At 47.4% G+C, this 144,179-nt stretch overlaps 1 pseudogene; it reads left to right on the top strand.

Moving 5' to 3' along the window:
• Positions 1 to 85,575: 85,575 nt before the first annotated feature.
• Positions 85,576 to 136,260, top strand: LOC109553637 (small ribosomal subunit protein uS2-like; annotated as a pseudogene).
• The last annotated feature ends 7,919 nt before the right edge of the window (positions 136,261 to 144,179 follow it).

Below are 144,179 nucleotides of genomic sequence, written 5' to 3'. Positions count from 1 at the left end.
TGTTAAATGCAGGTGGTTGTCCTTAATTTATTGCGTTGTTGTGGAGATTACATAAAATAACGTTGCTAAGCACAAGGCCTGACACAAAGTAGAAGCTCCAAAATAAGGACAAAGATGCTTTTATTCCATTCCAGATAGAGTTTAGCAGTTAAGAGTAGCTGCGTTTAAAAACTATCAGAGAGGCACAAATCAAGGGCTATTGGGATGCATGGGCGGGAAGAGGAAAGTTGGGGTGGGGAAGACTCAAGAAGCTTTCCTGTTTGCTTTTGTTATCATGTTTATAATCCTCTTGTTTGAAGCTCTTTCCATCTTATTCATGTTCAACTTCCAGACTCCAGCAGCAAGAGTGGGTCCATACCCAGGGCACCAGGCTCCAGAGCTTCAGGAGCCTCAGGTATGGCCCTCTTCTCCCACTCCCATCCCAGCAGCTCTGGCTCTGAGAACTTCCATGGGGGACTCACAGCCTAAAGAGGCTGAGCATTCCCTGCCCCACACAGGGCCAGTGGGGAATCCCTACTCCCCTCGGAGAGGACAGCCTGAAGAGTTTCCACCATGGTCTGGGGACCAGGGAGGATGCCAGGGGCAATGGAAAGGGGCCTGGGGCCTGGGTTAGCACCTACCAACTAGAGAAGTGGCCCAGGCTACCTGCCCCTCTGGGGAACGGCACAGCCCTATGCCCTGCCCTTCCTGGCTCTACTGCTGCTGCTGCTGCTGCTAAGTCGCTTCGTTGTGTCCGACTCTGTGCAGCCCCATAGACCGCAGCCCACCAGGCTCCTCTGTCCCTGGGATTCTCTAGGCAAGAACACTGGAGTGGGTTGCCATTTCCTTCTCCAATGCATGAAAGTGAAAAGTGAAAGTGAAGTCGTTCAGCTGTGTCTGACTCTAGCGACCCCATGGACTGCAGCCTACCAGGCTCCTCCGTCCATGGGATTTTCCAGGCAAGAGTACTAGAGTGGGTTGCCATTGCCTTCTCCATCCTGGCTCTACAGCAGAAAAGAAAAGTGAAGTCGCTCAGTCGTGTCTGACTCTGCGACCCCATGGACAGTAGCCTGTACCAGGCTACTCCATCCATGGGATTTTCTAGGCAAGAGTACTGGAGTGGGGTGCCATTTCCTTCTCCAGGGAATCTTCTTGACCCAGGGATCGAACCCAGGTCTCCCACATTGTAGACAGACGCTTTCCCATCTGAGCCCCCCGGGGAAGCCTACAGCAGAGGGTGCTGGTTTTGCCCATGGTGCAGCCAACCCTGGACTGAAGAGGTAAGAGTTAGTGGGTGTACACCTGAATCCATCAGCCTCACAGCCCCTGGGGAATGGGCCAGAGACATACTCATTCATTAATACCTGCTTAATTTGCTTGTCTATATTCATGATCTTGTCCCTGTGTTCACACGGTGCTCCTAGGCCGGGGTCACCTCCCAGATACATTGCTGCTGCTGCTGCTAAGTCGCTTCAGTCATGTCCGACTCTGTGTCACCCCACAGACGGCAGCCCACCAGGCTTCCCCGTCCCTGGGATTCTCCAGGCAAGAACATGGAGTGGGTTGCCATTTCCTTCTCCAGTGCATGAAAGTGCAAAGTGAGAGTGAAGTCGCTCAGTTGTGTCCGACTCCTAGCGACCCCATGGACTGCAGCCCACCAGGCTCCTCCGTCCATGGGATTTTCCAGGCAAGAGTACTGGAGTGGGGTGCCATTGCCTTCTCCCCCAGATACACTACTGGTACCCAAATCCTAGTCTTGGGGCCTGCTTCTGGGAGAATCACCAACTTGATGGACATGAGTTTGAGCCAGCTCTGGGAGTTAGTGATGGACAGGGAAGCCTGATGTCCTCCAGTCCATGGGGCCGCAGAGTCAGACACAACTGAGCAACTGAACTGAACTGGGAGCCCAGCCACAGAGCAATGCTTGGCGGGGCTCCCATGGCTGAGGGCTGGAGGGCCCTGTAGCTGGGAGATGCTGTCTCCATGGCCTCCTGGCTACAGTGTTGCCTGGGTCTTCCTCAATGTGGCTGCCTCACTCACATGCCAGGGTGTGAGAGAAGTCAGGACCTTCTGCTGATCATCTGGATAATACAGTGACCTTCTGCTCCCAGGACATAGCATATTCTTCCACGGGAGGACCAGGCGGCTGGGAAAAAATGCAACTGCTTTGGGTTGGCTGTAGGAGGGCGCTCCCTCACGCCTCCGGTGAAATGGGTGTGCCGGCTTTGTGTTTAGAGAGAGCACGGTCAGGAGACAGGGGAAAGGGGGCTGACTCATCAGTTCCTAATGACATTAACCGGCAGCATCTGTGAGCCCTCCTGGGGATTTGTCTCCAGAGGAAGAGGTGATTGGCTTGCTTGGGCTCCAATATCAGCACCTCCATCTCCACCTCCCTGAAGTGTGTCATGCTCTGGCTTTTCACAGGAAAACTGCCTAATGTCATGGCAAAAGCAAGGTAATAAAATATTCATCTGCTGAGGCTGGAGGATGGAAGCCATCACGTTCTCCAGGAGAAGCAGAGTCCTAAATTAAAGACACACACAGACCCAGACAGAAGCATGTGCCCGACCAGCAGACATTCCCAGGCATGTGTCGGAACAACACAGCCTCACACACACACGGAAGCACATGGCTAAACACACACATATACACACACACACACACACACACGGGCAGCCTACAGACCTGCACCAAGGACAGGTGGATGCCATGTGTGAATGCATGCACACACGCATGCACATTGCATGTACTGGAGAATCCCCACCTCACATGCATACCCACCCGCATGTCTGTTCCCCCAGTGAAACGTGACATCTTAGCTGGTGTACTGGGGGCCAAAGGGCCCATCCCTGGGCCTGGCTTTGGAACAATAGCTGCCTGTCTGACCATCCTGGGGAAGCTGGGCTCTGTCAGACAGAAAACAGGTGCTGTGCTGGGGGAAGTGTGGCTCAGAGGTGAGTCACACAACTCCATTCTGCCCGAGTGCTCTGCCCAGGAGGGGAGGAGGAGGAAGGCTTGCACGTGTGGAAGCAGAAAGGGCTGCTACGTTTATGGAAGCTTCCACGTATCGCGCCGCTTGTCTAGGCTAGTGGAGGCAGAGGCCCCCTGAGGATGGGGTGAGGAGCCGCCGCACTGTCGTGACCTCGGAGAGGTGGCTGGGCAGCGTCCCCTTCCCACTAGAGCCAGACCAGAACCTCGGAATGTGAACTTCTTTGGAAGTAGGGTCACTGCAGGTGTAAATTGAATGGCTCAGCAGCTACTCAGAAGGGAAGGGATTTTTCTGCAGAGAATGGCAGGTGCCAATCTTTCTCTTGCTTTGAGCCCCACTCAAAACAGGCAGCTTTTCAGGTCACTTGGGCCTGAAAGTAAATGAGCCCACTGACCCACTCTTGCCCATCTGGCTTGCCACCCAGGGCTCCAGGACACCTGCAAAGAGAGTATGTTAGCCCCTGAGCTCCCCAGTTATGTGTGTTAGTCCGGGTCTGCAAAGGTGGTTCTGCCTTCTGATTGTTCTAGAAGCTCTGATGGAGCATGTCACAATGAAAGATTGATGTCAGGCCTCAAAGTTTTGAAAAACACCACAGTTCAGAGACCTCCTGAGAGAATGGCCATGCCCCAGTTCTCCACGATGCTGTGTTCTCCTCTACTCATTCTGCAAGCATCCGCTGAACTTCTACCAGGATCTAGGGCTTAGGGTGACAGAGCTGACTGCCCTAAGGGTCTCAGGCTGTAAGGGAAGGAGATAAAGGCCAAGGGATTATTGCTATTTGCTTTTGGAGGAGGGGACTCTGATTCTAGAAGTTTAACAAGTTGGCCAGTAGGTATGTGTTTGAGTGGGTGAGAGGTGGGCAGGGCAGGAGGTGGAGGATGGAGAGGAAGGAGATGTAAATTCTGAGCAGAAAAGCAGCATTGACAAAAAGAGCACAGGTTTCTACAAAGTCAATTGTAGGACAGGGGCTGGCAAACTACAGCTCATGGGCCAATTCCAGCCCACTTCCTGTTTTTGTTAGTAAAGTTTTATTGGCACACAGCCACAGCCATACATTGGCTGCTTCAAGCAACAGTGACAGAATCGACTAGTCACAGCATGGCTCTCAAAGCCCCAGATACTTACCATCTGACCCTTTCTAGAAAAAAAAAAATGTCAACCCTTGTTCTAGATCTATCAGTTGACTCTGGAACCTACTGTAGAATCCTCAGACCAACCTTAGAATGCAGTTCTAGAACCCACTACGCAAGTGTAGAATCCAGCATGGTTTTCCAGAACTCCCTGTACGAGTAACATTTGTGTAGGGATTTAGACATTTACAGTGAGCTTTTGCATCAATTATCCCATTTAATCCTTCAACAAGCCTGTGTGAGGTTAATGGTAATTTTATCCCAATTTTGCAGATGAAAAAACTAAGACAAAAGGAAATAAAGAGACTTGCTGAAGACCACATGGCTGGGAGATAGCCGAGTCCCGGGCAGCCTGAATCTAACATTCCACGGTCTTTCCACCATGTTAACCTACAGATGTTTCTCCGTCACACATTCCACCACTGAGCTGCCCTCCCTGACAAGCCATCTCCTCGCTAACATCTCTGCTGCCACCAAGGAAGACTTTTGTCCATTGTGCTGCCTTAGTGGGAGAGAGGATTTGGAGGAGAATCGGATTTCCTTTTTGCATCTGTTTGCCAGTGCCCAACGCACCCTGGGATGTTAACAAACAGTGACAGATGAGCTTCAGTTGGCCGGCATTCGTGGGGAACCACTGGACCAGGTAATTCCGATCCACTTCCTCAGAACTCCGTCCAGGAGGGAGCCAGGGGTGGCAACGATGGCCCTGCCCCTGGGGCCCAGGGGGTGCAGAGAGAAGGCTGTGAGGGACCTTGCTGTGTCCCTCCAGAAGGAGTGGGCACCCTGAAAGACTTCCTCAGAGCCCAAGACTGCAGCGCTGTTGCTGAATTATTTCCATGGGAGCTGCTCTTAATGGAGTTAGATTCCACTTATTAGATACAAAGACGCAAGATGTGGCTGTGTTATGTCAGGCAAATTTGGAAGGTCCGTCCCTGCTACACACCATACATACCACCCACATAAACACACATGCACATCACACACACACACGCATACACACACACCACATTTCCTGAAGGTCTGCACTGCTGCTGACTGGGGTTCTGCGTGCAGTGGGTAACACATTTAGCTCGATAAAATATAATATATGATGGGATCGTATTTAACAAGGAAAACAGGGCCTGAATGGACAGAGGAGCAGTGTGGCTGGGTTGCCATGGAAACCCAGGGTTCAGAATTTCCTGACTCCTAGGAGATTACATTTTCAACCTTAATGCTGTATTAACATAAGCTTTGGCACTTAATGTCTCTGTTTTTCACCTCCCCTCTCTCCCTTGCTTGCGGGCAAAAGAAAGCATCATTGAAGATGAGCCAGGGAGGGGGAGAGAGGCTTCACTTCATGGAAACCTGAACAGCATCCTGCTGAAACCAGCCGCTGCACCCTAATGAAGAGGGGCTCTGCAGTTTTCCGAGTGCCTCGCATCCATTATCTTCCACGACCCACAGACAGGCTTGAGCAGCAGGCTGACGTGAGGTCACCCAGCCCTGCGCCTGCGCCCCTGAAATGCCTCTGTGTCCATTCCTCCTCTGTCACACCGCCACTGACGTCTTTCTCTTTCTTGGGGATGTTGCGATAGCGTCTCAGGGTCTCCTCCTCTCAGCCCTCTCATCCCCTCCTGCTGTCTGAGTGATCTTTCTGCACCGCAAGTTTGCTCATCTGCAGTTGGTGTCACAGCCTCCAGCAGCCCCAACAGCTATAGACTAAGGTCCCAGTTCCCAGACATTCGAGAATTGCTGCTTCCCTCCACTTCCTCTCTCTACAAGGCCCCTTTCTTGTAGTTTCCACCACATCTTCCACAGTCCAGTCCCTTGGAGGTGATGCTGTGCTTTCTGAATACCCCACGCTCTCCTAAGGACGGTGCTTCTGCTTGTGCCAAGAGCTCAGGCTGGACCTCTGGGTTCTCCCATCTTTCAGTTCTCATGCTTAAGACCAGTTTGGCATCACTTACTCTAGGGGTTCCCTGCCCCCCTGCCAGTATTCCCATGGAGCTTATACTGAAGGCTATTACATTCCTCACCACCTGATGGTCCCCTTGGTCCTTCTTGCTCCTGCCTCCTTCACAATGCTGGGAATTTGTCAAACCTAAGGTCATGCTTTCTCATTGCCGTGTCCCCTCCATCCAATGTGGTTCTAGCACTTCGTAGGTGCTCAGCTGGCATTGGTGAAACTGAGTTTATGGGTGAGAACCCTAAGGCTCAGAGTAGACAGATGGGTTGAATGCCACTTGTCTGGAAAGAAGCCCAGTTGGTGGCCCTCTCCTCTCACTATGCCCCCCTGCCTCTCTGCATGCTCTGGGGTCTCAGCATCATCCACAACCCACAAACCACCTCTCTGTTGCTAGGGCTATGCATGTCTTTCCTCTGACAAACCCTTTCTTCCTTCCTCATGTTTTCTCCACCAGCTGCCCAACAGCCTTGGACCAGCAGGGCCATTGGAAAGCCAAGGTCTGAAAGAGCGAGGCTCAGAGACCACCAGAGACATCTTGACGCATGGAAAAAAGCATGACTCTTCCTTCCCAGGAGACTTATTATTCTAAAAAACAAAGTTCTCGAGGTTTCAAGTTTTACAGTAAGGATCTAAGGAGCCACAGTGAAGACCAGAATCTTTGTTCCCACCACCCGGGACTTTACTTGGAATAAGGATCTCGGCAGATGTAACTGGTTATAAGGATCTTGAGATGAGCTCAGCCTGGATGAGGGGCCCCTCAGTGTGATGGCACGTGTCCCTAGCACGTGAAGACTCCAGTGAAGATGAAGGCTGAGGTAGGAGTGATGAGTCCCCAAGCCAAGGAATGCAGGGATTATTGACAATTGTGGAAGCTAGGAGAGGGGCCTAGGACAGATTTTTCTCTCAGAGCTTTCAGAAGGAGACAATCGTGTTGCACCCTGATCTCAGACTTCCGGCCACTGGAAGTGTCAGAGAACAAATTTCCATTACTTCAAGCCACCCAACTGTGGTCATTTGTTACTTAGGCAGCCCTAAAAAAATGAATATAACTGGGCAGTGTAAGGATACAAGGGAAGCCCAGCTGGGCCATAGAGTCTAGGAGGTCAGGGGGCTCCTTAGCCCTCACCATCACATGTGGAGTCCCCACTCTGCATCTCTCCCTGGCAACGCTATGCTCTGACTTCAACTGCCACCAGCCAACCCATTCCTCCTCCTCCGTGTGCCTCCCTCTCAGGCCCCGTGTGGCGGTTTCCCTTTGCTAGAGGCTCTGCAGCCTGAGCTGCCCAGTGTCCATCTGCTTGGTGGTCTTTCTGTGTCTGCTACACACGCTGACCAGCCAACTCTCTCAGTTGGCTGAGAGACATTCAAACTGTCCATGAGAGTTGAGCAGACGATTTAGCTCACCACCATCATCCTCCAAGGGCAAAGCTTTCAGCCCAGGCCAACTCACAGCCAGTAGCCCTCGGGCCTGCTCCTCCAGCTGTGGCCAGGGAGGCTGCTCAGGTGTTCCCATCCACATAGGGAGACTCTGGGAGGGATGCACCTTCACTGCTGAGACTAAACTTCCTATGTGTGTGTGTATTAAAATCACTCAGTTGTGTCCAACTCTTTGCGATGCCAAGGACTGTACCCCACCAGGTTTCTCTGTCCATGGGATTCTCCAGGCAAGAATACTGGAGAAGGTAGCCATTCCTTTGTGCAGGGGCTCTTTCTGACACAGGGATCAAACCTGGGTCTCCTGCATTGCAGGAGGATTCTTTACCATTGTAGTCACGAGGGAAGCCCAAACTCCCTATAGAATAATATGAATAGGAAGAGGACAAGGAAGAAGCACTTTTTCCAAATGCAAGAAAGAAAATGTAATCACAGACGCTTTTGAAATATCAACATTGCAATCTGCTTGCCTTCCTTGTTGGAGGACACGTTGCTCAGAAGAGCTCAGTGCTCTGGATCAGTGTGAGAGGCATTGGTGATGGAAGCAGAGGGCAGGGAGGGCTGGACAGGAGGCGGGGGTGGCCAGGGCTCTGGCCCAGCTGGGGGTATGCCTGTGCACTCCGGGTGTTTGCAGAGGGTCTGCAGCGAGGGCCCTAGTACATTGGCCTGCTTTTACTATAATTCTACTCCCTGAATGCTCCCTGTGTGCAGCTCTGTGCCGAAGACACAGTCCAGACCTCCTCTCCCCCAGGCCCTGGGGTGGGTGTCAGGGTTGAGTTTGTTCAGCTCAGGATGCAGGTGTGAACGCCCAAGATCACAGGACAAGTAAGTGATGGAGTCAGGATTCCAGCTCAGGTCAGAGGGGGCTACACAGAATGTGAGATTCTGGGGTGGAACCTGGGGAATGGGAAAGACAGCTCTAAAAGATGTTATGGAGACAACTGGTGACATTTGAATAGAGAATCCAGATTATAGTTTTGTGCGAACATTAAATTTCCTGATTTTGATAACTATACTATGGAAATGTAGGATAAGTTCTTGTTCTAAAGAAAAACACATGGGAGTGTTTAAGAATAATAAGGAAACATGTCCCCAGTGCACTCTTAAATAGATGAGGAGGGGTGTGGAGGGAAAGAAGGGTGGAGGAAATGATAAAGTGAATGAGACAAAATGTGGCAATTGGAGACTGGGGAAAGATGTGCAGGGGATCCTTGACTATTCTTACCACCACTCTGTGCATTTAAAACTAGTTGGAGATTAAAATTGTAAAAAAGAACACTCCAAAGTCTTGGCTAAAGCTGCTTTAGTCATGCAGTCGTGTCCAACTCTTTGTGACCCCATGAACTGTAGCCCACCAGTGTCCTCTGTCCCAGGGATTCTCCATGTACCTGAGTGGGTTGCCAGTTCCTTCTCCAGGGGATCTTCCAAACATAGGATTGAATCTGGGTCTCCTGTGTTGCAGGCAGGTTCTTTACTGTCTGAGCCACCAAGGAAGCTGCTTTATTGAGCTATAATTTCCATGTGATGAAACGCTATGATAAATTATACATATGTATGCACCCATGAAGGCATCACCACTACCATGAAAGTGAATATACCCATCACCCAAAAGTCCCCTACTGTTCCTTTGTAACAATTCCCTACCAGCCCTTCTCACCCCCACCCCAGCCCCAGGCACCTGTTTACTATAGGTTGGTTTCCATCTCCTAAATTTTACATAAATGTTACTATATAGAATGTACTCCTTTTTTTGCCTGGCTTCCTTCACTCACAATTGTTTTGCAGTTCATCCATGTTATAAACATGCATCAAAGGTTCATTCCTTTTTAGGGCTGAGTAGTATTTCATCCAGAGAAGGCAATGGCACCCCACTCCAGTACTCTTGCCTGGCAGATCCCATGGATGGAGGAGCCTGGTAGGCTGCAGTCCATGGGGTCGCTAAGAGTCAGACACGACTGAGCGCCTTCACTTTCACTTTTCACTTTCATGCATTGGAGAGGGAAATGGCAACCCACTCCAGTGTTCTTGCCTGGAGAATCCCAAGGACGGCGGAGCCAGGTGGGCTGCCGTCTACGGGGTCACAGAGTCGGACACGACTGAAGTGACGTAGCAGCAGCAGCAGCTGTATTCATCTGATGAACCTACTAGTTTATCTGTTCTTTTGCTGACGGACACTTGGGTGGTTACCAGCTTTGAGCAATCATGATTCAAACTGCCATGACTGGTGTACAGGTCTTTGTGTGGACATTGTCTTCATTTCATCAGGAGGCCTAGATCACATAGTGGGAGTATGTGAACTGTTTAAGAAACTGTCCAACTGTTTTCCAAAGCAGCTCTACCCCTGGTGGAGTGTAAGGCTTCCAGTTTCTCCACGTTCTCTCCCTGGTATGGACTGGCTTGGTGCCGTGAGTCTACTTGATTAGAACCTTCCAGTGGACTTGTAGTGATGTCTCATTGTGGTTTTCACATGCATCCTCCTAGTGATCAGTGGTGTTGATATTCTTTGCCTGCTGTTCCCTTTCCTAATTATCTGGGGGCACTGTGCCCTTCGGGGTGAAGAAGTACATGCAGTGAGCCTGGGAAGCTCAGGGAATGCCCCTGAAGCCCAGAGGTGAATGCTCAATTTCCCAACAGACAGCAGGCAAGTGGATGGACCCAGGATGAAGACTGGAAGTCCACGTGAGAGCCCAGGACACTTGCAGACCAAAGTATTGGTCCTGTGGCTCTGACTGGCAGAGACCACCCCTCTGATGGCATAGTCACATGCACAGGAGCCAGTCCTAGGGCTTTTCCACAGGTAATCAGTGTGCAGAACGCATCAGCTCCTAACCCTCAGACTTGATTTGTTTCCTCAACAACCTAAGTTCCTCCCCAGAGTTCAGTTCTGTGACCAGCATTAAGTCTTTAATGGACACTGTTTGTTGGCAACTTTCAGAGTTAAGTCAAAACTCTCAAGCCATCCTCGATCAAGTTCCTAAATTTAGTTTCTCCCACAGCATCTTACATCCACCCAGCCTATGCTCTAGATCAAACAAAGGCCCTGGTGTCCCAGACTTGTCAGCTCCTTCCTGTCTCCCTGCCTTAATCTTCCTTTATGCTTCTCCCTCACTGGGCTGTTGGAGACCTTCTCAGGTCTCCACATCTCCCAAGCCTCTTTCGTAGCCCTCCTCATCCCCACAGGAAGGATTTATTAGGGCCAGTGCATTCTGAACTTGGATCCATATGCAGTTTACAGGGACTGTGGAGGGCTATGAGTTTCTGAAGGGTGGGAGGCTGTTATACACCATCTTAGCACACAGAAGGCTCCTAGTCAGCTAGTCCCTGGAGGAATCCAGTGCCTCTCTGTACCACACCTTCCCCTCCCGAGTATGGGGACTAGGACCCTTCTCTGCAGCCACCACACGTGGCTCACAAATCACTACAAAAGCCAGAAGCGGCACCTGCCACGTCCTGAAGAGTTAAGTGCCTCTGCCACCTTGCCCACCATTACCTGGAACAGCCATTACCCTCGTGTGAACACGTGCCCAGGAGTTTAAACACTAAAACCAATTAGTTTCTCGGGGTGCATCATCTTACACACGCCAAAGTCAACGAGATACAAGCAGATCCTAGAAGCCTTCTGTCCTCCTTCCTTCATCTTCTCTTTTTCTGGTTACAGGCAGCACTTACCCATCTGTACTTCCACTACAGAGCTATTCCCTCTAGAAATGCTGTGAAACCTTTCAAATAAAATATTTAATGTGTGGATCCAGTAATTTTATGTTGTGAGTTATGAAACCTCTATTTAGGTCCCACCTTTTATTAAACCTCAGGGTTCTCCTTTGGTCTCTAATGACATTATGTTGCATCAGAATTAGACAGTTTTTTGGTTTTTTTTTTTTTTTACCGGGGTTTGTATTATTTGTTGTGACTTGGTAATGCTAATGTTTAAATTTTGAGTCCTTTTACTGCTGATTAAACCTCTAAAGACTACAGCAGAATTTCCGCTTGGCTGCTAGAAGAAAAGAAAACAGCGCGGTTTGTACCGAGGAGATCACTTGAAGAATGTGCGGGAAGGTTGCTGCATTTATGAATAAAGCGAGGCATTATCATTTTTAATAGGAATTAAACAGCTAGAGGGAGAAGTCGGGCAATGCTGTGATCAGTGCAAAGGAAAACAATCTAACAATTTTAATTAACTGTATTTTAATAGCTTTAGTTATAATTGAATAATTTAAATACCAAGGGAAACAGTTAAATCTCCTAAAAGCCTTTTTTTATTTACATTTTAAATACAGTTCACGGTGAAGAGATGACAGTACGTGTACTGAGGGAAATCACCGGGATGACTCCAGCAGCCGGGCAGGACTGCAAGAGGTAGGGTAGAGCCCGAGTGATCCCAGGCCAGGGGGCTGGCACGCTCTGCCACCTCAGGGCCGAGGTACCCCCAAGAAAGGACCAGAGAGCAGAAGTGGGCATCGAGGTCTCGCCTACCCGCCCAAGACCTGCCACACATCTGGCATCACATTCCCCTGGCTAGTGGGGCCTGGGGTGACTCTTGATATTCATTCAATGTTCAAGTGGTATTTATTGCAGGCCTACAGTAACAGCCATCCTGGCAGTAATAAAATAGTAGAAATAACAGCTGACACTTACTGAGGGCTTCCTGAATGTTTGAGGCTGGCAATAATGGCCAGTGAGAGAAAGGTAGGGGCGTTCCCTTCCGTCCTGGAGTCTTTCAACTGGAGGGGGAGACAGATAATAAATAAATGAATACCCAAATAAACCAGATAACTTTAAACTCTGTTAAGAAGCTTAAAGGAAACAAGACAGGATGCCAAAATAGAGGCTAATGGGATGGTGTGGGTGTTTTAGATCAGGTGGGCAGAGTTGGTCCTTCCCTGGACTTGATACTTTGAGAAGGTCGGGATGGGGGTTGGTGTCCAAGCCTGAGACAGTTGGATAGAGCAGCACATGTAAAGGCCCTGGGATAAGAAAAGACTTTCCGAGTGTTTCCGATGAATTTGGGCTTCCCTGGTGGCTCAGATGGCAAAGAATCTGCCTGCAACTCAGGAGACCCAGGTTCAATCCTTGGGCTGGGAAGATCCTCTGGAGAAGGGAATGGCAACCCACTCCAGTATTCTTGCCTGGAGAATTCCAAGGGCAGAGGCGCCTGGCGGAGTACTGTCCATGGGGTCTCAAAGAGTTGGACATGACTGAGGGACTGTTGCTAACGAAGAGGAATTTAGAGGAACTGACAGGGGTTAGACCACAGGGAGGAGAGGAAGGTGATGCAGAGTGGTGTGAAGAGCCTGTCGGGGAAAAGGCACAGGCAGTCTCTGGAGGGTTTAAACAGTGGAATGATGAGCTTTGATGAGTGATTCTAAAAGATCTCACTGGTGTTTTCCTAAGCCTGTGCTGGAGTGTGACCTCCACCCTCCTTCAACCTGTGGGCCTGCCCAGGCAACATACCTGTGCCCTTCCTGGGCCGTGGTTGGAAAGAGCACCCCCGAACTTCTACACTGCTCCTGCACCCTGTGCATCCCTGCCCCTCAGCCAGCCCCTCTGTTAGCATTCCTCATACCCTATTCCCATACATGCCCCATCTAGGAGCTGTCTTTTTCCACATCTCTTGCTGATGGGGGCCCAGTTTGGAACTGAATAGACTCCTCCCAACTGCTGCCAACCCCCAAATCATGGAGCTGTGCCTCCCTAAACTCCCCCTATCACCATTAGCTGAAGATTCCTGCTGCTGTATGGCCATCCTTGGCTGGGACCACTGTGTACTGACCAATAGCTACCCCTTAGGAAGACCAAACACTGCCCACTCAGTGCCCCTTTCTTCTCACCACCCTGCTGAGAAAGCCCCCTCACGCCCTGCAGACAAGTCCTTCTGGGGCACGAGCATCTCCATCAGTGCTAATGAGGAGTCCTGGACCAGGAAAACATCCTCCATCCGCAAAGATGAAGCACCAGGAGACCGCATGATGTGCTCTGTGGGGAGCGACTGGGGTCACAGCAGATGTTGCTAATGGACAGTGTTTTGGGTTGCCATCCCCTTCCATTAAGAGCTGGGCACTCTCGCAGCTACAGGCTATCCTGCAATGCCAGTGTTCTCTCCTGCTGGGGGAAGTCTGAGCTGGTTCACTAATGGGACCCCCAGCCAGCACAGAGAACAGCAGAGGAAAGCCCCTGGCCGAGCAATCCATTTCTTCCTCCCGGGAACCACACCGGCTTCTCTGAGGGCTCAGTGCAGGAGGGTCCAGCTCAGACTCCAAGCAAAAGCAGTGGGCTGCCCTGATAGACCTGGGTCACCAGTTTATTCGTGAAATGATGCAGAGAATATTCATGCCAGAGGGAAGGAGGCGGGCATGTGGGAGTGATGGAGAACTCTGTGGACATAGGGTCAAGCAGGATGGAGCACAGTAGTGAGAACAAAATCACGCATGTTGCTGAGTGTGGACGCTGCTCTTCATGCTCTCATCCCAGCCTTGGGGCCCGGCACCCCTTGAACTGAGCCCCATCACCTCTGCTTCACAAAGAGGAAATGAATATGAGAAGGTGTGGCAAATTGTGGAAGTCACCTGGCTAGTATGTGATGGATGGAGGACCAGGTGGGATCCTTATTCTTAACCACATACAGTTGGCTCGCTCCAAATGTGGCCCTGGTAGGACACTCACTGTTCGATGTCCCACTCCAGCCCCCCATGCAAGGTTGCCCCTTGGAGGAGCCCCTGTCCTGCACAAAGGAAAACTGAAGGAGGGAAGGAGAGAGCTGGCATGGGCAGAGGGGCCAGGAGGAGAAAGAAGGTCCAGATTGGCCAGGCGGCAAAGCTGGGGTTGGGGTCAGTGGTATGGGATTGCTCTGCTCTGTCCTGGGCATCCGGGTCTCCCCTGCAGGACCAGGGGAGTTTTTCCTCCAGCTGCTGGGAATGTCCTCAGCTGACAATGCTCCATGGTCAGTCCTCTTTAGGAGGATTTTAGGAGCTGGCTGGCTAAAGAGAGCTGCAATGTCAAGGGTACACCTCCTCCCCTGGGCAGCCCACACTTACTGACAGACCACATCGAGGTTCAGATGTCCAGTCCTGTGAAAGGCCACCGCTTCAGTGCTCTTCCATGGGGCCAGCTGAGGCCTCGCCGTGACTACCTGACAGCCTGATTCTCCCTCAGCTCACGTTTGCTTTCTGCCCTGCTCCTGTAGACGGGATCCTAAGCACATCCCACACTAATCTCTGGCTCAGAGTCTGCTTCTTAAGGAACATGACGTGTAACAGTCACTGACCTAAATCTAGCACGTAGTCAATAAACCTGCATCCAGTCCTGTTGTGGGACAGACATATACAGGCCCTGGGGGGCAGATCCATGGATGGAACACCTCGCACGGGTTCCTATCTGTCTGGGGAACCGATAGGTAAGCACATTCTTAGTGTAAAGTGCGGTGGGTGCCGTCCCAGGGCTTTGCTCCTGGAGGGTCTATCCAGGGCAGCTCAAGTTCCTCTGAGGGTATTCCCAGTGCCCTAGAACCGAAAGGTAGGAAGGGGCTAGCCTCCCTCTGAGACGAGACTCCCCGGTCGTCAGGCCACCCAGCCTTGCACGGGCACCTTCAGTGACAGGAGCTTCCCCAGTCCTGAGCATCTCTGCATAAGTGCAGCGTGCTGATGAAGAGTCTGTCCCTGCCTCCTTATAGCCAAACACTGGTCTTGTTCTCACTCTGAGGACCTACAGGAAAGTCCGTTCTGGGGATGCTGTGTGAATTGGGGACTTCCTGGCAGGGTAGGAGATGCCCAGAGCAAGAAGTAGGGGGAGGGGTTCCAGGTTGCACATGTCCAGAGAGGAGGGGTCTCCCGCTGGTGGGTGAGCATGTGACCTACCGGAGGGAGGCGTCTTCTGCCTGCACCTGGTTTCCCTTCCAAGTCATGGAAGGTGTTCTCCCATTCAGAGCAAGAGCACCTAGAATAAAGGGTAATTTGGGAAATTCTGCAGACCTTCTCAGTGCCTGCATCACTCCAGTATGCCCTGGGAACAGCAAGAGCAGGACACAGTCCACAGCATCTTCTGAAATTTCTTCTTCTTCTTTTTTTTTTTTTTTGGCAGGACATCTCTCAAGGCTAAGATTTTAGAGAACATGCTTTGAAAAGAGCATTGCTTTCAGAAATGTCCAGGGCTGCTCCTGTTCTTGCTCAAAGTGGGAAGAGGAATTCCATCCCGGTGCAGGCTTCTGGCAGAATTGGGTGTGGGGGAGGCAGTGTATCAGAGAGTGGAGTAGAAGGCGGTGGGCAGGGGCTCAGGAAGCAGGGTATTCTATCACCTTCCCCAGAGCTGTGGGCAGCGGTGCTGTGCTGGCTGGCTGGCCACAGCAAGAAGCCTGGGGAGGCTCGGGTGGTATCCACAAGTCCCTGTCTCTGACGAATGCCATGCTGTGGGCTGACAACACAAACGCAAGTGTGCACCAGGCTGTCCTGTGCTCTGCCAGTTCAGATGCTCAGAAGCTGGGCTCTGGCTTCCATCCTCCCCAACATCTGAATCACGGCAAGGCAGGAGGCAGGGCCCGGCCAGCTCCAGATCAGGGAGATGATAAACAGATGTCTGAGGACAAAGGGGCAGGATGTGCTGGGAGGTTTGTGGCACATCAGGCCTGCCTGCAACAGCTCCTTCTCCCTGAAGAGCTAAGAGGGCGGCAAGGCCACGACAAAGAGAAACCGGAGGCAGAGGGGTTAAGCCATGGGTTTTGAAGCCTCACAGGCTGGGCACGATCCTGGCTCCACCACTTGCTCATTGTGTGACCTTGGATGAGTTATTTAACCTCACGTGTCAAGTAGGGAAAATCATCGTTCTTTACTCAGAGCGTGGCTTTGGGTGGATTAAATAAGATGATGCATGAAAAGGACTTAGCACGGTGCCTGGCAAACCACCCTCAACAAATTTAGTTGTTTACGCTCCTGCTGCTGCTGCTTGGGGAATGAGTCCTGCAAAGTGAAACGTTTATTTGCCCAGTAAAAACAGACTGTGCTCTGCTTGGTGCCAGGTGCCAGGGCACAACCCCAGACAGTCCCTGACCCTGGCCTTACAGGGCTGACAGTCAGGGAGAGGCGGTGCCAAGAAGCTGCTGTTGGTCACAAAGTGACATCTAGACCCAAAGCCCTCTGGGCCATTCCTAAAACGAGCAGGCTGTGAAAACAGCAGTGTTCTGGAAGCACTGAACCGTGTCAGGGCCTGGCATCACCATCAGCTAGTGACAGCCTCCTCCTCTAGCTGCCTCTCCCGGGTAGACTCTTAGTCAGCCTTCAAAGCCTAGTCCAAAGGGCCCTTTCCTAGGCAGCCTTTCCCAAGCAGCCAGAGCTCTCCTAGCGCTTGATACATGTCTCGATTGTGGCACTTGCCAACTTCTGGTAGTGAAAATGTTTATTCTTTACTTGACTTGTGTCTCTCTTTTGGACTAGAGGGTGTGTGTGGGTAGGAAATATTTGAGGAGCAGCATGCAGTGATGTTTAGTGGTGTGGTTGCCCCAGATTTTGTGACCTGAAGTAAATTCGTTAACATCTCTAAGCATCAGTCCCTTTATCTATAAAGCCAAGCAAAACATACAGATCTCCTGTTAATGAGGTTAGGAAAGAGACACTAGCCACGAAGGGCTCAGCATAGAGCCTGACACACAGGCATCCCTGGGGCCACTCACTAGCCTGATAGGACTTCTATCTTCTGTGTCCGTCTAGTCTTACCCTGGTACTTGATTCTCTACAAGTAGTTATCAGTTGAATCAAATCAATTCCCCACCCCAGGACTTGGGATCAAAATCTGTCCAATGAGGCAACTTCAGTTCTGTGCATCCAAAGGAGCTTTGAGTGCTGTCCAAACCCACCCGTTCGATTAGCAGATGGGGAACCAAGGTCTGTGCATTTGTGTGGGGCCAGTGCACGCAAGCCAAGGCATTCAGCTTCTCCTTGGTGAGTTGGAATGTTATTTTGGTTAGTTCCGCAGAGCACAGCTTCTCAATAGCCAGTTTCTTTCCCATCTGAACTGTTTTTGTGTAGAGGAAATATCAAGGTGTATGATGTCAAGGCAGTTAAGTAATCCAGCCAGCTGTGTAAACATCTGGAAGTAGTAGAGACACAGCCCCAGAGCGAAAGCAGGGATCAGGGAGTCCAGACGTCTCGGTGAGGCTTCTAAACCCTAACCTGCGAGGAACCAGCTAGAGAGGCAAGCATAGCTCCGATCAGTAACTTGGGGGTGCATTCTTTCTTCTTCAAGCTCTGAGTCCTGGAGGGCTAAGGAGGACAAGAAGGCCACTGTGCCTGGTGTGACTTTGGAAAGTAGATGTGAGGTTTAGGAAAATCCTGCTAATAACATGTTAGCAGCAGCTGGAAACAACTTGTCAGATTCACGGGGAATTGCCTCCTCTCATTCTTTCCCCACGGCAGGGAGTGGACGTGGCCACGTCCTGAGTCCAGATTCCCAAAAGCAAAGGGGTGGGTTTGGAAGTCTGGAGTCTGGGGCTTCAGGCTGGGAATCCCTGATCTGCTTTGTCCTTAGAAGTGACTATTCATGACCCAGAGAGACCAGTGGGGAAAGGTTCTGCAGGAGCTTCTAGACCAGTGCTTGGGTTCTTAATGAGGGAACTGAAGCCCAGAGAGGGATCCTGCATGGCCAAGGTCACACAGCAGGGAAAGGGAAGATTCAGGACTAGGAGCCAAGCTTCTGGACTCCAAATCCATGTTTGTCTCCTTATAACCCAATTACCCTCTCTCATTATTTAAAATGATTTTAATAGCTCTTATTGTTTCTTTTTTCTATATCTAATTACAAAAGTAACACTGTAAGAAATGTGAAAAACACTCAGAAGCACAAAATAAACAAAATCTCTAGCTGGATTTAATCACTTGTTCTACATAACACACACACACACACACACACACACACACACACACGATGCTCGGCTCCTTTGGTGAACTCTCTTTTCTTTACAGTTCCTTGACAGATGGGACAATGCCATTTGTCTGTGGTTCCCTGGGGCCAGATTTTGTCATTTCCACGTAGAGAACACAAGGCAAAGGGGGACTTGGATTCTGTTCTTGCCTCACAAACTATGAAGTCTCCTCCAAACCTCACTTTTCTCATCTGTAAAACAGGTTATCACGCAGAGTAAATCAGATGAGAGTAAGAATACATGCAATATGCAATTGCTTTATAAAATGTAAGGCACATTGTTCAAAGAATGAATGAACAGGGATTGTGGCAAAGGCTGGTGCTTGGAGAGGGCAGGCCACCTGGGGATCATTTCCTGGGTCCACTGCAGGGCATCCTCCTTCTTCCTCCCCAAGTCCAGTCCCAGCTCTCAGGCCAGCTCCTCCCCACTTCACCCTGATGACAGCCCCCTAAATGAGGCCCTTGCTCCAGAACCCTCCCAGGATGGATGAGCAGGCTGGGTGGCCACTGGAGGTAGCCACAGGTGGGGCAGGACGGCCCCGCAGGGGAGACAGGCAGCTCTCCCATCGCAGGTGCCCTTCTGTTGCTGGGCCCATAAGGCCACCGTGTTTATCTCTCGGGTTCACGAATCCTGAACATCTGCTGCCCCAGCCAATATGTCAGCAATTTCTCCTACACCTTCCCAGAGTCTCTTTTTCCTGAGTGGGAAGGATTTTCATTTTATAGCTGGGGAAGTGGAGGCCTTCAGCACTCTTTACAGAAGTGTTTGCCTTTGAAAAGGAAGATCTCAAGAACCCGAGGGGACAGAGGTGGAGCTTTGGCTGCTATGTCTGTGCCATTGCTGGTTAGGGGGCTGCAGGGTCCTGGGGAGGTCTCACCTTCCTCAATTCTGTTACAGGCACATCGGGACTAGAACTGGCCTTTATTGCCAATTGCCTCTCCTCCATGTCTGCTGGGCCAGGACAGGGAGGGATGACAGGTGGTCATTCCCTTGGACACCAGCAGAAAGACCAGGAGCGGAGGCTGGTGCTGGTTCACACCAGCTGAGCACAAAGTTGGTCCAGCACTGGGATTCCATGGGAGTCCATCCCTGGGCGTCACCACACTGGCCCTCGGCTGGCAGGCTGGCATGGGTGCCTAAACCAGGAAGCTGTGGTCTACCCAGGGAGAGTCCTGGCGGGTGCTGACCACATCTCATTAATCATCTCAACTAAATCTGGACTTCTTGGGACAGAGGCAAATGGTGTGGGCACCACTAGGAAAGGAACTCTTCTCCCAGAAGTTCCATTGTCTTAGTGACAGCCTCCTCCTTGGATGTTAGACAGACAGATCCCAGTTTCAGCTTTATCCCCTTAGACTCTGACAGAGAGCTTGGACGGATGTCTGAACCCTCTTTGTACCCCAATTTGCTTATCTGCAAAGTGGGCACAATAATATGGCCTACTTTGTCTCCCCTGAGGAAACAAACAAAGGACAATTCAAAACTCTGTTTATACTGAGATTTAACCATAGAACAGACAGGAGATGGCCTTTGACTGAAACAGTAGGGGACCCAAAGACCTAGGGAGAAGAAGTGAACACTCCCCCTCTACTCCTGGCCCATGGATGGTAGTCTTGGCTTTACCCAAGAGAGACCCAGAATTGGCAGTGCCAGGGAGCCAGGTGCACACCCTGGTCCTGCATCGTTTTGAGAGCATCACTGCCAAGAGTGCGTGTTCCCTGTGTGCAGCTCCTGCTCCAGGCACAGCTCGCTGTCCCCCTGGGCTTCCTGGCTCTGCTCTACGGGTCCCGTCAGCTTTGGGCTCAGGGAGTGGGCAAGGCTCTACCTCCGCATGATGGCCTCTGCCTAGTGTCTTTATCCCCTTGAGGAAGGTGCCTTTGAACTTGACCAGCCTGCGTGTGCCAAGTTGGGAGCTCTGCAGGTGACCGGGAGTCTTGGGACTCACCTTCAGTGCAAACTTCTTAGCTCAGGCGGCCCAGGAAAGAATCCTCTGGCCCAGGCCTTTTTATCTTCTCTGTCAGAAAGCAGATGGTTCTAAACACCTGGCCCTGGGGCACCGATGGAATCCAAGTCCAGTCCCTTTAATGGGCCTTGTTGAGCAGGCCCTGATCCAGCGGTGATAAGGAGGCCTCCCCACCGGGGACAACACCCAGAACTGGCCAAGAGCTCCAATCTTCTGTCCTCGCGGCATCTGCTGGAGTTCAGTGGCTTCCATTTATCAGGCAGATGTAATCTCCTCAAATACCTGCCAAGTCCTTCTCTTCCTGGAGTTCCCTAGGATAACTGCTTCCCCAGGAGGTGAAGGGGCCTTTCCTTCCCTGGGAAGAGATGCCATATGCATGCAGGTTTGCACAAAGCCGCTCACTTCTAGTAACAGAGGTTGCTGGTTGCTTTCCACAACATCCATTCTCCCCGTTCTCCTTGATAACAGCTTGTACTCAAAGCAGCCAAGGCTCCAGCTAAAGGACTATTTTTGGCTTTCCCTGGGGCTGAAGTGGACTATGTAATTAGGTTCTAGCCAGTGAGGTATAAGCAGAAGTTGTATGGTAACTTCAGGAAGTCTCGTAAAAGGGATAGTGTGGATTCTACTCCTTCTTGTTCTGCTTCTAGCTACCTGGAATGGAGATGCAATGGTTGGAGCTCTGGCACCTTTTCTGAGTATCCAGGTAAAAGTACACACTAGGAGCCTCATTCTTGAATCATGGGTCAGCAATATTGAAGATTTAGTTCTTCATTTTTTGGAAGCTATACCAATTCCAGACTGTCTGCCTATGGGCTTCTTTATAGAAAATCTAATAAATTACCATTTTGCTTAAAGCACTATGGGGCTTTCTTTCACGTATTGCTAAATCTAATTCTAATAAGTATAGTTTGACTTCAAAGTCTAACAACACCACATTGCTTTATTCATTCACTAATTCCCTGAGGTATTTTTAGTCACTCAGCAAACATTCTCTGTACTAGGCAATGTGTTGGGTGATGGAAGCCTAGAGATGAATGAAATCCTACTTTATGCTTTCTGAGAGCCCCCAGTACAGAAGCGACTCTCTTCTCCTCAGTAGAGGAGAGTCAGTGGCTCTCTCCCCTTTGCCTTGGGCACCATGCCCTGCAGAGCTCCCTGCCCCTCCTCTCTGCTCCATGATGGACCACTTGGTGGCTGGTGGTACAGCCTAGGAGTGAGAGCAAGGACCATGGAGTCAGCTGTTCCTGGGATGAGATCAGAGGCTGCCCTATGCTAGCTGTGCGGCCCTGATACATTCCTGGAAATGGCTCACCTGTTTCCTCATCACCCTCACACAAGACTAGAGAATTCGTTGAAATAGCATATGTATGGCATGTAACACAGTTCTCTATACAGGTGACTCCCACTGTCCAAAAGTAGAGCATTCCTTCAGCCTACAAAACCTTTCATAAGTCGAAATGGCATGAAATGAAGAAACAGTTACTTTAGGACACCCCTTGCTAATGGATGCACAAAATAGACAGAGATGAAGCACAGATGCTCGCAGACACAGTTCAAAGCTGTGGCGGCTTGATGCTGAGACACTGGGCGCAGTTTTTGAGAAGGAGCTTGGCGGTGCCCTCTCACTGCCCAGGATGCCTGCCGCCTCTGTAATGGCTCAGCTCGCTGCAATACAATCACTGAACACTGTTTGCGCTTTTTGCCTTTTCTCGTAAAAGTGAAAATCCTCTTTGGATTTCTTTTGTGAAAATAGGTACTAGTGTAAGTCTTTTGCAGACTGAAGTGGCATAAAGTGGACTTTCGAGAAGTGGGGGATACCTGTAATGCATATAATGTTTTAATCACTCTTCGCTTACTTCACCCTGCCACTTTGACTGTTTTTGAAGCAACCACTTTGCGTCACTACTATATTCTCCCCAATGTCCACTCCTCTCACTCTTTCGCCAGAGGTCCATCTCCCATCCTTCCCTGGTGTCTAGGCTCTCAGAACCCTGAGCCCACCTGCCCCGGAGGAGCTTCCTAAGGCTCACAGGAGGTTGAGGTCAGGGTCTCCCTTGTCCAGTCTGTGCTTGCTTACTCCCAGGTGCCCCGCTTCATGGATATTGCTTTTTATGGGCTGAGGTCCTCAGGAGCCAAGTCCAGGCCCTTGTTTGTTTCTTTCTCTCCAGTAGTAACTGGTACTTAGAAAATGCTTGCTGACTAGATGGATGGACAGACAGACAAATGGATGGATGGATGGATGGATGGATGAATGGATGGATGTATAAATGGATGAGTGGATAAATGCACTAAAGAGCTATCCACAGTCAAATGAATGTACAAAGTGACATGAGAGGAAGAGGGAATTCTAACTCATTTAGGTAAGGAAGACGGGACGGGGTGGACGTTGGCGCTGAATGTCAATGGGTGAGTGGGGGTCTCCAGGGTGAGTGGGAATCTTTAGGTGGGCATTTACCTGTACAAGGGCTTCCCTGGGGTCTCTGATGGTAAAGAATCTGCTTGCAATGCAGGAGACCCAAGTTTGATCCCTGGGTTGGGAAGATTCCCCTGGAGGAAGGCATGGCAACCCACTCCAGCATGCTTGCCTGGAGAATCCCCATGGACAGAGGAGCCTAGTGGGCTACAGTCCATGGGGTCACAAAGAGTCAGACACAAAGAGTGACTAACACTTTCATTTTACCTGTACAAAGTCTTACAGTGAATGGGATGGTCTGTGTCTTGCTGCACTGATTCCAAGTGCTGGGTACTTTCCACAGAAATCAAGCCTAAAAGTCCCAGTGTCCCTTCTTGAGACTCTAACTCATAGGACTAGGACATGCCCTGGTCCTTCCTCTTGGATAAACAATCATGAAACATCAGCAAGAGGCTGAAGGTTGGTTTCACGGCCACTGAAGAGGAGGAGGGGACCATCATGAACACGCCGCGTGTCCTGGGGTTGGACCTGCATGATCTCTGAGCCCCTCCCAATGACCAAAGGAAAACATGCCTCTGATGTAGGCATGAAAATAGGGGCTAGGAGTCAAAAATCACTTCCTCCCTACCAACCAGCTGGTGCTTGGCAGACCAGAGCCTGAAACCTCAGATTTGGGGGAGCCAAGAGTCCCCCTCTTACAGGTTCCCCTGACTGCCTATGGCACTACACAGACAGCCAGGGAGACTTACTCGAGAGCCAGCTGGGTGGGAGAGGGTCTTGGTAGTAGAACTGATGGGGTGGCAGGCAGGGCTGCAGCAAGGAAAACAGAACATGTGCTGGTGGGCATAAGGATAAGGGTTTGAATAGTTCCATTCACTCATTCACTTACCCACCCACCATCCAGCCATTCAAACACATTTATGACCACCTCTTAGGCATTAGGCACTGTTCTAGATGCCACGGGGAACAAAACAGGCAGGATCTCCATATTGTTGTTGTTTAGTTGCTAAGTCAAGTTCAACTCTTTAGTGACCCCATTGCCTATAGCCTGCCAGGCTCCTCTCTGTCCATGGGATTCTTTCCCTGGGCAAGACTACTGGAGTGGGTTGCCATTTCCTTCTCCAGAGGATCTTCCTCACCCAGGGATCAAACCCGCATCTCCTACTTCACAGGTGGATTCTTTACCAATGAGCCAGAATCTCCATATGCTAGAGTTTATGTTACAAAGTGGGGAGGTGGAGAATGAATCAGATGAGCCGCATGACAGCAGGGGGAGACCAGGAGAGGGAGAAGACAAGATGTTGATGAGGATGAAGAAATGTAGACAGGGCCAGGGAGGGCTCAAGAGGACAAGATTGTTGTGCTGGAAAGATACTGGGGAGGAATTCCAGGAAGAGGGCCCAGAGGGTGGACTGGTATCAGAGTTGGGCTCCTGGAGTGCTCAGGAGAGCCACAGCCCAGGGCCAGAGGAACACAGGGCTCGGAGAGCTGCGTTAGAGACTCCTGGTAAGAAAGCGCTTGCCACCAGCACTGGCCTCTCCAGAGAGGCTGGGAGCATGCGGCTGAGATGTGGAGGTCTGAGTGGGGCTTCCTCTTCCTGTCACCCTGGCAACCAAATTTTGGTACCAACATTTGCTCCACTGTGCCCAGGGAGAGAAAACGTTGGCAGGCTCGGTAGGGGGAGACCCTGGCTCAAGCCACTCACCAGGGCAAAAGCTATAGTTAATGTCCTAATACCCTTTCTCCTTTTCTTGGTAATACGAGTTCTGACTTATATCTGGGCACTTGGCCACCAAATGAAGGGCCAAACTCCCCAGCCTTCCTTGATGCTCAACAAATATCTCATCAAGGAGATATAAGTGGAGGTGTGGTGTGTCATTTCCAGGACCTTCCTGGAAAGATGGCGTGCTTCTGGAAGGCCCTTCGCTGCCTTGTTGACATGGCCTTCTCTCTCCTCCCTTACTGTGAGCTGGCATCTGGGCGTGTCAGCTGGTGCTCTACCAGCCTTCTGGGACCTTGACGTGGTCTTAGAAGTGGAGACCACACATGGTTAGACAACAGGACAGGAGGAGCCTTGATGAAAAGAATCCTGTGGTGGGAACTCTGGATTTCCCTCATTCCTATCATGGCTCAGAAGAGAAATAAACATCTATCTTATGAAGAGGGCTATTATTGTATATAACAACAGCCATGCTTAATATGCAAACCTATGCAGCTACCAGGGAGGAGAGACATGCCAATTCATGCCCACCCTGAGGACACAGGGCATGGGGTGTCTGGGATGAAGGGGTGGCTGGTCTCAAGGGACCACAGCCTGCACAAGAGGCATGAGTGGCCGGGCGGAGTTGAAGATCCTTTATCATGGTGAACACGTGGAAGTACACGGAGTCCACGCAAGTCTGAGAGGTCATGCTGCCGTGGTAGGATGCTTAGCTATTTTGGTAGCTTATGGGCACCGATAAGGGTACTCTCCTCCACCAAACCTCAGCCAGCCTCCTCTGAGCCCTCTTGTGCAATAGGCCTTACCCTTGGCCTGTAAAAACCTCAAGAGACACTAACATAGTTTCTAACAGCTCAGGGCCACATCCTGAGGATGATGGTAGACCCCTCTCAAAGTGCCGACATGGGAAAACTCAAGGCTGCTGAAAGAATTGGCTGTCCTAGCCATCATCTGAGGAGATGCGACGCCTCCCAGCCTCTGAGGGAGGCGAGGAGCCTCACCTCCATAACGCCAGTTAGCCAACCCTGGGGGTTTCACGTGGACCAATGTCTCCTTCCTGTGTTTTGTAATGCTTCGCTTCCCTGACTCTCCTGAGCCTCCTGCTCACTGCTCCGCACCCCCCTCCTCCCGCCCCCTGCTTCATTCCCTGGTTCTCTCTTTAGAACACCCAGACACCTCTGTATAGAAACGAGCTTGTTCACCGGGGACTTTACTCCCTCTTGCAATAGTTATTACTGATTAAAATCCATCCTGACCACAGTCACTAGTATCTGGCTCTGTTTATCTTTGGTAGTGCCAGAGACTAGAGGATCATGGGTTTGTCTGTTAGACCTGGGACTCTGGGACTGTGGCTGTGTATACCCGGGGAGTGCTGGTGTGGCTGCTGGGCTGTGGCTGTGCAGGTGGGTGGTGTGGTGGGTGTGGCCGGTCTCCCTGCAGAGTCCAGACATTCCCAGGTGCAGTCACAGAGCAGGGACTTGGCCCCGAGGATGGGTTTTCTAGGAAGGTCAGGCTCGCTTGCATTTGTCACACCATGTGCCCTGATACTGCCACTCCATGAAAGTGAAAGGCTGAGCCGCTGGGCGGGTATCCTCCTGCTACCAGAGGGAATGCTTCTTGTAGGAGAGATGGTGGGGATCCCGCAGCTCCTTCTCACAGAGGGCCTGACCCCCATCCCCAAGCTCCTGTTTGCTCTGTCTGGTCTAACACTCTGCAACTCCCACTCCAGGCTCTGTTTTTCTTTACTTTGCTGTAAATGTCAAAAATGTCAGTTTCATGAAAAAGTCAATTGGTTTCAATTGGAGGTCTTTTCGACCTCTAGAGTGGGAAGCCGGCACCAGCATCTAACCCTCCAGATCTGGGTTTTACTACTCTGATGACCCCACAGTGGAATTTCCAGGGTAGTTTTGATCCCCTAATTCAGAAAGCCCATTCCACACAGTTCTGGGAGGACTGAAGCGCTCTCCCACCTGCCGGAGACATACAGGATCCACAGAGGATGCTTTTATCCATCAGCGTGTCTCTCTTATGGAATCATCAGAGTGGTAAACTCAATAACAGGGAGCCCTCCCCATCCAACCAGCATTAGGGGCAAGAAAGCATCAAGTAGTGCAGTGTGCCCTGGATGGCGGGCTCCTTCCTGTCCCCCTCTCCTCTTCCTGTGGTCCCGACCTCCCACCATCACTGAGCTGTCACCCTGTTGGGAGGAGAGAAGGCAGAGAGAGGAGCTCGGCACAGTCCTCTTCCACAAGACAGACATTTTGGCCTGGATGACTCTTGGTTGTTGGGCACGGGGTGCTGTCCTGTGTGTTGTGGGAGCCGGTTAGCAGCACCCTCAGTCTCTGACCACTAGAGGCCTGAAGCACCCTCCTCCCCTAGTTGTAATCAAAACGTCTCCAGACTTTGCCAAACATCCCTTGGAAGCAACGCTGCCTGGGGTTAAGAACCCCTGATTAAGGGAAAGACAACAGAGGAAGAGGAGGCGGGGCCAGCCCAAACCTCGCCTCTTCTCTTCTGCTGAAGGAGTCAGCGCATGCTGGTGGTGAAGAGCATGGTCTCTGGAGCCCTTTGCCCTTGTTTACAACCTGTCTCCACCATGTACTAGCTGTGTGTGTCCATCACTGTGTGTGCATAAAATGACTTCATTTCTCTGTGCCTCAGTTTCTTCATCGAGAGATGGGAAAACCCTGGTAGCAGCCCCAGTGAGCTCTGTGCCAGTGGGTGGTGCTTGGTGGCACTGTGCCTCCTCCTAGGGAGGCTGTGCCTTGTGATCTTATAGTTGTGCCTGCAGATCAGGGTCCCCACCTTCACAATCTAGTCCTTGTCGCTCCGCCCCTACCACATCCCCTCTCACCAGCCTTCATCCCCCAGGTGAACCACTCACAGCTCAAGGAAGCAAGCACTAAGTTCTCTCTTGCAGCTACAGCCTTGCCCTTGGGGTTCCCCCCTCGGCCAGGATTGTGGAGCCCCTTTCATCTCCTTCCTCACCCAGCCTCCCCCTACTCTGGTTTCAGGAGTCACTTCCTCCAGGACCTCCTCCTGCCCTCCCAAGACAGGGTTAATTGCCTCTCTTAGCTTGTACCCCTACTCCCTCATTCCCTCAACTAGCTCCTAGGTCAAGGGCTTGCAGGCATGTTTTTACTGGGGGGAATGATCTCAGTTTGGGGTGGTGGGGAGGAACTGGAAAGAGTGGAACAGGAAAGGAGAAGCCATGAATGTGTCACTGAGCTGGTAACGGCTCTGAGCAGCCTTCTTTGAAAAGTGCCTGAGAATTTTGTGCCCTGATAGAACATAGGAGTGTGTCTCCAGTACCTTATGTGCCCCATTGGTGGGGTTGCCCCAGAGGGAGTGTGACCCCTCTTGTATGCGGGCCAGTGTGGCTGAGGGGCTCACAAGTCAGTGGCAGAGGCTCTGGGAAAAGCTCTGGATACAGGGTCCGTGGAGGAGCTGAAATTTGGAGTTGTCAGGGAAGCCTCTGAGTGTTGCAGTAGTGGCCAAAACAGTCAGTGAGCCAAGGTGTGAGGCAGGCCTGCAAACACATGACGTGTGTGCCTCTCTGTTTCCCCCGCTCCCCACCCCTCCCCTATCCCCTTAAATCAGCCCTCCACTCACCATCATGTGCTATGGTACTCCATTTGTCTGCCTCAGTCCTTAGGAGATGGTGACCCCTGTGAGCAGAATCGATTCTTCTTTACTGTATACCCAGAGCTCAGAGAGTAGTTACAAGAAACTAGGTCTTTCAATAAAAGCTAGTTGACTAAGTGAATGGGTGAATGAACGAATGAATGAGTCAGAGGTAGGGATGTGATGCAGGCCCCTGAAGTGTCTATTGTGTGCCTGGGATCAGATATGAGCTTCACGGTCCATGCAAGACTTTTTACTAGGATCTCTCTAGTTGGACCTGGTGGATTGTTCCGGGTTCCTCACCCAGACTTTGGCTATCTGGTGTCACGAACACTCCGGCATTGTATGGTGTTGGGGCCTGTCTGCTGTGTCATGCCACTCTCTAATCAAAGCTGCCTGCATGCTCTGAGTCTGAGAGGGGCCAACAGACTGAGAGCTTTGGATACAAGCAGTGAAAAACAGCTCAGGCTAACCCAGCCAACAGCAGATTTGCTGGAGGGATTTTGAGGATTTGGAATCACCAGGAAAGCTGGAAATGGGTCAGAACTAAGAAAGGTGGGCTTTGTTTGGGTCAATACCTGCCCAATGAATGCATCAGTAGAGACTTAGTTACTGGCCCATGAGACTCTAGATAGTAGAAGAGAACTAGTTCTTCAAAAAGAAACTGGCAAAGTTAAACTATGTGACTCGGCAACTCCTCTCCTATGTATACAACCAAGATAAATGTAGGTATATACCCACAAAGAAGCTTGTACAACTGATCACAGCCATAGCAGCATAATTCAAAATAGCCAAAATGTGAAAACAACCCAAATGAGAAGCTGATAAGCGGAAAAATAAAATGGGATATATCCAGGCCAAGGAATACTATTTGGCCATAAAAAGGAATGAAGTACTGATACATGTTACAATACGGTCAAACCTTGAGAATACGCTAAAAGAAGGAAGCCAAACACCAAATACCACAGGCTGTATGATTCCGTTCCTGTGAAAGTTCAAAGTAGGCAAATCTATAGAGAGAAAGTAGATTAGTAGTTTCCAAGGGCTAGAAGGAATGGTGGGAATGAAGGGGTCACAGCTAAAGGATTCAGTGTTTCCTTTTGGGGTGATGAAAAGTTTCTTAAATGGATTATAGTGATGTTGCTGCTGCTGCTCAGTCGCTTCAGTCATGTCTGACTCTGTGCGACCCCATAGACAGCAACCTACCAGGCTCCCCTGTCCCTGGGATTCTCCAGGCAAGAACACTGGAGTGGGTTGCCATTTCCTTCTCCAATGCAGGAAAGTGAAAAGTGGAAGTTAAGTCACTCAGTCGTGTCCAACCCTCAGCGACCCCATGGACTGCAGCCTTCCAGGCTCCTCCGTCCATGGGATTTTCCAGGCAAGAGTACTGGAGTGGGGTGCCACTGCCTTCTGTTACAGGCCTCTAAATATGCTAGAAATCATTGAGTTGTACACTTGAAGTGGGTAAATTATCTGGCCGGTGAATTGTACCTCAATCAAGCTGTTTAATAATGAATGGAGTCCGGGTCTCTTGTGTGAGTATGACACTTGTGCTCATTCACAGCTCTGCTCACTTTTTGGCATGGTTTTTTATACTGAAATAAAAGGAAATCAGGATGGGACAGATCGCTAGATGCCAAAAGACCACAAATGGCATTTCATTTTCCCTGGGGCCATTTATATGATGCACACATTTCTAGGTATTTATAAATAAGTATATCTAATGTGTTGGGCGTGGGAGAAGACCCCAAGGCCCAGCTCTTCAATAAAGCCCTCCTTCTACCTCTTACGCATTGAGGTCACAAGGCACCAAAATCCAGGAGGAAGTCACAACTCTCTCCCTGGACAAAGGGGCTGAATGTCTTGATCATGAGTCATTAACCCATCTGGTCCTCATGTGTAGGTTGCAGTGCTGGGCAGGGGCCAACTTTGGGGGACCAGTGCCATGTTGGCCTACGGGGAGGAATTGGATGTCTTGGTCAACAGGTCCAGGAAGGATGACGAGTGTGAGCTGACAGCTTGTTTGGGTCCTTGGTGGCCTTCAAGTGCAGCAGCCTCACAAAGGCTCCCCAGTTACCACACCCCGCCCCAGGGACCTCTGTTGTTTTACATTTTAGTTCAGTACTGTTAAGGATGGTGGTTGGTCAGTTTGTTCAAAGAAATACCCAAGGCCCAGAGCAACTCAATGTCTTCTCTTAAAGCTGCCCCTGTGGGCATCCAAATTCAGATGACTTATTCCACATAGGGAATTAGCGGGCGCTTTGCCATGCATGGGATGGCCCATGGCAGGGCTCATCAGCCCTCCCCTCGTCCTCCCTGGGGGTGGGGCAGCAGCCAGGGTTCTGGCATGGACTCCCCAGGTGTCTCTGGGGTTGGCTTTCTCCTCCTGCCCTCCCTGATTGATCTGAGTCAACCAGGCCAGCTGTGCACAGGAAAGACTTCTATGTGATGGGGGCCTATGTGGGGAAACAAGAACTTATTTGGCAGTGACGCTGCCACCGAGGCAGGTGGCTCCCAGCTCGAGACTTGTGCCCTTGATGTCTTTTAGAGCTTGACCTTCCTGTCTGCAGAGCTGGGGATTCATCTGGCCGTGCGCCCAGAGTCTGGGAGTCAGCTCTGGTGCCTCCCAGTGCCTGGTAAACACACCTTTATTTCCTCTTTCACAGAGTGGGCACTTCCTTTGCCTTGGGCTTGGAGGGTCCCAACAGGTGGACTCTGGAAACTGGATAGTTTATTAGGCAGCCGGGCAGGGGTGGATGTGCACAGACACAGAGAAGGGAGATGGGTGGGCGGCAGCCAAACACAGCAGTGACGACCTGGGCGCTCCTGGTGAGAAAATGCTTCCGCTTTGTGTTGTCATCTGCTAATCTCCACAGAGGGTTGTTTACTGTTAGGAATTTCACAACCCCTGTGTAGGTAGGCTTGCAGGAGGCCTGTCAAAGGGGGAATGGGAGCGATGTAAGAAGAGAGAATGGCAAGCCACTTATGTTCTGTTAAAAATAACTGGAGGACTATACAGGGCTCGTTGTGAATTCTCAACCCAATGTGTCCAGCAGAGGAAGCTGGAGAAAGCAGCCGAGGCAAACTGCATGCCTGTTATGTGTGCAGGCTGTTCTAGGTGCTTTGCAAACATAAACTCGTTTAATCCTTGTCACATGCCAGTGAGGTGACTGGCATTATCTTCATTCCATAAATGGTCCAGAGAGATTAAGAAAGGTGTTTGAGAATCCTCTGCAATAGGTGATCTGTGGGGAGTAATCTGTACTAGGCGAAGGGACCAGAGTGAAGTTTGGGTGCAGCTGACCTCCGACCAGGCAATTCTGAAGCAGCTCGGGCTCTAGAACACAGAAGGGGCTGTATCTACTGCGCGCTCTTTGTATACACGCCCCGGCCCGCCAGTTTACCTGTGGGACCCCTTCCTCCTCAGAAGACTCTGAAAGGAGGCTGCTACAGCCCCCACTTTATAGGTGAAAAGACAAAGGTTCAGAGAGGTGCCTGAGGCAGGTAGTCGGCGTTCTTTCCAAGGAATCCAGCCTCTGTTTGGTGCCACTTGTGTGAGCTGCTAAGTCTCATTTTCAGAAACCTTCTTTTCTCTCTCTCGTTTTCTTTTTCTTGTTCCAGGAAACCACTTGAAAGCTTTGCTGCCCTTGACGAAGAGTGTTTCAGGTCAGCTCACATTCTAGAAGCATCTGTGACTGAGGGTATTTTAAGAGCGAGTGAGCAGGCAGGGAAATTTGGAAGGCAGCCAGTTCCCTGATCTGTGTCTTCCAGGGGATGGCGGTGGCCAATAGAGAGGATGGAGGTTTTTCTTTTTTTTTCTATTTGCTTTCTTCAGAGGGAGCATCACTGCTTCTGCAAATACAGACTTGGGGTGAGAACAAGAAAAAAATTAACTAAAAAATTTCTCATATGTGGCTGTGTTCTACATTCTTGCTTCTCCAAGTGCCGTCTCCAAACCATCACCATCAAGGACACTCTTTAGAAACACCAGTTCCTACAAGACACCAAGACACCTACTAAGTCAGAATCTGTATTTTAACAAGGTCTCCCGGTGACAGAGAGAGGCAAATGCACTTTAATTGGAGAAACCCCAATCTCTGCCAGCTCAGCAAAGCCCACATCTGGAATTTGTCTTCACACCCTCCCAGAGATGTCATCACGGCACCTCCAACAGGTTCTGTCCAACATCGAACTCGAATCCTCCCCCAAACTTGCTCCTCCTCTGTGTTCTCATTTCCAAGGCTCCACCTCCCAAGGCCCAGGACCATACCCAAGCCTAGGAGACCTCACGCTCTAGACTCCTCTTGTGCTGGCGTCCTGTGTCTTTCCTCATTGTCACTCCCCATTCTTCAAACACCTAATCTAGGCTTGCTGACAGTTCTCGCGATGCCAGAGTGCTCTTCCCTGAGCCCAAATCTGAAGATGTCATCCCCCATGGTAAGCCCTCTCTGGCTTCCCACTGTTTACTGAACAAGATTCGAGGCCTCCGAACTGGTATGAGCTGATCTTGCGCATGTCTCCAGCCTCGCTCTTCCTGTGAACCTACGTGCTCAGTAGAATCCGACTCCACGACGCTATGGGCTGCAGGCCACCAGGCTCTTCTGTCCGTGGGATTCTCTCTACCTACTCCTCCAAAATGATGGCAAATTGTTGTTCTTCTGTGTACAACATGCCCTCCGCCCCACCACCCCCAGCTGCTTTGCAGTGTTTCCTTTATTTTTGTCAGCAATTTGATTGTAATGTATTGTTGTTTGGTTTTGTTTGTATTTTCCTTGCCTAGGGTTTGCTGAGCTTTTTTCGGGGTCTGTGGGTTTATAAACTTCCTCAAATTTGGAAATGTTCGGCCAGTTTTTTTGCCAAATATAGTTTTGCCTCCCATCCTTCTATGGTTATGTTTGGCGGTCTGATATTATCTCACAGCACACCAAGGTTCTGCTATTTTTGAATATTTGTGCTTCACCATGGATAAATTCATTTGCTAAGTCTTCAGGTTCACTGATCTCTCTCCCTACAGCATCTAATCTGTTGTCAATCTCATCTGGTGGAATATGCATTTCAGATATTGTATTTTCTTAACCTCTAGAAGTTCCATTTGCTCCTTCTTTATAACTTCTACTTCTCTCCTTGTTCTGTTCCTGTTTCCCTTTAAATGTTTGAACATGAGAATCGTTTTAACATCCTTGTCTGCAAGTTTCACCACCTCTATTTCTCACCCCTTTTATTGACAGGCTTTTCCTTTTTCATAGTCTTTCTCTTCCTGCTTCTTGGCATCTGGTGAGTTTTAGTGAACGATGGACATGGTGAATTTTATGTTGTTGAGTGTCTGGATCTTGTCGTCTTCCTTTAACGGGAGTTGGTTTTGGTCCTGGGGAGCGGCTAAGCTACTTACAGATTGTTTGATCACGTTCAGTGTATTTCTGAGATTTGCTAGGGCAGATCTAGAGTAGTCTTCACTGTAGGGATAGTTCAGCCTGAATAGTCAGATGTGACCCCTCTGAGATCCCACTGAAAGTCTATGTGACTGCTGAGGACTCATCATTCTTGTTGTCAGTGTTCAAACATCACCCCGCCCTGTGTAAATACTGGGAGTTATACAGCTTCCAATCCCCTATTCACTGTTTACACGATTTTGTGGAATTTCACGCTGTGCACTAAGGCCCCATACTTACTAAGGCCCATGGAGACTCTTCTTTGGATTTCTGGAGCTCTTTTACTCTGTTTCAGAAATATGTCCTGCAACTTCCAGCCATGCCAACCTTCCCAACCTTCCTTCTCCACCCCTGGAATTCAGCAAGACTGTGAGTCCTGTTGGACCTCGCCTCCCTGTGTTGTGGCCAGAACTTGCCTCTAGGCAGAAAGCTGAGGTGGCCACAGGTAGAAAGCTGAGAAGACTGTAGGACTCCCCTGATATATTCTCTCAGAGATCACAGTCCTGTGCTGCCTGTTGCCCCAGGTTTGGAAAGAAATGTTTCATGTATTTGCTCCATTTTTCTACTTGTGCAGAGCAGGAAGGTACGTCTGGTCCATAATATTTCATCCTGTCTCAATTTTAAGATTCTGATGATATTCCCTCTGGCTAGAGAACCTTCCTATGGGACTGTTCCAGCCTGCTCCCCAGCAACTTCAAATATGCTATATCACAGGAGGTCTCTTTTCCTGGACAAGTCCCATTTAAGGTGGGTTATGCCCAACCTGAGCTAGAATCTGATTCCCAGCACTTCCTGCAGTGCCAGGAATGGTTACAGCAGCAGTCACTCACAATTGGGGTGGCATGTTGCAACAGACAAAGCACTTTCCTTTTTCTAAAATTATCTTTGCAAAATCCTGGCAAGGCCAACAAGACAGAGTGGCTCAGAGACGTGCAGGGCCTGGTCACACAAGCAGCAGTGTTGCCTGACTCCAGAGCCCACACTTTGGGATTTGCCAGCAGCACCTAAACGCCCTTCATTCCAGTCCTCTGTCCCAACCGAAGATGCTGGCAATGTCTTCTCTTGGTTTGCAGCTGCACAGAAGCACTCCACCTGCCGAATCCATAAGCTTCTATTTGTTGTGACATTGTAGCTATTTCAGAACAAACAATTCTGCTCTCACAGCAGCACTGTTATGACTCCGGCTAGGGAAGGAGCAGTGGGAACCCAGGGGTCACTAGGGAAGAAAGCCGGGTGGCAGGTGAGCCTGTTAAGAGCGGTGATAAAGCCTCCTGCAGACTAGATGGTAAGGGGGAGCTGCCCTCAGATGGGTGCTGATTCGGGTCTCAGCCAAGTGGACGTGAGGTTCTGGCACTGCCCTGGAATATGTAGAAAGGGTCAGAGTGAGGGCTAGATGGTGCATAGCCCTAAGAAGAGGGATTTTTGAACATAGAGGAAATATTTTACTTATCAAGCACCCATTCCATAGCTGTTCAAAGAACGATTGGTGGAGAAGTTTTTGACATTATGAATATAATATATGATTGGGCTTCCCTGGTAGCTCAGATGGTAAAGAATCTACTTGCAATGAAGGAGACCCAAGTTTGATCCCTAGGTTGGGATGATCTCCTAGAGAAGAGAATGGCTACTCACTCCAGTGTTCTTGCCTGGAGAATTCCATGGAGAGAGGAGTCTGGCAGGCTGCAAGTCCATGGGGTCTCAGAGAGTCAAACACCAGTGAGCGAATTTCACTTTCACATGTGCTTAATTAGAGGAGAAAGTAGAAGTCACCCAAGAACAAAACAAACGCATTGTCTTTGATGATGTCACTCAGAGACAACGACTCACCAGTTTGCTTTCTGTCCTTTCAGAAACTTTTAGAAACAGAAATGTTGGAATATAATTTACGTGAAACAGAAGCCATTCATTATAAGTGTATGGTTTGATGAGCTTCAGGAACTTTTTACAACTGGGAATGTATTACTACACTCAAGAACACTTCCATCACCCCCAGAATCTATCGTCCATTTGCTGTCAGCCTCTGCTCTCACCCCCAGCCCCAGGCAAATGCTGATCTGCCTTCAGTCTCTTTTCTAGAAATTTCATATACATGGCATCCTGTGACGTATAGTCTATAGTATGTGGTATCTGACGTCTTTCACTTAGCATAACACTTCTGAGGCCCCCTGTGTTGTCAACGTGTGTCGGGCACTCATTATTTTTTTATTGCTTACAGTATTCTCTGTCTGAACGTGTTAGTGTTTATCCCTTGGCTGGTTGATGGGCTTTTAAGTTGTCTCCAGTTTTGAGCCATTGTAAGTCACATTGCTGTGAACAGTCTTGTACAAGTCTTTGTTTGGACATATGTTTCCATTTCATTTAGGAAGATATTCAGGAGTAGAATTGTTGGTCTGTGTGGTAGGTGTCTGACTTGATTAGGAAACCATCAAACTGTACCATTTTATATTCTGACAATCTAAGATGCTTCCAGTTTCTCTATGTTCTTTTCAACATTTGGCATTGCCAGTCTTTTTGATTAGAGTCATTCTAGTAGATGTGGAGTGATATCTCAGGCATGGGTGTGTGCTCAGTTACTAAGTTGTGTCCGACTCTTTGTGGCCCCACGGACTGTAGCCTGCCAGTCTCCTCTGTCCCTGGGATTTTCCAGGCAAGCATACTGGAGTGGGTTGCCATTTCCTTCTCCAAAATATGATATCTCACTTTGATTTTAAGATGCATTTCCTTAATACTAATGGTGGTGGGTGAGCCTGTTTTTTCATGTACTTATTGGATATTTGTGTATCTTCTTTGGTGAGAGGTCTGTTCAAATATTTTACCTTTTTTTTTTTTTTTTAAACAGTGTTGTTTAGCTTCTTATTGAGCTGTAAGAGTTAAAAAAAAGAAATATAGATATATAGATATATCCTGGAGAAGGGAAAGGCTACCCACCCCAGTATCCTGGCTTGGAGAATTCCATGGACTGTATAGTCCATGGGGTCACAAAGAGTCGGACATGATTGAACAACTTTCACTATATATATTCATACTGTATATACATCCCTATCAGATGCAGGACTTGCAATCCATCTGTAGTTCATCTTTTCATTATCTCAATGCTGTTTTCTAAATAGGTTTTTATTTCTCTTTTTTGGTTTGTTTTGATGAAATTCAATTTAGTAATTTTTATTTTCAGAATTTTTATATAAGTGTATTTTAACAGGAGAGTAAAGGTGCAATTATGTTTTATTATTTTTAACTTGATAAACTGTGTTGATTGATTTTTAAAGTTACCATACTCAGATTATATCTACATAATCATGGTGCATTATCCTTTTAATATATTTCTGAAATTTGATATACACATGTAAATTCACTGGTAATAGTATTTTGTAGATTTGGAATTTTTTTTGTATATTATCTTTGTCAAACAAGGTTATTAGGAGTATTCTAGCTTGTAAGATGAACTGAGTATTGCTTTATCTTTATTTTTAGCATTCTAAAACACTTTATGTATCTTGGTAATGACTTATTCCTTGAATTTTTGAGAAAAAAAAAACAGCCTGTGAATTTAGTATGTTACTTTTATTATGTAGTTGCAAACTGGTTAGAAATATAATTCATTGACTTCTGTTCACTTTTTCCAAGGGTTTTGCTCTGAGGAAATTTTCATTTTTAAAGTTAATTTTATATTTTCACAGAAAAGCATGCATTTGATTGTGACTTCAACATATTTCACACACTTGGTAAATACGTCCTCATATTTGTTTTATAGTGCTGTCCATACAATACCAAGGGTCCCATTCCTTTTCCCAATCCTAATTATGAGTATTATTTTGTCTCTTTTACTTTTCTTAACTAGACTGACTAGTTGTTTCCCTATGTTGTTGGTTTCCATGTTTTCCATGCCCTTTGACCCCTCCTCTGATTTTGACCAATCTCATTTGATTTCTGAGATGGGGCAGTTGATAGATTTTTTTTTACACCAATTTCTGGAAGTCACAGCCATCCTTTTAAGGAGTTATCCTTCTATAGGTGAAGATACTGAGGTTCAGAGAATTCACAAGGTATATAATAGAGCTGGGATTGGATACAAAGCCAGTCCTTCTTCCCGAGATCACGTCTCATTCCCGACAAGTGCTAAGGGGTGAGACAGCCAACCTCTTCCGACAGACACACATGCCACCAGTAAACTGCCACCAGTAGGGTGCACAGGGCAATGCCCTCGCCCTCCCCAAGCATGGTCTCTGTGACCATTCCAGCCCCTCCCTGTGAGGCTGCAGGGCCAGAGCTGCTAAGTCCGCTAGCTACACATTTGGATGTTGAGCCCCAGAAGCATCAGTCCGCGTCTCTTCCCTTGCTGTCAAAGAGATGAATGGGTGTGATATGGATGTGTGCTGGGGTGTGTATATGAGAGCAAGGCAGAAGGCCAAGCATATGTTGTTCCCCATCAGCACTGCCCAAAGAAAAGAGGCTGACCAAATATTTGGCAAGATCCAGTATTACACTATTTGGAAAGATGTTCTTTCAAAGGAGGAGAGAGGGGGTGTGGTACGAAGGCCTGCCATAGCCTGTGGCCATTTACCCCTCTTTCCCAAGCCTTCTCCCAACAACTCACACCAAGACTCCAGGCACAACTGGAAATCTACTAATCACTACAATGTTTCCCAAGTTTTTTGACACTCAGCTAATATACAAGCAGCCTGGTTGCAGGACTCTTTCCCCAGTTGTGAATTAATAAGTAGTACTCAAACTTCTAAATGAGGCAGGAGGATACCTTGCAATGCTTCTGTGATTTCCTACAGAAAGACTGCTCTGAATATTTTTTTCATAAAGGTCTTTGCACATGAGACCGTATACGTGTTAAGAGGCGAATGCGTTAGGAGCCTGGACTCAGCTGGAGCTATGGAGGATTTCCTTGGTTTCTGAGCATAATGTTCCCATCTCCTGATTTCTCTGAACAGAAAATGGAAGAGAGAATGAGGGAAAATCCTATTTATTTGTATTCATGAACTTGGCTGTAATCAATTATGCCATATAGGATGTCATATAATACTGCTTGTTTAAAAAGCCTATTTTTCAAATTAAAACAAAACAAAACAAAAAACTCTCTGTTACAGCCTGAGAATCCCAAAGCTCCAATGCCCTCTCCTCCATGAAGCCATCCCAGATCCCCCAGGTGGACATAGTACTCTCTCCTCAGACCTCCTGGGGCTGCTTGATTTTACCTTCTGTTGGCTCTTCTTGGCACCCGCCTCATGTTCAGTTATTCTTTCATTCAGTATTTATTGAGATGCAACTGTGCCACGTGATCAAAGACATCTTCACATATTGAGGTATGAGAACGTCATTCTGGCTTATATATGCGCTAATGTGAATTTTATACTAACTAAAACAGCCTCTTTGTGGCCTATCAAACATACATTGAACATCTGCTTTAACAGTTTTAAAAAGAGGTACAGTGACCAGAAGTAAAGAATGTCCATGTTGAAAATAAAGATTAAATGCTTCCCTTCCTGAGACACCAGTTCTGGTCCTCCTCTGATGATGAGACTCCCTTCCCAGGTGCCCAGGCCACACTGACTTGCTGGGGAAGTGCTCATCTGTTTTTATTGAAGCCTTGAAGGAATGCATCCTTGACTTGTTTGATGTTCTTTGTTCTGACAGGACATAAAACTGTCCTGAAAACCCTGCTTCTCTGGAGCAGTTCCTCAGAGTTATTTTCCAGGCTATAGTCCTCAGTTTTGTGCAAGTAAAGCTACTTTCTATTCTTAGTATGGACTGTTTATGGGTTGTTTTCATCGACAGACGTGGTAGGCCACCATGATACATGAATCAGATGTGCTGTGAGTTCCTCAGGGAACTTGCAGCCTGGTGATAGAGACAGAGCATGAATAAGAATCTTACAAATTGTGGTGGGTGCTCTGAAGGACAGAAGTCAAATAGGAGCTTGTTTAGATGAGAGGATCAGAGGATGAAAAGAGCCAGACATGTGCACAGCTATAGGAGAGGACACAGGGCAGACTGTCCAGGGGACAGGCACCCAGCTGTCACTGTGGTTGAAGCTCAGTGAAAGAGAGAGGGATGAACTGATGAACAGAGGACCATGCTCCCCACAGGTCTTATTCATCCCTTGTCACAACCCTGTCACCACAGAGACCTTATTGGGTGTCTTCCTCCAACTCAAGAGCAGAAGCTCCTTTAGCACAAGAACTGGATCTGAGTCATCTCCAGGATCCTTATCCTCAGCACTGGGTCTGGCTCTGAATCAGACCACGATTAACAAATGAGCAGAGTTGGGGTGAACATCTTCCTTGATGAAATAATAGATACAGGAATTATTTGCCCACCAGAGTAGGGACTATTTCAAGTGCAGCCAGAACCAGCCAGGAAAACCTACCCTTTCCCTGAGCCTCATCTATAGATTCCTCATCTATCACAAGAGCAGCTCCGTTTGCCCATCTGCATCCCAGGGTCCTTTGTAAGTGCACAGTTCAGTGAGAACATGTGTGGAAAGCACTGTTGAGCCCCAGAGACACACTGGATCAACAGAGGATGGTCCGTGACCCCCATTCATGTTCTAGAGAGAAGTTCCTAAACCAGCTTACCCCTCCCTCATCCCACTTAGCCTCGGCGCCAGGCTCCCTAGAGACTATAGACCAGCAGTGCCTCATCTTTTCTGTCTTTCCCAGGAGTGGTGGGGGGATGCCTGCTCAGAGGCGACCAGATAGGAAATGTCCATAACATGAGAAGCCAGCCTGCAAGGTGTGTTGGGGAAATGCATAATTGATGGGCAGTCCATCAGGGAACTTCTCAGAAGACCAAATTGTAATCAGCAGTGGCACTTGGTCATGACAGGAACTCCTTTCACATCCTGGTGCCATCATAAACATGGCGAGCAAGTCCCCCTGGTCCTTAAGAAGCATCCTGACTTCAGTAGGTCGCCTTGGGTCACTGCAGCTGCCTACACTCTGGCTGCTGGATTTGCAGTAGGCGTTGGGCTGCAACCATGGCTCTGATGTCCTTGGAGAGTAGACCAGTGAGCACTCGGTCCTTTCTGCACTTGGGCAGGTTAAGAGGGGGAGCCATTTCTCCCACGGCAAGAGCAGGAGAGGGCGTGCACTCCAAAATGTGAAAATGTGACACGGCTCCTGCCACAATGAATTATTCACACGCCACAATGAATTAATAACCTGAGCTTGGAATTAATTTTATTGGGTTTCCAAAAAGGTGAGTATTTCAGAGGCAGGAGGGAGGTGGCCTATACCGCTCGCCCTCCCCCCAACCTAAATCATTGTGGGCGGGGGTGGGGGGGCACAGAGACTCACCCACACCAAGTCACCCAGAAATTCCATTTTTTACTGTGTTGGCAGGTGACTCGTGGGCTCTACCTGTAATTTCTTTTTGACCTTAATAAGAAATTACAATATCCCTAATTGCCCCAGAATCTTCCCCTGTGGCAGACGTAAAAATTTCAAATTAAATGACTTCTGCTCTTCCCTGAGGTTGGCGAAGACAGCCTTGTAGACACAAATCCCTTTACACTTGGACACGGAGCAAGGAATTAAGATGGATGGCGCCAGCCCTCTTTGCCTGCTGCACACCTGCCGGCCTCGCTCCCGGCCCTTCACCACCTCCCTCCTGGCTGGTTTCTTGACAAGTTCATTGCTGTTCACCAGAAAGCGATCAGCAGAGTCTTGCTTCTGGAGAAGTTAAGCGCAGGCCAGCAATCCCTCAGGGGTTCAGCGGATGAAAGGCTGCGAAAGAGGGTTTGGAAGCGCTTCACAGAGGGGCCCACATCTCCACATACGTCAAGAGAGCTATTGTTTGGGGGAAACTAAGCTGTATTGGAGACTTTGGGAATTTCAGGGAGGTTTTGCAAGAATTCAAAGAAGCAAGTGGGAACCCAAAGACACAACCCACACTTACTGAGTGCGTACTATGTGGTCAGTTTCCTGTCAGGCTTTCTCAAGCCATTGTCTTGCGGAATCCCCAGAGCACCAGTGGACTCGTTATTGCTATTGACCCACAGAGGTTAAATAATTCTCCCAAAGTCACTGAATGGGTGGGAGGGCCAAGCCTGCAGGGACCTAATATCCAATTTTCATCTCTGTGCGTGCATGCCAATCCAGGTTTGTACTGGGGAAAAGAAAGCAGGCACACACAGGCACAGGGTTCCAATGACCGCAGCAGAGAACAAAGAACAGCGAGGCCAGGAGCCCTGGACTGGCCCCCTAGTGCCATCAGCAGCTCCCAGGGGCACTTTGGAAACATCCCTTTGATGCTCTGTACTTTGTTCTCCTTGGGCTTCCCTGGTGGCTCGGATAGTAAAGAATCTTCCTGCAAATGTAGGAGACCTGGATTCAATCCCTGGATTGGAAAGATCCCCTGAAGGAGGGCATGGCAACCCACTTCAGTATTCTTGCCTGGAGAATCCCATGGACAGAGGAGCCTGGCGGGCTACAGTCCATGGGGTCACAAAGAGTCAGACTCGACTGAGCGACTAAGCATGTCTTACTCTCCTCACTGGTGAGAAGCAGGTTTGAAGTCCAAGATCCCTCAGGCCCAGTTCTTCAAGCCTCTCCTCTTGCAGGTCCACGGATGAGGACAGTATGACTCAAGCAAGAAGCAGGGCCACAGAATTTTCTGGTCAATCTGGCCCAACCAGTTGCAAGGGCCTTGAAGCTCCTTGACAACATGCTCAGGGACTCTGGGCCTGGCTGTCAAATCCTCCAAGATAGAAATGAATGGGGCCCAAGGCTGTTTATGCTACCTTTAGAGAGGGCTGAGCAAAGTCTCCCACCTGCCAGTCTGAAGTACTGTCGAGATTCAATACCTGTTTATTGAGCAGACGGAGTATTTTTAGCAAAACTCCCCCAAGTGCTTTCTATATGTTGTCATTACATCCTTCATCTTCCTTGAATTCCTTCCACCCAGGGTCACCAGGATACTCTGTGACAGCCAGGCACTTGACCATCTCTGTCTCAGGGGGTGGTGGGGTGATTCAGGGCAAGTCTTGACTACATTTGATGGCCAAAACCTTATTTCTGGCAGTAAGAAGTTAGAAGAAGGGTCGAGTGTCTGGTAGAATAAAGAGTATGCACTATCGTGTCCAGTGGGCTTGCTTTGAAATGTTTCAGACACTTACTAGCCGTGTGATTCCAGACAAAACCTCTCCATCCATGTATCTTGGTCTTATTCTCTGAATCAAGAGATGTAGAAATACAGCCTTTTGAAATCAAAGCACAAGAAATGAAGGGTTTGTGTGCTTTCAGGCATGCTAACGGCACTGTGGTCTCTAGTGGATCTGGACCTGAGGGCAAGGTGAGTGGCCAGCAGGAGAGGAGTGGCTGGAAGTTCAGCTGCATCTCTGCCCCCCAGGGCGGAATGTGAGGCAGCCTTTCCAGAAAGCATGTACCAGTGATAAAACCATGTACGGGCGGTTAAGGATCTGCTTGCCGATGCAGGGCACACAGGTACAATCCCTCGTCTGGGAACTAAGATCCCACATGCCACCGGGCAACTAAGCCTGCATGCTACAACTATGAGCCTGTGCCCTCGAGCCCGTGCTCCACAACAAGAGAAGGCACCGCGATGAGAAGCCCGTGCACCCCGACCAGAAAAAAGGAAAGCCCGGGCAGCAGCAGGGACCCAGGGCAGCCATAAAAAAATAAATAACATATTTTAAAAAATCATGTACCAGTCTACTGGAAGGGACTTCAAATGTAGAGAAGCATGTGGAATATGATCCCAGTTGTAAAGTCAAGAGTAACAGAATGAATATTTATATATAATTATGTGAGCTGGTTCCCCTGGTGGCTCAGACGGTAAAGGACCCACCTGCCAATGCAGGAAACCCGGGTTCCATCCCTGAGTTGGGAAGATCCCCTGGAGAAGGGAATGGCAACCCACTTCAGTATTCTTGCCTGGAGAATCCCATGGGCAGAGGAGTTCAGGGAGTGATAAAGAGTGGGACAAAACTGGGCTACTAACACTTTCATTTTCATATGAACATTGAGGAGGACGAGGGGACACACTTCAGATAATTAACACTGGCTGCCTGAGGTTGGGATAGATGGAGTGAAAGGTGAAGTTAGGAAGAGGAGAGAAAGAGAGGAATGGGAAACAAAACGGTAAGTCAAAGGGAGAAAAGTGAATGAAGGTGTCCATAAACTACAGAGCTTGTCTGCTAGGATATCTGCCTGCATATATGCACAGAGCAATGGATGGAAACATTTTCAATAAAATGTGACTCTCCTCAACAGGGTGCTGATGCTGTCTAGAGGGCTGTCCTGGGAGTCAGAAGATGCTATTACGTGTCAAGATGAGGGAACTGCCTGAAGCTCCATCTCAAGGGGAGCTCCAAGTTCTGACAGTCTGCCAACACCCAGGCCAGTGTTTTTCCTTCATCCCACATCCGCCTCACCAAGTCATCATGAACCAGACATATTCCGGTGATTGACTTGTTGAACGTGGGACTCCGATTCTTAGTCATTCTCTCAGACTAAGAGTGTGAATCAAAACAGATGACAATCCTCTCACTTTAGGTGGGAGAGTTTCGCCCGGTCAGCCACGAACGAGTACTGTAATCATGATGTCAAAACAGCAACCACATTGCAGTTTAAAAATAACTGGAAATGCCCACTTGAACTAAGAACTACATGACAAGCATGAGGCTAACGGGTGGGACCAGTAGATGATTTTTGACATGAACCCATGTTCAGACACAGGAACTCAACGTCCCTGAGAGCCGTGCTCTGGGTGCATGGTCTGTGCAAAGCATTTTGCAAGCATTCTTTGAATTAACATTGCCAACCCCCCCCCCCCATAAATTTCCCCTTCTACTGATCAAGAAACTGAGGCTCAGTGTGGTTAGGCAACTTGCTCAAGGTTTCATAGCTGGTGTATGGTAGGACCGGAATTAAAATCCAGAGCAGCTTGACTCCAGAACGCACACTTTAAACCCTCCAATACAAGGATATGACTCCAAATTGGGAGATTTTTCAGGTTTTAGTCATCTTGATTGCTATGTGTGTCCATGGTGATCTAGGACAGCTTTTCAAGCTGCCAGTGGTAGCTTAATTATGGTGTGCTCTTGATATTGTCGGAATGTGACATTAATCAGTGTACTCGTCTGCAGTGGGATATGACTCGCAGGTGTAATTTATGTGTCCTTTGGTGTGTTATTAATGTGTGCTCTCAATGGAGGTTTAATTTTGGAAGTGCTTTTCCATATCATTGTGCAGACAAGAGATAATTGGAGAAGCAGGAAAGGAAGGCGACCTGCTGCTCTCTCAAAGGTCACCAGTGACCACCAAGACGCCCTCTTCTGCTTCTTCTCCACTTTGCTTCCTCCTCCACAGGATGGTTGTCCCCTTCCAGTCCGGGTCCTCCTATCGTTATGGAGATCCAGGTGTGTAGAGGTGGAGATCTTGGTAGAGTCATTATTTCCCATGGCTCAGTCAATTCCAAAGCCTTCTTCCCCAAACTCCTCTAAGCTGACGTACAGCATCTGCTGAGGTGTCTCTTATGCTGGGGAACTCCCTTCCTAACAATACTGTATTTTCAACTTTGGGCAGCTGTGCTGTTTTTCCCTCATTCAGTGTAGGGAAGGACTTAATATACAGAGGGTCTCTGCTTATTGCTGCTAATTCCAACCTTTAAACAGCAGACATCATGTCTAGTCTCTTTCAGTTGGCAACCCCTTAAGGAGTTGAACATGGAGAATATTCACCCTCTGAATTTTTTTCAGGCTGAATATTTATACTCCCTTATACTCTTATGCTTCCCTGGTAGCTCAGATGGTAAAGAATCCATCTGCAATGCGGGAGACCTGGGTTCAATCCCTGGGTTGGGAAGATCCCCTGGAGGAGGGCATGGCAAACCACCCAAGTATTCTTGCCTAAAGAAGCCCCACGAACAGAGAAGCCTTGTGGGGTCCGTGGGGTCGCAAAGAGTTGGACACGGCTCAGCGACTAAGCACAACACAACATACTCATGATGAGGCTTGAACACGATCAAGTTTATCTGTTTTCATCCTCAATCTTGGTGCTGAGAACTGAATATAAGACTCAGGTGAGGCCTGACTAGAAAAGCCTGGAATTTGAGATTTTGACCTTCTTTGTTCTACACACTCTACTCCTATTAATGCAACCCTAAATTGCTCTCTCCAGTGATAGCTAGAGCACAATAGGGATCCCTAGGGAGTGGCTGAAGCTCACTCAGGCTGCTTTCAAGATGGAGCTCTCTCACCCTGTGCTGACACAGTAGAGCTTCTTGGGGGAAGCTTACTTGGCCCATATGTTTTTTGCCTTGTAAGTTGCACTGCACCACCATAACCCACTGAGAGCTCTTTGGATAGGAATTCTCCCATCTAACTCGTTTGTCATCCCCTCCTGGTTCAGTGGCATCTACAGATTTGATAAGGAGCTTCCTATGCCTTCATTCAAGTATTCACAAATTTGTTTTAGCAGGAGAGAGTCAAGGACAAAAACCTTATCTCAGGGCCCTGGAGAGCTCCTGAAGTGACAAGCTGAACAGGAATGAATTAATCAGCAAGCCCTGGGCACGGTTCTTGAAGTGGTTACAAGTCCACCTTTCTAACTGTATTATTACATTAGCTAGAGTTTTTCATGTTACTTAAAAGGATATCATAAAAACTTTATTACACACCATGTGGAAATTCAAATACACTGTGCAGATTGCATTTCCCTGATCTAACCATCTAATAGTTACAAACACCCTCAGAAAAAAAAAGGAAGGAAGGGAGGGAGGGAGAAAAGAAAAGCAGAGTGCTTCAAAAGGATTCATTATTAAATGATTACCCTGATTTTAGGAATCAAATCAATGTTAGTTCCCAGACTATCTTTTCTTGAAAACCATCCCTGTTGCTGCTAGATGACTGGGCAGAAACAACATCTGGTCTGGGCCTTTGAATGTTGCTCTCATCTTATTTTTGAAAACTGAAATAGCCTTGCCCATCTTCATTCATCTTTCGAACTTTGTCAAGGGCCTGCTCTCTATCCGGCACTGAGCTAGCTCCCGGGGGTCAGAGTATGGGAAATTCATGGGCCTGCATCGAGACAATCAGCATCTTCACTTCTTCCTTACTCCTCAACCCCTTCTATATCTCCAGCCAAGGATGAGTGACCTCATGTTCAAGTTCTCTTTTGCCCAATGGCCAGGGGTTCTTGAATTAAAAACTGTCAGGTAGGTTCTTCTCTCTCCAGAACCCTCAGCTCTCCCTTTCAGTCCAAAGGACATTATCTTTTCTGAGCTGGAAAGGCATGGTGCATTTCCATCATCACAGCTGTGTTATCTTATTGGGCCTGAGCAGCAGGTTAATTTCTTCCTCATCCTTCTTGCTCTGAGTATAAACTTAAATGCTCATTTCCCCAAGATCTCAGTCTCCTCTGGGCTGTGGCCCTTCTGACACTAGTGTATTAGGACTATTTTATTTGCAGTGATCACAAACCAAATGCAAACCAGCTAAAGCGAAACAAGTGATACATCCGCTCACATAATTGAAAAGTCTGAGGATGAGCCATGTTTCAGGAAGGGTCCTGTTCAGGGCTGCAAACAACATCATCAGCCAATCACTCTCTCTGTCGCTCAGTTCTCCTTGGCTTCATTCTCAAAGGACATGTTTGGCCTCCCAGAAGCTCTAGGTTTTATCTTCACTGCCGCAGAGCAGAAAAAGAAAAGTACTTCTCATACTGTAGTTAAAAGCACTGGATGCGCAGTGATTGGACCTTGGCTTGAGTCACATGCCTACCCTGACCAATCGCCATGGTAAGATGATGCTGTGCTCTGATTGGTCACAGGTCCACTGTGGAGCTGGGGTTAGAGACAGTTCCATCTGCTGCTTGAACTGGGTCTAGGCAGGTCCTCAGAGGAAAGTTTGGGTACTGTCGTTGACAGAAAGGGGAATAAATGTTGAATTATTATTATTTTTTAAAGAATGCCTAGAAGAGTTCTTCCATGTTCATAAGGTACTTGGCACAGAGTACCTGCACAGTACATTTTAAAAAATGACTTTAAAAACTGTGGCATCCACTATAGTCTTGCATGTCCATCTTTTTCTGATGTCCTTACCAATGGTAAGCTGATCCTTGTAGTTGTCTACACAGCAACCATTCTCCCTTTCTCTCTTGTGAGTCAAACTTGATCTGGCTAAGGAATCCATCCTTAAGGGAAGATAATGTTTGAGACAATCCCTGACTGATCTAGACTAATTAGTCTCAAACTTCAGGTTGTTATCAGAAACACCTCAAGGGCTCCTTCGAACACAGGTTGCTGGCCAGTGCAGGGACCATGTTTTGAGAGCCATGTTCTAGCAAAATCACCCCAGTATAGGATGCAAGTGAAGTCTGAGAACCTTTGCTGTTAAAGACAATCAAATGAAGAACAAACAGAAAAATCCAGATTGGATAGTGTTGGTATGCCTTTACTAAAGAAAAAGCTCAGCCAAAGCCCCCCCCCACCCCCACATTTATAAAATAAAATCCAGCCCTCCCGATCAGGACTTTCTTGGCCACAGTTTGTTTTCCAACTCCAGCCCCACTCCTGGCATGAGCCTTGTCCCTGACCACATGCAACCATGGTCTTTCATGGCCTGATTCTCTTCCTTGAGTTCTTGCCCACATGGTTCATCCAATCATCCTCCAAGGCGAATCTCTCTCAAGAAGCCCACTACGATTCCCCTTCCTTATCCTACGAAGCCCTTAAATGGACAAATCATCACTGCAGGACCGCAGTGTGTCTCATTGCTTTTTGCTCAGCTTCTGGAGGGCAGATGCCTGTCTCTTCTTCTGATAATCCAGTGCCCAGCGCCACGCTGGCCCACCTGGAGATTAACTGAATCAACGAAGTTCCCCAGCAAAAATACTGTCTATCACCTGTGCACCCTTCACCCTGCTGAGCACAGAAGGCCGTATATAAATAATGGCTAAACAATAAGGCAACCAAAAGGCCACACCTAATGCCATGCCAGGAAGCACAAAGCCAAGAGCCCCAGTGCAGACATCAGACAACAGAATGCTCTATCCTGGCTCTGCAACCTTGAACAAATTATCTGAGCTTGCTAAGCCTCATTGTCCTCATCTGTAAAATGGGAGTTATTACAGCATCAAAATTATTATTATTAAGGTAACGTGAGTTGAGGCACACAATGCACTAGGCATTGTGCTTGGCGCTCTGTGAGGCTACGTAAATGCCAGCTCTCTATTAGTTTATGACAATCATTCAAATATCATGACCAGATACACCAGACTGATTAATGTTTGCTTCAGTGATCTTGTTCCTAGGAGAAAATCCAGCATAGGATGTAAGGTGCTCATAGAACTTGACCTACAGCTCTTAAAGTTGCCTGACACAGCCAGTTGGACCCAAATTCAACAAGAAGTTATGTGCATCCAAACTTGTGCTGGGCAATCTCCACGTGTGCTGGGAAGAGAGGGCGACAGTTCACCAGAAATGGAGACACGGCTCTACAGGAACATTCTCCCCACCTAGCAGTCTGTGCAGCGAACTCTTCTCCATCCCTCAACGTAATCCAAGTGTTCTTTGTCCTTATGCCTGGAGTGGTCACCCAGCCTCGATGTCATGCCTGTCCTAGTTCTTACACCTACTCTGGCCTCGTTCCCACTGTGTGATGCTTAGTCGCTGGTGTATGTGTCCTCAGCCAAGTGTGGGAGTGCCTTGAGCCTAGTCCAGGGTCTGGCACAAAGTGGGGGCAAAGCGGGTGGTCTCCCTCCTTCTCTGGGAGCTCTGTGTCTCTTTGAGGGAGACTCCACTGAACCACAAGATGACCCAGTGAGCTTTAAGTGGTGTGGTGCTGACGACAGCCTGGGCCCCAAGGCCCATCAATCCTGTCATCATGCTCAGTGAAAGACAGAGGAGGCCTGGGTGGTCAGAGGAGTCAAATAGCCACAGGATGAATGGATTTATAGAGAAGGAGGGGATGGGAGGACAGTCAGGGAGAGAGGACAGCCCTGGAGTAGGAGGGAGGGGACCGACCCCAGGGACATTGAGGGCCTCAGCCCTCTGCATCTGGTGAGGCTCTCCCAGGCTCTGTCCCAGCCCCTGGGTATTCAGGGCAGCTGAGCCTGTGACTCCACTGATGGAGGGTGGGGTCCAAGTCCTAGTTAAAATCGCCGTGGGAATTTGTTTACTGGCTTCAAGTCCTGGCCCTGCTGTCCACAAGGTGAGTAGCCTAGGGCAGAGGTTTTGCCATATTTGGTTATCAGTTTCCTTGTGATTTTGTCCTTCATCACTTGGTAGCAGTTAGTTACTGGGCATATTGACTCTTCATCCTACAGATATGGAGAGGGAAGAAGGGACATAGAAGGCAGAAATACTAGAACTGAGGTTCTTCTCCTGGCAGATCATAGCAGTATACTCACCTGAGCTTTTCCATAATCCTTTGTATCCTATCTTTTGCCTTATTTCAATCTCTAATACTCAAAGGAAGCGAAAGTGTTAGCCGCTCAATCTTGTCTGACTCTTTGAAATCCCATGGACTGTAGAACACCAGGCTCCTCTGTCCATGGGATTTCCCTGGCAAGAATACTGGAGTGGGTTGCCATTTCCTTCTCCAGGGAATCTTCTTGACCCAGGGATCAAACCCAGGTCTCCTGCATTGCAGGCAGATTCTTTTACCATCTGAGCCACCAGGGAACCTCATGGGTTATCAAAAATGCCAGAAGCTAGCAGTGCCAGAAAAACCAAGGAAAGGAAACTGAAAAAACTGGCTATTTCTTCTTTCTTGTTAACTCAACAATCTCCTGATCTGCTGTCTGTGTTTTTGGAAGAGGGATCATAGAGGCCAATGCATGCATCAGCGATCCTGATGTTTCTATCAAATGAATCACTTGAAACGGGATCTTCAGTTTACTTGAGCAGAACCATGTCAGGGCTGCTCAAAATGAAAGGTGTCCAGGCCCTGCATTTGGAAGTGGACAAGTTTTCATCACAGCAAAGGTAGAAAGCTTGCATTAGAGCCTGGCGCTTCCTAAAGCCTTGAGCTTTCAGCTTGGTTGGAATCGACTTTCTTTAAAAACAAAAGAAACCTACGTATACCAAGGTTAGTAAGGAATGAATGAAGCCCAGGCCAGCTTCCATGGTGGTAAAGTAACACCACCCACAAGCCACAAAACCCCAGTCCGAGGGAAAAATGAGGCTGACTCTTTGCCCATTGTGTCTTTTATTCGCTCCTTTCCTCCCTCCTTTCTTTCTCACACACCAGGGTGGTTAAAGACACGGTGTCATTTGTACAGATCAGGCTCTCTTCTTGTAAGTTTCCAGTTAAACATTCTTTTGTAGCTGACACCTATTAATAATTTAAAATGCCTGCTCTTTTGAACAATGATCAAAATTAAGCTATCACCCACAGGGGGATATTTACATACAGTTAGTCGGCAGCTGTTTAACAGCCTTTTCCACTCAAGATTTCTCGCGACCCTCACATATCATTTGCAAGCAGAAGAATATTTGGTTACTGTACAATTTTTTTTCTTTCTTGTATTGACAAATGGCCACTGGGAATCACTTAGGAAGTAAATAAGGTAATTCTTTGTGATTTCTGCTGGCTGCTGAAGTTGCAGGAGAAGGGCAATTACTTTTAGATCCCTCTACATGCAATTTACTAATAAGCTACAGAATGCAGAAACATGTAATTAGTAATTACCATAGTATGTAGCAGTGCAGTGCTTACCCAGTCAGTCTGTGGGCCTATAATCTAGTGGCAGAAAATGAATTGAGCTTGGTTCACCCAAGCAAGCCCCGGCATATTTAGAGAGAGTTGTGATGATAGACTTAATGGCTGTTTATAGAGACTGTGGAGACACAGAAAACATTGTCCCATCCAGCCTCTTACCTGACCCCATGGTGAGGCTGATGTGCAATAGCCTCCTTGCCTCCACTTTTAATAACAAGCCAGATTCAAACAATGATGAGGACCTGTCTAAAATCACAGGCTAATGAGCAGTGGACCCAGGCCCGAATCCTAAACTTCAGGCTTCAAGCTCATCCCTGTGAGCCACCAAGGCATTCCTAGTCACACTACTGGATGAGTGATGCCATCTCCCAGGGCTCAGACATAGACAGCACTCAGGATCCAAAGACATATTTTCACGGCAGAATTACAGGCTCTGAGGAGAAGAATGTAGAAAAGGAAATAAAACAAGTGTCTTATTTCAGCGGGGGAGGGCAGGCACTGCACACTCGACGTCTACTCCCTTATTATCGTGCCCGTCTCATAGGAGAGATAACTGAGACTCAGTGGAGGGCCAGTCAAGGTTAGATAGGATCACTCAGTGTTAAGTGACAGAGCTGGAGTGTGACTCCAGGTAAGTTTGATCTCAATGACAAGGCTTTTCCCAACCCAGGGATCAGATCCATGTCTCCTGCAGCTCCTGCATTGGCAAGCGGATTCTTTACCACCCGGGAAGCCCTCTCTCCCTCACACCAGGAAGTTATTCTGATGGAGTGACTCTTTAGATCAGCGAACTGAGTGTATCTGCATGAAATATCTCAAAATATTTAGTGCAAAAGAGGGGAGTTCACAGATGCAGGATCTTAAAACTGATGACTATCACCCAGTAATTTCAATTTCAGTAATTTATCTTAAAAAAAAAAAGACAATCCAAAAACTGCAGATAAGAGTTAATGCACAAATATGACAAACAAAGATGTTCTTTATGATAGTAAAACCTGGAGAAAGAACATAAGTACCCAAAACACAGTAATAGAGAAGAAAGTTGTGGTTATAGCTATATGGTAGTATACTAGGCAACCATGAAAAATAAAATTTTCAATGAAGAATTTTTAATAAAATAGGAAAGGCCTTAAAACCTAATGAAGAGTGAAGCAAAATGATATGTAGGGTAAGAATTCATTTAGGCAAAATAATATTTATGGAGAAATATAAGCCAAAATTGTATTTAGTAATTTAAGAGGTGACTTTATTTATTAAATAACAGCTTAATTGAGATATAATTCATGTACCAAAAAATTCACCTTTTTATATGTGTAATATTTATGGGTATTGGACTTCCCTGGTGGCTCAGCTGGTAAAGAATCTGCCTGCAATGCAGGAGACCTGGGTTCGATTCCTGGGTTGGGAAGATCCCCTGGAGAAGGAAGGGAATGGCTACCCACTCCAGTATTCTGGCCTGGAGAATTCCATGGACTGTATAGTCCATGGGGTCGCAAAGAGCTGGACATGACTGAGCGACTTTCACTTTCAATATGGGTATTAGTTTATTCTCAGAGTACAACCATTCAGTTCAGTTCAGTCCCTCAGTCATGTCTGACTCTTTGCGACCCCATGAATCATAGCACGCCAGGCCTCCCTGTCCATCACCAACTCCCGGAGTTCACTCAGACTCACGTCCATCAAGTCGGTGATGCCATCCAGCCATCTCATCCTCTGTTGTCCCCTTCTCCTCCTGCCCCCAATCCCTCCCAGCCATCAGAGTCTTTTCCAATGAGTCAACTTTTCGTTTGAGGTGGCCAAAGTACTGGAGTTTCAGCTTTAGCATCATTCCCTCCAAAGAAATCCCAGGGCTGATCTCCTTCACAATGGACTGGTTGGATCTCCTTGCAGTCCAAGGGACTCTCAAGAGTCTTCTCCAACACCACAGTTCAAAAGCATCAATTCTTCGGCACTCAGCCTTCTTCACAGTCCAACTCTCACATCCATACATGACTACTGGAAAAACCGTAGCCTTGACTAGACAGACCATTACCATTGTCTAATTTTAGAAAAATTTCATACCATACTCATTAACTGTACTCTCTCATTACTCTCACCTTCCCAAGCCCCTGCTGAACAAGAGAACATTTTCTGTCTCTACACATTTGCCAATTCTGGATACTTTTTATAAATGGAATCATACACATGTGATCATTTGTAACTAACACTTCTCTTAGCATAATGTTTTCAAGGTTCATTCATGTTGTAGCCTTTACTGGTACTTAATTCTTTTTCAAGGCTGAATAATATTTCATTATATGCATATATCACATTTTGTTGATTTGTAACTTGGTAGATATTTGGATTGTTTCCATGTTTTGGCTATCACGACTTTTGGTGATATAAATAGCAATATACAACGTGCTTTCAATTCTCTTGGGATTGTACTGGGAAGTAGAATTGCTGGTAACTCCATTTTTAACATTTTGAGGAACTGCCAAACTGTTTTTCAACATGGTTGCACCATTCTATATTCCCACTAGCAATCACTGAAGTCTCCAACTTTTCCACATCACTGCAAATGCATGTTGTCTGTCTTTTTAATTTTAACCATACAATAGGTGTAAAGAAGTATATAATTTTGGCTTTGATTTACATTTCCTAATGACTAACAATGTTGGTCATCTTTTAATGTGTTCATACCTTCTTTCAAGAAATGCCTATTGAAACTCTTGGCCAATTTTTAAGTTGAGTTCTTTGTTATTTTGTTTTTGAGTTGTAAGCATATATTCTGAATCATAGTCCCTTATAAGTATATGGTTTGCAAATACTTTCCCCCATTCTATAAGTTGTCTTCCCATTTTCTTGATAATATTGTTGACAACACAAAATTTTTGAATTTTAAGGAAGTCCAAATTCTTTATTTTTCCTTTCGTCATTTGCGCCTAAGCCAAGGTCATGAAGATTTACTTGTAGGTTTTCTTCTAAGAGTTTAACAGTTTTAGATCTTGCATTTAGAGTTATAGTCTATTTGTATATGTCGTGAGGTAAGAATTATTCTTTTGCATGTGGACGTCAGTTGTCCTAAACCTTTTCTTGAAACAGCTCTTTTTTCTCTATTGAACTGTCTTGACATAAAAATCAATTACCTATAGATGTAGGAATTTTATTTCTGGACTTTCAATTCCATCCCATTTACCTACATGTCTATGCTTATGCTAGGACCATGCTGTCTTGATTATTACAGTTTCTTAATTGAAGCTTTGAAACTGGGAAGCTAGAGTTCTCCATTTCCCAAATGGGATGGATGATGGTGAGAGTTGTACAACCATGTGAATGTACTTAAGGCCACTAAACTGTAAAGTTAAATATGGTTAACATAGCATGTTTTATATTATGTGACTTTTACTGCAATAAAAAAAAAACACATTAAAAAATTCTAAGAGAGGATGGGTTTCAACTCAGTGGGGAAAAAAAAAAAGAGCTCTCCAACTTTGTTCTTCTTTTGAAAGGTCTTTTTGGCTATTTTGAGACCCTGGCAACCCCACATGAACTTTAGAATTGCCTTGTCAATTTCCCCAGAAAAGGCAATGGGGATTTTAGCAGGGATCGCGTTGAATCTGCAGATCTGTTCACAGGGGTTGTCTCTCCATTGACAAAATGACGGCTGTGCCCACTTCAAATCCTATGGCTTATCCCCCCAAGCTGAGAGTGAATGCATCTTTCCCTGCCAAGACTGGTGCAGCTCCAGGGAATGAAGGCTGGCTGGGAAATTACATCTACACAAGACAGCCTATTAGGGCAAGGCGGCTGCTCCCCGGAGGCCAGTCCTCGGCCACTCCATACACCATGCGGCTTCTATTACTTAGGCCAGAAAGGCTTTAAATACCTCCGGGCACCCCTCCCCTATTTCCTGTGGAATACTATTTCACAGTCTAATAGATCTTCCTGCGGGGAATTTCTCCTGTTACTTAGCCCACATTTCCTTTCTCGTTTTCATCTGCTGCTTCCTCAGGATCATGCCATTGCAGACGGATTCGCCTACATGGGATTCCCACGTTTCATAGCCTCAAAGCACATAACTCCTTCCCTGTTACTCGGTAAATTTTACAGACAAGGGCTCAGGAAGGAGGTCCCTCCTGAGGTGAAGGTCGACACCAAGCCCCCTTGTCTTGTAAAGCTCAGAGCAAATGCGGCCCATTCAAGGATACTAAGGAACCAAGGTCCTCCTCGTCAAGAACTGGGGGAGACCTTGTTACAGCCTTGGGAAGGATGGCTCACTTTTCTGGGCTCCTTCATTTGTGGTATGAAGCCAGGGCTCTATTTTCCTTGCAAAAAGGGCAGGGTGTTGAGTGCCTGCTTGGTAAGCTCAGGAGAACTGGCCCCCAGGGCCATGGTGGGCCTCACTCATCACCCTGGAGGAGAATGGAGGGGCTTTGGAGGCTCTGGGGGCAGAGAGAGAAGCTGGGAAGGAGAAAGACTAGGAACCAGCTTTGTAAACTCAGGGTCTCTGTCATTGCTTTGCCCGAATTATCTATTTGTTCTTGATCCAGACTGCAAGGGAAGAGGTGAAGTCACCAGCCTGAGCCAAGGAGCAAGCTAGGGAACAGGGTGGGGGCTCAGACCCATACTGGATTTTCTCCAAAAAATGCTCTTTCTGATGCATTGCTGGATCTCAGTTTTCTCATCTATGGGATGGAGCTAATGCCATATCACAGGGCTGCTGAGAGAGCCGAGGGGGAGAATATAGGTGAAAAAAAAAATTGGGCTCAATAAATGTTATATTACTTCCTGCCTTTCTCCCTTTGGATGGTTGATCAGGGCCATTTCTCCAAGTAATTTAGCAAGGCGAGTATCTGCGGTCCCTCTCCTCCCAGACTCCTGCCCTGCACTGATAAGTTTTATTAGCAAAGAGGGAAGGGATTTTCTACGACCAAATTTCTTCTGGGCTTTCCAGGAGAAATTGATGGAGCTGCCCGGCTCCTTAGCTAGCACCTCATCCTGACGGGATTGCCTGGCCTATACGGGGACTGAGTGCTGCAGAAACGTTTCCAGCCTAGGGAGGGAGGGCATGGCAATGTTATTCTTCTGAAGGGGAAAATCATCATTTGGCTTCTCGGGTTTATGTACCCAGGGCACCGGGGAAGCAGCTGGAATTTGCCTGGAAACCACAGTGCTGTCTGCTTGGTTCTCAACAGGCGACTGGGGACAAGACTGCGTTTGACGGTGCGTCACCTGCCTTTCTGTTCTGCATAATAAAAACCAATTTTTGGAGCATCTCATTGGTTCCGTGTTGTTTCATTTCCTGAAAAGGGGTGTGTGTGTGTGTGTGTGTGTGTGTGCACGTGTGTTCACACATATGACTTTGTGTATGAATGTATATGTATGTGAGTATGTAGGCAGAATATATGTATGTGGCTGTGTGCGGGTCTGTATGTACGAAAGCGTGAGTGTGTACATTTATGTGTATGAATATATTTGTGTGTGTGTGTCTGTGTGCAGGGGACTTATGTACCTGTCTGTGTGTGTGAATGGATGGGTATGTGTATGTGTGGATGTATCATGGTTAGGGCACAAGTGTGTGTGTGAGTACATTTATCTGATGTGTTTCTGTGGATATCCGTGTTTGTTTCTGTTTCCATTGGATGTTCAGTGCAGGTCCCTGAGACGTCCTGAAGTGTTAAATTTTCGGGAGATGTAGAGACCCATGTGCAGATGTCCCGTCATTCTACTTGAGAAACAGTGGAGAGTGAGGGAGTGTCCACCCAAACTGAAGCCTGGGTCTGCCCTGAGCAACCTGGACATCTCAGGCAAGACTTCCTGTTCGCTGACTCCTGATGGCAACAAGGGCACCTCCTACTCAACCTGCTCTGCCCTCTACTTCCTCCTGGAGGCCTTCTGACTCTGACTCCTCCCATTCCACACCTGGACTGAACTCCTGTCTCTGAGCTGCACTGACATCAGCATGATAAATTCCACCCTGAATTGGCCCAGGCTCTACCTACACATCTGCTCCCCACTCTGGGCTGCAGAGTTGTCCTGTATCTGAGGACCCTGGACTCTTACGGTGCCTCTCAAATGCACAACACATTCCACAAATGGTGTGGAACGAGTAAATGAATGGGCGGGTGTTCTTGGTGTCTCAGTGTTCTTTCTCATCTGTAAATTGTGGGTAAAAATACTTTATATAGATTACCTGAGATGAACTATACAAACACATGCTTAGAAGTGCCAAGAGTTAACAGAGCAATGAGGTCCTTTGTGATCTGGGCCACCCCAACAGGTGAATGCAACAGGTATGGTACAAGGAAAACAGGCCTTGGAGTTAGAAGGTTCTAGTTCAAATTCTGGTTCCACCACTCAGCAACTGACTGATCCTTGGTAATGCACTCTGCTCTCAGCCTTCACGTCCTCAATTATAAAAGGCAGCCATGAGCATTTTCCTTACAGGTGTAGAGAAAAGCCTTTACAGGGTGCAGGACACACAGAGACATCCAGTAAAGGCGGGTTAAACAGAGAAATATAGGCGGGGACATGGGCGTTGGCAAAACACTTGGTGTGTATTCAAGGAAGTATCAGGAATCTAGAGCAGAGGGGAGCAGAATGCCCGAAAGAAGAGGGATCTGGGGCGGGGCTTTGGAAAAGCAGGAGGAGAGGCCTCTTGGGATATGGGTGGAAGGTGAAAGCAGTCCTGTGAGGTTGGGGTTTGCATTAGCTTTCTATTGCTGTGAGACAAGCTAACAGAACCTTAGTGGGTTAAGACAGCACCCGTTTGTTATCTCACACTGTCTGTAGGTCAGGAGCTCACACACCACTTTCCTGAGTTCTCTGCTCAGGGTCTCACAAGGCTGAAACCAAGGTGTGCCCTAAGCTGTGTTCTCATCTGAAAGCTACAATGGGGAAGGATTTACTCCCGAAGGTAGTTGGAAGAATTTTCTTTGCAATTCTGGAAAAGTTGTTGCCATTTTCTTGCTGGCCATTGGCTGGGGGTCTCTCTCAGCTCCTTGAAGCTGCCATTAGGGTCTAGTCACATGCCCCTTTCATAACATAGCTGACTCTTTCCTTACGTCTTGCTCACTTCCTTTTCTGGAAGGAGTTAAGTGCTTTCAAATCAGACTCACCAAGGAAATCTCCCTTTTGGATAGCCCAAAGTTGATGGGCACAGGGCTTCAGTCATATCTGCAAAGTGCTGTCATCTTTGCCAAATGTAGCCTAATCATGAGAGTGAGATGGCATCATACTCACAGGTCCCACCCAGATGCAAAATAAGGAGATTATATAGGATCTGTGCACTGAGGGTGGGAGGATGGGCATCTTATAATTCTGCCCACCAGAGGGTTAATAAGCAGTCTTGTCTGGCTGTACTATGAGGATAGAAGTCCATAAAGAAGCCACTTTGCTGTTTGTCTTATACCAAGCATAGCTGAAAAAAAGTCTGTAATGGAAGGGTGACCATATATTCCCATTGGCTTAGACAGTCCTGGTTCATTTCTGTCTTTTGGGGGTTATTGTTAATAGTACCTCCTTTCACTCTCCAAAGTGACTCAGACTGGAGGTAAATGCATATTGTGACTCAGGCTAAAGGAAGACGCTCCCCTTCAGAGTCTTTCAGGCTCTTCAGGAAGAAGGTTGGAGACATGTGAGCTGTCTTCCTGGGAAACATAAGTGAAACTGCTCATCCATGGACAGACTTTAAAATGAGAAAATAAAAGAGGAGCACGTACAGAGGCCTTGTTAAACACCAAGTGATTTTGATAAGGCGTCTCTTTGATTTCTCATGACAACCCTAAAAACAGCATCATCCCAAAGTTGAGAAAACTTAGGCTCAGAAGGTGAAACCAGGAAGCGGGGATTTGAACTTTCTGAACCTCACCTCATGTTTGCAGTACCTGCCCCTTCCTAGGCCTCCCAAGTATTCCAATAACTCACCCTGGGCTGAATTCTGAGATGAAATGAGCTCAAGCCATGCATTCCAGGAGCTGTTCTTCTACAGGGAAGGTCAACCAACTCTTAAGCAGGGGATTTCCTCCTGAGGGTGAAGTAAACAGGCTCTTTCTACCCTAGCATGGAGCTCAAATGTCAGTTCCACAGCAGCGGCGGCTACATCTTCATTGCTGCATCCCCAATGTCTAGCAGTGCTCTCACAGACTACATGGAACCCGTTAAATATTTGTTCAAAGGATGAGTGAATAAACCCTTGACTCAAGGGAAACTCAACTTTAATATCAAAGTCAACTTATCTCTTTGAAAATGCATTCCGACAAAGAATCCACCATGCCCAGCAATTCTTCTACCTGTCTGGCTGAACCATCCTTTCATAAGACCTGGTGTCATGAGAATGAAATAACCCACATTTTTAAATAACAGCTAAGACCATCAATTTACACGAGTTCTCCAAGGCTGAGAGCAAATTAACCAAACAACGGCCACTTTCATCAACTCATAGGTGGTAACGAGAGAGATCTGCATGGTGTTCTGAGTAACGCACATGAACGTGCTGCATTCGTTTTGACTCAGATTTGTGTGGACGGGGCTGGCAGATCTGAAACCCAATGGGGGAGCTTTTGTATGGGAGGAAGTGATGAGGCTGATTACTCGCCTCACCTTTGTATCCTCACAGATAGTCGTGATTGCTGGGTGATGCCAGTCAGAGCAGGGCTCCTCTCCTACTGCAAGGGGATGACGGGGCATCTGATAGCATTTGCCACAGAATGCCTCCTGATTAATCAGGCTGTTCCAATCTGTGAGTCAGAATTTCTCAGGGAGAGAAATCTGCCTTGAATAGAATTATTCTGAACTCTGACGCCAATGCAAGTAAAGCACTTCAAAAAGTGGAGGCAGCTCTCAGGAAGCCAGGCTTCTTGGCACTGGGACACGAACTTTGTGAGAAAATGGCTCACAAAAAAGAAGAAAAAGAAAGGCTGAGGGATTAACACTTCCATTTCTCAGGAACTGGGGTAGCCATAGAAAGGACACTGTATTTTTCCACTCAAGGCAATTTTATGTAGGGCAGATGTATAATCATTGGGGTCTTTTAGACCCAGGTTTGACACTGTCTTTTACCACTTATTAGCTGTGTAAGCTGTTAAAGAGTTTTCTTGCCTGGAGAATCCCAGGGGTGGGGTAGCCTGGGGGGCTGCCGTCTATGGGGTCGCACAGAGTCAGACACGACTGAAGCGACTTAGCAGCAGCAGCAGCAACCTGTTAAAGAGGAAAACAACAACTACCCCAATTCCCAGGGTTTTGTAGACTGACACACCACAGAAAGAAGTTTACATCTCTTGGTGGGTTTTCAGTGAATGCTAGGGTCTTTCCACATCATACAAACCAAAATAGCAGTAACAAAAGGTAATACGTAGTCTGACGATTTTTTTATAAATACATTTGCAGGAAAAAGTCTTAAAGAGAGGTATACAAATTAAATCACATTGAACACGTTATTTTTACCAAAAATAATAGAATCACCCCCAAAATTCAGAAACTCGGGATGTAGAGGGCTGCCCTCCCCATAAGGACTGGTACTCTTCCAGCATGAGGTCACGGCTCTTAGGTCTGTGTTTGCAAATGTTAAGTGAGTCAGCCGACAGTCTCCAGGGGTGTGTAGTCAGACCCCAGGCTTCTGTACGAGACAACTACGCCTGGGCCCGTGGTGGAGGTGGCAAAAGTCTGCCGTTTGCAGTGTCTTCCTTCCTGCTGCCTGGCCCCTCTCCCTTCCCGACCAATGGCTGTTCTCAGCCATTGATGACCCTCTGCTTTCTCACCTTGACTTTACCCTTCCTTCCCTCTACTCCTTCATAGACCTGCCCCTTAGAATACTGCTGTCCCTGGTTCTTTTGGGAACTCTGCTCACTCCATTCAAGGAGAGGAATCAGATAATCGAGAGTGTGCGTCTCCCTGGAAAAGAAGGATGCTTTTTTTTTTTTCCCCCATTGATTACAGGTCATCACCTTCTCTTTTTTCAGAAGATGGATGAAGTTAAGAACCAAAACCAAAGCAGCCTGGAGAGGCAGCAGGGCCTGTGAAAGTTCCTGAAATATTCACAGTGTAGCTACCCAGAAGCTTGCCAAGCAACTGAGTATTTTTTAATCATTATTACTCTCTTCTAGGGGGGAAAAGGAGTCATTTGTAGCCTGGCAACAGAGATCTGCATGTTCTTCCTTCACGCCAAGCCATAAATACAACCTTCCCTCTGTTAAACCTAATGACGCTAACAGGCTAGTGACCAGGAGGAATTAGGACCATAGCATCAATGTCTATAGTCTCTGGTGGTGTGAACAGGCCAGGAGGAAGTGATGCAGAAACTGGCCCTGTGAACGATGGGCACCAGTAGGAACCCAAACACTCATTGGAAAGGGAGTTCCTACCATACTCAAGGCTCCCTGAGCTTTCATTTCCCCGTCTTCAAAATGGGATTGCTAATCTATCTCTTAATCTTACCAAGAGTCTTTAACAAGATTATAGTCAAAGCCATCTACTCTTATTCAGCAGATACTTGGGGGCCGCTGCATGTGCCAGGCCCCTAGTCAGAAGCACAGCAGGTGCCTAACTGACCATCCTTTCCCTTTGTCCAGATGCACTGCAGACGCTGCAGGGAGGAACTGGTACAATGGCCCTATCTTCTCCTCTTCCGGGCTGTGCTGGAAGGACATGGTGCAGGGCATAGCTTTGGTGCCACTGCCCTGAGGACAAGTGTACAGGGCGAAGTTTCTGGGTCTGGGGGTCACAGGGCCTGTGTTGCTAGGCAAATGGGGCTTCCCTTGGGTGACCTGGGCCTCTGCTCTCAGCCTGTATGGTAATGGCCATGGGTGAGCAGGCCTGTGGGCCAGATACTGGGCAGCAATAAAGGCAGGAAAAACAGCTGCGGATTCCTTGAAAGCCAACCCTCAGCCAGCACTTCACCAGCAGGTTAAGGTCTGGCCCAGGTTCAGAATGGAAATTTCAAGCGGGCTCCAGGCCTTGAGGGCTTAAGGGCGGGGCCTGGGGGAGCAGAAGGTAGGGGAACAAGGATGCAGGTCAGAGAAAATTCAGCCCAATGCGTAGGGTTTCTAACCAGCCCTAGGGCTCAGTCTTTGAGCAGTGAGAACATGCACTGTGATTAGCACTTTCTACATATTATTTTAGCCAATCCTCAATGAGCCCATTTTACAGATAAGGAAACTGAGGATGAGCTGAAGTTAATGGCTTGTGTGACATCACCTTAAATGACAGAGATGTTATGAGAATGCAAGTCAAAGAGACTCTTTGTGCTACTCAAGATTTACCTGGACCACTGGGGAATATTTCATTACCACCTTAAGAGAAACTGGACCCTGAGCCAAAATCTAGAACAAGCCATATATAGTAAAACTTAAGGGGAAGAGAACCAGTTCCCTTGTCACTGACTTTAAACACCTAATTCATATATGCAGACTAGGACCACCCCACATCCTTTATGATTTAACTGGAGCCTAAGTGTAATTAAAGGGTTTCCCTGGTGACTCAGATGGTAAAGAATCTGCCTGCCATTGTAGGAGACCCGGGTTCAATCCCTGGGTCAGGAAGATCCCTTAGAGAAGAGAATGGCAACCCACTCCAGTATTCTTGCCTAGAGAATTCCATGGACAGAGGAGTCTGGTGGGCTACCGTGCATAGGGTCGCAAAGACAGACACGACTGAGCAACTAACAGTTCCACTTTCTAAGTATAATTAAAGGTGCTGTTCTGGGCTTAGAGGAGAAATACACGGTCCCTGCTTCCCAAGGAGTATGCACGTGCAGGAGAAAGATGGGGGCTCAAAGAAGGAGGAAAGTGGGGTCTGGGCAGGCAGGGCCGAGCTCAGAACCAAATAGCTCCCAGTTGTAAACTGGAACCTTGCCACCAGCACGTTGAAATCCCCATGGTCCCAGCCTCGTGTGCCAAACCAGGCACTAGCATTCTTGTGAAACAGATCACTAGCACTGGCCACTCTCCACACATACCTCTCAAGGCACAGTCGGTCTCACAGAGGGCCAGCCTTGGCCTTCACACCTGGGCTGCACAGCCCTGCCCCTCCCATCTCCCGTTGGAGGTGCTGGCACTGACACCGGCGGGCAGCGGCTCTAGAACTGGAACTCCCAGGTGGATCCAGGATCTGCAGCCGGAAGACAAAACGTTCCTGGTGTTCCCTAGCAACCCAAGCCACTCGCAGCCTACAGTTCCATGGCTGACACCCTTCCATCCATTTGCACCGAGGCGTTTGGTGTTTGGTGCTCCAGAACGCTTCCTAATGTCCCTTCAATGATCCACGAAGCCATTTGCTTATAAAATCTCCCTCCCTCCTCCTCCCGCCCCTACCCCGCCCTTCCACTGGCTTTTAGTCCAGTGAACCCTCTGCGGCAGATGCAGTGAACAGGAGCCCTGGGTAGCTTGTTGAACAAAGCCCTCATTCCAGAGTGGCAGCAGCGTGGGGGTGACCCCCCTGGCGGTGATGCTGCCCACTGTGGGCTGTACTGGGGGTTGGGGGGCTGGTGGGAGGAGATGGATGAGATTCAGAGACAGGAGCAAAACAAGCTCAGCTCCAGACAGAGGGGGAGGGAGACGGGGCAAGGAGGGGGAAGAAGGGGTTGAAGGGATTAGAAGAGGAGGAATTGGGGTGCAGGAGGAGGGAGAAACAAAGGGGAGGAGGGAGAGACAAAGGGGAGGAGGGAGAGACAAAGGGGAGGAGGGAAGGGAGGGGGAAGAAGGGGAAGAGAGGGAGCAAGGAGAGGAGAGGCCACTTCGTTTATTTATTATGATGCCAGTTGCAGTGTCGGTCTCGTGTGTGGGGAGCAGACTGTATTTTATGTTTTAATCCTCCAAGCTGTGTGTGTGGGCTGGGGATAATTACATTGAAAAATGTGTATAATATGCAGAAGGTTCTTTTTGTGGGGAACGGGAATGCTCCGGTGGAATATCTTCCTCATGGCAACCAATGCCTTTTCCATGAGCCGCTCGGGAGGTGCCAGTAATTGGGAGCACAGTGGAAGCCCAGGGCTGCCCCCACCCGGAGACAGCCAAGCCCTCCTCTATTTTAGGGGCGGCTTTGGCATGGAGGACCAGGGCTGGGACTCCTTCACCCCGCCTGCCCATGGGGCCCGCACACGACAGGCAAGATACAAATGGGAGCCTCATTGCTTTTTTGGTGCAGCCTTGGGGCCGCTGATGAAGAATGCAGGAGGGAGCTGACAGGCAGGCTGCTAGGAGACGGTGTCCACAGCCTGTGCACGGCACACATACACACAATTGTGTGCACAAGTCTTCACCCATCCACACACAATACACCTATATGCATACACACACTCACAAACATTATATGTACATATGCATACCCATATTCACCCCTATTCCTACACACACAAACACATGGGCGTACACACACTCACTCATCCACACCTCCAGACAGGCGCACACACACAGTCATACACAATACATGCACACGTGCGCACACAATGCCCACGGGCTCACATGCATGATCACACACACTCAAATGCCCACAAACTCATGTTAATGGGCGTATACATTTTCACAAATTCACAGTCTTACCCATGGCCATACATGGGTCCATGTACATCTTCCATTCTCTTACTTACTCACATACACACACCCTCATATGGATTTGCACACACACAAGTACGCACACCACTGCTGACCACTGTGAAGTGGAAATCCAAACTATTGCAGTGAGATTCTTATTTAGAATTTAAAAGCAATGGACATCTGCCTTCCCTGAAAGGCCACAAAAAAACATCTTCCACCCCAACATTCGGAATATTTTTTTTTTTGGTGCACGTGCTTTAGTGACAGCACCGCTCACTTAATTTGAGCCGCCTGGCGGGTTTGCAAACTTTCCTTCGGCTTATGCCAACTGCTGATTTGATGCCTGTTTACCCAGAAATTGCAGATCCGGTGGAAAAAACACCCCAACCTATAGAGGTGCCAGTAAGTTGTGCTTTGCACAGCGGGCCAGCATCCCACAGAAGAAAATCCACTCGCGCAACAGTGTGGTCCCCAGAAAGTCCCGCGATGATGAATAGGGCTTCTGGCTCCCTTGGGACTTGGCTGGTTATTTTGTAGGAAATTGAATTTCTTGGTACATTAGGGGATGTGCTAATGAACACTAATGCTGGGCCAGGAGGGCTGGGGGTGGGCTCCGCCCCGGGTCGGTTTCCACTTCTGCCTCTGGTAACCTTGGCTCCCCCTTCCCCACTCCCCCTCTCCTGCTGGACTGGCCCAGTGCCACCCTCACGTGCTCTCTCCCGGCCCTGTCCAGGCCCTCTTGAGAATCTGTGTTGAGTTCAAACTGCCCACCGGCCTTTGGTCACTCCCAAGCCTGCCATGGGCAGAAGCCCTTAGGACAACTTAGGGCCTATGGAATTCGGCCCAATTTTCTCAGCCTTTTAAGGCTGCTTCTCTGGGATCAGCCACCTTGCCTAGGCTCCTTTTCTACTGGTTCTCCACTCCTGCCCCTTAGGTGACCGGACAGCATCGCTGTGGTTCCCTGAACTTGCCCTGGTCCCGCAACTTGAGCAACTCTTGCAGTCAACCAGATTCACTCCCTCTGTTAGCTGTCACCACAGTGAAAGAAGAGGTCAACTAGCAAAGTAGGGATCTGCAGAGCCAAGAGCGCCTGGTCCCCGCAGCAGCCAGGCTCCCCCGGTTGCGTTCCCTTTTGTCTACTCAGTCCCAGCATGCTGGCCGCCCTCAAATGCTGGGGCACACCCCTACTGCAGGCCTTTGCACAGCTCTTTTTGCTGAAATGTGTCCACCCAGGCACACACACCATTCATGCTTCACCTGCTAGGTCATCCCTGGAACATCAGCTGGTTACCCTGTTTGAAGTGGCGACCTCCACCCACTCTGCTCCTCCGTACCCTCTTCTCTACTCGTGCCATCGCCTGCAGCCCTTGCCACCTGACACACTGCTTGTTACTGGAAAGCGAGCATTTGAAAGCCACACAATCTGACTGTTTAGGTTACTGCCGTATCTTTGCACCCAGTACAGGAGCAGGTAATTAGTTGATCCACAGTGGTCTGTTGAAAAAAGAAAAATAATGATGAAACCCACTCCATCACCAGTGCCCACCTAGCCTTCCCAGCCCGTCTTCAAGATGGCCCATTTGGGGTTCATGTGAAGTTGGCAAAACGTGCTGCACTTCTCTTTCTGCTCCCAATCTGTATTCAGGGTTCTTGCTGTGCATTGACCCAGATCACAGACCCATACTTTTCCTATTGAAAATATAGTGAGTTGGTCAGTTTTATAAAAGTATTTTACATGTATTACCTGATTTACTATTCACAAACTGCAAATGACAGATGTGGTTTTATTATACCATTTAACAGATGAGCAAACTGAGGCTCAGAGAGGTAAAGTGACTGGCGCAGGTCACACAGCTTCTACCTTCCTGTGCTCCTTCTTCTAGACTCTATCGCCAGGACTATTTACACCTCTCTCCATGATGGGCAGTGAGCTCTGTTTCTAGTTAGTGGTTAGATCTCCATAATTGAGGCTTCCCTGGTAGCTTGGCTGGTAAAGAATCTCCTTGCAATGCAGGAGACCCCAGTTCGATTCCTGGGTTGGGAAGATCCCTTGGTGAAATGAAAGGCTACCCACGTCAGTATTCATTGGCTTCCCTGGTGGCTCAGATGGTAAAGAATCCACCTGCAATGGAGGGTTCGATCCCTGGGTTGGGAAGATCCTTTGAAGGAGGGCAAGGCAACCCACTCCAGTAATCCTGCCTGGAGATTTCCAAGGACAGATGAGCCTGGAAGGCTACAGTCCATAGGGTCAGAATGAGTTGGACACAACCGAGCAACTAAGCCCACAGCACAACACTCCATAGTCGATCTAGACCTTGTCTGAAGGGTGAACCACAGCAAGAAGGCCCTGTTTTTCAGCCAAGAGAGCTTCATCGCACCTGAGACCCAAGGAGAGAATTTGTTCCCACTGAAAAGTGGATTCCTTTTGAGGGTCTCTTACCTGGCACTTCCTGGCCATACGACCTTAGGCATTAAGTGGGTATATACCTGCCTACGGGGAGTCATGAAAAGGCACAGTTGATGTATTTAGAAGGGCCTTAGTAAAGTTTAGACTTGTTCCAGCCTCCAAGTAATCTTTCTGTGAGTGACTTGAGAATTCCTGACTCAGGGAAGTCCACTCAGCAATTGACCCATGTGTCATCGCCCCAGATCACTTTTGCTTTTTGGGGGCAGCCACCCTGTCCTGCAGACCCACGGGGCTTAGAAGGAAAACAGAGTACCATGCCTTTTCCTAGAAGCTGCCTTACAGCACCACTCTCCACCCTTGAAGCAGCTCTGCATGCCAGAATGCCCAGGGAGGATTCCACCAGCATCCTCAAAAGAGAGGTGTGCAGGTGGTGTGGGATAAAATCCAAAAAGGAGGGGTGCCCGAAGCCCAACCAATGCCAGGGCGTGAAGGACAGAGAGGCAGCCTCAGGGACAGGTGGCCTGGGGGTGGGGTTGGGGGGGGGGTGGCTGGGACGCAGCTCAGGGCGCAAGGAAGCGAGCTGGTGGGAGGTGCATGCTTTTGCAGCCCAGCTCCTGGGGACATTTCCCTGCCGCAGCTTCTCAGCCACTGAGGAGCAAACAAAGCCAGAGGTGCCGCTGCAGACACTGCACGCGGCTGGGAAACAGGGGCCGTCTGTACCTTTCAATGCTCTCATCTCATTAATCTTGCACCTCTGCAGTCCTTCTGAAGAGCGCACTCACAGCGGCTCATTCATTACGGCTCTAATAACAGCGGCAGGCATTAAAGCACCAGGCTGCGGAGGAACTGGCCTCTGCAGCTGCAGAAAGCCAATACCTTTTTAAATACATTTACACAGCAATAAATAAAAGCGGTCTCAGTTTACCTCTTTATTAAACTCTATTTGCTCGTCGGAGTTAAGGGCTGCATTTGTGTCTTGCTATTCAAATTTATTCGTGCGCGTCTCCTAGGCTGGCCGCATTTATTCCATCATGCAATAATGGTGGCTGAAGCTTAACGGGGCCTTTCATCACCAAGCAGCCCTCATTAAGGGCTCTGCTCCAGGCTCCTGGGCTCAATTTGGCCACCATGAAGACCACCCCCATTATCCAGAGGGGAACAGGAAGGCAGAGGACGAACACGCCTTGATTAGTCTCGCCCAGCAACCAGCTAGCTGATGACCCGCAGCTGATGAGATCAGCATCCCCCAGGCTCTAGTTCAGATGGTCCCCCTGAGGGGGCTGCTCCCACTTAATGTCACCCTACTTCCACGGCGTTAGAGAGTCACGGCGAGTGAGCACGGCTCATGTTCCGAGGAAGCACGCACCTGTTCAAACCGGTTTTGACTTTGAATCTCTCGCTCTCAATACCTGCTCTCGTTCCAAGGAACTAACATTCTGTCTACATTTGTGAGACATGCAGGATTGACCAGTTTGGAAGATGTCCCCCATGTGGGGTCTCCTGACTGGGCTCAGTGTGGACAATTTCTCCCCTCGACAGACTGTTTAAAGGGTTTTGGGAGTCTTACTGCCTCCCCTACAGGCCCCCGACTTCTTCAAGAATCCTGGATTCTATGAAAAAGACTCAGCCCAGTGCATGGCTGAGTATATTCGCCAGCTGTAAACCCCTTTCCCAAGCTCCTGGGATGCTGCCATTCTTCTGATTATAACGCTCCAAGGCCTGGGGGCCCGGGGGCTGTGCCACTGTGCAGAATGAGGCCAAAGTGAGTGGGCACCAGTGCTGGCTGATGGTGACCAGAAGACCTAGGTGAGGTGGGACTTCCTGGGCAGGTGCTAAACACTGGGTTTTGCAGCTGCAAGATGGGGAGAGCCCTGGGAGGGTCCCATGAGAGTGCCTGGGAGTCTGGACCTAGCTTTTGGTGGAGTCGAGCAGTAGCTTATCCCTCTAACAAGGCCCAGCCATGAATAAACTGCTCCTCAGCTCACCTGTAGAATCCCCCCTCTCCGTGTTCACTGCAGTGGCTCATCTATGCTGACTGTGAGGGGCACACCAGGAACAAACACACTACTATATTCAGTGAGACGCAGATTTGGGAGGCAGGAGGAAAACTGTCCCCATCTCACGGAGAGAGAAAGTGGGCACAGAGAGGCTGTGTGCCTTGCTCAAAGGCACACAGCTAGTCAGGATCCCAATTCAGGAAATCCACTCCCATTCCTAATCTCGTACTGTTGCACTGCAGAAGTGTCAGAAATCATTTCAGCACCAATGGGCCCTGGAAAGGTGCTGAGGGATCCCTGAGTCAGAGATTGAGGGCAGCTTTGCGCGGTCAGAGTGCTGAAGGGTCCCCAGGGTCTGGCAGCCAGTCCATAGCTCCAAGTCACTCAGAATCCTTCCCTGGGGTCCTCTTTCCTCAGGATTTTCTACTTCTTCCTGCCTTTTCTCTCTATTCTCCCCCATCACATACCAAGTGCAACCTGGCCTGCATGCAATGAACAAACAATGATTGGCAGACAAGATTTACCCATCCTCGGGCAGGTCACTTCACCTCTGCAGGAGTCAGAGCATGAATCCTCATCTTACCCACGACTCCAAGCCTGGTGTAGACATTTCTTTTAAAAGAAAGAATACAAGGAATGGCCCCAGGCTGGCATTAGATCCTGGATTGCTGATTTCCAAGCTACGCCATGGGCAAGACTTGCCATTCCTCCAGGTCCCAGTGTCCACATTCAGAAAAAGGAGAAAGAAAGAACACTTCCTATACTGTGTACACAAGGTTGCTGACAGCACTTAGCACTGGGGAGATGCACAATTGATGCGAATTTAGTTCCCTTTATTTATCTAAGCATCTAGGCAGCTGTGGCAGAGGAGGAAGTCAGTTCTTCTAAGTTCAACTTCAGGGAGAGAATAAGAGAGCAGCCAACCTATATACTGATAGCACTGGAACACTGCCATAACCAGGGCATGCCAACTGTGTGGCCAAGAGTGCCAACCACCAGCTGCAAGATGAGAGGGACTGGGGATTCTGCTCACCCTCTTTCCCCAGATCCTGAGCAGTGGGCTAGGCAAACACTGTTCTTTAGCTGGTCTGACGTCCACACTCAATCCCCTTCTCCCTGGTCTGCTGGAAATAAAAGTAGGGACTTTCCCATTTGCCCTCAGAGTTAGGAGAGGCCAACGACACAGAAATAAGAAATTTAAAACTCTTCAGAGTGGAGAGTAGGCTTCCAGAAAAGCTTTTGTGAGGTAGAAAGATACATTCCCCATCTTAATGGTTGTGATGGTTTCATGTATACACATGTATCATAACCGATCATGGTTAATACATGGTTAACACACATGTGTTGTATGTTTGAAAATTGCTGAGAAAATTGACCTGAAAGTTCTCATTAAGAAAAAAGACGGTAACTATGGGTAGTGATGGATGCATATATCAAATCATTATGTTGCACACCTAAAACTTAATACAATATTACAGTCAATTATATCTCATTAAAAAAAAAGATCAAACCATATACTTTACATATGTGGAGCTTGCTGTATGTTAGTCATACCTCAATAAAGCTGTTTTAAAAAACCCTGCTGGACATAGATGGACCTAGAAAGTGTCATACTGAGTAAAGTAAGTCAGACAGAGAAGGGGAAATGCCGTATGACATCCCTTATATGTGGAATCTAAAAAAAAATTATACAAATGAACTTACTTACAAAACAGAAATGGACTCACAGACTTCAAGAATGAGCTTATGGTTGCTGGGGATGGGTTGGGGGAGGATGGGGCCAAGGGATAGTTAGGGAGTTTGGGATGGACATGTACACACTGCTATATTTAGAATTGATAACCAACAAGGGCCTACTGTATAGCACGTGGAAATCTGTTCAGTGTGATGTGGCAGTTTGGATGGCAGGGGAGTTTGGGGAAGAACGGATACATGTATAGGCATAGCTGATTCCCTTACCTGTTCATTTGAAACTATCACAGCATTATTAATTGGCTATATCCCAATACAAAAAGTTAAAAAAAATAACTTAAGAAGATATGAAATAGAACCAACTATTGTCAAAAAGATATAATTCTTCATTTTAAATTTGTGTTAGAGCTGAGTTAACGAAATAAAGATCTTGCTTTATAAAAAAACCAAACAAATAAAACTCCACTGGGGTTCTGAGAAAGACTGACGCTCCTAATCAGAAGGATCGTCATGGATGAAGCCTCTACTCTCACCTCCTCCTGCTTCAAATGCTGATTGGATGCCTGATCCTCAGGTTGGCCGTCCAATATCCAGGAGTGAGCAATACGCTGGGGAGGCCAAGAGAGTTCCTAAGAGGGTGATGTGAACTGATCCAGTGGTACTTTGTTATTAAACAAGGAAAATTAACATCAACTTGTTTAAACCCCTGAAAGTGAGGTCTTGGGTTCCTTGCAGCACAAAACCTTCCTACATGTACTTAGCTGGCCAGTCAATATCTGTTGGATAAATGTATTCAGGATTGGGTAAACCAATAATTTTAGGTGAAGAAGAGGCTCCTACAATCATCCAGGCCTGAGATTAGAGCTGGTGCTGGAAGGATGAGGAGGATTTGATGAGGATGAGAAGGTACGGGGCATACAGATGGGGATGAACAAGGCTCCCTCCTCCCAAATAAACCCCCTTCCCGGCAGAGGCAGCTAGCTTTGCCCCCCCGCCCCTGCATCCTGGCTAATAAGCCATCCCATATTTGCTCTCCTCCCCACATTACTTTTTTCAGTGGCAGAAAATTATAGCTGACAAGTGGCAATTGATCTCTTCACATTATTTTGAAGCAATTATATTGAAATGGGAAACAATGTTTCCAGGAAGGAGCCCGATAACCAAGTCCAGTACAGAGCTCCCTCCACGACAGATAGGGGAGGCCAATTTGCTCTGCATAGAAAGTCACCAAATCTCCTTCTCCTGAAATTATGGTTAATTATTGTCTGGAAATCTTCAAAGATAACTTCTACTTCAATCCTAGGGTCAGAGAACAGGCTAGAGTCAGCCAAATACCCCCAAGAAAGACTGCCTAGCCTTGGGCCTTCCAGGAACCCTCAACAGGGGCCCTCAAACCTCTCTGTACCTGGAGGAGTTCTGTAGGCCCAAGTCTGGGTCCTCTACAGAAAGCAGAAAGCTATCATTCCCCAAACTTAGAACAGCCTAGGACCCCTACGAAAAGCAGGAAAGATTCCCACTGACTCCCCAGTATTGAATTAGATTATTATATTTGAAAGTTACTTAAATCTGTACAAACCAAATCTAGGATATAATTTTCTTTGCTTGTGGTTTATATATGATGGTAAACAAAAACATCGTTACAGATGAAAGCAAGATATAAAACCGGCGAAAGTGAATTAACAATGTCAATTTAATGTGGAAGGTCATGTTGCCTCCGCTATGCCTGAATTCACATCTGAGACCTCTATCTGATGACACCGAACCAGCAGGGCCAAAGCCTGTGAGATTTCCACGGCCCTGTTGCTGGGCAACATGAGATGAGGCAAGCTCCTGCCCCTTTTCTTCACTGGAACTTCTGTACAGTGGTAACTCACACTGTGGCCAAGGTGCTACTTGGCCCTCATCGGGTGAAAGATGTACCCTGGGGTTGCCTTCGACCTTTCCTCATTAGTCCGCAACGATTAATACAGTGCCATCTCAACTGTAGCACATTTAGGATGTCTGAAAATCTAAGGGGCACTTTGGTGTAAGGTGGTCTTCTAGATTGGAGGTTCTCAACCTTGGCTGCACATTGGAGTTGCCTGGGGAGACTGTAGACATGGTAATGCCCAGGCTGAATCTCAAACCAACTGGAACCTTTTTATATTTCCCTGCTGCTGCTAAGTCACTTCAGTCGTGTCCGACTCTGTGTGACCCCATAGACGTCAGTCCACAAGGCTCCCCCATCCCTGGGATTCTCCAGGCAAGAACACTGGAGTGGGTTGCCATTTCCTTCTCCAATGCGTGAAAGTGAGAAGTGAAAGTGAAGTCGCTCAGTCGTGTCCGACTCTTAGTGACCCCATGGACTGCAGCCCACCAGGCTCCTTCGTCCATGGGATTTTCCAGGCAAGAGTACTGGAGTGGGGTGCCATTGCCTTCCCTGGGCAACCCCAATAAGCAGCCACGTTGGGAACCAACAATCCAGATCAGGCTCTCAAACTTGAGTGTGAACTTGCACATGGAAAACTTGCAAAACTCCCAGTTGCTTGGTCCCATCTCTAGAGTTTCTAATTCAGTATTTGTTGGGTGGAGCAGAGTAACTAGCATTTCTGACCTGTTCCCAGGTGAACCTGATGCTTCTGGTCAGGGGACTGTATTTTAAGAAGCAACAGCTTTGATCTGAGTAAGCTTAATGTTCACTTGTTCTGGATTATCATGGAATGAAAGCATTTGCACTAAGAACTTATGAGTCCCAGAGAATGCATCTGAGAACCTGATTGAGAAGTGTCCATGCAATGGACCTGGCGCCCTGGACTTGGGGGTCCAAAAGCAGGCCTCATATCCTTCCTCCACTCCTGTTCCACCTGCTCAGGTAAAGCACTCCCCTCTCGGAATCCCAGTTTATGGAAATGATGTCCATCTCAGAGAAGGACTTGGACGCTCAACATCACTAATCTTGTTAGGGAAATGTAAATCAAAACCTCAAAAGATCCCACTGCACACCCATTAGGATGGATACTATTGTTTTTGAAGTAGAAAATAAAAATTGGAATAAGAATAATTGGAATAAGAATTGGGATGCACGTGCACTGTTTTTAGGAATGTAAAATGGTCCCAATGCTATGGTTCATTAAATAATTAAGTATAGAATTATCATATGATCTAGAAAATGCACATCTGGATATATACCCAAAGAGTTAAAAGCAGAATCTTGAAGAGATATATGTTCACCCATGTTCACAGCAGCCAAAATGTATAAGTAATCCAGTGTCCATTCACAGACAAATGGATAAACAAAAAGTGGTCTGTACATACCATGGAATTCAGCCTTAAAAAGGAATGCTATTCTGACACACACTACAACCTGGACAAACCTCGGGGACCCTGTGCTCCTGAAATAAGCCAGTCACAAAGTAACAAATACGGTGTGATTACACTTACATGAGCTACCGAGAGTAGTCAGATTCACAGAGACAGAAGGAAGGTGGCTGCCAGGTGCAAAGTGGAGGGACAAAGGCAAAGGAGCTGTTTAAAAAGAAAAGAGAAAGCAACTTGTAAAATGTGCTCAGGGGCTGCCCAGAAGTCAGGCTTTGTTAGTGGTGAGAAGACTCAGTTTCTTCTCAAATGTACAGGGAGGCACTTTTTAAATCGTAAAGCACGGAATGTCTTATTTTGTAAATTAAACCATATTTCAGTTTTGGGGCACAACTGCGAGGCAGTTTATGAAGGCCACACTAACCCATCTATTCTGTCCACGTTCAGGGTGGTTTTCCTAAGGGGAGCCTTTTGGGAGTTTGTTGAGAAGTCTCTTATGTTTGCAAAGCTGGCAAAATTATCTGAATCCCAAAGACGGTTGCTGGTGGGTGGTCCATAGAATGGGACCTGTTCAACATCCTGGCATTTATAGTCAAGGAAACCATTAGAATTAGCTCCTCTTCTTTATCTGCCCTATGTATAACTGATGCTCAATGCCAACTGAATGAATGAATGAAACAAATAAGAGGTCTTAACGATATCTCTGAATAGCACAGAGTTCAAAAATGTGCTGATGCCTCAACATCTGTAAGATAGCAAAGAGGAGGGTATTTTATAAGGAAACCAGGAAGGATCTTGGAACACCAAGTAATTGAGTAATATGACAGCGCATGAATTTCATTTAAGGGAACAGTTTAGAGTGTTCGCACGGCTGATGGACTTGGAATTAGTTGTGACCTTTGAGAAAAAAAGGAAAAGATCTTGGTGTCGCTTTGGACTCAGTGAAGAAGCCAGAACGTAATGGAAGACTTCACAAGTAAGATGTTCAGTCTGACTAGGGAGGGGAGAGAGGGGATGGAAATGAGAATTATTTTAATATCTGCAAGAGAAACCCATTGAGAGAGAAGCCTGGATCATCTCCTTGCAAAGATACCTGGACCCCGAACCAGAAGGAAGAGAATCAAGTTTTGGGTTTGTCAATAGCAGCAGATCCAAAGAGCGTCCTTTTTTTTGGAAGACTGAAAAATAGCAGCTGGGAGCAGAATGAGGGGAGTTCAAATTAGGAGCTCGCATTTATCTTATTCCATTTGGCAGAAGCCAACAGTCACTCAGAATGAAAAGCCCCAAATTCAAGGCAGAAGAAGGAAATCGCGTTTTCTGGGCCATGTCTAATTAACCCTTGGAGCAACATGACAATTTTGTTTTGCTGTGACTTCTCACTTAGGAAGACTCGAAAATAAAGATTAAATATGGAGTGTCTGTGAGTGGTTATTCTTACCAGGATATAAGTCGCAGAGGTCATTAATCCTTAAGCTCAGAGGAGCAATGGGGGCTAGCAGAACATTTCTGCTCCTGCCACATCCAACGTGGAGAATTAGATGCATTAAGGGAACGGGTTTGCCTTCTGGAGTCTTTGTTGATGGTTATAGTTGAAAAAAAATGAAAAATGGAAAAAAAATGAGAGAAAAAAAAATCAAAATCAACTGTGTACTTTTTGCTGCCGGTTCTTCAAGGCAAGTAAGAGCTTCCTTTGTCTCATGTATCCTGATGGTGACTGACTCTCCTGAAACAAGATTTTGCAAATAGACACATCCTTTCTTAAGGTCGTCTCTCTCATTCTCTTGAGGTTTGGGGAAGGATTTCTTAAATTGTTGGAAAAGCTATTTGAAGGGAAAAAAGAGAAAAGAAAGAAACCCTTGGCCCACAGGTGATCAATTACTCTGGGCAAAATCCATTTGAAAATCTTCTCAAATAAGCTGCAGAGCTGGTCTGAATGCTTAAACAGACATGACAGTCCCACTTTCGGGTGAAGGATCTGCTTTGGCTTCTGGTATAAATAGCTGCATTAGCACCCCAGGCAGAGAATAACACAATCTCCACCTTGGATATGCTAAATGTCCTCATTATTCAAAAGGCATGCGATCCGGCCAGGTGCTCTGTTTAAATGAAGAGGCAGCATGTATGCCAGCTGCACACGAGTCAACCACAGACACTCTTCAGTTTAAGCAGATTAGTCCTACTGAACATCTAATCTCCAGATATGATAGAGGAGGGAACGATGTATGATGGCTGTTTGGACAAAATGACCTCTAAGACCTCTTCTACTTTTAGGATGCCATGATTATTTTGGGTATCTTCAGGTTGTGTGTCTACCATGCAGCAGAAAGTGGCCTCTACTGGTGAGGTGTGATATTGCAGCCCAGCTCAAGTAGGCATGCTGCTGCTGCTGCTAAGTCGCTTCAGTCGTGTCCGACTCTTCACAACCCCATGGACTGCAGCCTACCAGGCTCCTCCGTCCATGGGGTTTTCCAGGTAAGAGTACTGGAGTGGGGTGCCATTGCCTTGTAACAGGTAGCCCGCATATTTAAGGAGTGCTTCCTGTATCAAATGTTTATGTGGAAATTCTTGGTTGAGAAGAATATAGGTTCAAATGGAGATTATGGAACGATCCTCAAATGAGAGCTAGGCTAAGGAGTCTCCCATTTGTGGAGTGCAAGACAAACGGCATTCAACCACCACGATCTCCTGCACACCCGAGGGACACAACTCTTCCTTTACAAGGCCAAACTCTTCCTTTGCAAAGCATCCTTGATTCAGTATTTTGTAATGTAAGCCAATGGAAAAGCGTACATACTTTGTAATGTAAGCCGATGGAAAAGTGATCTATTTCATTATCTCCTCAGAGCCAATCCAAAAGTTTTCTACTGCATGTGACGGTCCCACTCTGAGAATCCTTTGAGTTAAGCGCATACAGTTGGTCCCCAGAGACCAAAGGTGGATCTGTCAAGACAGCTTAAAGCCTCAGGTCAGAAGGATGGGGAGTGCACAGAAACACAGCACACCCAAGTTGGAAGGATCCCAGAAGGTCATCTTTTCCAATTTCCTCTTAGTACAGATGGAGAAAATGAGGTTCAAAGAGGGGTGGTGGTGTCCCAAGGTCCTTTCAGGAAGAGGCCAATCTAGTCAAGGACAGGTCCTGGCTTATCGCTACCCAGCCCAGGGCTCCTTATAATTCGATAGCCCAGCTCCTGGACTTTTTTAGTGAGAAAGTGGAAATGATAGTTGCTCAGTTGTGTCTGACTCTTTGCAGCACCACGGACTGTAGGCTGCCAGGTTCCTCTGTCCAGGGGATTCTCCAAGCAAGAATACTGGAGTGGGTAGCCATCTCCTTCTCCAGGGGATCTCCCCAACCCAGGGATTGAACCCTGGTTTCCTATACTGCAGGCAGATTCTTTATTATCTGAGCCACCAGGGAAGCCCATGGGTCAGCCCACAGAGTTGGCCAGGAAGTTCCCCTTTAAAGAGGCTTTTTAGGAAAGTTCCCATTTAAACAGGGGATGTCCTATAATTTCGCCCTCAAATATGATTTCATACTGGCAATTCTAAGAATTCTGCACCCAACTGTATTTCCCAGACTGTCTCTCCCCTGCCAGGAAGTGATCCTGACTTTGACTTAGAAATCATGGTTATGTTAACATCACACCCCTCTAATCATATTAACTCAGATGACTATGTCAGTGTGTAAGATGCACCTTGAAGGCTAACCACACAAAAGCACGAGAAAGAGGAATCCACCCCTGCCCACCTTGAAACCTCTTCCTCCAGAAAAATCAGCTCCAGCCGTCCAGTTCCAAGGACCTCTTGTAGGAGAGGGGAACTTCCGTGCCCTTCAAGAGACAATTAAAGTCATCTTAAAGGAAGCGGAATTAGACAGAACGAGCCTCCACGGACTCAAGAGCTTCTTCCCTCCCAACATCCCTTATGTTCCTCATAATGGATCCTTTCTTTAAACATTACACCCCTCAATTAGCTCATAATTGCTGTCCATGCCATATGAATTATGCATCATGCAATGCAAATCCAGGTTCCCTGGCACTGGACAAATCACAAGCTGTTGAAGAAGCTGGAGTAATTACCAAAACAATCCCAGGAGACCTGGAGAAAATGAGCATTATCTGGTCCACAGGCCGTTCTGCCCTGCCTTCCCCACGTGCAGTCCAGACTCACCCCCACTCCACTCGGCTTTAATGAACAGTTGCTGGGTTTTGAGCAGGTTCTGTGTGCCAAGCAATGTGCTAACATATACCACGCTTCAACATCGCTATTCTTCACAAGCCTGGGAGGCTGGGACTACCATTTTATACATTACACACCTTAGCTTGGAATACCCTCTCCTTCTGGACTTTCTGGGTTTCCCAGGCTGGGGCTTGGGTGAGGTTCACCTTTGCGATATAAATGGAAGAAAGGGCTTGTTCATGCAAGTAACAAATGTCATGACAAAGGATGGCTTAAAGCTATTAAAAAAAGGACAAAGAGAGCTCTTCAGAAGCACTCAATGCATTAATTACTAGTCAAATTACATTTATTGAAACTACTTCTTGAGAACCACTAAGAGAGAGTTATTGTGTATATTTAAAAGCTTTAAAATCACACTTCTTCCCATATATTCAAACTCATGCATGTGGATTCTCAACAGTCTATGCTTTCATACAATTACCTCAAATCATTGAGCTAATACTATTTATGTGTGTTATACACACATACATATATATGTGTGTTCATGTGTGTATGCACACATATGTATGTGGGCATGTTTGTTATGTCACATTTGATAGTAAGAAGAGGACATATCCCCCTCAGTGGTTCCTACCTTTATTCTACCACCATCTCTAGGTTCTAACTTGGAGAACAACATATCACTGCAATTATACCCATATTCAGGTTGCTTCAATAAGATATGTCAAGATTTTATATCCAAATCAGTTGCAATAAAATAAATTATACTCTAGAAATTCATTCAGCGTAAGGAGGTAAATGTCTATCTTCAGCTTCTATCCATTTTTTTTTTTTTAAGATAAACGTTAATAGCCTTCTTTTCTCTACCCTATCCATCTTTCATGGAGATAATATTGAAGTAACTGCTGTTTCAAGCTTTTAATTATTCACTCATTTTCTCAAACGTTTATTCATTTTTTAAACATTTATTTAGGATCTATTATATGCCAACATTTTGAGCTGGGAACTGATGTTGCCAAAGATAAATAAGACGTGACCTCTGTTTCTAAGTAGCTCGCCATTGAGTGGAAGACAGAGAAGGCATAGTCTGAAACTGCTCTCTGTAGTCTGGGGCTCAAAAGAGGGAAGAACAAAGGACTTGGAGGCAGACAGACCCAGCAGCACCACTTACTAATTGCACGATCATTACAATGCTCAGTTTCTTTATCTGTAAAATGGGGGTAAGTATTACTACACACTTGAAGTGTTATAACAACTCTAAGTAGCACTTTAGAATCCATCTTTACTTTTCAAATGTCAGGCCTGTATCAGAATTTTCACTTAAAAAAAAAAGCAGACACAGCTTTGAAATTAATGCTGACACAGAATGGATTCCTGGAGGCATACCCAGAGACATCTTTTCATCCTGCTCTCTGCCCAAGGACAATTCACCTATCTTGTCTGATTGCTACTTTCTTCACAGGACAAAAGATGAACAAATGGCCTTAAAGGTAGCTTTGATGTTTAAAAGTCAATGATTTTATTTATAGGTAACAAATCATAAACCCCTCTGGTGGTCTTCCCCTCCATGGGAAATATGATTGGGGTCAGGCCCAACGGGGTGGATGGAGGATGGGTCATGGTCGCTGTGATGGGTGGGCGTTACCTAGTGGTCTGTCGGTGGTCAAGAGTGGCAGCAGGGAGCTGAGGTCAGGAGATGAGAGACGCCAGAGCATGCATCAAACTTGAAGGGGGAGATGGAGTTTAAATAGAAAAACGACATCAAAGTTGATAGCAAAGGAGCTCAAGGGATTGATGTAGAGCCCAGACAGACGAGGCCTACTTTTTAGCATAGAAGTCCGTTCATTCACTCACCCACCCAACAAATATTTCTGTAGCTCGTACTCCTTGCTAGTCCTGTAGCTCGTAGTCCTTGCTATTGGATGTTGAGTGTGCCGTAAGAGCAAGACAAGACCTCTGTCCTCAAGAGGTTTACAGTCCAGTGGGAGAAGCAGTCATTAAGAAAAGAATTACTTAAATATATAATTATCAGCCCTGAGAACTTCTCTCATAGTGTAGCCAGGTTGTCACAGAGGCAGAAAAAGCAGACCAGAGAAGTCTACAGTCAGGGAAGCCATTCTGGAGGAAGTGACATTTAAACTGTGGTATGAAAGAACTAGCTAGGAGAAGTTGAGGGAACAATTTCCATAAATGACAGGCGCTTTGGAGATGCCATTTTATATGGACATTAAAGAGTGTGACAAGAGGGAGATTCCTGAGAAGGGCTAATCAAAACAGATTGGCAATCACATCATCTTCATCTGTAAATGGGTTTATATATACATATATATAGAGTGTCAAAGTGTTTCTGTGTCAAAGCTTCAGAAACTGCCGTAGCAATATCTGTTTCTTGTGGGAGAGCTTAGAGTTCATGTTCTTGCTTTTCATGAGTGAACTCTCTGGGCACTTAAAGAGCTGTGAGTGAGTTACTCGCCCATGGAGAAGCTGAACATGGGTCCCCAGTTAGCCTTAAATGAAATCTCTCCTTCCACTCCCACTCCCTGCCCATGACCCTTCTTGAGGCCCATGGAGAGAAGGATGGAAGGCAGGACATGGAGGGAGTAAGGATCTATGAACTTTACAGGTATTCAAGTGTTGCCAAAGTGTGTTAAATAGCCAAGTAGATTCACCAAATGTTAACATGGGGAGTAAAAAGGACCTAGAATGGAATATGTCCGGAAAATAAATTAAACAAATATTCTGGCTTTTGTTGCAGGACTTATCAGAGCCTTTATAATGTACATTGTAAATCTTTAACTAAGGATACAATTAGTAATATTTTCCAAACTTATTTGACCATGAAATGTGCTTTTGGGGACTGTTTCTTGAGGGGTGTTGTGATTCAGAATGCATTTTGGTAAATGCTATTTAAATAAGTAACTCAAATTTGGGCTTTAAAAGTGAAATGGGTCTTACATCCTTGTTCGAACCTCCTGCTTTACAGAGGACTCTGAGTAAAAATGACTGTTCTAAATCCACTTCTTTTATACATATAGCTGATACACTTCACTGTACAGCAGAAACGAACACACAATTATGGAGCAACTACATCCCAATAAAAAGATAAATCCACTTCTTTGACATTATTGTATGCATTTCTTCTGTACTATGGATGCCCGTTCTATTAACTTTCAGGAGGGTAAAGTGCTATAAAGGGATGAGGAAATCTCTGCATGTTACCTTGGAACTTTGAGCAACCGCTCTGGACCTCAGTTTGTGTAAGTGTTCAGTGAATACGATGCAACCTTGAGTTGTTGCAAAGGCAATGTTGTATGTAGAGTATCTGGCACAGGGAGGTACTTAATAAGCTCTCCCCGCCTCCCACCATGAGAAATAAGCATCATGCTTACATAAACACTGTATGCAAATATTCAAGGCTTAAAAAAAAAATGTGCTTTATCCAGGTCCCAAAGTAGAAGCACATTAACGCAAAGTAAAACATGCTGTTCAGTTCTGTTGGTTTAGACACTGCCTCTTTCTTCCCCAAAGTGTTTCTACTTTATAACCTGGTGCTAAACTTCAGAGAGGCCTGGCGTGCTGCGATTCATGGGGTCGCAAAGAGTTGGACACGACTGAGCGACTGAACTGAACTGAACTGAAACTTCATTTAAGACAAACACATTGGCGTTTATCAACTGTTATCAGAATTTATGCTTCAGAATTAGAGCATTTCAAAAACTGAACTCTCTTACAGTTTAGTAAAGTGGAAATAGACTCCAAAAAGGGAAGTGACTGGCCCGAGGTCACTGCATGCTTTTGGAGCAATCTTAGCTCCAGTGAGCTAGTACTGTCTAGCCTGGGGCCTTTACTCCAAACCAGCAACTCCTCATTCATTTTCTCGGAACTTAAGGTGAGCTAATTGCTCTTTACCTCTGTAAACCCAGGAAACTGAGGGATTTTTGTTTCCTTGCTGAGGTGGGAAGATGCAGTTTGAAAAGAGAAAAGCTTCCACCATCAGAGTTCAGTGTTTGGGGCTGAACAGAGGATTCAGCAGGTTTAAGCAGGGTTTCAGCTAGCGTCCAAGCTGGACACAGACTATTCTTTCTTCAATTAACTGGAAAAAACTGTTCCAAGGGAAAGCCTCTTTTCTGATGTACACGCAGTGGAGCAGGTGCCAGGCTGCAGCCCCAACAGTTAGGCAAATCAGTTGTGCAGACTTTAAAAACTAAAACAAAGGTAAACTGAATATCCCAGAACGTCATTTCTATGCAATGCCAGTGTAAGTAACAAAAGTACCGATTCCTGCTCTCGTCCTTACCTAGCTGATGCCTCGGGCGGTGATGCCGACATGGACCTTGTGGGTCTGGGTTCCAACTCTGCTCCTTTCACTCACTGCCTGCTGACCTTGGACGAAGCACGCCCCCTTCCTTTCTGATCCCTCATCTGTCCTCTGGGGATGGTAGCTATTTGCCTTTTTATAAGAATGAAGTGAAAGACTGAAATCAAACATCTACTCCCATGCCTTACTGCCTACTTCAGGGCAGGCATCACACTCGGTGCTGTAGAAGGACGAAGATTGTCTTTTGCCCTCCAGGGTACCCCTCTTCTGGGGCACTTTCACCCCAGATTCTGTGACAAACACTCTCATAAAGAATCCCCATGGTGTGCCCACAAAACAGCAAGGAAGTGTAAGGCAGACCTTAGTGATTCACCAAGATGCTGCGTTTGCTTATTCCTGGTGCATGTTAGAGACCTAGCTTTTGCAGTCATTGTGTTTTTGAACCCATGAGCTGATGAAGGGATTCTGTGAGTGACAGTCTGGTCTGTCTGGGCAAAATCTGAGAACCTGCCTTGGAAATATTAATAGGAAGCAGAGCAGACAGATCCTTGAAATTAATTTTAAAAAGGAGGCTCTTGTGCAGTTAATGCTCAGTGGGTGTATCTCCCTGTTCATAGGTTGTGGGTCCAATCTCCAAGTGCAACATGGGGCCCAGGCAGCAGGCACAGTGTCCTAGTTAACTTGGAACAGGGCAGGAGGGTGCCCAGTGAGGGGGATCAAGCCCTCAGAAGATGGGAAATCAGACTAATCCCAACACGTTTGTTCTATATGGACCCCAGCCGATCAGAGGATCTTGGAAGGGCCCTAGTTCTTGTTGGAAACAGAACTGGAAGGGACCAGAGAAGGCAACCAGGCTTAGTTTCCTCTCAGATATCACATAATCCCAGTCACAGGAAGAACACTCTTAGAAAGTTTTCTTCCCACTTGGAAAATAGAAACCTCAGTCCAGGGGAGACTCTTGCCAAGGCAACAGAACACGCTTGGGGTGGGCGATGGACGTCACCTGGCCCATCTCTAATGTGACAGATCAGGAAACTGAGGCAGGGAGGGCTTGCCAGGGGACACACAGTGAGTTAGGGGCAGGGCTGGTTCTGAAACCCTCCTTCTTGACCCCGGGAGCAAACGGGGCGTGGGGGTGGGGCTGAGCCCTGGGGCTGAGCTCTGTCAGCCGGGAGGGTGAGCTACACCATGCGGGTGGTACTGAGAACACGCCCTGGTAGCAGATACACATCACCTGGTTAGGAAGTGGATTGGAAGCTCATGTGTAAAGCCCAGGGCTTCCTGCGTAGGTCCTGCCCTCCTGCTTCTGCCCCGTCACAGCCCCTGCCCACCCTCTCCCAACCTGGTACTCCTGAGTCCCTTGGAGCCATGGAAACAACCCTATGCGAGATAAGGACGTGTGAGTTCCCCTTGAAACTCCCACACAAGTTGGCTAATCCTGGCTGGAGCGATGACTTGTGTCAGTACTTCTCAGAGTGTACCGGCCAAGAGGCCCCTAGGGGGCAGGGATATGGAACTGGTAGAGGAGATGGGAGGAGATTTTTAACCCAACAAACACGTCCATTTACCTTTGCAGACATTTATTGAGGGCCTACTATGTGCTAGGCACAGAACGCTCAGGATCCCAGACGTCTAATCAGCACTCTGGGCGGGTACGCCCTTCTTTCTGAGCGTCAGCCGCCCAGTCCTGGGCTTTGCGCTGCCTCTCTTTCTTCTTTACTCTCTTTCTTTCTTTTCTTAAGCCACCAACAAAACTCTGACCTCTCCCTGAGCACACAATGCAGGCAGTCACTCATGCATTAACAACCACCGGGCCCCAAAGGTCGTTTCTATGACAACCCTGGGGTCCTTAATGACCCTGGCAGGCCAATGATTTTGTTTTGTTTGAGAGTGAAGAAATAATAAGTCAGGCCGGCTCAGCTCCGGCGCTCACCCCCTCCCCCGCACCCCCTCCCCACTCCGCCGGCGCTGATATACTGTTCATTATCTGGCACTGCATCAGCCCCAGAGACAGGGCGGCAGCCGGCAATGAAAGACAAGAACCCGGCTGCAGACAAAGAGCTGTAAAGGACCAGAGTGTGCCGTGCATACAGGGCTGTCGGGCTTCATTAATTCCATCGCTGGCCAGGGAGTGGGAACAAGTGCCCTGGGGTCCCCAGCTCCTGGAGTCTGGAGTCGAATATATTCACGTGAACCCCACACCACCGTTGGGCTCTTTAGAAAGAGCCATGTTTGGGGCCCAGTTGGGAAGTCTCAGTCCAGGAGGTTCACGGGATTCACAGCCAAGCAGCACCACTCCCAGCAGCCAGACCTATCATTTTAATGGTGGGAAGAACAAGGCAATTACCGCGCAGCCCCACCAGCCTCCAACAGTAACTTCAGAAGCTGGGCCCTTCTGCCCAGAAAAAAAGAGGGTGGTGAGATTTCTGGTTATTGTCGCTGGGTAGGGTGGCTGTCCCCCTGGACTCTCCAGTGGGGCTTTCTGGTTCTACCCCGAGAAATTTCCTGGGGAGGAAGCTCTCACTGTCTCCTGATCTTGGGGCAAATTGGGCCTCCAGCTCGTCACATTAATTTTCAGATGTGTTCTTCGGCAGCATGGGATTTTGCTAGCAGACACTTGGAATTATTTTTGTCATGTGTGCAGTGTGTGTGCATGGCTGAAATCCCCTAGAATAAGTCATTATCCTCTAAAAAAAAAAAAAAAATCAGCTCCTACTGGCTGCCTGGTGGCCCAATCAGCTGACTCATTTTCCAAGCTTTCCCTCAAGTAATTAGCGTTTTCATTTTTCCCAACCTGCTTATTAGATAAACTCCAGGATCTCAGTTCGGTTGAAGCACATTTTTGTGAGTTGACTCGTCCCAGCCTCTCCCCAAGAAACAAAAAGGACAGATCTGGAGAAGGGCACAAAGAGATGAGTGATTTCTGCCCATGCTCTCTCTCCTGGACTGTTCGCTAATGAAGGGCAGCACACTGCTGGAGATCCTGGGCAAGGAGCATGGCGGGGGATTCCAGCCTCTGCTCTCGGACCCCAGCATGATGTTGGGCAAGTATGTTTGGTCATTCTTCAACAGGAACCAAGTCCCTTTCAGTGTTCACATTTTCAAAGGTGCAGAAACAAGATGCTGCTGATTCCTGGGAGAACTCCGGTCACCTCTTGCCCTTTCCTGGTCTGGGTTTCCCTGCTGTCAAATGAGGGGCTTGCTCTGGATCAAGAATGGAAAACCACGAAGGTGTGAAACAGGCCTGGTGGTGAGATCTCAGGAGACTAGAGGATGAAGACATTAGCTGCCATGTGGGAATGCAGGCCCCGTATTGCCAGCGCTCCTGAGGGTTATATGAGAAGACAGAACCTGGCTTTTTAAAAAGGAAACTGAGAGTTTTCACTGTTGTCAATTAATTCTAACTTTCTAGAACTTTATGCTCATCAAGGAAGACACATGGGCATATAATGTGTGGTTCCAGGGCCACCACCTTCTGCTCTAGACCTCTGCAGCTACAAATGTTGTCAAGTAACCAGGCACATTAATGTTGGGGGTCACAAAGAGTTGGATACGGCTTAGCAGTTGAACAGCGACAGTAACGACAAACTAGGCACATCAGCATTACTTGGAAGCTCTTGGAAATGAGCATAGTTTCAGACCTTACCTCAGATCTCCTGCGTTATAAACCCATGATCCATTAGTACATTAAGTTTAGGAACCAATGTATAGGATCTTCGACATCTCTGAAATTGGCTGTCTGACTTTCCGTAACCAGGACATTCTCCAGCACCTTCCCCAAGCACAAATTGTCCTCACCTCTTGTTCACCCAGTAGCAGAATGGTCTATGAGAAGTACAGGAGACCGAGGTGTGTGGGCTCATTCTCAGGGCTCTGTGTGCATCTGGTCCAAAGCCCGCCCTCAGGCAGGGAACAGTTAAGCTATCCAGGGAGCTGGCTGTCTATTCTCCTCCCAAGGGAATGGAGTGGCAGAGTGGCTTGATCTCATCGTATGTATGTATGTATGTATGTATATATATAGGTTATATATGTATATAGGTTATATATATACACACACACATATATAGTTTATATATCAGTTCAGTTCAGTTTAGTTCCTCAGTCGTGTCTGAATCTTTGTGACCCCATGAATCACAGCACACCAGGCCTCCCTGTCCATCACCAACTCCCGGAGTTCACTCAGACTCACGTCCATCGAGTCAGTGATGCCATCCAGCCATCTCATCCTCTGTCGTCCCCTTCTCCTCCTGCCCCCAATCCCTCCCAGCATCAGAGTCTTTTCCAATGAGTCAACTCTTTGCATGAGGTGGCCAAAGTATTGGAGTTTCAGCTTTATCATCATTCCCTCCAAAGAAATCCCAGGGCTGATCTCCTTCAGAATGGACTGGTTGGATCTCCTTGCAGTCCAAGGGACTCTCAAGAGTCTTCTCCAACACCACAGTTCAAAAGCATCAATTCTTTGGCACTCAGCCTTCTTCACAGTCCAACTCTCACATCCATACATGACCACAGAAAAACCATAGCCTTGACTAGACGAACCTTTGTTGGCAAAGTAATGTCTCTGCTTTTGAATATGCTATCTAGGTTGGTCATAACTTTCCTTCCAAGGAGTAAGCGTCTTTTAATTTCATGGCTGCAGTCACCATCTGCAGTGATTTTGGAGCCCCCAAAAAATAAAGTCTGACACTCTTTCCACTGTTTCCCCATCTATTTCCCATGAAGTGATGGGATCGGATGCCATGATCTTAATTTTCTGAATGTTGAGCTTGAAGCCAACTTTTTCACTCTCCTCTTTCACTTTCATCAAGAGGCATTTTAGTTCCTCTTCACTGTCTGCCATAAGGGTGGTGTCATCTGCATATCTGAGGTGATTGATATTTCTCCTGGCAATCTTGATTCCAGCTTGTGTTTCTTCCAGTCCAGCGTTTCTCATGATGTACTCTGCATATAAATTAAATAAGCAGGGTGATAATATACAGCCTTGACATACTCCTTTTCCTATTTGGAACCAGTCTGTTGTTCCATGTCCAGTTCTAACTGTTGCTTCCTGACCTGCATACAGATTTCTCAAGAGGCAGGTCAGGTGGTCTGGTATTCCCATCTCTTTCAGAATTGTCCTCAGTTTATTGTGATCCACACAGTCAAAGGCTTTGGCATAGTCAATAAAGCAGAAATAGATGTTTTTCTGGAACCCTCTTGCTTTTTTGATGATCCAGCGGATGTTGGCAATTTGATCTCTAGTTCTTCTGCCTTTTCTAAAACCAGCTTGAACATCAGGAAGTTCACGGTTCACATATTGCTGAAGCCTGGCTTGGAAAATTTTGAGCATTACTTTACTAGCGTGTGAGATGAGTGCAGTTGTGCGGTAGTTTGAGCATTCTTTGGCATTGCCTTTCTTTGGGATTGGAATGAAACTGACCTTTTCCAGTCCTGTGGCCACTGCTGAGCTTTACAAATTTGCTGGCATATTGAGTGCAGCACTTTCGCAGCATCATCTTTCAGGATTTGAAAAATATATATATATATATAGGTTTCTCAGGTGGAGCTAGTGGTAAAGAACACACCTGCCAATACAGGCGACATAAGGGACATGGGTTAGATCCTTGGATCAGGAAGATTCCCTGGAGGAGGGCATGACAATCTGCTCCAGTATTCTTGCCTGGAGAATCCCATGGAGGGAGGAGCCTGGTGGGCTACAGTTCATAGCATTGCAAAGAGTCAGACAAGCCTGAAGTGACAACACACATACAGCTGGGTTGGGTCTTAGTTGCGGCTCATGAGATCTTCGTTGTGGCCTGCAGGCTCTGTAGTTGAGGTGTGCAGGCTTGGTGGTTGTGGCTTAGTTGCTCCTTAGCATAGGAGATCTTAGTTCTCCAACCAGGGTTAAAACCTGTGTCTCCTGCATTGGAAGATGGATTCTTAACCACTGGAGCACCAGGGAAGTCCCATAAATGTGTACTTTAAAGTTCACGTTTTCTAGAATTGACAGCTATTGATCAAGTTCTTTCATGAAATGATGAAAGATGGCTGCTGATCTGACATCATACTGGTTTGCTTCCTGATTATCCTAAAGCCTTTTCTTGGGTTTCTCCTTCCTTCCCTAACCTTTGAAATGTGGGCTGACCCCAGGGCTATGTCTTCTGCTGCCTCCCTACAAGGATGTTCCTCTGAATCCACTCTCTCAGCTTCCGCTTCTCAGAGAGGTCGTGGTAGTGCCTTCCCAGTGGCTTGTGCACCTCAGGCCCTGTGGCTAGAAGGAAAGAATTATACCGCCCCAAAGTTCATTCTAGTCTTGGTCACGCGGTCACTTTTAGTGGCCTCATCACTCAGGCTTGAAACTGGGTGGTGGCAGGAAGAGCCAGTGTCCTGAGTCCTGATGTTAACCATTCCATTTAAGTCTTTTCATCCTCAAGATGTTCTAGGAGCACGCAATCTGGAAACTGACAAGTCAGCAAGACGATTTTATGAACATGTTTTCGACTTTCTGTGATAATGACTATTTCTTTCTCACTCTCCTCTCGTCCGCATCCAACAGATGCAAGATGTGGTTGTTGCCACCTCCTGGCTCTCCCTCCCAAGGCTGCTGCCCTGGGCTGAACCCTCATTAACTAGGTCTGAGATCTCGAGATTACTCTGCTGAAGACACAGTACAAGACAGAACTCCACTTGCCTAAATCAGCAGTGCGTCCTCAGGGCTTCCTTAAGGAAGCCCACGGTCTTCACCTGGCTTTCAGAGCCCCTTTACAACGTGACCCAGCATGTCCCACACTCTTCATATCACACACAGCAGACTCTCCAGGTAAATGGAAGGAGTGTGTTTTCCTCTTGCTAGCCTAGCCTGTAACATTTCCTTTAGCAGGAATGTCCTTCCACTATCAATTTCACCTAAATCTAAGTGCTTCCAAGTGTTTAAGGCTCAGTTCAAGGTCACTTCCCCCAGCAAGTCCTGCTCCCCCAGCCAGTACTTATCTTCCCTCCTCCCCAGCTCTGGGCCACTTTTTCCTCCCCCTTATGGCACACCACAGGTCTTAGTCTGTTCAGGTTGTCATAATAACATATCACAGACTTCGGTGACTTAAACAACAGAAATGTATTTTCTCCCAGTTTGAGTGGCTAGAAGCCCAAGATCAAGGTTCTGGCCAGCGTGGTTTCTCAGGAGGGCCTGCCTTCTGCTTTACAGCTGCTGCGTTCTCATCTGTCCTCGTGTGGCCTTTCCTTGTGGCGTGCGTTAAGAGACAGTGAGGACGAGAGCTCTGTGCCTCCCTTCTTATAAGGACACAAGTCCAGGAGGATCAGAGCCCCTGTCATGACCTCCTTCTAAGTGACTTTGTTAGAGACCCCATCTCTAGATACAGCCATGCTGGGGTTAACACTGCAATTTATGAATTTTGAGAGGACACGAACTTTCAGTCCATCAGAGGCAACTCGTCTTGGTTATTTGTGTGCGTATCTTATTTCCCTTCCTAAGCCCTACTCTGAGCTTTCCAAGGACAGTCCGTGTCTTGTGTATAAATGGTATTTAATGATGCCATCCATGTATTAGGCACTTAGCAAATATTTGGTGGATGGATTTGCAAATAAGGTCTCCATCACTTTTCAAGTCAGAACCCAACAGAACCTGGGTGACTCTGGGGCTTTTTATTTCAGTGCCTTTGTCCACATGTTGCCCTCTACCTAGATCTGCCCCCATTTCCTTCCACCTGGGATGCAGGGGCTAGCTCATCCATCACTTCTTTTAGAAACTCTACCTGACTCCACCAAGTACAGGGAAGGTTTCTCATTGACCAGAGGAGTCCTTCCATCTCTGCCTCTATTGCACAGTGATGGACATTTCCTGGGGCTTCCCAGGTGGCTCAGCGGCAAAGAATCCACCCACCAATGCAGGAGACACAGGTTCAATCCCTGTGTTGGGAAGATGCCCTGGAGTAGGAAATGGTAACCCACTCCAGTATTCTTGCCTGGAAGATTCCATAGATAGAAGAGGCTGGCAGGCTGGAGCCCATGGGGTCACAAAGAGTCTGACAGGACTGAGCGACTGAGCATGCACACATGGACATTTCTTATATGCCCGTCTCCCTTGGTGAAATCCTTATGGGCTGGGACTAGGGCTCTTCAGTCTGTGTATCCAGCATCTAGCATGTTGCTTGACTACTAATAATTGCACAATTAAATATCTGTTGAAAGAAAGAATGCATAAAAACAGGAACATTAAGAAAAAATTCCCTATCATTCCTTTCTGAATTTGCCTTTTAAAAACAAATTTATTATAATGTTTCAGACAATTGTTTTACATGACTGTTCACGGGTAGTGTCATTTCAGATCCCATGACAACGAAAAGGAAAAAAAGATTAGTATACAGAGAAAGTAAAAAGGGGAAGTTAGAAATCTATATTACATTTGAGAAGAAAATTCCTCAACAACAGTAGCTCTTTGCCATTCATAGAAACATATTATGAACCATCACAGTCAGTTTCACGTTTTCCAGGACAGCATGCAGTTGCTGTCCAGGAAAAGGGAGGTAAAATGAATGTGAATCCATCAAATCCATGACTGTTATAACAGCAGTAATAATAAATGATAATATTAACACTTGCAGAACCACATGCTCTGCTAGACTCTCTTAATGCATCCCCATTTAACTATCACAACAGTCATAATAGATCAGAATTACTATTTGCATTTTACAGTTAAAGAAACTGAGGTTCAAAGAGATCAAGTGATTTGCCCAAGGACACAAAATCTATAAGAAGCTGGGGTGCCCAGGATGGGGGCTTTTCAGTGCTAAACTGGGGAGGTCCCAGGCAAACCAGGATGAGTGGATCAGCCTGTAAGTGACAGACATAGGGTTGAAAGCCACTCTCTGATGCCAGAACTTGAGCTACCAAACACATTCAACACTTGCTTGGTAAAGAGTTCAGATACCTTGTTTACACGCCGAGAAGCCATTTTTGTAGCAGTGAGTTCAAGAGAGTTATCAGGCATCACGGATGTGCGAGTTTACGTTCCCAGACTGGAGGCTCTCTGAGGGCAGGGGCTCTATTTTCTTTCTCTTCCTTCATCCCAAGGTCCCAAGAGGAGACCTGCACACACAGCACGTGTTCAGGAAAATCTTGTTCCGTGTGCAGCTCTTTTCCCACCACTGAAAGACAAGACATCCCAACTTGATTTGAGCCTTGGCTCCTCAAATGCCATCCCCAACTCCAGTCATCCCTTGCTCTTATTTCCTTTTTCTGTCAGTGCAGACTCTCAAATGGCTGCCTGTTTCCTCATTAAGGTCCTGAGCTCCAGGAGAGAACGTGTGCCCCGAACATGAGTTTTCACTTGCTTTCCCTTTCTAACATCATCCTATGACTGTCTCTGAAATCCTACAACTTCCCTGTTTGCGTTCCTGGAATGTTTCTACTGGAGAATTATGTCCACCTAGAAAAGTGTGCCCTCCCTGGAGACCAGAAGCCACAACTACCCATTGCAATGTCTCTACTTTCCCCCTAATTTATGGCTTTGTAAAGGGTTGGCCAATGTGGCAGATGAAGTGAACGTGTTAGTCACTCAGTCATGTCTGACTCTTTTCAACTCCATGGACTGTAGCCCACTGGGCTCCTCTGTCCATGGGATTCTCTAGGCAAGAATCCTGGAGTGGGTTGCCATTCCATTCTCCAGGAGATCTACTGGACCAGGGATTGAACCCGGGTCTCCTGCGTTGCAGGCAGATTCTTTACCATCTGAGCCACCAGGGAGGCCCCAAGTGGCAGATATTGTCACCCCATATCCATGTCCCCTTCTCCCATATGAATGAGTGTTTAAGAGGGTGGCTTGCATGGCTGCCCTGAACCAGGATGACACCTCCCAGCCTCTGTTGCACAGCCATGTGGCCAAGTCCTGACCAATGGGACAGCAGCAGCAATGTTGTGTGATAACTTCCAGGATCTTTGCTAAGGAGGAGAGCCAGTGTGCATACTTCATCCCTTCTTCTCCATCATTTTCTCTGTCCTGGAACATAAATGCCACCTTGGACTATCAGGGCAAGGGCCACACTGCAAGGATGGCAAGGTGGAGATCTAGAAGGTTCCTGGGTCTCTGACACAGTGGGGTGCTATATTGGCATGACCTACTTTCACATAAAAAATAAATAAGCTTCTATCTTGTGTAAGTCACTGTTATGCTTTACTTTTTTTTTTTTCAGTTGCAGTTTTAATCCTAAATAAGATAGTTGCCATGAATGAGGTTGTTGCTTGAGATGAAGTATGTATTAACGCTCAATGACACAGACGAAGCGCAGAGACACCGCTCAGCTTTGGTGCTCACTCTACGGAGACAGAAGACAAAAGACCTCACGCAGCCATGGCGTTGTCTGCTTCTCATCTTGCTTTGACGTTGTTTTCTCTTCTCTCTACCACTCGCTGTCCTGGAGTCCCTGTTGCTCCATATTGGAGTGGTCGTGGCCAGGCTTTGATTCCAAATGCAGAGGACGTCTTCATTGGTGATCATATACGGTTTACACTTGAGGTGGAAATTCTCCACCAGCTTGGCATCTCTCACTCTGCCTGTCCTCAACCCTCCCGTCAGCATGCTGGCCATCAGATGCTGGGGCAAGTTCCACTGAGCATCCAAGGCGTGACTTCTTTCTCTGAGCACCAATCTGCTTTGCCATTCTCACCATTCCCGCTCTATCACAGCTCTGAGCTACATCACAGCAGAAGAAAAGATTTTGGAAACCCCTGATTTCTAATGTTTTAAACGAAGCAACTTCCAGAGTAAATAATGACATGAAAAGGTCTCCCTAAGGTGTTGCAATAAAAAAAAGAAGAAAAAGCACATTCCCCATCACCCAAATCAGGATGGACTGGAAGCTTCCATGCCAAGTTCATGTGTAAGCTCCAGAGGATGCCTGGCCTAGAGCAGCACAGGGAACTCAGCGAAGTGAGCTGATCTGAGTCATGGCTTGGATCCCAAGTGTTATATCTTCTCTCATTTCATCTCTCTTGAGCACATGCTGTCCCTTACCCTTTATAATATAAAGCTTATATTAGCTTTAACCAGTAGTTTGTTATGTAAAATGTTCCACATGACAGCTCAGCTTTGCCCTAATTCTCCCATTTCCTGTAACCTCTTAAAGATCTTTCTTAATGTCCTTGCTCTGTAATCCATTAATTTCTATTTTATGAGTAGAGACTTCCCTTGATATTTCTTTGCTACTAACCTTTTTTTTTTTTTTTCCTCTTTTTTCTCTGTCTTGTTTCCCTCCTCTTGATATCCTCTCTGGTCAAGCTCTTCTCCACATTTGACACAAACCTTTCCTGTTTTAAGTTGTCTGTTGCCCAATATTTCATCCTCTGCTCAGAGGAAAGAAAAATGGCCAAGATGGCCTTTTCAGAAACAAAAGCAAGAAATGTTTTCTCTGTGTATTATAGTTCAGGGCATGACCTAGTTCAAAATGCCCACTCCACCTTCTTGTATCTTTTTTCCTATGAATTCCATTATCTTCTTTGTTCTTCTCTGCAGCACTGATAACGCTTACCTAATATTACAAGCACTCATTTCCACTCCCCTCCTAAGCTCTGAGCACTCAGAAACTAGGGATCATGTTTTTCACCCTTACCCATGGGGCCAAACACTTCTTGGCACATAGTAGACGCCACATAAATGATTGGATCTTGTAAACCACTCAGCTGTCCTTGTTTGTTTATTTTTGGCCTCACCATGCAGAATGTGAGATCTTAATTCCCTGACCAGGGATCGAACCCTCACTCCCTGAATTGGAAGGATGGATTCTTGACCATTGAACTGCCAGAAAAGTCCCAATTTTCCTTGTTTTAAATGAATAATTTTATGATTATGAAACAAGTTGATAAGCCAGATCTCATCAAAATTAAAAATGCCTGCTTTTCGAAAAGCACTGTCAATAGAATGAAAAGTAAGCCACAGACTGAGAGTATGTAAAGCTCGTGTAGCTGGATATTTAAAGAATTTCAGAAATCAGTAATAAGAAAACAACTCAATAAAAAGTGGGCAAAATATCTGAATAGATGCTTTATGAAAGGAGATATATGGATGGAAAATAAGCACATGGCAAGGTGCTCATCTTTGTAAGCCTTGTTGTTGTTTAATCACTAAATTGTGTCTGACTCTCTGTGATCCCATGGACTGTAGGCTGCCAGTCTCCTCTGTACATGGGATTTACCAGAAAAGAAGACTGGAATGGGTTGCCATTTCCTTCTCCAGGGGATCTTCCTGACTCAGGGATTGAACCCCGGCAGGCAGAGTCTTTACCACTGAACCGCCAGGGAAGCCTTCAGTTCAGTTGAGTTCAGTCGCTCAGCTGTGTCCAACAGTTTGCAACCCCATGAATCACAGCACACCAGGCCTCCCTGTCCATCACCATCTCCCGGAGTTCACTCAGACTAATGTCCATTAGGTCGGTGATGCCATCTAAGCATCTCATCTTCTGTCATCCCCTTCTCTTCCTGCCCCTAATCCTTCCCAGCATCAGAGTCTTTCCCAATGAGTCAACTCTTTGCATGAGGTGGCCAAAGTATTGGAGTTTCAGCTTTAGCATCAATCCTTCCAAAGAAATCCCAGGGCTGATCTCCTTCAGAATGGACTGGTTGGATCTCCTTGCAGTCCAAGGGACTCTCAAGAGTCTTCTCCAATACCACAGTTCAAAAGCATCAATTTTTCGGCGCTCAGCTTTTTTCACAGTCCAACTCTCACATCCATACATGACCACAGGAAAAACCATAGCCTTGACTAGACGGACCCTTGTTGGCAAAGTAATGTCTCTGCTTTTCAATATGCTATCTAGGTTGGTCATAACTTTTCTTCCAAGGAGTAAGTGTCTTTTAATTTCATGGCTGAAGTCACCATCTGCAGTGATTTGGGAGCCCCCAAAAATAAAGTCTGACACTGTTTCCACTGTTTCCCCATCTATTTCAAGGAGTGCATTTTCCTTTCCTTTTTCCCCAGTCCTTCTATTGCTAAAACGACCTCCCTGACAGCAGGCCCAGCTCTCAGGGAATGGGTGTGGAAAAAGGTAATAAGAGTGTCCAAGGGGATAACCGTGAGGGGGCCAGACCCAGCCCAGCTAAGGCCTGAGCCCAACAGGAGGCATCCTCCTTCCCCCATCACCTGTTTGGTTTTATTTTCCTCTGGCTCTTTGAATGACTTGCAAATGTATAGACATTTTCCTCACTCTCTTGTAGCTTCCTCTTTCCTGCAGACTTCTACATGGCCTCTGTGCTGATGCTGCCTGTCTCAGAATGATGCTCCCAGGAGCTACGTGTCATGCCCATGGCAGTGTGGATCTGTGCAGGCAAGCACTTAGCTGGGTCCCAGAGACATACGGTCAATCAGAGCCAATCAGACTGGCATGGGGAGGAGGCATAGGAGGGACCACATGAGCCAAGGCCTTTTTCTGTCCCTCCACATGCTTATCTGATCATCCTCTCTCATCCCTATTTTTCTGGAGTATGTGGAAAGTTAATGACATATGGCAATAGTTTCCAACCAGGAGGGGTATTTGGGATAAATGTCTGGAGATGTTTTGGGATGTCATGATTTGGAGTTAACTACGGGGATCTAGTGGGTAGAGGCCAGAGATGATGCTAAACATCATACCATGCACAGAGCAGTGCCCACAACAAGAAATTCTCCAGCCCTGAATGGCAGCAGTACTAAGGCTGAGAAACCCTGACATACAATGAGGCTCCATTTACCAGAAAGTGAGAAACAGCTGTGATAAAGCCCATTTGTGTGACCTCAGAGAAGAGAAGAGATGCTTCTTCCTTCAGGGAGCCTCAGACACATAATTATTGTGAAATAACAAAAGATAAGAGCCCTGAGGATTTAGCTGAAGTGACAGCTGAGAGCAAAAAAAAAAAAAAAAAAAAAGGCTGTTTGTAAACAGGACTGAGAAGGAATTAATTGTGGCCAGTGTCTAAGAATAGAATATCTTCTAGAAATAACTAATATGTGTACAGTACTTACTAGTTTTTATGAAGTGCTTAAAATCTTATCAGAAACACTTTTAAACCAAAATAGCAACACCAACAAGACCCACAGGCTCTGGCAGGTAAAAGTTTAGTTAAATTTAGCTGGAACATAACTCAGACAAAGGAGTTGGTGCCAAATATATTTTGGAGGTTTCTGAATCTTTAGGTGATAGAAATGACTATATAAAAATTGTGTTTACCTGAAGATCTTTTATTCGTTTATTGCTTTTTTAGCATATAATCTTTGGTACAAGATTTTCATTGGCACCAGATCTTAATGGCAATATTATATAGTCTGTGCCAGTAAAAGGAAGGCAAACAACATGTAATTCCAATATCTAGTATGCTGTTAACCCTTTAGTTCAGTTCATTTCAGTCACTAAATCGTGTCCAACTCTTGGCGACCCCATGGACTGCAGCATACCAGGCTTCCCTGTCCATCAACTCCCGGAGCTTGCTCAAACTCATGTCCATCAAATCGGTGATGCCATCCAACCATCTCATTCTCTGTCATCCCCTTCTCCTCCTGCCTTCAATCTTTCCCAGCATCAGGGTCTTTTCCAGTGAGTCAGTTCTTCACATCAGATGGCCAAAGTAACTGGAGCTTCAGCTTCAGGATCAGTCCTTCCAATGAATATTCAGGACTGATTTCCTTAGGAGGGACTAGTTGGATCTCCTTGCAGTCCAAGGGACTCTCAAGAGTCTCTTCCAACACCACAGTTCAAAAGCATCAATTCTTCAGCACTCAGCTTTCTTTCTGGTTCAACTCTCACATCCATACATGACTACTGGAAAAACTATAGCTTTGACTATACAGACCTTTGTTGGCAAAGTAATGTCTCTGCTTTTCAATATGCTGTCTAGGTTGGTCATAGCTTTTCTTTCAAGGAGCAAGCGTCTTTTAATTTCATGGCTGCAGTCACTCTCTGCAGTGATTTTGGAGCCCAATAACATAGTCTCTCACTCTTTCCATTGCCCCATCTAGCTGCCATGAAGTGATGGGACCAGATGCCATGATCTTAGTTTTTTGAATGTTGAGTTTTAAGCCAGCTTTTTCACTCTTATCTTTCACTTTAATCAAGAGGCCCTTTAGTTCATCTTCAGTTTCACCATAAGGGTGGCATCATTTGCATATCTGGACCTTACCGAATACAACCTATATCTTTACTATAAATCATTATTACATTATACAAACTACATTATAACTTTTGAAAAATGTGTATATTATGAGCATCTTCCCAACGAAGTATTCATATACAGGACATCAGTTTTGATGGCTGGATGGCTGTGCTACATTTTGTAACCATTTTCATTTTTCAGTCCTGCTGTGAGTCAGGCATTGTTTTTAGTTCATATAAATGTGAGAAACCCCCTGAGGTTTGAGGAACAATTTTTTTCCTTTAAAAAAAAAAATCCCAGCCAACTAGGACTGCATCCCAAGTCCCTCTTGCATTCTATGTGCCCTGTCCTTGGATGGGAGGCTAGCTGGATGGGATGGTTAGTTTTATGTGTCAACTTGGCTGGGCCAGGGTACCCAGTTATGTGGCCAAACATTATTCTGGATGTTTCGGTTGAGGGTGTTTTTGGGTGAGATGTACATTGAAAAAGGCAGACATTGAGTACAGTAGATTCCCCTCATCATGTGGATGGGCCTTGTCCAATCAGGGGAAGGCCTCAATAGAACTAAAAATCCATCTCCTCTATGTAAGAAGGAATTCTCCGGTGGGCTGCCTTTGGACTTCATCTGCAATACTAGCTCTTCCTAGTTCTTCAGAAGACTGCCTTTGGATCCAAACTACAACTCTCCTATGTCGGCAAGCTTCCCCCATCAGATTTTGGACTTGCCAATTCCCTACAATCATATGGGCCAACTCCTTATAATAAATCTATCTTTATTAACATCTATCTACATATCTATCTATCTACTTATCTTCTATCTAAGTTTCCCTGGTGGCTCAGTGATAAAAACTCTGCCTGCTAATATAAGAGACCAAGGTCCAATCTCTGGGTTGGGAAGATCCTCTGGAGGAGGAAATGTTAACCCACTCCAGCACTCTTGCCTAGAAAATCCCATGGACAGAGAGTTCTGGAGGGCTACAGTCCATGGAGTCACAAAAGAGTCATACATAACTTAGCAACTAAACAAAAATCTTTATCTATCTACTTGTCTATCTAATCTTCTCTCTATCTATATCTGTTTTTATATACATCTGTCTCCTATTGGTTCTGTTTCTCTGGAGAACCCTGACTATGACACTTGGCAAAGGCCCTTCCTGTGGATCTTGGCTCACTCAATTGTATCTATCTACAGGATGAATCGCAGCTAACCCTTAGAAGGAGCAGATATCAAGACTGATTCCTCCCAGCCCAAGGATGGCCCTTCTTTGTCAACACCAGTGATGGAACACTGGGATCAATGCACTAGCATTGAGGGTCACAGTGAGGGTCTACACTCACCCCCATGTCAGTAATCTCACTGGATTTACACACTTATGCCTCTTACAGCACCCGGACCATCCCATGTTCCAGGAGAGTGGACAGGCCTAAGAGAACAGATGTTGTAAGAGATAGCGTAAGCATCAATCTAGCTGGTCCACTTCTTTGTCTAAGGCTCTAGCTGCCACACCATTCTTGGTTATTGGACCAAGTCTCTTGGACACCAGAGGTTATTTCCTCTTGAAACATCTGTAGAAGGGAACCCAGGGTGTGACAGGCCAGAAAGCTGGCTGTACAAGGACTGTGCAGACAGTACAGAGGGGGACTGGGGCCATTTGCCTTGAAGAAGAGAGTACAGGAGGGCTGTGGTTTGTGTCTTCACCGATGAGCTCGTTATGGAAGCAGGACTTGATTTATGTGATTGTAGGAGCCAGAGTGGGGACCAGTGGGTGGAGGCCGCAGGGAGGCAATATCAAATCGTTGTAAGCTGTTTGGGGCAGGTAATGAACTTCCTTTGATTGGAGGACTGTAAGAGAGATAGGCTGTAGACAAAATATTCAGCCTATATTGCATGGAATGATCTTTCACATCCTTTCCAGCCCTGAATTTTGTAACATCTAACAAGACTCAGCCCAGGCATGAAAAGAGGCCACTGCCCCGGTATCACCCCCTAAGCTGGATAGTGGATAACAAAACAGCCACCACAAAAGAGGCATGAAGTCAAGATGTGTTTCTAGGGCAGGCAGGCCTGCTTCAGCCAGGGCAGTCACTCAGGTTCCTTGCTTTACCAGACCCCTGGAACAGGGCCTCGGACGCGCCCAGGACACTGAACATCATTTTCTGTAAACAAGGCTGCGCCCCACTTGTGGTCCCAATGGTCTGTGCTCTGCAACGCACCAACCTCCAGGCGCCCAGGGTCTGCCCGTGCTCACAGTGCGGCCAGACTCCAGCCAAGTGCCCGAGTACTTGATGATGAAGTCGTGGGTGTCAGAGATTGCACTGAAAAATCTTTGCGAAATTGGTTCCAGCTCATCTCAGCCTACCTCCCTGGCCCCAGCGGGTCCTAAGAGGGTGCTTATCCACCAGTCCAGGGGTGGAGAGACTCTGAGATGAACTGGGTGTTACTGACCTGAGAGAGCCTGGTCTGCCTCCCATTTCTCAGGAACGAGGGGCTCCTAAGAATGGGGGGCTCAGTTTTCACTGCCCGCTGCAGGCCCAGCTTACAAGACTTCCCTGCTTCTGGAAACTCAGGCAGCAAGCACAGTAAAAAGAGCATTGATACCTTTCTTTCAAATGCCTTGAAACACTTGAGAATCCACGGTTTCAGGAGGGCAGGGGCCTGGCGTGGCCCTGTACATGTGAAAATGGCTTGGGCTTGTCCGTGGCTGGGTGGGGCTGGGGCCACATCCGTGTCTGTGGCTGCCACTTCTCTCACTTCAGGAACATCAGCAATGTCAGGAGGAGGGCGGTGATGGCCCTGGGCTTCTCTACTTTGATCAGAGCTGCCAGTGTGTGTGTTGCTCTGAGCACATGGAGCAAGGGAGAAAGACAGAGCTGCCCCAGGTCAGTGAAGCTGCAGGAATGACAGAAGGCTGGCTGGAATGTTGAATGGGGGCAAGAAGCAGCAGGAGGCAGTGGGGCTAGGAAGTTAAACAAGAAGAAGCAGACTGAGGAGGACATGAGAGTACAGTTCACACCTCTGAGCAGCTGTTGGGAAGAAAGAAGATGGATCTATCCTGTGTGGTCCTGAGCGTCAACAGGTGGAAGTTAAAAGAGGGACTCTGACTCATGATAGAGACATTCAGCATATTTCTAAGCGTGACACGGGCTGCCACAGGATAGACCGAGTCCCCCGTCCTCACTAGTGTGTAAAATGCAAGAGATGAGAGGTCACATGTTGGATTGGGGATGGTGGGTGAAGTATTGGCAAGATCACCACCAACCCATCCAGAGATGAGGTCTGTTTCTTTCTGAGAGTCTGCTTCAGTTAACTGTGGCCACAATAAATGCAGAGTAACACACAGTCAGAGGGTCTCAGCAGCTGATAACAAAATTCTGATTCAGCTCCTGGGTCTGCAGAGTAGCTGGAAGCAGGTGATCCAGGAGGGGTTGGTTGGGAGGAGCTTATTGTCACTGGATCCTCATCATCTCCTGGGGCCAGTGGGCCACTTGGGCTTATTTGTCTCACTGAGATGGCAGAGGGACCAAAATGCAAGCAGAAGAATGCAAGGCCTCTGGAAGCCCAGGTCCAGCTGCCATCACTCTGCCGCCCAAAGCAAGTCAATGAAGATGATGAGTATGAGTATATCCTGTCTGTGGAAACGGGGAGCAGAGAAGAATTGGGGCCCATAGTGCAGCCTACTGCAGAGGGCATTGTGTTGGTTTGGGTGGAGACAAAGTAGGTGTGCAGATATTAAGTAAATCAGTGAGAGGCTTCCTAGCTTGAAGAGTTGTTCCAAAAGCAGATTCACAAGGAAATCGGTGCTCTAGGCAGAATGCAAAACTTCTTGGTCATGCAAAGCCTTGTGGGCAGAGAGTCAGGCCTTTGGCTTTGATGCTGCACTTAAAAATCTATGACCTGCAATGGAAGGAGACCCAGGAATCATCTAGCCCAAACATCTTACTTCTCAGACCGGAAATCCCAGAGCCAGAAAGGGGAAGTGACTTGCCTAACTCGTCCCACTCAGAGCCAGCCCTGGGTGTACCATTCCTCCTCTTCCCCTGCATTGCCAGGGCTCCGGTGAACTTGCTGTCCTCTGAAGAGGAGCTGCAGGGGCCCAAATGTGAGTGCAAATCCAGTGCGGACCCACCACTACAACTGCTCAGAGAATTCAATCATATGGCAATATTAATCAATAATGTGCCTTAGGCTTTCGGAGGCAGGAGGGGAGGCTTGCCAGGGAGACTGAAGTTAGAAAGGCTTTTTCCAGGAGCTGAGATGTGGGCTGGTGGTAGCCAGGAGGGCATGCAGTTTCTTCTGACCTCTTTCAGACTCGCCCAAGTTGGATGCACTGGCCAGAACAACATGGTGCTGGAGAAAAGGAGGCAGATCCTTTCCAGGTGCAAGGACTGCCAGCTGAGTGTTGCTAGGCTGCTTGACAGAGAGACCAGCTGGCAAGGAAGGCCCTCTCCATGGCCCTGCTCACCGCTGCTCCCTCCCTAGAGAAACTAACCCCCCAGGGGCCACATCTGGAGAAGTGGCTGCTGCAAAACCACTTGCTTGCTCACTTCATGTTTCCCAAGCTTTTCCAGTGGTTCCCCAGCACATCTCATGTCCTTAGAATTACACAAGCTGCCATGGGGATAGAGAGGTAGAGATGCCGTGTGACAGAGAGAAAACTGCCAGCAATGAAGTCAAACCAATGCCCACTGGGCTGTGAAGACACAGAAAATGGGCCCATTGATCCCATCTCCCTGTTTCCTAAGTTCTGTCCTAGCAGGGACCCTGTCTTTCTCTAGTACCTAGAAGACTGTCTGGCATCCAGATGGTGCTAAATAAGTGCTGATGGAATGAATGAGTGTCAGATTAGTCTGAGAGGTTATTAAAGTCTTATTGGTGGAGATGAATGGGAACTGGGCCCTGAAGGATGGATGGGATTAGAATCTATGATAGTCAGTTACTCTGAATAGGATTTGCCTCCCCTGCCTACATTGCTTCTGCCAAAATTCCCCTTCAACGACTTACAGAAGGCCTTGTCCTCCATCATGGCATTCTACAGGGTTGTTTCCAGCAAGAAACTCACCTCCAGGCCAAGTGAAGTGCAGCAGAGGGCCTGTGCTCTCGGAATTCACTGGTCTCGTGGTATTCCTCATCTATCTGAAAGCTGCTGCCTGGAAAGAGCTGCAGAATAGTTTGGAAACAATATCTTGCAGGGTGGGGCAGTGCCCTCTGGGTGCTGTCTCTGTTCTAAATCAGCATCCAATAGGCAGTGCTGTTTATCTCACTGCTGGAATTCTAGTCCAGCAGTCGAGGCAAGGAATGGGAAGGGGGCCACTCACTACCACAGCTAGTGATTTTCTAGCAAAAAATTTGCTTCCTGATGCCGTGGTATTATCTCCATTGACTTAGAGGTCTTACTTCCAAAAGGAAGAATACTTCCATCAAAAGACAAAATAATAGGGCTTCCCTGGTGGTCCAGAGGATAAGAATCTGCCTGTCAATGCAGGGCACGTGGGTTCGATCCCTTGTCTGGGAAGATCCCACATGTCTTGAAGAAACTAACCCCGAGTGCCACAACTAGTGAAGCCTGAGCGCCCTGGAACCTGTGCTTTGCAACCAGAGAAGCCACTGCAATGAGAAGCCCATAGACTGCAATGAAGAGTAGCCTCTACTCGCACTAGAGAAAGCCCATGCCCAGCAACAAAGACTCAGCACAGCCCCAGATAAATAATAATAAATCTTTAAAAATAAAAGAAAGAGACACAGCAATGATTACATTGAACTGGGAGCGAAGATGGCGAGATCCCAGCCATTTTGGGTTCCTCATGCCTCTGAATCAGCGGGCAAAGAAGGAGTGTATACCCATGCGTGCATGCTAAGTTGCTTCAGTAATGTCCGACTCTTTGCAACCCTATGGACTGTAGCCCGTCAGGCTCCTCTGTTCATGGGGATTCTCCAGGCAAGAATACTGGAGTGGGTTGCCATGCCCTCCTCCAGGGGATCTTCCCGACCCAGGGACAGAACCTGTCTTGTGTCTCCTGCATTGGAGGCGGGGTCTTTAGCACTAGAGCCACCTGGGAAGCTCTGGGTAGACCCACATCCGCCACTAATTCTCCGAGTGACCTTTGACTGATGATGTCCCCTCTCTTCATTTCAAAACCTATAAAATGTGGTGGTCACACAAACATCTCTTGGTTTAACTCTGTGTCCAGTTCTAATATCAGAGTCTAGAGTGTGTCGAGCATACATGCTAGGTAGTGTAATATTCCCAATCAGAATTCCTTTCCAACAGCAGGTCACAAAGTTTGGTATCACTTCAAATGCTCAAGGCATTGGTAGGGGCTGCCTAGGGCTTCTTTGAGAAAGAAACTTAGATTGTACCCAAGTTTAGCAAGAAAGCGTTCCATGGTTGACACCATGGAAGTTAGGAAGTGATGACTTAATGATTTGCCACTGCTGAGGTACCTGCTCCAACCCAGGAGAGGTGTATACAGTGGTATGTAACAAAGATGCTTATGGGCTGCCTGTTTGACAGGTAGGCCTGTGGAATCAGAGCAGAAGCTGTTGGATGTTCCTGGCACTGAGAGCTTTCTGCCAGGCTGCACCAGTGTGTCTGCTGCCCAGGAGCAGATCCTCTGATACTTTGAAGCAAAAAGAATGTGCTTCCTTGAGCTTCTTGAAGACATGGAGGAAACAGGCTGTGTACAGGGCTCACATCTGGTCTCCTGTGGCTGCCCACAGAGCCCCCCTGCTACCATTGACTGCTGTGCCTTCCTGAGCCCTGTTACCATGATGTAACGTGGGTGCATGGGCTTCCCAGGTGGCACTAGTGGTAAAGAACCCTCCTGCCAATGCAGGAGACGTGAGAGACATGGATTCAATCCATGGGTTGGGAAGATCCCTGCGGGAGGGCATGGCAACCCACTCCAGTATCCTTGCCTGGAAAACCATAGACAGAGGAGCCTGGCGGGTGTGGGATTGCAGAGTCGGATGTGACTGAAGTGACTTAGCATACATACACACACACACACACACACACACACAAGGGCATGGGAGGCATGCACAGCCCTGTCATGGGAGACACCAAGACCCAGCTCCATCCACAGCTCCCTGTGTGGTCTCGTGAGAATTGTCAGGCCTCAAAGTCTCAGGATGCTCATCTCTAGATTGCAATTGTGCAACAGAGGTAAGAGCCAGGAGGGTGCACTTGGACTCCAGGACAGCCTCTATAGATAGATAGGTAGGCAGATACTCAGTTTCTATAGAAAAGGGAGAAGTTTTAGGAGACTGGAAGGTTTGAGTCTAGAGTCTTTGAATAATAAGTGACCAAAAAAACCTAAGCCAAGCTAGCTTATGGGAAAAAGGCATTTTGCTCAAATAACTAAAAGCACAGGGGTAGGATTTGATTGTAGGCTTGGTTGGGTTCAAGGTTCTTGCACCACCATCTAATACTAACACATCCAACACTCCCTGAATGTCTTAAGCCTGTTGTTTCCTATAATGGCTCCACTTCAGGCGGGATTCCTCCATGTGGTAGCTGTTGTCTATTCAGAATCCCTCATCCCTTAGAAACAAAAGATCAGCACAGAAACACAGCTGTTTCCCCTTTCTTCCTTCTAGCAGAAGTTCTAGGATTGTATTTCATTAGCTGGCTCAGGTCCTGGGTCCATCCTTGACTCAATCACTGTGACCGGGGATGGGGCCCCAGTCCTAAACCAGGTTGACCCCCACTTCTAAGTACATGGCAAGATAATGGGAAAGGTTATGAAAAGAGGGGAAATGGATGCTGGAAAGACAAAAGCAATAGGTATGCATCATGCCATAGATCAAGGTCTCTGTGTTTATAGTTGACAACTGACCCAGCCAGGACACATTCCTGAGGCTAGGAAAACCAATCAGCAAAAACAAAACAAAACAAAAACAATCCCGTAACTCACTAGCGGGTAGAAAAACACCAGCATACATGTGGGTGACTGTGGGCTCAGCACCATGCTAGGAAACTTTTACAGCAAAAAGAGATAGATTGTGTGATCCAGGCATTAGAGACATGCAATGTAGACAAAGTTTAACATAGAACAGTAAATGAAGGTCTCGGGTATTTGATGTACACAGTCCTCTGGGAAATGAGAGCGTGAGGGAGGGGGTGCGAGTCACCGTGACCAGACAGTGAGGACAAGGGCCCCTGTGGAGAGAGAGCGGATGGATGACTGCAGGAGAAAGACGGGTATTCTGGGTAGGATGGCTTGGGAACCCCGCAGAGGCAGAGTGGACAAGATTGACAGGAAAAGGCAGGATAGGACCCAGACATCAGATAGGGGATGAGATTTCCTCTGGTGGCAGCAGGGAGCCATAGGCAGCTTTAGAGCAGGGGCAGGGCTTGCTCTTACCACCAGCTCTGCAAATCTACCTGGCATCGCAAGAGTTCCTGTAGCAAGTCCCCGGGGATGCAAGAATGCTTGTGTGAAAAGTGCATATCTTAAAGTGTGTCAATTATAAAGGAAAAAAAATACAACACTGTATATATGGTATGATCCCAATTTGGTGGACCTATATATATATATATACATATATATACACATATACATATATATACAGGCATTATGCTGCCAACTACCAAGAAGTGAATATCTGTACTTACTGAGCACTCCCTGGCTTGGGCAACAGAGCCCTCGGTTCATCAGGCCTCATCCTGTGATGTAGGTATTATCTTTCCCTTTCCACAGCTCAAGAAGTAAGTTCCACACAGACTGAGGAAGAGAGTGGCAGAGTCGGGGCGTGACGCCAGGCATGTCTAAATCCACACCAGCTCCCGTGTTGAAATGTTAACCATGATTATGACTCTGTGGGCAGATTACGAGGGATTTCCATTTTTCTTTTTATACTTTTCTATAGTTTGCAAATTGTCCATGGTGAATGCTGCTAAGTCACTTCCGTCGTGTCCGACTCTGTGCGACCCCATAGACAGCAGCCCACCAGGCTCTGCTGTCCCTGGGATTCTCTAGGCAAGAACACTGGTGAATAGATGTTCCTTTTGTCAGTAGAAAACAAATACATACTTTCAAAAAGTCATCTAGTTCTCATGCCAGGGAACCTCAGCCTTCCAGAGAAATTACTACCAAAACTACCACTTAATTTCCCCGTGCCTCAGTGGTAAGAAAGGCTGCTCACAAGCCAGCAGGGAGAGGTTTTACTTGCAGACTTGCTGTCCCTCATATTGCCACAGAACCCATTTTATTTTTTGTAGCTCCTTCATTTTAAAATTAATTTTCATTATGTAAATGATATCAGACTCCTTGTTCCTTGTAGGAAATTAAAAATATGATAGAGAAGATTAAAATAGCACTTGACATCACCCCTCCTATGCAATGAGAGGTCACTGAGTTTCTTCCTTTTTTCCCTCCTTTCTTTCTGGCTGCCTCAGGCCTTAGTTGTAGGATGTTTGCTGTGTTGTGCAAGTTTATTTGCACACCCCATCCCATCCCCACCCCCTCATGTGAGATCTTACTTCCCCGACCAGGGATCTAACCCACATCCCCTGCATTGGAAGGCAGATTCTTAATCACTGGACCACCAGGGAAGTTAGTATTGGTGGGGTGTGTCCTTCTAGGCTTTTCCTTATGTCTTCCCATATGGAACCAGAAAAAATGTAGTGTGATTGCATGTGTATTTAATATCACATTCTAATTTGTGTACTCCTTGCTACTTGCTTTTCTCACTCACTGGTGGAATAGGGAACTTGGTAAGAGTCAGCCACAGCTGTCTTCTGGAATTGTGAAGAACCGAGGACCATCATTCAAGCAGTGCAGGTGGGTGGGTGCTTAGAGGGAGGAGGCTGTCCACTGTGGACTCCCTTGCCAGTCCTGAGCTCTGGCACTGCCTCTGTAGGAGGAATAGTGTCCTCGCAGGGTCAGCAGCTAGTGTGCACTGAGTTGGGGGAAGTCATTATCCTGGGCCATCATCAGTGATGTGATGTCTTCAGTGACCAAGGAGGGAATCATGTCACCTTCATGAAAACCATAGGCTGTATTCTTCCTTGCTAACCAGGGGCCCAGTTTCAGGGACCTGGCCTAGGAATACAGAATCAGAGATGGAAGGGAAGGCCCTAGGATATCTGTTTCACCGGAAGTCAGGAAACGGAGGGTGTGTGGGGAGGGGGCTGCCAGCAGGTCTAGCCTTTCTGAGAGGACTATGTGGGTGTGGTAGCATCCATCACAGAGATAACAATAAACTCACATGGCCCAGGAGCTGAAACTATGCCTGTCTATTTTTATTTGCATGGGTGTGAGGATCTAACAGGAATCAGCAGACTGGGGAAAGGCCTCTACCGAATAGAAGACACCAGACTTCTCAACGGCCCCGTGAGGGAGTGCAGACTCCACCTGGATTCATGTGATGGAGAAAAAAAACAGATACACTGTCCTGTGTCCTCAGTGTCATGGCCACGCCCATAATCCCTTTTCACATCCCAGGGAAAGGGTCCAGAAAACCTGAGAAGGTAAAGCGTGAGCAGAGGGAGGCCTGGAGCTGATCCCCAGGCCGAGGCAGTGGAGCCTGAGGGCACCCCATGACACAACCCCCACTCTGAGGGATGCCCCTGCTGGAGAAGATTCGAGAATCCCTTGGACTGCCAGGAGATCCAACCAGTCAATCCTAGAGGAAATCAATCCTGAATATTCATTGGAAGGACTGATGCTAAAGCTGAAGCTCTCATACTTTGGCCACCTGATGCGAAGAGCTGACTCACTGGAAAAGACCCTGATGCTGGGAAAGATGGCAGGAGGAGAAGGAGATGATAGAGGATGAGACGATGCTTGGATGGCACCACCGTCTCAATGGACATGAGTTTGAGCAAAGAGATAGTGAAGGACAGGGAGGCCTGGATTGCTGCAGTCTATGGGGGACACGACTGAGCAACCGAACAACAACCCATGCTTGCATGACCCCCTGGGGGAGGGTCTCCTTCAGGTCTGCACCCTCAGGCCACCACCCCTGCCTCACCTCTGACCAAACTCATGAGTGACATCAGGACATGTACATCCATGGAAGGAAGCCTAGCTGAAGGTTCAAACACACCCAGGCTCAATTTCCAACTCTGGTTCCTCCCACCTGGTGTCATCAGGGGCCTCTCCTCCCTGAGCTTCAGCTTCCTCTTCTACAGATGGACAGTAATAAATCCAACTCCAGTGCACTGACAAACAGGCCTGACATACACGCTCCAGGAACAGTTTCCCTTCACTAAGGTCCCCATTCCCACTTTCCAGTAACAAGAGACCATCAACAGCCCATGCCTGAGGTCCCGAAAGGAGGCACAGGGTCTAGGGGGTTTGAACCAGCCCCCAGGAGCTCTCAGTCTGCCATCTCAGTCCTGGCTGCCGCCCCCCCACCCCCAGCCCACTCCCTGCAGTCCTGGACCAGAGACCTCAGGGGGACCAACAGGAGGTGAAAGCTGCTTTCCAAAGGAAGGAAGGAAGGAAGGAATCCAAGCATCATCTCATCCTCTATCGTCTCCTTCTCCTCCTGCCATCTCTCTTCGGAACAGCCTTCTTTCCTGCTAATCCGCCCCCACCCTGTCCCCCCCAGCCTGGGCGTGGTTATTTATGGTGCCACTGCATTGAGATGGGGTGTCTGGAAGAGTCACGTAGGGGGCTTCTGTTTACTTGCTCGGTGGATGCTGTTACTGAGCCATGCACCCAGAGGACTGCAGCGCTTTCCCGAGCTACTGGTTGGGGCCATTCTCCCTAGAGGTGGGAGACGTCGCTCAAAGGGACACATGCCCCTCTGTGGGCCTGCTAGGTTCCCAGAATAACTACTCACACGCAGTCACTCCACCTGAATGTTTATACAGCTGGGGAAGATGAGAGCGTCAGAAAGGAAGATCAGAAACCACAACTGTTGAGAGACTCTCTTGGGAAAGTAGACGGGAAACTCCATTAAACCAAGTACGGGGAATGCGGGATGTGTCTATTACCGACCTCGCTGGGCTGGTGAGAGACACCCATCATTTGGTAGGATGCCTTTTCTGAAACCCTTTCCATCACCTCAGAGGGGCCTGTTCCCACAAGGTCCTGGGCTCACTTGGTGGGCATTATCATCCTTGTATCTTACTTTAGTTTTTGGAATACTTCTCCTAGGACACCAGCTTTTAGGGCCTGTAATTAGGTCCACATCTGATTCACATCTTTACCTCGGGTGCCAAGCACAGGGCCTGAAACAGAGTCTATGGTCAGTAACAGTTTGTTGAATTAAAAAAAAAAAAAAAAAAAAAGTCAGAGAGCCCTGAATAGAATGTTCAACCTGCAGGGCAGCTCACCCAGCTTTGTGTGGACATCAGCAGGGCAACCAGGGGCCAGAGCCATGGTGCCCAGGGACCTGCAGCTTGCTCCCTGCTTCTGCTGAGTTCAGTCCCCTGCTGTCCACCCCATCCCATGGTTACCATTCCTGTGCTATCAGTGTCAATCCAGATCAGAAACACTGACACTCCTTTGACCTCTAAGTAAACATGCTCTCTCACAAGGCGTGCGTGTGTGTGTAGCAGTGTCTGCAGAGCATGGGGTGTGTCAACCTCAGATGCTGGTACTACTGGGGCAATGCCCCTCCAGTTGCCCTATCAGAGGCTCCTCCCAGGCCCAGGACCACGGTCCCCTCTCTTGGACTACAAAGGCTCCACATTTCATCTCCTCTCAGATCACCAGACTACATATTCTTATAGCCCTCCCTCTTCAAACTCAAAAAAGCCTCCTCCAGGGACTGGAAAATTCCACCATCATGCTCTAAAACATCAAAAAAAAAAAAAAGAAGAAGAAAAAGAATCCCCTAAGGACAAAGGATGCCAGACTTTGAGGAACACCCTGCTGCTGTTTCCGCCTAGATGAGAACAGAGAAAAGAAGACTCCCTAGCAAGACTGTAATCACCACCAACAAAAAGGAGACACCAAGTATTATACCTTCCTAGTACACTGCTCTGCAAGGAATGTTCAAACACCATTTTTAATAGTACATCAGAGCCAAGCCCTGGTGCAGGAGTTGACCTTTGGATGGTGGTCAGTGGGGGAAGTGCCTGGGGCTCACCTGATCCGGTCAGGGATCGCAAGCTTGTGTGTCACCAAGGAATCAGGAATCCCTTCTGATGCCCACTTACTATCAGGATTATTTGTAGAACTTTCTAGGTCTATTACTCGAATAACTTTGTGTTACGGTAACAGCCTTCTTGGCTTGAAGTTGATTAAGGATGATTCTTTGGGAAGAAGCGAGAGAGAAGCCACCGGGTATATTTGGCTGTGGCTGATAGACACTGCAGCTACTTTCAGCCTGGTTAGCTCAGAAAAAGAAGACCCTCCTGTTTCCTCTCCTGGGCACATGGGAAGCCTGCCGGCTCTGCTGTAGAGACTGCTCTCCATGGACCAGAAGCAGCTGCCGGGTACTTCCAGCCAAGGGCAGGCCTGCCCCCTGCTGCCTCTGCAGGCCTGGCGGGGTGGGTGCGATCGGGCGTGCCCTGGCCTCCCTGCACCCTCTGTGCCAAGGGGTGGTGGGAGGGAACAGGGAAGCACGGGTGTTTCCCTTGGACACTTGGGCGTGGGTTGTGTCTTGGCTCCACCAGAAGAGAACCAGAGAGAAGTACGTATCCAAGTTTATGACTTGGTGACAACACAACCCTTGGCCAAGAGTCCAGAGCTTCAGGACTGCAGATGCTGAATGAGATGGACAGGGAGAGTTGGGCCAGACTGGACAGGAGTACTTCAGAGGGCCCAGGACACGTGGCACATGGAGGGCGGAGGGGGAACGGGCAGGAAGAGAAAGGCGTGACACCGTGGGGCATGCGGACCCTGCCCTGAGACTTCACCATGCCCCAGGGAGAAAGGCCAGGGCACCGTGCCATGCTGGACAGAAAACAAGATGGGCTGTTAGGGCTATTTGCCCTGGGATCTTTGGTAAGTCTCCTGTCTTTTCTGAGCCTCAGTTTCCCCATCTATGATATGCTCTTAGGAATCTTTAGGAGGCCTTCTGGAGGAAGGAAGGAAGCAGAGCAGGGAAGCGAGTTGTGAGAAGCTGAGAGCCCCACACCAGCACACCTTGCCTCCTTCTCTAACCTTTGATCCAGGCTGGCAGATGACTGGAAGGCCCCTGCAGGGGTCCCATCACCAGAGCCACCACAGAGCCCCAGGCTTGCAGAGCTGTGAACACTGGGGATGAACGGTCAGGCAGAAGGGTGAGGAGCAGGCTGGCAAACAGATGACCTCCCGAGATGAGCAGCTCAAGTTGATGGTTGTCAGCCCCCAGCCCCCAGCTCCCCCCAGGGAAACTCAGGTCCTGCTTGATGACCTGGGGAGTGGGGTTCTGAGCCTGTTCCTGGCTAACCTGGTTATAGCAGCCCCTCTTCTAGAGCATTTAGAGCCCCTTTCTCCTGAGCAGCAGCGCCCCATGGCCTGCAGAGTCATGAGAGCCAGAGTCAGGGGCATTCCTGTAGAGCCCAGCTTCAGCCCCTCATTCAGCCTGCCCGTGGCAGGGTCGCTGCCCAGTACCTCAAGAGTTTGGAGGATGAAGGCCTGCTGAAGGCAGACAACAGTATTAAAACACAGCAAAGAATCATTCACCCTTTGACCAAGAAGCTCAGCTTTCTAAATAGGGTCTCCTTCCCAGCCTCTTTCTAGTTAGGGAGGAGGGTGTGATATGGGAATGCACCCACAGGGGGTCTTTAGGATGCTGCCTTGCTGACTCGGAGCTACTCTCATATCAGCTTGAATTTACCACTCCTTTTGGTGATGGACAGGGAGGCCTGGCGTGCTGAGATTCATGGGGTCGCAAAGAGTCGGACGTGACTGAGCGACTGATCTGATCTGATTCCTCAATATTTAAGTCCTATTCATCCTTTAGGTCAATGTTGCACCTCCTCCAGGAAGCCTTCCTTGTCTACACTAACTCACAGGAGTGTCCCTGACACTCATCATACTCCTGTTACCAAATCTTGCACTTAATTTTTCTCTCATCATCTTACACTTGTTCTGATTTTCTCTGTACCTCACATGGGCTATAACCCAACACTAATTATAGTCCACTATCAATGGGGTTGGTTGAAAGCCACCAACATTTAAGAAGAATCCTGTTTTCCCCATGTTAGCAAAGGCTCACCATTGTCCAACAGCCTCATTTTACAGTTGGAGACACTGAGGCTCAAAGAGAGATGGTGCTCTACCTGAGGTCGCATAGTGAGTCAGTGGTGGGGCTGGCCTTGGAACCCTATCCCTGAAAGTTCAATCTCACAGCCATTTCTGAGTCTTTTCTGGAACCTCCTTGACAGATGGTCTTCCTCTGCATGGATGCCTCTAGTTCCTGGGAGCTCAGCCCTGCATTTCTTCTACCCGGAAAAAATCTGTTTCACTGTAACCTCCTCCCATTGATCCACCTTTGCCACTCATTCATTTGTTTGATCTCTCATCCATTCATTCAAACACTTCCTGATCACTTGTCTTATGCCAGGTGAATTAAACAAGTATGACTTGCCCCCCAGAACAGGGGACAGCTGCAGAGAGCATTAAATGCTTGGTATAAAACGCTGAGTTCCAGGAGGGCGGGACAACTATGTGTTCTCTCCCTGGATCTCTGGGGCCAATCACAGTGAGAAGCACTGCAAGGGGTCAATAAGCATTTATGGAATAGAAAAGAAAGGGCGGATGACACTGATATGAAACAGGAAAAGGTCTGTTCAGGGTATGATGGTAACAGAGAGAATCCAGTTCTGCTTGTGTTGGGGGAAGGAACCGTCAAGGTGGGCTTGGCATGAGGCCAGAGAAAGGATGGCGCTTCAGCAGACAGGGGACGTGGGGAGGGGCCAGCAGGAACATCTCTGTAGAGTACTGCAAAGAACAGGCTATATCTGGTCCCGTTAAACCTTCTCATGGAGCCATCATAGGGCGGGAATGGGGAGTAGGAAGAACTGGGGCAAATATGGACAGCTGGACCTTGAAGGACCTTGAACCCTAAGCGAAGGGACCTGGACTTGGCCCTGAGGTGAAAGGGAGGCAGCGGTGGTTTCTCCGAGGTGAGGGCCAGCATAGAACCAGTGCTTTGGAAAGATCACGCCAGTGACTGACTTCAGGGGACACATCCCCTGGCTCACATGAGGACCCATCGGGAAGCCAGTGCGGTTGTCCAGGTGAGAGATCATTACAGAGCAGCCAAAAGACCCATCAGTTCCCAGCTGAATGGTAATTGGGCATTCCAAACACAATCCCAGGGGTGTCAGTGTCCCCCACCATAATTTCCGCCCCGCGAGGCTGGCTTGCCCTGCGTGAGTAGCTTAAGCAGCTTACAGCTAATCCTCTGTTGGCCCGGCCCTTCCTCACCGCACCACCACGGTCAGCCCCTGGGTGGGCAGAGCTGTGCTTCTGCTTGAGGACTCTCATACATCCTTTCTTTTCTCTTTTTGGGGCCACCATCAGGCTCCCGAGCTTTCTCAACACCAAGATGGCCTCCGCAGCTCTCAGGCCCAAATTGATTAATCATCACTTTATTTCAGCTATCAGCTCTGCGGCAATTGGCATATTTATTCCTAATCAGCTCTTAAAAATGGCATCATTCAAAGGTGCTTAACCACATTACTTAATTCTCAGCCTGTATTGCTATTGATTTCAAATATTCTCTTCAAGATATGGCTCATCATTCAATGCAGAAGTCTGTTTATATAATAATCTTATCTGGTTACTAAAATCTGTGAAATCTCTTCAATTGCCTCTAATGCAAGATCGGAGGCTGGTTGCTAAATGAGTCAATTTTACTTTAATTTGGTTTATTTACAGTACATGTTTTAGTGCTCCGCATTCCCGTCTTTTGCAGCGACGCTGCAAATAAAGGCAAATATAGGCAGAGAGAGAGGTCTGTGCTTTTCGCAGTCTGCGGGAGTCGAGGCAGCCAGACTGAGCACCCTGAGACGGAGCTCTCTGTCTCTGCTTGCCCACGGAGAACCTGCGGTGGTGCTCAAGTGCCAACAGCGGCCGGGCACTGCGAGGCGCTCAACTTGGACTGGATTCAAGCCCCCGCTCCTGATCACTAAAGATCAGCAGGTTGCCTGACATCAGGAAGCGTCAGTTTCCCATCTCTGAAATGGGGATAATGCAGCATGTCTCCAGGTGCCCTGGAAGAACCATCAGAAGTTTTTGATGGTTAAATTAAAATTCACACGGGAGGTATTACATGCGGAAGATGTCCCCGTGCGCTCCAGCACCAGTCTCCCATCCCCGTGCATCCGCTCCCTCCCTGTGTTGCTTTGCTCCTGAACCAAACAGTTGCCTTAAGTCTCTATGTCGCAGCTCTTCTCCCTTTCCCTTTGCTTTGTACCCACTACTGGATGACAAGCACTTTCTGGGTCTCTCTGATGAAATGCCAAGGGAGAAAATGCGATTGAGCACTTGCGTCACTAGCTGCTGGCAGCCTGGTCCTGTGGCCGGAGAGCAACAGCTAGGATCGGTGGCAGAGGACCTGGCCATGCCCCCTCTGCAGAGCCTGGAATATGCCAGATGCTTGACTGTGCAGCCCTGGGCCTCCCCACCTTGCTTTAGAGACACAGGCTGAGCAAATGCAGGTGACACAGCACTGCAAGCTGACGCTGTTGGGCTGCAGGGGGAGGCGTGGGATGTTCAACGAACCCAATGCTCTTTTCTATGTTTTTGTTTGCTAAGGATGTGAGAGGAATGGGTGCCCGGGGCCGTCCCAGGGCCTCTCCTTCTCCAGGGCAGAGCTCAGGGACCCTCCTGCTTGTAGCAGGTGGTTCCCATTTTGCCCTAGGACGTGGCAGCTCTCTCTTGGTCAGGTGTGAAAGCTGCCATTTCACGCTCATCTTGCCCAATTAACAACAGCTGGTCCCCTATAAAACCAACTGGTGAGGTGGTTTGTTATTGGAAGACAATGCAACATCATTAGGCATTAATGGCTCCAGCCTCGGTTCCTGGCCCAAGTTCACAGGGTTAATGTGGCGAGATGTTGGGACTCACCTGGCAGAGCTACTCACTCCAGTTTGTAGGCATCTTGTTCAAGCTTCCTTTTCAGAATCAGGAACTGGGAGGTGAAGGGCAGGTGGAGGGGCTATATTTTCTGGAAGGGGCACTTTGCAGGAAGTGGTGGATCTGCCACTTACAGGAAAGAGACCCTCAGTGCTCCTGGCTTGAGAACTGAGGGGACTCATGGACTGTGTTCAGACAAGAGCCCTTTCACTGGAAATTTAAAGGCTTGTCTGGGAGAGATGATGTTGGGCAGGCTGGGACTTAGAAATCATGCATCGTGAATACCTTCACTACATGTAATTCAAACCAGCCTCCTATTGTGGAAATGTCATCATGGGCTTGTATATTTCCTGTGACTTAAAACCAAAGCCTTGGTCTACATATCCCCCTCAATCTTACTAATAGTGGCCAACACCGTTTCACAAGGAAATCTCCCTTTCAGTAAGCAAATCACAAATTTCCACAATATTCATTTATTCAATCATTCATTTACTCGACAAATATTAAGTGATCATTTATTTTGTCTATTGATTTTCCAGACTGTGCTGACAAAAACATCTGTCTCTCCCAACAAACGTAGTTTGACCAGATGCATCTCATGGATTTTTGTTAAAAGGAACAATTTTTATTTATCCTTCACTCCTTCCTTCCTTCCACAAAAAACGTCCCAGTTATACTTAACACATACTTAAGATTCAGTTTCTATGCTGAAGGACCAAGGAACTTATATGCTCATAGTGACGACATGGGACCCCTACCAAGAGGTGACCCAAAGCCCAGTCAAGGAGCCCTTGGTCCTGCCAGCAGCTGGCTATTCCAGCATGAGATTTGGACAGAGCCTTGGGGGTGACCCAACAGCGGTGGGTCGGAGCCTCGGGCTGACTTCACACATCCCACTCAGTTTATATTTGCCCCTGCGTGTGTCCTCCCCCTTGATGTTCAAACAAATGGATCCTGTCTCAACTCTGCTAAGGGAACCCAGCACGTAGACACGGACTCCATCACCAGACAGAGCTTAATTTGGAGAGGAGCACCCCAATCCAGTATTCTTGCCTGGAGAATTCCATGGACACAGGAGCCTGGCGGGTTACAATCCATAGAGTTGGACACGACTGAAGCGACTTAGCATGCATGTATCCTTAGGGCCAGCCTAGTGTAGCAACATCACCCCACCCCAAACAGAAGAGAAAACTTGGGGAACCACACCATGGCTATTGGATCCATCTCCTGGAAAGTGCCTGGTGTGAAGTCTCAGTCCATCAGGATGTTCGGTTAACGAAGGAAAACCGTCTGTGCTCACACACACCCTGGATAAGCAGTAGATTAAAAGGACTCACTGTCTGTTCCATTCCTATGGCGCTGAATCACCCAGTGCCCTGATACTCACTTGCCTTTCCTTCTCGTGTCGTTCTCAAACTTTTCTTAGGAAGAAGTTTTAGCCTCTACATACCTGCTGCCAGGGGAAAGATACAGAGACTTATCTATACTCACTTTGTTTTGAAACCAAAATTAGGGCACAAGTTCTGGCAAATAATTATTGCACCCCTTCTGGGAATTTCCTTGCTGGGAAACAATCTGAAAAATTCAGTAGTCTAAATGCCAAAATTTGGGGTATTTAGGAAAGTTGAGTGACTTAATGGTGACTGAGGACATGTTTATCCAGTTTTACTACTTAAGACCCTACTGTGTGACCATGGGCCAGTCTCCACCCATCTCTGGTCATCGAGTCCAGTCTGTTATGGAGACTAGAAGGCAGATGGTTGCCGGAGTCATAATTCGCTGACCCTTTCCACCTCCAACATCTCACACACAAGGCCAAGCCCAGTAGGCAGCTGGGCACCCAGAGTGCCTCAGCAAGGTGGTCCTGAGTGAACGAAAAACATTTTACGAATGGGAGATGTGCTCTAAACGGGCCACCCCCGGGTTCTCTGCAGTAGGACTTATGGAAAAATCTCTCTAGATGCGGCTTTATCTGGATGTTGATTTCCTGCAAACCAGCTGACCTGTATTTGCAGTATCCACGTTTGTTTTGGAAAATATCCAAATGTCCACTTAACTGGGCTGGAGGCCAGCATAATCTGCGTATATTGTTGTAACCACAAGATTAATGGCGGGCCTTGCTCTGAACCTTCTGGTTACATCATTCACCTGGGGCTGTCTCTTCGGTGCAGATAACAATCATGGATTGTTCTTCACTGTGGTCGTCCTCTTGCTGTTTTAGGAGCCTCAGCCTTGCCGGGAGGCAGAATGGGCATCCCTTTGGAGATAGACTGGCATGAGTGCCAAGATGAGCTCTAAACCCTCAATCCCTATCTATCTGTCATGTACCAGCTGCATCCCCTAACCTCTCTGAAACCTTAGTCTCCTCATACCTAAAGGGCATATCGTCTACTTCACACTATTACGGTGAGGGCTAAGCAAAAGAAGTGTTTTCATAAATGTTGGTGTTCTGTCCACCGATACTCACATTCACTCACACAAATTTCTGCTTCCAATGGAAAGACAATTCAGCAGTTCATTTGATGTTGAAATAGAACATAAATTAGAACTCAACAACAGAGTTGAGTTCTAAACAAACCCATTACATGATAGGCAAAGGAATTGAATAGACATTTCTCCAAAGAAGATGTACATACAAATGGACAATAAGTATATTAAAAAACCAAACACTTGCCATCACTACTCTTTAGGGAAATGCAAATCAAAAGCACAGTGAGATACCACTTCATACCCATTAGGATGGTGATAATGAAAAACCAAACAGAATAGAAATAATAAGTGTGGGTGAGGATGTGAAGAGATGGGAACCCTAATGGACTGCTTATGGGAATGTAATATGGTGCAGCTGCTTTGAATATGTTGGTTCTTCAAAAAAAAAAAAATATTAACAGAATTACCCTATGATCCAGCAAGTCCATTTATGGGTATTGTTGTTGCTCCGTCGCCAAGTCATGTCCAACTATTTGCGACCCCATGAATGGCCTCCCCATCCTTCACTATCTCTGGGAGTTTGCTCAGATTCATGTCCATTGAATCAGTGATACTATGTAACCATCTCATCCTCTGCCACCCCCTTCTCCTTTCACCTTCAATCTTTCTCAGGATCAGGGGCTTTTCCAATGAGCTGGTTCTTCACATCGGTTAGCCAAAGTATTGGAGTTACAGTTTCAGGACTCGTCCTTCCAATGAATATTCTGGGTTGATTTTCTTTAGAATTGCCTGGTTTGGTCTCTTTGCTGTCGATGGGCCTCTCAATAATCTTCTCCAGTACCACAGTTCAAAAGCACCAATTCTTTGGACTTAGCCTTCTTTATGGTCCAACTTTCAAATCCATACATGATCACTGGAAAAACCGCAGCTTTGACTATGCAGACCTATCCACCCAAAATAAGTAAAAGCAGAGATTCTAATTGCTATTCATACACCTATGTTCAAAGCAGCATTATGAAAAATAGGTAAAAGGTAGAAGTAATCCAAGTGTTCATTGACAGATGAATGGATTAAAAAAAATGCAGTACACACATATAGTGGCATATCATTCAGGTTTTATAAAAAAGAAAATCCTGAGACATGCCAGCACAGGGGTACAACCTAAAGACATTGTGTTCAGTGAAACAAACCGGTAAGAAAAGGATGCTGCATGATCCCGCTTATAGGAAGTACTCAGAGAAGTCAACTTCATAAAGCTGGAAAGTACAGTAGCGATTGTCAGAGGTCAGGGGAAGGGAGAAATACAGCATTAGTGTTTAATGGGGACAGAGTTTCAGTTTGGGAAGATGAAAAAGTTCAGAAAGTGGATGGTAGTGATGGGTGCATGACAGTATGAATGTGCTTAATGCCGGAACTGAACTGCACTCTTAAAAATCATTAAAATGCTAAGTCTTAGGTTAGAAATATTCTACCATGATAGAAAAGTTCTAAAACAAATAGGACATGGGTTATGATGTTATTTCTAGCACAGAAATTAACTTCCTCGGGGGTTTTAATTTCCAACGAGACTCCAACATTCTCTGAATTATCTTCATTATCTGTGATGAATGGTGATGATATTAACCATAACAATTTTTAGTTTTTTTTTGAACCATTAGATCCAACCTCATTTCTTGCTCACAATGGAAACACCCTTATTTTTAATGGATCAGGAACTCAAGCCTTGGAAAGGGCTCACTCCAGAATTAGGACCTCAGGGTCACCCAGCTGGTGGCTTGGCAGAGCCAGAACCATGAGCCCCGCTGGAGGGATGCAGGCTAATAGCCATGTACATGGGCAGAGCATTCCAGTCCCCTATAATGAAAAGGACATCTTTTTTGGGTATTAGTTCTAAAAGGTCTTGTAGGTCTTCATAGAACCGTTCAACTTCAGCTTCTTCAGCATTACTGGTTGAGGCATAGACTTGGATTACTGTGATACTGAATGGTTTGCCTTGGAAATGAACAGAGATCATTCTGTCGTTTTTGAGATTGCATCCAAGTACTGCATTTCGGACTCTTTTGTTCACCATGATGGCTACTGCATTTCTTCTGAGGGATTCCTGCCTGCAGTAGTAGATATAATGGTCATTTGAGTTAAATTCACCCATTCCAGCCCATTTCAGTTCGCTGATTCCTAGAATGTCTACATTCACTCTTGCCATCTCTTGTTTGACCACTTCCAATTTGCCTTGATTCATGGACCTGACATTCCAGGTTTCTATGCAATATTGCTCTTTACAGCATCAGATCTTGTTTCTATCACCATCCACAGCTGGGTATTCTTTTTGCTTTGGCTCCATCCCTTCATTCTTTCTGGAGTTATTTCTCCACTGATCTCCAGTAGCATATTGGGCACCTATTGACCTGGGGAGTTTCTCTTTCAGTATCCTATCATTTTGCCTTTTCATACTGTTCATGGGGTTCTCACGGCAAGAATACTGAAGTGGTTTGCCATTCCCTTCTCCAGTGGACCACATTCTGTCAGATCTCTCCACCATGACCCGCCCATCTTGGGTTGCCCCACGGGCATGGCTTAGTTTCATTGAGTTAGACAAGGCTGTGGTCCTAGTGTGATTAGATTGACTAGTTTTCTGTGAGTATGGTTTCAGTGTGTTTGCCCTCTGATGCCCTCTTGCAACACCTACCGTCTTACTTGGGTTTCTCTTACCTTGGCCGTGGGGTATCTCTTCACGGCTGCTCCAGCAAAGCGCAGTCATTGCTCCTTACCTTGGAGGAGGGGTATCTCCTCACCGCCGCCCTTCCTGACCTTCACCGTGGGATAGCTCCTCTAGGCCTCCTGCGCCCGCGCAGCCACGGCTCCTTGGATGTGGGCTTGGTCCTCCCGGCCACCGCCCCTGGCCTTGGATGCGGGGTAGCTCCTCTCTGCCGTTCCTGCGCCGTCCCAGTCTAGTACTCTCAGCCGCTGCCCCTGACCTCGGACGTGGGGCAACACCTCTTGGCCGCCGCCCTTTGGGCATGAGGTCCTCCCAGCTTCTGCCCCTGACCTCGGACGTGGGGTGGCTCCTCTCGGCCGCCCTTAGCACGCCCGTCGCAGCCGCAAGCACTTTAGCTCGCCCGTCGCAAGTGGGAAGTCAAGAAACACCTGGAGTAACAGGCAAATTTGGCCTTGGAATACGAAATGAAGCAGGGCAAAGACTAATAGAGTTTTGCCAAGAAAATGCACTGGTCATAGCAAACACCCTCTTCCAACAACACAAGAGAAGACTCTATACATGGACATCACCAGATGGTCAACACCGAAATCAGATTGATTATATTCTTTGCAGCCAAAGATGGAGAAGCTCTATACAGTCAGCAAAAACAAGACCAGGAGCTGACTGTGGCTCAGACCATGAACTCCTTATTGCCAAATCCAGATTTAAATTGAAGAAAGTAGGGAAAACCACTAGACCATTCAGGTATGACCTAAATCAAATCCCTTATGATTACACAGTGGAAGTGAGAAATAGATTTAAGGGCCTAGATCTGATAGGTAGAGTGCCTGATGAACTATGGAATGAGGTTCATGACATTGTACAGGAGATAGGGATCAAGACCATCCCCATAGAAAAGAAATGCAAAAAGGCAAAATGGCTGCCTGGGGAGGCCTTACAAATAGCTGTGAAAAGAAGAGAAGTGAAAAGCAAAGGAGAAAAGGAAAGATATAAACATCTGAATGTAGAGTTCCAAAGAATAGCAAGAAGAGATAAGAAAGCCTTCTTCAGCGATCTATGCAAAGAAAGAGAGGAAAACAACAGAATGGGAAAGACTAGGGATCTCTTCAAGAAAATCAGAGATACCAAAGAAACATTTCAGGCAAAGATGGGCTCAATAAAGGACAGAAATGGTATGGACCTAACAGAAGCAGAAGATATTAAGAAGAGATGGCAAGAATACACAGAAGAACTGTACAAAAAAGATCTTCACGACCCAGATAATCACGATGGTGTGATCACTGACCTAGAGCCAGACATCCTGGAATGTGAAGTCAAGTTGGCCTTAGAAAGCATCACTATGAACAAAGCTAGTGGAGGTGATGGAATTCCAGTTGAGCTATTCCAAATGCTGAAAGATGATGCTGTGAAAGTGCTGCACTCAATATGCCAGCAAATTTGGAAAACTCAGCAGTGGCCACAGGACTGGAAAAGGTCAGTTTCCATTCCAATCCCAAAGAAAGGCAATGCCAAAGAATGCTCAAACTAAGGCACAATTGCACTCATCTCACACGCTAGTAAAGTAATGCTCAAAATTCTCCAAGCCAGGCTTCAGCAATATGTGAACTGTGAACTTCCAGACGTTCAAGCTGGTTTTAGAAAAGGCAGAGGAACCAGAGATCAAATTGCCAACATCCACTGGATCATCAAAAAAGCAAGAGAGTTCCAGAAAAGCATCTATGTCTGCTTTATTGACTATGCCAAAGCCTTTGACTGTGTGGATCACAATAAACTGTGGAAAATTCTGAAAGAGATGGGAATACCAGACCACCTGATCTGCCTCTTGAGAAATTTGTATACAGGTCAGGAAGCAACAGTTAGAACTGGACATGAAACACAGACTGATTCCAAATAGGAAAAGGAGTTCATCAAGGCTGTATATTGTCACCCTGTTTATTTAACTTATATGCAGAGTACATCATGAGAAACGCTGGACTGGAAGAAACACAAGCTGGAATCAAGATTGCCAGGAGAAATATCAATCACCTCAGATATGCAGATGACACCACCCTTATGGCAGAAAGTGAAGAGGAACTCAAAAGCCTCTTGATGAAAGTGAAAGTGGAGAGTGAAAAAGTGGGCTTAAAGCTCAACATTCAGAAAACGAAGATCATGCCATCCGGTCCCATCACTTCATTGGAGATAGATGGGGAAACAGTGGAAACAGTGTCAGACTTTATTTTTGGGGGGGCTCCCAAATCACTGCAGATGGTGACTGCAGCCATGAAATTAAAAGACGCTTACTCCTTGGAAGGAAAGTTATGACCAACCTAGATAGCATATTCAAAAGCAGAGACATTACTTTGCCAACAAAAGTTCGTCTAGTCAAGGCTATGGTTTTTCCTGTGGTCATGTATGGATGTGAGAGTTGGACTGTGAAGAAGGCTGAGTGCCGAAGAATTGATGCTTTTGAACTGTGGTGTTGGAGAAGACTCTTGAGAGTCCCTTGGACTGCAAGGAGATCCAACCAGTCCATTCTGAAGGAGATCAGCCCTGGGATTTCTTTGGAGGGAATGATGCTAAAGCTGAAACTCCAATACTTTGGCCACATCATGCGAAGAGCTGACTTATTGGAAAAGACTCTAATGCTGGGAGGGATTGGGGTAAGAGGAGAAGGGGACGACATAAGGATGAGATGGCTGGATGGCATCACTGACTCGGTGGACGTGAGTCTGAGTGAACTCCGGGAGTTGGTGATGGACAGGGAGGCCTGGCGTGCTGTGATTCATGGGGTCGCAAAGAGTCGGACACGACTGAGCAACTGATCTGATCTGATCTGATCTGGGCAGAGCAGGGGAGCAGGAAGAGTCTTGTCCACTCAAGGCAATCTCCTTTATGGAGGGATTGTGCAGGCTCTGCATGAGGCCTGAAGTCAGACGGCTTCTAGTAGACTGGAGGAGCTCCAACCAGAAACACTTGACCTCTGCCAGCCCAGTCCTCTATCAGACATGAGCCAAGGAGGGGTGTGGAGGGGGTGCAGTTTCCCTCAAGGGAGTCATCAGTTCTTTACAGAGGATTGTTCCTAAGTGAACTAGGGAATCTGGGAAATAGCAGTGGCCTGGGCGCCCCAGACCTGGGTTTCGGTCTTATCTCCATCTATATCTTTCTGTGTGACCTGGGATAGAGCATTAACTTCTCTGGGCCACCAGCTTCTCTCTGCACTTGTACCTCTCAGGAGGTTGTTCTCGAAGACTGGGAGTGGATGAAAAGGGCTGTGTGAGCGACTAAGCCTGTGAATGTGAGGGGTGCCGCCCCACTTACCGAAGGAAGGAAGGGTCCAAAGTTGGACAGTGTCATGAGCACAATTAAAAATTCACATTCAACTAGCATTTATGGAACACATGCCTGGCTATCTGGCAAATATGTTTACAAGGGATATTCTGCTTACTTCTCACCCAGCGTGGTAAGAGGGCGCATGGCTGGCCCTGTTATCCAGGTAAACCTTGGAGGGGTTAAGAAATGAGCTCAGGTCACAGAGGTACAGAACCATAGAACCAAGATGCTAAGGCAGGTTGGCCTCCTTCAGAGTCACTGAGTCACATGCTCTTCCTCGAGACGGCTTCAGGCCAGTAATGGATGCTGGGTGCTGCATGCGCAGATGAAGAAGATACGGTCCTGCATTCGGGGGAGTGAGTCTGATCAGTAAATAATGCCAGTGTACTTCGGTGAGTGCTGAGCATTTGGGTGCCCAGAGCAAGGAGTGTGTACCTGAATTTAGAGGTTAGAGGAGGGATTTCTGGAAGACTTGTATACGAGCTAGGCTGTGAAGTGTGCCTGAGAGTTGGCCAGGGGAGGAAGGGTAGAAAGGCGTTCCAGACAGAGGTCCACGCATGAGCAACCACATGGAAGGGTGGAACAGCATGCCATGTTTAGAGAAATAGAAAATGACTGGTCCATCTAAAGCTTGGCGCTCAAGGAGGGACAGAAAATAGAGGAAGAAACAGGCAGAGCCTTGGGTATGGCCCAAGGGCTTGGCTGTCTCCTGTGGGTGTTAGGGAGCCGTGGAAAGGTCAAAAAAAGCCAGGCGATCCAGGGTCAGGTTTGCACCCGCACTCTTGCACATGCTCAGACTGGGAGAAGACGCCAACTCCAGCACTGAGGATGGGGTAGTGATGGGCAGCCATACAGGAATAGAGTCTGGAACCCTTGTGGAATAGTCTTGGCAAGAGCTCAGCTGGTTGAGGGCTCAGCCTGCTGTGAGCCTGCATCCCAGGTTCCCAGCACAGGACCAGGCAGCCTTGATAGATGGTCCAGACAGGAGGGTGGGTTCCTGAGTTGGGCTGCCTTATCCCGGCTCCAATAACCACCAGCTGTGCAGCCCGGGGCACTTATTTCACCTTTCTCTGCCTTAGATTCTTCTTCTGGCTAACAGATAACACTAGCATCGCCTGGGATTGCAGTGAGGACCAGGGAGCAGTGAGCAGTGGAAAGGGTGGAGCACAGAGCCTGGCGGGGCTTGCCCATGGGAAAGGAGACCCTCTTCCCACCACTCGGAAGGCTCCACCGCCCCCTTACTCGGTGCCCCCTCCCCAACCAAGCCTCAAAGGAGGGGCAGGCAGTTTAGTATTAAATGGCCTGGATGAAATGCATTCTGCTGGCAATTGCCTTCACTGCCTGCCGTAAAAATACATCTATATTTAAATATGCTGGGATAATTCTTAAGTTTTATTAGTACTTAAATATTTTGGCATGTTTATTTCTCCTGGAACAATTATGGAGGTTTCATTGTTTTACTCACCAAAAAAAAAAAAAGAGAGAGAGACTAAATCTCCTTTGACAATAAACCCCCGACAGGTGAATATGGCGCTGTCTCCAGTGTGGATCCCGTTATAGTCTAGTCAGCTCTCGGGATGTGGAGGCAGAGTCGAGGAGGAGCGGACCAACCTCAGAGAGGCCCCAGACATCTCCCGTTTGGCCCTCCCCTCTGCACTGAGGCTGCCTGGAGGGACCACGTGTTCTCTGGCTCCCCAGTGAGTTCAGCCAGTGGGCAGCTACACCCAGCAGGAGACCCCAGGGAGGGAAAAAAGACAAGTTGGAGGGCTGGACATCTGGTTTCCTCCCTTCGGGGTCTGAGGGACTCCTGTCCGGGCTCTCGCAGCCTCCTGATTACCGTAACTGCTCCCTCCTCCTGGTGGTCAGAGCTGGCGTGCTTAGAGCACTCCTGGTCCTGCGAGCTGCGGTGCGCTGTGCTGTGTGCTGAGCTGTGTCCACGCTTCTCCTCCATTCTGGCCCCGCTGAGCTGTGTCCACGCTTCTCCTCCATTCTGTCCCCACTCTTGTCAACAGCCCCTTATCAACTCCTTCTCAGTCGCCCGTCAGAGTGAGCCACCTGTCTCCTACGGGGACCCTGGTGGACACCAAGCTCTAGGTAGGCCTTTGCCATTGGGGCAAAGATTGGAAGTGATATCTTTCACTTGATATCTTTCTGATGAAGATATCAAGGCCCAGAGAGGTTGCCCACCCTTCCCAAAGTCACACAGCTTGCAAGCAAAGGAAGCAGGGCCAATGACTGAGACCACTGAACACAAGCTCCAGATTCTTCCCACTCCTTCACAGCTGCCAGTGCTGGACGGTTAGATGGAGTGATGGAGAAAAACAGAGGCTGATCCTTCTTCCACTTTGGACAGACACTGCTCTCACTTGCTATCTGAACTGCCTGCAGTCCCCTTCCTAGGACAGGTTGGGGTACCGGAGGAGGGAAGTGCAGCTCAGCAACAAGGGGGAGACTGGGAACTGCCCCAGTCTTTCTTTTAGCTGTGTGACCTTTAGCAAGTTACTTAAAATCTCTGAGCTTCCATTTCTCGTTTGCATCAGAGAGATAATACTTACTGGATAAGTAAGGCTCAGAGCCAAAATGACCTCTTTAGCCTTAGAAGGGTTACTGAGCAAGCACTGTGTGACTTGGAATGTTCTAAGCACTTTATGTGTAATGTCCAGTTGAGGCAGCTACAGCTATTTTTATCCCCATTTGACAGATGTGAATACCAAGGCACAGAAAAGTTAGGTGGACCATTTCTACTCCCTACCCCCATCCCATAGCTGCCATCTGAACACAGGCAATCAGGCCCCAGGGCCCACTTCCAATCCTTGCCAAGGAGGAGCTGGAGGGGCCTTAGGCTGCACCCAGCCCAGGTGACCTGACAGCTGGGGAGGTCAGGTTGGGCAGAGCAAGCACCCTGGCCAGTATCACGCAGTGATGGGGAGCAGGGCCTTTTGGCCCCAAATCCATGGTTTGTCCCTGTGGGTTTAACAGAATACCACTGACTAAAGATTAGCATTTGCAAACAAGTGGTTGGTCTCTCCTTCACTCCTCTTCTGTGTGAAAGGAGGGAGCACTGATGTGGCATTCGGGGAGGCCCTGCACCCTCCTGCCCACCCGCGCTGATGCAGGTATCTGTCCTCCAAGTGCCACGGTCCAGGAGGAGCGTTTTTCTCTTGAATAGATGGGCTGAGCTGCCTGGAGGTCAGCACTGCAGGTGAATTGGCCTCACCCCCACCCCCTGCAGACACAGACCCCAGGCCTGTCCAGAGTGGAGATGCCTTGACCTAGGAAAGGGAGGGAGCTGGGCTTTGAAGCTGAACAGTGTACTGGTTGGGCTGTGTGTGCCACAAACACTCCAGGCTTCAATGCCCAGCTCTGCCGAGGCCTATTTCTGTGGCTTTGGGTAATTTATTTCTCCCCTTTGAGCCTCGGTTTCCTCATCTGTAAAATGGGCATCTGTAACAGCACAAGACTTATGGCCAGTATGGTATTATAATATCTAACAAGGAGTACACAGGGGCACTAATCAATCAGACCTGGGGCCAGTCATGAATACCAACACTGTTACCCTGCAGTCGCCTGAACTGATTATCAACAATCAGAGAGAAATGCTCGCAAGGGGTCCCAGAGCAGATGCTCCATAAACAGAAGCCATGGTTTTACTTGTAAATTTCAAGTACTCTGGTCTCCTTCGGGTTGTGACGTTTTTGACACTCCAATCCTTTACAGCACATGACGGAAATTTCATGACCACAGCTCCAGGTGCAGGGAGAATGCCAAGCACTTGCGGAGAGGTTTCGTCCAGTCCTTCACATGTTGATGGAGTAGGCCCTCTGCATGGCTCTGGGCGGGAGCAGGAAAGAACACAGCAGCCTCTGTTTGCAGGGGGACTCAGAGCACGGGGAGAGTCACAGAAACAAGCTGGGACAGAAAGTCAGGAAGAAAGAAAGGCTGAGTGCAAGGCAGGAGGCTGACCAGGCCGGTGAGATGGAACACAGGCTCTGAGTGCAGACCCTTTAATTTCCCAGCTGAGATCTTGGGCACGTCAGTGAACCCACCCACCCTGCCCATATCCACACAGTTCCTGATCTGTTGCATGGGGATGCTAATATTTATTCCAAAGCCTTGCTGTGGGGACTGACAGGTCCTGTCCTGTTGAAGCAGTTGCACAGGTCTCAGCACTGTAGTCTCCCCCTTCCCAACACACAGCTGGGCTTACAGAGGGAGGGAACCCTCACTCTGGTCAGAGTGGTCTGGAAAAGCTTCATAGAGGAGGCAGTGGGGAGCTGTCTTGATGGGTAAGAGGGGCTTTGAGAGGTGGAGAAGGCTGAGGGAACAGAGGCAGGAGGAAGGGAGGGTGAATGGGGCCCCAGAAAGAAACGCCAGGCAGCAGGGATGGGCAATGTGACAGCCAGTTGCTCCAGGGTTTTGCTGATCATCCTCCAGAATCATCGCAATTTGGAGCGAGAGTAATTGCTTCTATCTAAAGAGGCCAGATTCGTATCATCTGACTCAAGAAGCAAACCCCAGTGGAAGCTACCAGAAGGTTTCTAGCCATGAAGCACCAAGGTTGGGAGCTCTGAGTGGAGCTGAGAGAGTGGGGGAAAGGTGAGGCCCTGGGTGGGCTGACCACAGGATGATACATGGACTAGATGGCCATCCTGTCTTGGGCAGCCCACTCAGGCACACCAGCCCCCTGGGCAAAGGCCCCTTTCCCTTAGCCTAGAAGTTACTAGGAGAAGAAGACGGGGGCAGAGGGTGGGGTAGAGAGGGAAGGAACCCCAGACTTGGGGGTGAAACCTCCTTGTTCTTGCTCAGATGTAGCAGCGGGTGCCCCAAGCTCTCCAGACCAGGTACAGGGCATCTGCCCCAGGCCTGGCCAAGTGGGACTGAGCCAGGTCAGAGCTTGTCTAGGCTTCAGTTCCTCCTCTTGAAAATTTGGTTGTGACCCTCTCCCAGCTTTCTGTCAAGCCCACCTAAAAAAGGGGCCGGAAAGGAAGCCAGTAGCGGGGCCTCCATGGCCAAGGGAAACCCCAGCTCTCATTATCCAGCCGGTTTAGACAGAGCTGGGGGAAGAGACAGAGGGGGTCTGAATACTTCTTGTCTCCAGGTAGGAGAGCCGTTTCAGTCTCCACCCAACTAGTGAGTCTTCTGTTAGAAAGAATCTGGATTTAATGCTAGAGAAAAAGTGGTTCCGAAGGCCTATGAGTTGCCCCCACCCCACCCCAGCTTCCACACTACTTGCTTCTCAGCTCAGCCAGTAGGAGAGCAGCCTCAACACCCCACAGCTGCTCTTAGAGGGTGTGCTTGTGATAACCAAATCCTAGGATAGAATCCACAAAGGATTCCTCTTCCATGTCATCCATTTTACAGATGGCAAGACTGAGGCCATCCAAGGCAGCAAAGGTACAGCCAGACGGAGCAGAGCCTGGATGAGAGGTAGGACCCAGGACTCCTCCTGCCCTTTCTTTCTGCCATGGACGGCTTTGTTATTGGGGTCCCAGAGCTCAGACGTGTACTTTAAGGAGTCCATCCCCCTTTCTTGCACCAGATGCAGAAAGTCAGATGTCTGTGCATTTTTCTGAAGAGAGGACATCCACAGCATTTGTTGGATTTCTAGATAGTTTGTATCTTCTTGCCCCAAAATATTTTAAGAAAAACAAACTAACAGCAGGCACTCATTGCTGGGTTCAGCTTGTTTCCATCCCTCCACCTGGAGGCAGGGAGCCCCTGCAGCCCCTTCCCCACTGGGAGGCAGGCCCCATCTTTAGTCTGGAAGTCTGCTGTCTCCATAGAGAAGGTAGGTCCCCCTCCATGTCTCTGACACGTTTTCCTATGCCCCGAGCAGGGGTGCTAACTCATGCTTACTCACATCTCCTCGAAGCTCATCCCACACAACCACCCTGATCCCAAGAATCCTGGGAACTTGGGGTGGAACTGCCAAGAGAAAATACTAGGATGCCACTGCCATTTCCGCCTCCCTCCTCATTGCTGCCTGAAATGCTGGGAAAGCTTTGGGATCATCTTGGGCAGCCTTCTCATTTCATAGAGGGGAAGATGAGCCCAGTAAAGGGAAGGACCATTCTCACATTCACACCTGTTCTAAAGGTAGGGCCACTGGATTCAGCAGAGGTCCCTCCTCCACCTGGAGGCCCCACATGGTTTAACTGTGAGGTTGAACATTTTGAGGGAGGAGCCTGTGTGCAGCAACGAGCCACTGGCTTGAGCATCTCCTGTGGGCCTCAGGCTATGAGCTCTCATCATCATGGGTACAGCTGACCCTGAGAACCATGAGAACCACACACAGATAGGCTCAGTAAACCAGGACTTTATAAAGAACATAAAAGGCCCAGTTCACTCACTGTTCATTCATGCATTCAACCAATTTGTATTAAGTTGTTATATACCAGGTACTAATGAAGAAACCAAATCCCTTACGATTATACAGTGGAAGTGACAAATAGATTCAAGGGATTAGATTTGATAGAGTGCCTGAAGAACTATGGACAGAGGACAGAGGTTCGTGACATTGTACAGGAGGCAGTGATTAAGACTATCCCCAAGAAAAATAAATGTAAAAAGGCAAAATGGTTGCCTGAGAAAAGAAGAAAAGTGAAAGGTAAAGGAGAAAAAGAAAGATATGCCCATCTGAATGCAGAATTCCAAAGAACAGCAAGGAGAGATAAGAAAGCCTTCCTCAGTGATCAATGCAAAGAAATAGAGGAAAACAATAGAATGAGAAAGACTAGAGATCTCTTCAAGAAAATTAGAGATACCAAAGGAACATTTCATGCAAAGATGAGCTCAATAAAGGACAGAAATGGTATGGGCCTAACAGAAGCAGAAGATACTAAGAAGAAGTGGCAAGAATACACAGAAGAACTGTACAAAAAAGATCTTCACGACCCAGATAACCACGATGCTGTGATCACTCACCTAAAACCAGACATCCTGGAGTACGAAGTCAAGTGGGCCTTAGGAAGCATCACTATGAACAAAGCTAGTGGAGGTGATGGAATTCCAGTTGAGCTATTTGAAATCCTAAAAGATGATGCTGTGAAAGTGCTGCACTCAATATGCCAGAAAATTTGGAAAACTCAGCAGTGTACACAGGACTGGAAAAGGTCAGTTTTCATTCCAATCCCAAAGAAAGGCAAGGCCAAAGAATGCTCAACTACCACACAATTACGTTCATCTCACATGCTATCAAAGTAATGCTCAAAATTCTCCAAGCCAGGCTTCAACAGCTTCAACAGAGGTCAAACTGCCAACATCTGTTGGATCATCAAAAAAGCAAGAGAATTCCAGAAAAACATCTACTTCTGCTTTATTGACTATGCCAAAGCCTTTGGCTGTGTGGATCACAACAAACTGTGGAAAATTCTGAAAGAGATGGGAACACCAGATCACTTTACCTGCCTCCTGAGAAATCTGTATGCAGGTCAAGAAGCAACAGTTAGAACCAGATATGGAACAACAGACTGGTTCCAAATTGGGAAAGGAGTACATCAAAGCTGTATATTATCACCCTGCTTATTTAACTTATATGCAGAGTACATCATGCGAAATGCCAGACTGGATGAAGCACAAGCTGGAATCAAGATTGTCGGGAGAAATATCAATAACCTCAGATATGCAGATGACACCACCCTTATTGCAGGAAGTGAAGAAGAATTACAGAGCTTCTTCTCTTGATGAAAGTAAAAGAGGAAAGTGAAAAAGTTGACTTAAAACTCAACATTTAGAAAACTAAGATCATGACATCCAGTCTCATCACTTCATAGCAAATAATGGGGAAACAATGGAAACAGTGACAGACTTTATTTTGGGGGGGCTCCAAAATTACTGCAGATGGTGACTGTAGCCATGAAATTAAGAGATGCTTACTCCTTGGAAGAATAGCTATGCCCAACCTAGACAGCATATTAAAAAGCAGAGACATTACTTTGCCAACAAAGGTCTGTCTAGTCAAGTCTATGGTTTTTCCAGGAGTCATGTATGGATGTGAGAGTTGGACCATAAAAAAAGCTGAATACTGAAGAATTGATGTTTTTAAACTGTGGTATTGGAAAAGACTCTTGAGAATCCCTTGGACTGCAAGGAGATCCAGTCAATCTGAAAGGATGTCAGTCCTGAGTGTTCATTGGAAGGACTGATGCTGAAGCTGAAGCTCCAATACTTTGGCTACCTGATGCGAAGAGCTGACTCATTAGAAAAGACCCTGATTCTGGGAAAGATTGAAAGCAGGAGGAGAAGGGCATGACAGAGGATGAGATGGTTGGATGGCATCACCAATTCAATGAAGATGAGCCTGAGCAAGCTCCAGGAGTTGGTGATGGACAGGGAAGCCTAGCATGCTGCAGTCCATGGGGTTACAAAGAGTCAGACAACCGAGTGACTGAACTGAACTGAGTGAAACAATAATAACCAAGAAAGACTGTGATATCTTGAGACTCACACTCTGGCAGAATAACAGCATGACCAAGCTTCCACTATAGGAGGAGAACTATGTGTGATTCCTTATGGAGTTTACAGCAGCATAATTATATCCAGCATCCTTGAGACGATGTACAGTGAGGCCTCCTATTAACTCCCAATTTCTTCTCTTCTTTCAGTTCTTGGTGAAATCCTTAGCCCCAAGTAGCTGATGAAACCCTTCTTCCCTCCCATCTGTCCCTCCTTCCTTTAGGGCTTAATATGTACCATACGCTAGAGGAGATGCTGGGAATGCAGACAGGGTTCTAGGAAGGAAGCAGACTGGACATCAGATCATTATAAGGCAATGTGACTGTATTTTGGTGATGTGCAAGCCTGGGGTATCATGGGAGCTCAGAAGAGGGGGCCCTAGCTCACACTGGGGCATCTTTAGTATATACATATTTTTTTCAAACTTCAAATTTTTAATTTTGTATTGGGTTACAGCCGATCAACAATGTTGTGGTTGTTTCAGGTGAACAGAGAAGGGACTCGGCCATCCATACACATTATCCGTTCTCCCCTGAGGCGCCGCTCCCCTCCAGGCTGGCGCATCAGATTGAGCAGAGTTAAATGTGCTCCACAGTAGGTCCTTGTTGGCATTCTGGAGCATCTTAGTCAGCTTCTGCAGGAAGTGAAGCCGGAGCACCTTCTTTCACTTTGCTGAGCATCTGCTGAGTTCTAGACACTGTGCTGGGGGCTGGGCCCAGAGTAGTGAGGCCAGGCCAGACCCTTCCCATGTGCACCTCTCCTCCTAGGGGGCCAGCCTTCATCACCCAGTCCCAGTGGATATTTCTGCTTGTGCTGTATAGCTTCTGGGCCCTCTTCCCTACACCCACGGTTTGCCTGCTGGCCTATTTGATCTGCGATGGACTGTCTCATTTACCTTCAAAAAGCCTCCTCACTCATGGAAGAGGATGCTCATTTTCTGCCCTCAGAACTACTTAGAGTCTGGTCTTCACCTACCAGATTTCCGGTGTCCCCTACCTCCTCGAGCACAGAGCTGAGGGCTGTCTGCCTGCCACTGCACATACCCTGCAGAGGGTCTGGCCCACTCACCCCTGCACAAGGAATCCTAGAGAGCCCACCCTGTCCCACTCAGAGCTACCTCTGTTGCTTATATTGCAAGGGCAGGAGGAGACCATGTGTAAACACAAGAAGAGTGACTTCTAGATCGAATCCAAAGGAAGCAGTTCCTCCACTGTACAGATACATGTTTCCTATGCCTCCCTGTGTCAGCTCTGTGCCCTGAGCTGGTGGTGCTGGGGTCTTAAATCTTGTGGCCCCTACATGCTATTGGGTGCATGTGTGTTCAGTCGCTCAGTCTTAACCAGCTCTTTGTGACCCCATGGACTGTAGCCCAGCAGCTCCTCTGTCCATGGGACTTTCCAGGCAAGGATGGTGGAGTGGGCTGCCACTTCCTCCCCCAGGAGATCTTCTCCACCCAGGGATCAAACCCGAGTCTCCGGTGTCTCCTGCCTTAGCTGGTGGATTCGTCACCACTGAGTCGCCCATTAGTGCAATTCAAAAGTAAAATTAATTGAAACTGTTAAATGTAATTCAGGTACACGGAGGTTTAAATAGCATAAGCAATATAGCCACTGTACTTAGCAAAAAGTATTTGATATTTTTTATATAAGCCTTTTTATTCCAAACCAAATTTCAATGAAAAAAAAAAAAAAAAGATCAATTTCTCACTCTTGGGTTTCCCTATTGTTCAAGTCGAGCAACAGAATCAAAATTAAAATTTGGGTTTGTACCCACAGAGAAAGTGTCTGGTGGTCGAAGTACAAACACTATTCGCTGTAAATCTGCTGTGCAACCCTGAGCAAGTCATTTCAACTCTCTGTTTTAATCTCCCCATCTATAAAATCAAGATAATACCTGACTTGTGGGACTAGCAAGTGAAAAAAGGAAAGTGAGGGTGCTTTTACATGGTTATCATTTGACCACTTGTTTGTTTTTTTTTTATTGGTTGCCTTCTTTGAATCACTCGGTATTGGAGCCTGGGATTAAAAAGCAGAATACTGCCCACATGAGAGGGGTCCCTTCTCGTTGTCTTAATCTCATAGGGACACCTAGTTTCCAAGAACTGAGGAACGGTGTCCCTATAGGGGGCTCACTGGGAGGTAAAGTGTCTACACGTCAGGCTTAAGATGTCTACACTTCAGTAGAAATACACTTTTCAAGGGCCCCGGAGTTTGTTCCTAGGTTTGGGATGAAAGGAACAATAGGCAGGTTTACCTTCAAAAGGCAGTGCTCACTTCTGTAGCTTCCTCACTCCATCCGGAGCCACCGCTTTGAATTATACATGAGGCGCTTGCAGGAGCTGTGATGATTTTTCAAATATTTCTCTAATTGATGAGAAGGGCTTTGATAAATTGCTGTAGAACCAGGAGCATCTGATCACAAGGAATTCTGTCTTGTTCCTCCTTGACAGATGTTTACTTGACTTAAAGGGAGAGCAGGGTCCAAAGGAACTACTTTTCTCTCCTGGAACTTTTATTCTATTGAGGGAAAATAATTCTATGAAATGCTATGGTTTTGTTTTTAAATCCAAACATGAGGAGTTCTCCAAGATCTGCGGTCTTGTGCCTGCCACGTTCAGATGAAGGACTTGAGAGCTCAGAGTGGAAGGGCAAGATCCCTGGGCAGCATGAATTCTTGCTTCCCCATCACGTCCTCATGGCTGCTGAAGGTGGAGAGACAAAATACCAAAGAATCACCTTTCTGCACTACCCAGAAAATGGTCCATATGACATAGTTCTGGATTCTCGCTGGAACTTAAAAGGAAACTTTCACAATATCCAGAGCCCTCAGTGTCCTGCAAATGAAGGAGAAGGAGTTCCTCAAACTCCTTGCATCAGGAACCCAGTGAGGTAGCACCAACCTTGACTTCCAGGTGGAGTAGTACATCTACAAAAGGAAGAAGGATGGTGCCTCCATCATAAATCTGAAGGAGACCTGGCCGAAGCTTATGCACATGGCTTATGCCACTGCTAACTCAACTGAGAGTTGAGTTATCAAGATGCCACTGAAAACTCAACTGATGACCCCTTGTCATATCCTCTGGGAATACTGGCCAACAAATTTGCTGCTGCCCCTCGAGCCCCTCCTACTGCTGGCCGCTTCACTCCTGGAACTTTCACTAACCTGATCAGGGCAGCCTTCTGGTGGTTACTGATCCCTGGGCTGACCACCAGAGTCTCACAGAAGCCCCTTACACTAACCTGCCAACCACTGCTCTGTATAACACAAACACTCCTCTGTGCTCTGTGGCTGCCGCCATCCCGTGCAACGATGAGAGAGCTCACTCAGTGGATCTGATGTGGTGGCTGTTTGCCCAGGAAGTTCTGCATATGCATGGCATCTCCAGTGAATCCCCATGGAAGGTCATGCCTCATCTCTGCTTCTGCAGAGATTCTGAAAAGACTGCAAAGGAAGAGCAGGCAGTAACTGACAAGACTGTGACCAAGGAGGAATTTTCACTGCTCCAGCTCTGCAACCTGAGTTGGGGGTCTGAAGGCATGCAGGTGCCCTCTGAGACTATTCGACTCCCCTGTGAAGACTGGAGTGCTCAGCCTGCTGCTGAAAACTGCTCAGACCACCAAATGGGTAGGAACAACCACTGAGTGGTCTTAAACTGTTCTTCCTCAAACTCTCAAAATGGAAATGGGTTTATGGCAAATAGTTTTTTTTGAAAAAAATCACCTAAGAGCCAGGATACATGGGCACCAACCCCCAAGAACATCGGGATAGACCTGAGCCACAGACCAAAGCAGTGGCCTGCAGAGCCAGGCATTAATTTCTGCTTGCTGGCTTGTGATGGGGTCCAAGGGCCCCAGGGGAGGGCATCAGAGAGGTGGAGTTGGGGGAAGAGTGAGGGAAGATGGGCACTAACCTGGGGCCTTGAGCAATGACTTTTGCTAATGCTTTGGAGATATTTCACTACTTTCCAAGATGTGTCTCCCCTAGCACTGTTCTTAATGAACACCTCCCTAGCTCCTCTCCCTAAAAGAGTACCCCTGACTCTTAGCATGACATTTCAAACCCTTTTCCATCCCATTCCAACCCACTTCTCCCACGTTATCCCCCTCACTCCTCCCCATTCACCATCCCCCTGAGTTCTAGCCCCTTCCCGTCCATTACTTACGTAAGTCACACTCCTTCCATGAAGTCTGGCCTGACTCTACTCTCATTCTGGACTCTACACTTGGTCATCACTTCCTCCATATTGTCACAACACTGTCACAAAGGTCTGATCTAAAATTTAGTGTATCCCATTGTGATTTTTGTAACCTGTGTTAGACATGAACCTGCATATGACATTAGTCTAACCAGGGAGATTTATTTGGCTCTTGTTCTCACCAGCTATTGTGGGACATGAGGTCACCTCCCCTCCCCAACTTCTCCAGTTATTTCCACTGTGATTAGAGTACAGTTATTGTGAGTTATTGAAGGGGAATCTCCTTCCCCCTAGCTCTTGCTTCAGTGCTGAGCAACCTCTACTAGCCTAACACTCTACACCCACCTTGTCTGGCGAGTGTGTGAGAAGGAAATGGACATGCAGGGCATCTTAGTCCATTCAGGCTGCTATAACAAAGACACCTGAAACTGGCTGGCTTAACATCAAACATTATTTATCACAGTTCTGAAGCCTGGAAAGCCCAAGATCAAGCTACCAGCAGATTCAGAGCCTGGTGAGAACCTGCTTCCCAGTTCATAGAAGGCCATCTTCTTACTGTGTCCTCACATGGTAGAAAGGGGTCTCCTTTACAAGGGCACTAATCCCCATTCATGATGACTCCATCCTCATGACCCAATCACCTCTCAAAGGCCTCACTTCCGAACAACATCACATTGGGAATTAGGTTTCAACAAGTGCATTTCGGGGAGACACAAACATTCAGTCTCTAGCAACAGGGACTTCTTTTCTTCTTGCTACTTTGAAATCTATCATCTGCAGAGAGCACATCCCTACAAGCCACAGGTTTTGCAGAGGCTGGCTAGTGTAACAGAGCCTGTGTTTTTCAAAACTACTATGATTAGATGGTTGAGTACCATACCAGGTGTGTTAGCGAGCCTCCCATCTAAAGCAAATTAATGTTCACCAAGTTGGCTTTGTCAGGATCAACGGCTACTGCCTGATCCCTTCCTGAGCAATGGGGGAAGACAGGGGGTGTTATTTTTAAGTCCCCTCAAACTTCCAAAGTCATAGATCCCATAGATACTGAAAGGGTAAAAAGAGAACACTATAAATGAATTTATGCACATAAATTCAATAACTTAAAAGAAATGGACTTATTACTTGAAAGCAATAAATGACTAAAAGTCACCTAGGAAGAAATAGATAATGAGAATAGTCCTATATTTATTAAATAAAAAGAGTTCGTCATTCAAACTCCAGGCCAAGATAATTTTATTGCCATATTCTGCCAGATATTTAAAGAAAAATTATACTGACTGTATACAATAATTTCCAAAAAATAGAAGGAATAACCTCTTGACTCATTTGATAAGGCCGTCACTACCCCAAAGTCAAAATCATACAAAAACAGCACTAGAAGAAAAAGCTATACACCAGTACCCCACATGAACATGCAAATATATTCAAGGAAATATTAGCAAAATATATTAAAAAATAATACATGACCACAGAATTGGATTTATTTCAGGAATGGAGATTAGTTAAATGTTTTAAAACTAATGAACACAAGCTATAATATTAATAGGTTAAATAATAAAAGCCACACAATCATATCAATCGGTGCAGAAAAAATTTAACAAAATTCAACATACATTTGTGACAAAAGTTTCAGCAAACAATGATTAGAGGAGAACTTCCTTAACTTGATTTAGAGTATCTACAAAAATTTCATGGCTAACATAAAATTCAATAATGAAGGATTGAATGCTTGCCTTCCCAAAACAGAGAACAAGGCAAAGTTGTTCATTCTCGCAGCTGCTACGCAGTATCATACTGGAAGCCCTAGCGCAATAAGGCAAGAAAAACAGATAAAAGGCATACAGATTTTAAAGGAAGAACTAAAACTATCCCTATTCACAGGCAACATGACCAAAGGAAAAAAAAATCACAAAGAATCTACAAAAAAACAAAACAAAAATACTTATTATTGAGTTTAGCAAGGTTGCACGATATAAGGTCAACATGAAAAAATCTATCATATTTTTATATGCTGGTAATAAGCAATTGGAAGCCAGAATTTTAAAAATCGATACCATGTACAACATTTAATTACTTATGTACAAAGTTCCCCCAAATTAAATAAATCTAAGAAAACATCTTCAGGACTTGCATGATAAACACTACAAAATGCTTATTAAAGGAATAACATCTAAATAAGTGGAGAGACATACTGTGTTTCTGGATTGAAAGACTCAATATGGTTAAGAAGTCAGTTTTCCCTCAAATTGTTCTATAGATTTAAGGCACTCCCAATCAAAATCCCAGCAGAATGTTTTGTAGATATGGACAAGCTGATTCTAAAATTTATAGAAAAAGGAACTAGAATAGCCATAACAAATTTGAAAAAAAAAAAAAAAAGATTTAGAGAAGTGACACTACCCCATTTTAAAGCTCCAGTAATCAAGTGAAGACTCTTTAAAGTCCCTTGGACTTCAGGGAGATTAAAGCAGTTAATCCTAAAGGAAATTAACCTTGAATATTCATTGGAGGGACTGATGCCAAAGATGAAGCTCAATACCATGGCCACCGGATGCAAAGACCTGACTCACTGGAAAAGACCCTGATGCTGGGAAAGATTGAGGGCAGGAAGGGAAGCGGGTGACAGGATGAGATGGTTAGATAGCATCGCTGACTCAATGGACATGAGTTTGAGCAAACTCTGGGACATAGTGAAGCACAGGGAAGTCTGGTGTCCAAGGGGTCACAGAGAGTCGAACACGACTTAGAGACTGAACAACAACAAAATCAAGACTGCTGGGCCTTGGTAACAAGTAAATTGATAAAACATAATAAACAACCCAGAAGTAGATACAAATATGACCAACTGATTTTTTATAAATTCAATAGAGATGAGATTATCTCTGTAAGAAGTAGCAATGGAACCATTCAATATCCATTGCAAAATACAAAATGAAACAAAAAAAAAAACAAGTTCACACATTCTTTACACAAAACGGATTATAGATCTAAATTAAAATGATTAAACCTTTAGAAGAAAACATCAGGGAACATCTTCATGACCTTGAGTCAGGCAGAGTTCTTAGAAGTGACATTAAAAGCATCATTCATTAAAGAAACGAGTTGATGAATGGGCCTTCATTAAAGCTTTTTTCCCATGAAAGACACTGTTAAGAAAATGAAAAGATGAACTACAGACTGAGAGACAATATTTGTAAACCACATACCCGACAAAGGACTTGTATCCAGAATACACAAATAACTCTCAAAGCTCAACAGAAGGAACATAAACGACCCAATAAAAAAATTGGGCAAGCAATTGAGACATTTCCCCAAAGAAGACACACAGATGGCCAATAAGTTCATGAAATTCAAAATAAAATAAACATCCAAGATACCATCAGAATCTATCAGAATGGCAAAAACAAAAAACAAACAAAATCCCACAAATGCTGGTGAGTATATGGAGCAACTGGAACGCTATATATTGCTGGAGAGAATGCAAAAATGAACAGCCATTCTGGAAAACAGTTCAGTAGTTTCTTTTAAAGTTAAACATACACATACCACATGACCTAGTGATTCATTACTGGGCATTTACTCAAGAGAAATAAAAATGTGTTCATGCAAATAGCACTCCATTTATAATTGCCCCAAATGGAAACAGCCTAAATGTCCTTCCGTGGGTGAATGGATAAACACACTGTGATCCATTTAAACACTGGAATACTAAGTACTCAGCAATAACAAAGAAGGGGTTTTAATGCACGTCGCAACATGAGCTCATCTCAAAGGCATTAGGCCGAGCAAAAAGCTACCTCATAAGTTTACATGTGGTCTGATTGCACTTCTATGACATTCTGGAAAAGGCAAACTATGGAGAAGGAGAGTAGATCAGTGGTTGCATGGGATACAGGTACGGGGGTGACAAAAAGCAGCAGCACAAGGAATTCTGTGGGGGGATGAGTGATGGAACTGCTCTCTATCTTAATTGTGATGGTGATTACATAAATCTATACTCGTATAACTATATTCACACACGCACATACGATCCCAGCAGTATTCCCCACCAGCCTGTGATGGTCACGTTAGCTCCATTTTTATCCAGCCCTCCCAAGAAGGGCTGCTTCCAGTGGACTCCTTGTTCCAAAGGTTCCATGAAGACCTCTCAGCACAGCCACTGCTCCCAAGGCCCACCTAGCAAAGCTTCCCAGGAGGTGGTCTTCCTAGGCTGGCCCAGAGTCTGGCACTACCTCCGGCCCTCAGCACTGCCACCAGCACCGCCAAGCACCCAGCCATCAGGCAAGTCTGCCAGTGCTGAGGTGCTGCACTGGGAGATGCCCCTTCTAAGCCCCTGGGCAGCAGGAGAAACTATACTTTGCACTAAAGGGAAAAAGAGATCTGTCCCATTTTCTGCATCACACCTTCACAAAGACGTTGCAAAGTGCTCCCAACTTATGAACATTTTTGTAGAAACAGCTCATTCATTTTTACTTCCAGTAACAGCTGAGCCCTTATCCCCATTTTTTTCATTCTCTGCCCCAAGACGCTGGGCTGAGATGAGTGGAAGATGCCAAATTGTAACTCAGGCTCAGATCTCCCTCCAACCCCTGAGGCTTCCTCTTCCTTTAGGATCACTGGGGTCCCAGGAAACAGAGGATCTCCCAAAGGCATGCATACCCTAATCACTGGAACCTTAGAATGGGTTATGTTACATGGCAAAAATGACTTCAGTTCAGTTCAGTCGCTCAGTTGTGTCTGACTCTTTGTGACTTAGCAGGCATAATTAAGGTTATGGGCTTAAAACATGGAGAGTATCTGAATTAGTTGGGTGGGCCTGCTCTAATCGTGTGAGCTTAAAAAGCAGAGAACTTTCTCAAGTGGAGACAGAAGAACTGAGGCAGAAGAAGCCGAAGAGATCGGATCATGAAAAGAATTTGCTGTGTCATTGCTGGCTTTGAAGACAGAGCAGGCAATGGGGTGAGGAAAGTAGGGGGTCTTACCAGGCTGACGGAGATCTCCCACAACACCCAGGAGGGAACAGGAGCTCAGTGGGGAAATCACAAAGGACAGAACTGGGTGAGGCTGGGACCAGAGTCTCCCCCAGCACCTCCAGAGAAGAGTCCTGGCCCACCCACTGACCTTGGCTTTGTGAGACCTGGATTGGAGAAACCTGCCCAGCTCACCCAGACTTCTGACACACAGAACTATGAACTGATAAACTCAAGTTGTTTTTGAGCCCCTAAGCTTGCAATTGTTTTTATGACAGCGATAGAAAACAGCTGCAGTCATCATGCAAATAAACTCCCAGTGGGCCCTTCCAACACACCCAGACATGACTGAACCCCCACTCTGGAGTCAACCTGGGGCCCCTCTGGAATGTCTGCTGTCTCTTCTGTATGTTTCATCTCCTGGTTCAGCAGCCTTGTCCCCGGCAAAAGGGCAGGGGCAGCAGGAGCTGGCAGACGCGTCCCATAATCAGCCACAAAGGAACCCTCACAGAGCCCAAGAATTATTTAATTTGAGCAAATGCATTCTAACTCCTCCTTCACAAGCCCACCCCAGATGGTTCATGGCTTCAAATTGAGGCAACCATACAAGCTCCCTATTAGCCTCCTGTAAGTCCCTTCTAGAATGCAGGCAGATTGTAAACAGTGACCAAGGAGAAATGGGGCAGGCTTAACCTACCTCCTCTGGGACCCAGAGCCAGCCCTGTGTCCCTTCCTTGGTTCAGTTTTCCTCTGCTGGAACATGACGGGGAAGCCCAGATGGGCCCCAAATTCCTTCCAGCCTTAGGGATCTAGAAATAGAAGATGCCCCAACCCCCACCATCACCACCACCAGGCTGTGTTGGCTCCTGAAAAGGAAACACTGGCTCCGCCGGGAAGTGGCAAGGAGCCCACTCCAGCAGGAGCCCTTCCGAAACAGAAGTCAGGAATGGAACATCCCAGGACGTGTTTGAGTATCTATTCAGTGTTACAGCAGAATCACGTCCCCCAAAAGATGTAATGGAGAACCAACTCCTAGAATCTGTCAATGTGATCTTATTTGGAAAAAGGGTCTTTGCAGAGGGAATCAAGTTAAGGTTATTGCAGTGGGCCCAAGTCCAGTGTGGTTGGTGTCCTTATAAGAAAGGAAAGACAGAGACACAGGAGGGAGATGACCACTTGAGGGCAGAGGTGGAAACTGAAGTGATGCATCTATGATCCAAGGAACTCCAAGGATTGACGGCCACCATCCCTGGAAGTTAGCAAGAAGCAAGGAAGGATTCTCCCCTGCAGGTGTCAGAAGGAGCACGGTCCTGTCGGCATCTGGATTTCAGATGTCTCCCCTCCAGAACTGTCAGAGTGACTTCTTATGATTTCAAAGCCAGCTAGTTTGTTGTCTTTTGTTATTAAGCATCCTTAATAAACTACTGAATCCAGTTGGCCAGTAAATATTTATTGAACGACGTGTCAGGCAGTGGCCGGGGCACTGCAGATAGAGGAGGAACCCAAACAGATGAAAGTTTCCATCCCTGGGACATTTTCATTGAACTATTGTTCCGAGGGAACAAGGAATTTGTTGAAAGGTATGGTTAGGAGTTAGAGAGCGTCCATAGCGTCCTTGATTTATTTGGAATGAGATGTCCTGTGCTATTTTTCTGGTCATTTTCCAAATAGAAGCACAGAATTTTAGAGCTGGAAAGGACCTTTGCTATTTCTCTAGGCAAAAGTCATGATGTCTCTAGTCTGGGAACTAAAGTTTAGAGAGAGGAGGTGCTGGGACCAAACCAACGCTCCAAGCGGGGATCACGCATGCCCAGGGCTCCAGTCTGTGTGGATCTTGGGCTGGGAATGAGGTCCATGTGGATCACGGAGTGGTGGGGCTCAGGGAATGGGGTTTTCTGGGACCCAATGTTGGGGACTCCCAGGGTGCTGTGAGTTCGGGGCTTGCTGAGACAACCAGGAGGCTCTTCAGTGGTGAAGTATCCATACATACTTCTCTTAACATGATAATATTAATCTGTATCCCATCTGTATGGATAACCGGAACTCCTCTTAAACAGTTGTTTTTTCTTATCTGCCTGTCCCTGTTCCCTACCCCTCATCCACCAAAGCTGTCCGAAGGACCTTCCTAAATACAGGTCTGTGGAGCGCGCTCAGCTTCACACTATCTGGTGGCTTTGCATTCCTTTTACGAGGAAGAACCAGCCCTAGCCCGCCCTACGGTGTCCCCCATCCCCTCCATGCTCTGAGCGCTCGTCCCCCCACTCTGAGCTTCAGTGACCTGGGTCTTCTTCGGCCTGCCCACTGTGCTATGCTTCTCCCTGCCACAGCGCCTTTGGACAAGCCACATCCTCTGCCAAAGGCATTTCTTCCTCTGTCTCCTCTTCTCCTATTTATCTCTCATCCTC

The sequence above is a fragment of the Bos indicus genome, chromosome 28, assembly GCF_029378745.1.
Source record: "Bos indicus isolate NIAB-ARS_2022 breed Sahiwal x Tharparkar chromosome 28, NIAB-ARS_B.indTharparkar_mat_pri_1.0, whole genome shotgun sequence".
Taxonomy (NCBI): domain Eukaryota; kingdom Metazoa; phylum Chordata; class Mammalia; order Artiodactyla; family Bovidae; genus Bos; species Bos indicus.
Note: the sequence above shows the minus strand (reverse complement) of the source record. Positions and strands in the feature narration are given on the sequence as shown.